The sequence below is a fragment of the Coenobita brevimanus genome, chromosome 101 (assembly GCF_032717465.1).
Source record: "Coenobita brevimanus isolate Jiangsu-jjx chromosome 101, ASM3271746v2, whole genome shotgun sequence".
Taxonomy (NCBI): domain Eukaryota; kingdom Metazoa; phylum Arthropoda; class Malacostraca; order Decapoda; family Coenobitidae; genus Coenobita; species Coenobita brevimanus.
In genome coordinates, this window is record NC_137054.1 from 484562 (window position 1) to 606457 (window position 121896).

Genomic DNA, 121896 nt, shown 5'->3' on the forward strand with positions numbered 1-121896 from the left:
TTTTACATTTCTTTGCATTAAATTTCATTTCCGACATCCGGCTGCAATCGTGTATCCTATCCAAATCCTCCTGCAGCATTTTACAATCCTCCTCAAGATCTTTGCATCATCAGCAAACAGACTTGCATAACTGTTCACTCCATCTACCATATCATTTACATAAACCAGGAACATTACTGGTGCCAACACCTAGCCCTGTGGGACTCCACTTGTTACTTCTCGCCATCCAGATATCCTATCCTTTATTACTGTCCTCATTTGTCTGTCTCTCAAAAAGTTTCTTGTCCATTCCAGGAGGTTCCCCTTCAGTCTTCCTATATGCTCTAGTTTCTACATTAGTCTCTTATGGGGTACCTTGTCGAAGGCCTTCTCCAAATCTAAATACACACAATCCACCCAACCATCTCTGTCCTGTAGCATGTCAATCGCTCTTGAGTAAAAACTCAACAAGTTGGAAATGCATGACCTTCCACTTCTAAATCCAGTATGGCTATCAGCCAAAATATTCATCTCCTCCAGATATCTTATCCATCTAGCTTTCAGAATTCTTTCGCACAATTTTGCGACCATGCTGGTTAGGGACACAGGTCTATAATTCAGAGGTTCTTCCCTGTTTCCTCCCTTATAAATTGGTACCACATTTGCCCTCTTCCATTCTTGAGGCACTTTCCCCTCTTCCAGAGAACACACAATTAAACTGTGTGTGTGTGTGTGTGTGTGTGTGTGTGTGTAGGCTGTCGACATTTACTCGTAATATGCTTATGCTTCTTGTTCAAGATGATGTACATCAAATATGGATATTGTTATAGGTGTAGTGTTTGTGCATCGGGGTTGTGTTGTGGTAGTGATTGTGTGAGTAGGGGGGCTGTTGGAGGGGGTGGGGGAACAGTACTGTGTTTGGAGTGACAGGAGGACTGTTTGTGTTGCATCTATCACATACACATGAGCATTAGTGTTATCTGCTTTTTTGGAGGGGAGGGGGAGCATACGCTTCACAGCTGGTTCCCAAGGCCCAGTAGTCCTGCTGCATACCATACACCTCTACATGTCATCACTTTGACACCAACACCCACCATCCTCATTAAATGCATGCTAGTACTGCCTTTTACCCCTGTTAATACCAATTCATTTGGCTAATGCTGATGTATTGGTATTAGCAGAGGTACTTTTACAGTATGTTGGCAGATCTTCTGGCAGATCAACAAAGTCTGTCCATCTTTTTATATATCTATTGCCAGACGCCATAATCCCGTAAGGCGTGGCCATTTGACTTCGAGTTATTTGTTTTATAGGAAGGGACACTAACCTTCCACCAACCCATTTGCTGACACATAGGGAGCACATATGGTTTGGTTATATGGTTACCACCCAGCGTTGTTAGTGGTTACTTGGCTTACAGGAAACCATTTGGCTTGCCTCTCAATGTAAAGCCATCTGTAAAGGAAAGAAAAGCAATAAGAAGTGACAGGAATGATGGGAGAAATATGAAAAAAGGAGGGCAGGCACAGAAAAAGAATGATAAAGGCTGAGAAAGAAGTAGGTAGCACTACATCAAGTGAGTGGATGATGGTCACCACTACCTACCACAAAGTCTGCTTTTATGAAGTTCAGATCCTTAAACTGTTCCTTGCCCCAGCCGGGATTTGAACCTAGGTTTGTGATGGGTGGGGAGCAAACTAGGCAACTGTATCTTGTTTTAGGCATGAAATTGATCTCATTGTTTCTGGCAGGTGTGAGGAGGAGGGAAATGCCTACTGGAGAGTCATATCACTTTGTGGAAAAAACATTGTAGGGAGTGGCTGTCCCCATGTGGGAGATGGTGTCCCACCAGGCTGACCTAGATCCTCCTAACAGGATGCTAGAAAGGTTGGGGAGATTTTATCCTTAGGTCAAAGCCGTAGTTGCTCCTCCATGCCTGGGGTTCCAAGAACCACCATGGATAGGCTCCCTTTTGGAACTTTGTTTGGGTTTATATTGTATTAGGCATCCCTACTGCCTATTTACTCTGACAGAAGAGAAAATAGCACCACTTTTGAAGAACATCAGCCAGGCACTTAGAATCCTACGGCTTAGCCTTGCTGTCATTCTTTTGATGTTTAGTTGTAGTGTTGTCAGTGTACAAGACATGAGTCTCTTATTTATCATCTTTAATAATCAAGGGAGGGGTAGACCGAGGATGAGGTGGAGGGATGGAGTTGAGAGGTATATGAGGGAGGGGGGGGTGAGCTGGGGGGAGGGGAGTCAAATGGTGGGTGACAGAGTGACTTGGAGGCGTTTTGTCTGCGGCCACCCTTTGCGGGATTAGGGCGTCGGGCTATAGATAGATAGATAGAATAGTCAAATTTCCTTTGAAAAAGATGAGAAAGGATGAAAAGGTGGGAGGGCATCTGAGAAAGCAGGAAGGCCATGTCAGATACTAGATCCTTCAAGCCAGCAATAGGCTGGTTTTACCAGTACAGTAGGGCACCAGGTTTCGCAGCATCCAGATTGGTGAAGCGCATTTTCGTGGCAGCCATCAAATATTCCCGTGATTGCACATTTGCAACTAAAAAATGCACTTTCGCTCTCTCCGGCACCACAAGTTTCAGATTCTCACCACAGCAACATCGGCGCCAACATTTAGTTTTGGCCTGCTTTCCGCACGTGTTAGTGTATCCACAAGTTTAGTGTTACACTCTCTTCCTTGATTAGTAATGGATGGAAATACTGTATGTTATTTGTGCTTCAAGTGGAACTGGAGGTGGACCAGATGATGCTGCAGTGGAAATGGTGTAAGAAGGCGTGAAACTGGAACAGCAGGCAGTAAAGGGAAGGCCAAACTTGACTACCGCAAGTGGTTAAAAAAATGCAAGTTAAAAAATAAAATCGTTGCGGAAGTGGAGAAAGGTGCACTTAACTCTTAAATTTGCAAAATGTATAATGTACCAGAGTTGACGATGTGTAGTATGAGAAAACAGGTGAGTGAACTTGACCCTTACATGGCAGGCTACTTTCCATTTTTATATCCATGTGGGACAGATTATTTTGGTAAAAATTAAGTGTTATGAAATCAGGCAACACATGCATAAGTCGATCAGAATAGCTGAAAACAAAGGATTTGATGTTGCTCTCTCCAAACTGCATGCGGACTGGGTGGTGGTGAGAGGTGAGTGAGAGGGGTGGTGGCTCGTCAAGGTCACTCTCAGTGACACGCAACTGAGAACAGGTGGGCAGGGAGTCTTGTTTTCTGCTCTTATTTGTAAGAGCAGCCTAAATTATATTATTTTTACATTATGTACACTGTTCTGTGTCTCCATGGTGCACTTTGAACACTACACACTTCATTAAAATGTAAAATTTTTCTTATCTTACGTCTCAGTAGATATAATCTTACTTATGTAAATATTATGTACAACTGTATATTACAACTGTTCACACTAATATGTCTTCAGTATGTGGTATTCTGCAAAGCAATTGATACAGAGACCCACCCCACACTCAGGGCACCGCGTAGTCACAACTCTGTGTTTACCTGGGCGTCTAGCTGAATTCTTGTACACAGCACACCTCCTCTGTTGTTTACGGCCACTTGCATCAACTGGAAGTGACTCAAGGTGGTGTCGTGAGATATATTCACATCCAAACAGGCACTGTTGCCATATCTCCCATTTGTTTCACATAATAGGCCTGCAGAAGAGAAATGCGTTCCGGAACATCAGCCACCCTTTCCTTAGCGGACATTCAGGAACATTGACCGCCCTTTAGGGGTTAAAGCCAATCTAGCCCTTGTGAAGAAGTATTTTAAACCAGGGCCTGGATGTAGACGAGCAAAAATAGTGACCTAGTACAGCTCGGGTATGCAGTGGTTGAACATTATTTGTTACAGTGGTTGAATAGAAGGGTCCAGGAAGGCATTAGTGTGGCAGGGCCTGAAGTTCAAGACCAGGCTTGCCCATTTTGTAATGCAGTTGCAAAGAAACATAACACTGCGTCTCCCCCAGAGTTCACTGCTTCATGGGGTTGGCTGCAGAGATTCAAAGGCATGGCCAAAGTCAAGCATGTGTTCTACCACAGGGAGGCACATTCGGCTGATGTGGAAGCCGTGGCCTCCTTCCCAGCTGTTGCCAAAAAAATTGTTGAGGACGGCAACTACTCCTTGGCCACATCTATAATTGTGACGAGATTGGGATATCTTGTACCACTCGAAGTGGCCATGACCCTACAAGCATGCCAATATGGAAAACCTGAGGGGATACATTTGGAAATCCAACTCTAAGGCCTACATGGCCTCCAATATGTCCCTGGAGTTGTTTGACAACCACTTTGTCCACAGTGCAAAAGTGTTGCGTGAAAGGAACAACCTGGCCCTCCGTGTCCTACTGTTCATGGACAGTGCCATGCGCGCTTCCTTTTTGGGTGACACCTGGGAGTACAGGTGATGTTTCTGCCTCCAAACATCACTTCAAAGATCCAGCCTCTGGATCAGAAGATGGTTGCCAACACCAAAGTAATTTTTTACGAGGACATCCACCATCAACTTAGGGTGGCCATGGACACAACAGGAGCTCCTAGAGATCCGGGGCTCTGAGTCGCCTAGGCCTAGGAGCTCCACAGTGCCTGATTCAGACAACGAGGGTGATACTAATGACCCTGTCCCATCTTCCTCCACAACTCGTGACTCCACCATCTCTGCCAAAGTTTTCTGTAGAAAATTAAATATTCATCAGGCAGTTGAGGCTGTTGTGAGAGCATGGGAGTCACTGTCTGTGCTCACTTTTACCCAGGCCTGGAAGCTGCTGTTGTCAAACCTCATCGCTAGTCGGTCCAGTTGGGAGGAGTGACAACAGCTCTTGTAAGAAACGGTGGAGACAATACAGCAGATCCTAGTTCCTGGGTTTGCCCACATAACACAGCAGGAAATCAAGGACCTGATCAGCCCCACACCTCCACAGGAGCCCATAGAAGAAATGCTAGATAAGGATATGGAGGCAGAACCACAGACTGCCCAAGAGCAACAAAAGGAGGTGGAAAGAACCCCATCCTCTCCATTTCCATCCAACATTACTATCACCTGTGAGTTAGTTGCTGAGGAGATTGAGCCTCTCAATTTCACCCACAAAGAGAAAGTGATGGAAAACAAAATCAATCATCTCCCTCGTTGGTGAAGTGTTCGGTGAACAAATCGAAAGTGGCCAACAGGCATTAATAACTCAGTACCTAAATCTGAGGCCCCAGGAGGCTAGGGAAGTGGAGGTCCCAGTCCGAGCTGAGGGGTCCTGTGAACATGGCACCCATCCAGATCTTGAAGCCTTGGCCAACCTCATGCTCGATGAGGAATTCTTGGGCTTTGTGAAGGAGCAAGAGAGACAAGTTTCAAGGGTGAGTCGTAACAGAGTGAATGTGTTGTGTCAAAGGGCGCAACAAGAAAGAAGTGGTGGTGATGTACAGTAAATGGTGTTGGAGGCAGTGGTGGGGCCCACTAGCCATACCCAAAGCCTCAGATACACCCCCTAGCATTGAATCCATTAAACCCTTCATCGTGGTCAATCTGGTGAGTGTTATGTTTGAATGGAGGGAGTGTGTGTGTTACACATGTAAGTAATATTGCCAGTACATACTGTATTTAAGTGTACTGTGACTGTATTTTATGATGTTTTTATGTTTTATTGTTAATGTTATGTTATGATTTAATGTGTTAATAGCAACATTCAGGTAACTTTAGGACATATTTAAAGTAGGAAGTACACTAGGAGGGTGAGTTTTCTTACAGGCCTGGTTACTGATAGCTTATTTCCCATAAGGTCAATGGTTAGGTGGATGTGCAGTGCATCCCTGCGTCCAAGGCCTGGAGGGGCTGGGTTTACGATGGAAGAGTTGAGAGGTAGGATGGGACTGGAGTGTATTGGTGTTGTGATGAGGAGAGGTAGATTGTGATGGTTTGGACATGTGGAGAGGATCGGGGATGATAATTGGGTGAGGAAGGTGAGAAGTGTTAATATTGGGGGTGGGATTATGAGGCGTAGACCGAGAAAGACATGGGACGAGGTCATTAAGTGTGACCTCAGGGTTAAGGGACTGAACAGGGAGGCTGCAATGGATCGTTCAGCGTGGAGAGCCGCCATTAGGTGACCAAGGCCGACACTTGCAAGCATGTTGGAGCCTTTAAAAATGAAACAAAATGAAGGTCAGTGCCTCAACTTTGGCAGAATTAACTTTCACAACACTTTTCACGACCCCTGTTTGGCACGAAACCTGGTGCCCTACTGTACTTTATTCTGCAACCTACCAGTACTGGCTGCTTAAGGCTTAGTGCCTGAAAAGCTAATATAGCCCTAGTAAGAAATACTTATCTCTGTTCACAGAACCAGCTGAGGCCAGTAAATATATTTTATGAAAAAATTTTTGTGTGAGCAATCCATCTTCTTTAGAAAGCAAAATTCTGCTGGCTCCCAGCCAGTTTTATTCTGATTTGCATTTATAAAAAAAAAAAATAAATAAAAAATAATAATAATAATAATAATAATAATGTGTTTTGCAAGATCCAAGGTTCATTTGATGATATACATTCCTTACTTGTGCAGGAGAGTGTGCACCTGTAATCTACACCCATATCCAAAATCTGCGCAGGATGGAGCTGGAGTGTGCTGTACAGAAGTATGCATGGGGTGTGCGAGGGTTTGCAAGCAGCGTAGCACAGCTGGCCAAAGCCATGCAACCAGAACTGGAAGTGACTGACGACCAGCCGTTTGCAGAATTGTGGATGGGTACACATCCTAGTGGCCCCTCCATTATCAAAGGTAGTACAGGAAGATTGTAGAGAATGCATATTCCTTGGTTTTTGGATGGTCCACATGACATACAAGACTTTTTATACTATTGTTCTATTACCACATTAATACATTCTGTGTGATTTTTAAAACTTAATTAATGATATCTCCAGACAGTTTTAGTTTTTATTTGTTTATTTTTTTTTTTTATTCAAGGAGGAAGGAACCAAAGACCAGGAGCCCACAAACTGTTCTTTCCAAGAAAAAACAAAAACAATACAAAAGAGAGCCAAATTCAAGATCCGCTCATTTCGAGATGCCTGGACACACTGCGTTTGAAAGACTGGAGATCATAGGATGTAGGAAATACAGACAAAGGGAGACAGTTCCAGAGTTGACCTGTTGCATAAATGAAGGACTGGGAGTAGTGGTTAGCTCTTGCATTAGAGAGTTGGACAGAAAAGGGATGAGAGTTTGTTGCTAGACAGGTGCTACACGCTTGTCGTAGAGGTGGAGGGATGCAAGCAGACAGTTCAGAGGAGCAGTGACCATTTAGCCTGACTTTTTTTTTCTTCTTTCCTTTTTTACTGGAAGGCTTAGATATAGCCATTATTAACTTCTTTATTACAAGATAATTTTCTCAAACCAGCAAGTTATCTGGAGGAAGGAACAACAAAGGGTGTTGATGGTATGTGGCATATGAAAGGACTGCAGAACTTCAGGAAACAGACTGTCAGATCTTTGCTCTGAGAAAAAAGAGAACGAAAGCAGAACATTAAAATCAGTTCTCCATTTCCTCAGATCTTGTATATACCAGTAAGTTATAGATAGTTTACATACATATACTACCAGTAACAAGGCTGAGTGTTGTTATCATCATCATCATCATCATCATGACAATTATGATTACAACATTTTTTCTCTCTAAAGATGTGGCATAAAGTCCAGAAAAATGGGTAGAGAAAGTAAAAAAGAGAAGAACAATCAACAACATGCCTGATGAAATAGCCTGACCCTCATTCACTCACAAAGCATGCCCGTGAATCCTGGCTCCACCTCAGTTCTAATCATCTACACATTATTTTTCTTTATACATGTGCTTCACATACACCTGCCAGATAGTCATTGCAATGAACATCAAGTGAAAAATTAGATGCCAAACCCATGTCAAATACTCCTCGATGTGTAATTCATTTACCTGATTCCATATCCTCATCAACCGCCATACCTCATTGTCATATTTATATATGTGCTATGTCCATCCACCCATTTATTACATCAAGGCTCTGTGCTCAATGCATTGATATTCACCTTGGCACTTAAAGCATTGTTCGGAGAGTGTAGAACTGGGCTACCAAGAGAGCTGTTTTATGCTGATGATTTAGTTTTGATTGCTGAAAGTATGCAGGAGGCTAGAGAGAATTGTAAGAAGTAGAGGGATAGGAAAGGATGTAAGTTAGTATAGTGATCCCATGGTTGTCGCGTATAATTGGTACCACGCCTAGTGTGTGATAACAAAATTGTGCAATAACAAAAGCACGGAACCAATGAGACTTATCCTAATTGTTACTGGACACCCCACTTGTAAACCCACATTTTCCCATTTACAACAGTTTAGACCCACTAAATACATACTTACATACATACTGTTATGGTAAGTGTTAGAAACATGCATTGGCATGGTTAGGTTAACAGAAAATGATGAAAAGGACACAATAAGGAAGAAACACATACCATACAGGGACTTGAAATGGACTTGAGGTAAGGGGTTCTGAGGCTTGAGGGTAGAGAGTTAGTGATCACCACCTTGAATTAACTCCATTTGTAGGGCCTCATCATTGAATCTCATAAAGTCTTCAGGAACCACAGATTTTCCACCATCATTGTTGACAGAAACCAGCTCAGGCGTGCAGTAATGGCAAGAGTGCAGATTTTCATCCAGCAGTTTCAACAAAACCACTATAATCAAGCACGTGATAACCAAGGGATCACTGTAATGGTAAAAAAAGGGATGGGGGGAGAGGCTTGGTCAGTTGGTGTGAGGGAACTAATGGTATGGAAAATGGTGTGCAGCCCAGTGCTTGTGTGTGTATGAAAGTTTTAGGAGTTTTGTCCAGTGTACTGTACAGTAAAGCCAATAAAATCTAGGTCAGTAAATGATGCACTGGTGTTAGAGGTAGACTGTAGGATGTGAGATGTTTTCTTTGTGCATTATTTAGGAGTATCCAGGTTGTGGATGATAGAATAGAAAGCATTGACTTGGGAGACAGCCACGTGGAACCAGTTTTGTTACCTGGGGGACACGTTTAGTACAGGAAGAGAGGCAGAGGCTAGTTCCATTGCTAGAATGAGAAATGGAAGGAAAAAATTTAAGGAACTGTCACCTCTCCTGACATTGAAGAGCCGTTGCATTTGTATCAAGGGTATTACTGTGCCTGTGTTAATTCAATGGGTCTGAGAAGAAACTCATAGTGTGTTTTGATGTTAATGCATGGAGGTGGCCATTGTGCTGTGCACAATAACATTATCTCACTGCGTCAAGGTGGGCTGTTTTTTGATGTATCATAATCTACCACACTACGTGGCTCTGATGACCACCCTACATGTGGCGGTGCAATGCAACATGGATGGAGTAGCTGTGGCATCCACCCAAGAGCCAGACCTCCTCACATTTCCCTGCATCTTGCCATAGAAAGGACCTTGGTATATGCTACAAGGGGACATCTGATCCCTACAGGGTGTACGATCTAGGCAACCCTGGCATCAGAACAACTGATATCTTAGTTTTCACTTTTTTTTTTTTTTTTTTTTTTTTTTCCCCCCACCAAAACCTCTTTATCCAAATCAGCATTCTAGTTAACCAAATTCACAATTAAAAAAAAAACATGAATGAATTTGTAATTATACAAACTACTAAACACAGAAATGCCCAGCTAACCCACCAGAAAGTGTGCTTGTACACTCGCTCCAGAAAGTATCGGTGCATTGTTGGTCCGATGCCATCCGAAATGATTCAGCCATGTAGCAGCGACAGCCCGTTAATACCTATATATATTATAACGTTTACTGCCATTCCCTACTCATTATGATGGACACAAGAGGTATCTGATATAGCAGTCATCTATTGTGTGGGATGCCTGCATTAGGGAGGACAGAACCGCAATTTCCAGTTGCTTTTGTTCCATGTGTCATAATATTTAAAACACATTCTGCACCGATACTTTCTGGAGCGAGTGTACATAGATTCCATGGCCATTGCACACTTAGTTATAGCAGTGCTCATTATAACTGCAAGATGGAAATCTGCTTTCGTGCTGTTATTGCACATTTTTGGCTAAAATCATCATTATCATGCACCTGAGCTGGTTCCTGCCAACAATGAAGGTGCAGTACGGGTGTACCCAGATATCTGTCAGGTGTCCATACCTACGACATTCGTCAGATATCATGTTTCTTGAATTTCTAAGCAATTTTTCCGTAAGTTTTTTAAGAAATAGTTTAAGATGCATTCTAGCCCCCCACCCAGAACCCATAAATATGCAAAGTAATCTACCAACAAAAGACAGAAAATAAAACCATTGATACAGTATTTATAACAAGTACAGTAAGTGTCTGAAGGATTTATTTTTTCTAAAAGTACCATGGTAGGTGGGGGCGCTTGCCATCCATTGACTCGATGTAGTGCTGCTCTCAGGTGATTGTCCTTTTCTCTCTTCCTTCTGTCTTTCCTTCCTTCCTCTTCTGTCTTTCTTTCCTTCATTCTTTCCTCTTCCTTCTGTCTACGGGTGACTCTACACTGAGTGACAAGCCAAATGGTTTCCTGTACACCAGGAAACCGTTTACAGTGCTGGGTGGTAACCATAGAACCAGGGTATGGCGCCTGATGGTTTAGCAGGTAATTAAAGCATTCCAATCAGATTGAGCCAGTGCAGGTTTATATCCAAGGGGTGGTTGGGGTTTATTGCTCTTGTAATGCCACTCAGGGATGAATGAGGCTAACTCTCATGTTAAGTGTCAGGACCAATTTGCCTAGCCCCGGGTTCGTATGCACCTCATGGGGCAACACAGGACTGGATGATGATGAATGAATGAATGAACAATGCTTATTTGTTCATACAGTAACCAGTTTATGCATTTGTTAAGGGTACCTTGCAAACCAGTACACAGCCAGTTCTGTGTACAAAGGGATATGTTTTTTGCCATTATAAAACCTCACATTCACAGACCAAGAATTTATTTGTCTCTCTTCTCACTCCCTCTGTATTTTTCTCCCACTTTTCCTCTTTGTCATGTCTCATTTCCTAATCCCTCTCCTCCACTTGTTACTTCTATCCCTCTCTCTTATTAATTATTAAGTCACAAAAGGTTATAAAAAAAAAAAAAAATCAGTAAGAGAGGAAACACACAAGACATCTGTGTATCTTGCCCTTTTATCGCTTGCCTAGATATTGTTTACACAGACCCCACACAGGCGATTTTGGCCTCTTCAACTGTCAGGAGGGAGGGATACATTCTCTCTCTCTCTCTCTCTCTCTCATTATGGGCACCTTTGTTGTTTCCCATAAATATTGTTTTTCCCATTGTGAACTTTTTTGTACTTTGTTGTCAGTAAAAATGGTCATTGTTCTAAAAGAAAGAAAGAAACAAAAAGATGTCATAAATCAACAGACCTGAAACTTTTGTACACCAGGAGAGAGCTGATTTGCATTCCCCTCTCTCCCCTCTCTTGTCCCCCCTACTCTTTGGCCCACTGCACCCTCCTTCCCACCCTGCGCTGTTCTTTCCTCCCTTCCTGTATGCCTCGTTTTCCTCCCACCATTCTGCTGCATTCCCTCTTTCTTCCATTCCTTTTTTACCAGCCCTTCTTACACCCAAGTCCATTTTACCTGGAAGCACACAGTGGTGTGTAGGACCAAATGTACTGTATGCTTCCAGATGTTAAGGATTTTGGGCCTCATCTTCAACTACAGGAGGTGGGCTAGTTTTTATGGCAATTGTGTGTACCTTCACTCAGTGGTAGCATCCACCACAAAATATCACAGTTATGTTGGGAAATATCAGTACAGCATGCCCTCATATTACGATGAGGATGCCTTTGAAAAAATTCATTGCATAATAGTTTATTGTATGTCAAGTCAGTCATAACCTGAATCACTGGGGATACATTTTTGGCCAAAGCTCACCAACCCCCCAAAAATCAAGTTTCCAACTCACCTAGAGTGGTAGCTAGTTTACATCACTGCACTGCATTTGTTGCATGAACTCAAGCATCATAGTATTTTCATTCACTGACACTAATACACCCAGTAGTAACCACATTCCTAAGTCTTCTTGATACAAATAGGTAGCTATAAGCTTGCATGTCAGCATTTACATAAGCGAAAATACCAATTGTGCATTGACCACTGAGGCTTCGTACGGGATTATAGTGATCTTTGTATCATATTGCTTATAAAGGTTCCAACATGCTTGCATGCATCAGCCTTGGCCACCTAGTGGCAGCATGCTGCATTGCTCAATCTCTGGTGACCTCCCAATTCAGTGCCTTTTCCCTGAGGTCACACTATTACCTCATCCCAGTTTTTTTTTTTTTTTTTTTTTTATATAATCGATCTGCCCCTTGCAACCCTACCCCCGACGTTCACACTTCTCACCATCCACACTCAGTTGTCATCCCCGGTTCTCTCAGCATGCCAAAGCCATCTCAGTCTACCCCTCCTCATCACAACACCATTCCAGTTCCATCCTTCCTCTCAACTCTTCAGTTGCAATCCTAGGGGCCCCCTCCTCCCTCAGGCCTCTAATTCTAGGTCACACAACACATTTGTGCAATCATTGTCATTTCTGAACGTTTAAGCACATGAATGTATGAATATTCTCATCCTTTACTTTCCAGGTCTAACTCTCATACAGCATTACACACCTAACACATCCTGCATACAAAGATCCCTTGGCATGGAGGGAGATCTCTCTCAGTATTAGGAGAGTCAACAGCAGCTCCCTGAACTTCCTCCATCCACTTCTTACTCTACCCACAAAGCTAGCTCCAGCCCCACCTCCAGCACATAACATGTTCCCCAAATATCAGAACTCCTCCAAACACTAAAGGGACTCTTCAGCAAAATCAGTTCTTTCATGCCTGGCATTCTCTTAATGCTGTCCTCAACACAAATGAAATCAGCATTATTTTGCAGTCTATCCCTAATACCTCTACATCATCTATGCACTCACTAACCACAAACACTGCACAAGATGGAGTTACTTCCCACACCTTTGCGACAAACTGCACATGGCCACACTCCCTTTGCTTTGATAGTACCGCCACCAACCCAAGATGTCATTGCTTTTATTTTATATGTGTTTACACCCAAACCCTTGTGCTCTATTCTGTCTCTACACTTCCTAGACCTTTGCTCTGCCACTTTTTCATTTTCTGCAGTCAACACCAAGTCATCAGCATACAACATCTCCCTTGGGAGTCCATTTCTGAAGTTGCCTGAGAGAGCATCAAGCACCATGATGAACAACAAGGAGCCCAAGATTGACCCCAGATGCATGCCAACATTTTTGGAGAACTCATCACTTAAATTTCCAGTCAGTCTTACCTCAATGTGAGCATTCTAATACTTAGCTATAACCACTCGTCAGTCACTTCTCGATCCCAAGCTTTCTCATTGCCCACCTGGCTGTATCCTTGGGGACCATAAAAGGCCTTCTTTATTTTTTTATTTTTTATATATATATATTTTTTAAGCTGTTGGACAATGAATATGGCATCAGTGGTCCTGCTGCCTGGCATAAATCCAAACTGCATCTCATCAGTATTCACCCTTTCCCTAATCATACCTTCTAGGACTCCATTAACTTCAATATCTGCTTCAAAAGTTGTATGCCTCTATTATTTCTTTTTGCCAGGGCATCACCCCTCCCCTTGTATACATTTACAACCACACTCTTCAGCCAGTCATGTGGGACAGTACACTCATATATAATTGTATTTTTCAAATCAGTAATCGAATCCACTTCTGTATCTCCTGAGACCCTCAGCATTTCAGCAGCCAACCTAGACACACCCACTGCCTTCACCAACCGCATCCTGCATATTGCCTTGCTCACAATAGCCGCAAGCAGCATCAGCCAAAGGCCAGGGGCCAAACACTGGATCCGCTGACTCCAAACCTTCCCAGTTCCAGTTTAAATCCTCATTCAGCAACCAGTTACGATGCTCACTCAAAGCATTTTTACTAACCTCACTGTCCACCCAACTTTTCCATCGTCATTCTTCACACATTGCTCACCTAAGATATACCTGTTTTCCACCCCTCTGACTGATGTGCCACATTAAATATTGCACTACGTTCCTCCTTTTGATGTTATTTAGGTTATCCAGTAAAAGTCTGTGAGACTCAGATTTTGCCCTATATACCTTCTTTCAAGCCCAACAGTTGGCAGCCAAATATACCTCTCAGTTACCACCCCATTTCCATTCTTGAAAGTCTTCTTTTCTCCATAACTGCATCTTCTACACCCTCATCTCATCACCATGTTGCCTTATGTTTTGGAGGGTCCCTTCTCCAGCCATACCCAGAGTCAGTAACTCTCAAGAGATTGTTCTTGAGAGCTTTGTACTATTCAAAAGCACTTCTGTCAACAGCTCTCTGTACAGCCATGGCTCTACTCATTTCACTGTAGAAAGCATCACTTACTGCGTGGTTTTTCAGCTTGCATATTTTACTGGAGGAAAGATTTAGGATGTGGAGAAATGGTATGGGGTGCAAGGACTTAAGTGTAAACGCAGATAAAACAAAAGTGATAATATCTACTGTAGGGTTGGTGGCTATACTGTCAGAGAAGAGGGAGAGTAGCCATGTGCAATTTGCCAGAAGGGTGTTAGAAGTAATTCCATCTTGTGCAGTGTTAGTGATAAGGGGGTACATAAGAGATATAGTGGCATTAGAGGTAGACTACGAGAGAATGTTGCTTGTATGTTTGCACAGTGTGTTGGGGAGAGCTGGCAGAGATTGTCAGTCGTGAAAGGATTGAACTTGCTGGTGAATCTCTTGAGTGTGTGGAAGAGTTTTTTTTGGAGACATGTTATGTGCTGGAGGTGGGGCTGTAGCTAGCTTTGTGGCTAGGATGAGAAATGGTTGGGAGAAGTTCAGTGTGCTGTTGCCTCTCCTGACATTGAGAGGGCTGTCCCTATGTGTTAAGGAATCTTTGTATGCAGCATGTGTTAGTGTAATGCTGTATGGTAGTGAGACCTGGGCAGTAAAGGAAGAGGATATTTGCAGGCTCAAACATACAGAAATGACAATGATTAGGTGGATGGGTAGTGCATCCCTGAGTGCAAGGCCTGGGGGCAAGGTTTATGATGGAAGAGTTGAGAGGTAGGATGGGACTGGAGTGTATTGGTGTTGTGATGAGGAGAGGTAGATGAGATGGCTTGGGCATGTGGAGAGGATGGGGGATGATAATTGGGTGCAGAAAGTGAGAAGCATTAATACTGGGGATGGGGTTGCGAGGGGTATGCCGAAAAAGACATGGGACAAGGTCATTAAATGTGACCTGAGGGTTAAAGGACTGAACAGGGAGGCTGCCAGAGATCAAGCAGCATGGAGAGCCGCCTTTAGGTGACCAAGCCGATGCATGCAAACATGTTGGAGCCTTCAAAAACGAAACGATGCATAAGTCCTTTTTTTAACCTTCCATTTGATTTATAGCAGAATAGAATATAAAGTACAGTGATCCCTCGGTTGTCATGCATAACTGGTACTGCATCTGTTGCATGGTAATGAAACTGAATGATAATGTAAGCACCAGTATCCGAGTCTTATTTTTTACGCAGTTTTGACATTAAATCTCTTTTTACTAGTCTGCCATTAGATGAAACTATAAGTATATGTTTGTCATTAGTATATCAGGGAGTAGATATTTTTAATGGCATGACCCAATCTGTTTTTAAGGAGTTATTATCACTTTGTGTAAAAGATGTCCTTGTTGTGTTTAATGAAAATTTGTATAAACCAGTTGACGGGGTAGCGATGGGTTCACCATTAGGACCCATACTAGCGAACATTTTTCTCTGCTACCATGAGAAAACGTGGCTAGAAGCATGTCCATCAAATTTTATACCCATTTTATATAGGAGGTATGTGGATGACACTCTAGTAATATTTGAAGCCAAAGGACACGCGTTTAAATTCTTAGAATACCTCAACAGACAGCATAAAAATATTTCCTTCACATTAGAGATGGAGAAAAATAATCACCTCCTCTTTTTAGATTTAGTGATTTCGAAAAGCAGTGGTAAACCTTTTCAGGTTTGGGCACAAGCTTTTTTAGTTTCAGTCATATCAGATACAGGATCAGTGCTGTAAAGACTCTTATTCACACAGCATTTTGTCTGTCATCTACATACTCCCTTTTTCATAATGAAGTAACTTTTTTAAGGAACTATTTTGTGAATAATGGTTACAGTGCACAATTGTTTGATAACTTGGTGAACATTTTCCTGAACTTAAGATACCAACGCAAACAATGTTCCTCTACAGTGAATAAGGAGGTAGTCTACTTAATTTTACCTTACCTAGGAGAGATTTATGCAAAAATAGAACAAACTTTATTCAAAAGGTTATCAAAATTTTACCCTAGTATAGATTTTGATTCATTCATCTCAGTTCTTTCAAAGTTGTGTCTTTGTTTTGGTTTAAGGACTCTCTGCCAGTTGACTTACGTACGTCAGTAGGTTACTCATTTACCTGCCCTAGTTGCCAAACAGGGTACATTGGGAGTACATTACATGCTTTCAAAACACGCACCGCCGAACATATGGGTCAGTCGGGCAGAACGGATCGTAGGCTTCATTCACCACCTCATTCAGCTGTGAGGGAGCATAGTGTTCAGTGTGATACTCGTCTTAAAGGTGAATATTATAAAATACTTGGTAGGTGCTCCAGTGACAGAGTAAGAATCTTAGAGTCCTTGTATATTAAATTCCACAAGCCCTAACTTAACAATACTGTATCATCCTACTCCCTAAACATAACTTAACCCGCCCCATCCCGACCATTTTTCCACCACTGACTCCCCCCCAATCCCGACCATTTTAGGAAAAAATTATTTTTGGCTCAAACCTTCGCTTTTAGTGAGAAACATCGAAAATTCATAAAGAAATCGCTCACCTGAGGTTTAAAATACTCGATGTAGGTAGGAGTACCTCCTTACCTTACTGGGTTTTCTATCAGGCTGGCACCAAAGAAAACGAGTTCTATGGAAGGATAACTATTTCACACCACTCATAAACGGTATTTATTCATTTGCTTGGTATGAATTTATATGTAGTACGAGAGTATATTGGTTTTCAAGCAGTAATATAGGCATTATAAGCATTGTTTCACTCACTAATACCTGACCTTTTTTTGCCACATTACCTGATCATCATTTCTAACTGTTTCTTCCTCTAATGCTATGAAAAGTTTGTCCTCCACATTGTCATTGATTGGGGAATCACTCTGGCCCTGAATTTCGTACCATGGCATGACATGGCTATACTGGCCAGGTCACTGATAACAGGTGAATTGCTGAGACAATGGCATGCAGGGGGGGGAGGAGGCCATGCTGGGTAAGGCATTGTCCCTGCCTGGCATCTTGTAGAGGAAGGTGTCATGTGTATACGTACCAAAAATCACTCGCGAAAATTGAAAATTGTGCAAATTAGGGACCTTGCAATTTTTTTGCGTTTATGTACATCGACGTGATTGGCAGTGACAAAACGTGTGGACATTAAAGAACGTCGACGGGACGCCGCGGGTTAATTCTTTTATTTACCACTGATTTATTTTTAAAGCACTTCGATATTTACATGTAAGTAATTTTAATAATTTTATCATTTTAGACCACTGAAGATGACATTAGAGAAATGCCGAAACGTCTGGTAATAAAGTCCGTTATGTTCGTCACAACACTGTGTTTACGCTTCCTGCTGAGATTTATCCTCATTGGTACCAGTCACCCCACTTGTAAACCCAAATTTTCACATTTACAACAATTTATATCCACCAAATACATACTTTTATGGTACATACATTTTTGGTAAGTTTAATAAGCACACACAGGCATGCTTAGTTAATAGAGAATTATTGAATGGTTACAATAAGGAAGGACTATATACCATATAGAGACCCGAAATGGACTTGAGGTAAGGGGTTCTGAGGCTAGGGAGTGGAGACTTAGTGGTCACCACCATTTGGAGTTAGCTTCTTAAGTAGGGCCTCATTTTTTAATGCCTCAAAGCCATCAGAATCACAGCTTTGGCACCATCATTGTCGGCAGAAACCACCTCAGGTGTGCAATAACAAAGTGTTTTAACCCAGATATGAGCAATAACGGGAGGAGTGCAGATTTTTATCCAGCACTGATAACAAAAACCACTATAAACAAGTGCGTGATAACCAAAGGATGACCATACTGTTGTTTCAAATAAGACATTCTTCAGCGACACATAGTAAACCAACTATTTGAAATTTGGCACTCACGGGAATCTTGGTTGTGGACACAGCAGCTAATGAGCCACGGTTGTAGTGAAGAGGCTAAATTTAATTTTATGCATACACAATTTTTCCCATTATTTGCTGTTTCATTGTATCCAGCATTGTATTAAGATTGTACAGTACTTAATGTTTTTTACCTAAATGGTTACAATAGACATTTTCCCTTACTGGGTGCTGAATACTTATTTTATATAATGTACTACTCTGCAGTAAAATTCTGAGATAGGTTGTGAAAATTCACTTATGTCAGACTTTTCCCTGTATTAGGCTGGGTGTTTCCTCATATTTCCCCAGTGTAGCGATATTTTATTATCCACATTAAGCATTGCCCTACTGCATACTGTACAGGGTCTGGCGAAGCTCTCTTGGACTACATCAAGAGGCAGCCTGGAGTACTTGGCTTTCCTGTGATTGAGAAGTTTGGGGAACATCTGCCTTTCCTCTTCAAGGTACTCAGCGTCAACCAGGCCCTGTCCATACAAGCACACCCTACAAAGGTAAGTAGCCATCATGGTAGCTTTTAATTCACATATACAGTAGCATCCAGGCATCATATTGTCCCACACCAAAGTCATGAATATATAATTGCACCATGACGTACGAACTTACTTCTGAGAGTTGGTTTGTAACACAAAAAGCTCACTAGGCTAAATTCAGTAATATCCATGGTCAAGTGTACAGATGTCAAGTCTATGGTGAACCCAGGATGCCGCAAGTACAGGTAGCTTTAACCATTAATGCTATTATTATTAAATATGATACTATATACTGTATAATATTATATACTACATATGAAGAGAATGGGTAATGAGCTATTGATGAAAAAGATAACTAGGTCTGATGTGAGAGGTGTAAGGCTGAGAGGAAGACCACGAATAGGATGGATGGACAGTGTAAAGAGAGCACTGGATGTGAGAGGGATGTCTGTTGAGCTAGGAAAAGTGGCTGTGCGTGATAGAAATAAATGGAGAGAAATTCTCAATGAATAAATGATGATGCAGCCCTGAGGAGATTTTCTCCCGCATTTGTCTGAGCAGCTGATCATGTCAGGTGCGGGTAAGGGGATGGGTCTGTTATGATGTGGCAGGGGTAAACCAGCTCTGCTGTCGGGCCCTTCTGCAGATGTCACTGATTGCACTGCACAGTTGACCCTCATGTGGCGTGGTGCAATGAGGATCTGTCCCTTCTCCCCTTTGGGGCTAAAATGCGAATGAATGTGTTTGAGTGGATGAGTAAATTGGGAATGTGTCATCCTGTCTCGGCTACCTCGCTTTCCTTGGGGGAAGCAGCCGAGGTATATAGATAGATAGATATACTGTATTTTGTCGATATATGAAAAATGGCAATAAATGATTGCCAAGAGTTTGTATCTTTGAAAGTTCATAACTTGACTGTTCATAAGTAGAGTAGCAACAGTTCTTGGCCAGTACAATGTGTGTGTGTGTAATTCACCGGGTCGGACAGGATCACTTGATGGTCGTGATGGTCAGCTTTTACCCTCCCGGAAGGGAGCTGAGAGCTCATATAGTACGATCTAAGGGCAAGGCTGTGACCTTCACACACACACACACCCGTCCCCTTGCTCAAGGGGGACAGTAATCACCCATTTCGTCAGTGAAACTTTTCGCAACCTGAGCGAGGCGCGAACTCCCGTCCACCAGTTGGCAAGCTGGAACGTTACCACTGCACCAACATACACACAATCATTATACTGTGTGTGTGTGTGTGTGTGTGTGTGTGTGTGTGTGTGTGTGTGTGTGTGTATTCTTACCTAATTGTATCTTCACAGGAATGAGTCAAGCTCGTACTGTCCCGTGTCATAAACCATATTTATCGTACATATCCTCAAACTTATGAATTGTTTTGGCACACACTATTTCATTCGGTAGTGCATTCCACTGATCAATTGCTCTATTTGGGAAACTAAATTTCCTTACGTCTTTATTGCCTCTCTTTTTATGCAGTCTTTTGCAGTGTCCTCTTGCTGATGTATCCCCATAGGTTATATAATCATTCATCTCTGTTTTGTCCTTCCCTGATATGCATTTATATATCATAATCATGTTTCCTCTTTTCCTTCTCTCCTCTAGTGTTGGTAGATTCAGTTTTTCTAATCTTTCTTCGTAGCTTAGATCCCTTAAGCTTGGTACCCATCTTGTAGCGGCCCTTTGAACTTTTTCAATCTTATCTATTTGTTTTTTGAGATGAGGACTCCAGACTACTGATGCATGCTCCAGGGTTGGTCTGATCTGTCTGTCTATCTATCTATTGCCAGACGCCATAATCCCGTAAGGGGTGGCCATTTGACTTTGAGTTATTTGTTTTACGGGGAGGGGGCACTAACCCTCCACCAACCCACTTGCTGACACGTAGGGAGCACGTATGCTTTGGTTATATGGTTACCACCCAGTGTTGTAAATGGTTTCTTGGCTTACAGGAAACCATTTGGCATGTCATTCAATGTAAGGCCACCTGTAAAGGAATGAAAAGCGATAAGAAGTGACAGGAAAGATGAGAGAAATAGGAAGAGAGGAGGACATGCACAGAAAAAGAATGATAAAGGCTGAGGAAGAAATAGGCAGCACTACATCAAATGTCTTCATTTATGCATGTGAATGCTATTCTCATATTTGCAAGCAGTGTTTACATGTTCCGTACCTTCTCACTGATGTGGTCAGCCGGAGATAGTCTGTTATTAATAATCACACCTTGGTCCTTCTCTCTTTCTGATGTGTGTAGGGTTTTTAATCCCAATCAGGTCTTTTTTCACTTTTACCAGACTTGGATAGACAAGGATTGTGGAAAGTATTAAGAATATATGGAGTAGATGGGAAGTTGTTGAATGCTGTGAAGAGTATGTATGATGGTGCCAAGGCTGCAGTGCGTGTGGATGGTGAACTGCGTGAATTTTTCTCTTTTAAGGTTGGGTTGAAACAAGGATGTGTCATGTCTCCATGGTTGTTCAATCTGTACATGGATGGGGTAATAAAAGAGGTACAAGGTAGGGTAGTGGATGTTGGAGTGGCCCTGGTGAGAGAGGGTAGTGTTTGGAGACTCCCCGTACTGTTGTTTGCAGATGATACTGTGTTATTGAATGAAGACGAAGGAGAGCTGCAAGGCTTGGTGGATGAGTTTTGTAGAGAGTGTAAGAAATGGAATCTAAAGGTGAATGTAGGGAAGAGTAAAGTGATGGTCTTTGAGAGAGAGGTGAAGTCAGTGAATGTACAGCGAGATTGGATGGTGAGGAATTGGAAAATGTGAGTACGTTTAAGTACTCGGGTAGTGTGATGACCAAGGATGGAGGTTTGGAGGGTGAAGTGCTTGAAAGGGTACAGCAGGGAAGAAAGGTTGCTGGTTCCTTGAAAGCAGTGATAAGAAACAGGGAAGTGAGCATGGAAGTGAAAAAGTTACTACATGACAGTATTGTGATACCAACTCTAACGTATGGAAGTGAAGCTTGGACGTTGCTGGAAGGACACAAGTCAAGAGTGAGAGCAGTGGAAATGAGTTATTTAAGAGGAGCCTGTGGAGTCACATGGAGAGACCGACTGACAAATGAGGATATAAAGGAGTGTTGTGGTGTGGATGTGAATGTGATAGGAAGCATTAGAAGGAATACACTGAGGTGCTTAGGCCATGTGGAGAGGATGGAGGGTGAAAGGCTGACGAAGAGAGTGTATGTGAGTGAGGTGAAGGGGGGAAGAGGGAGGGGGAGGCCGAGGATGAGATGGAGGGATGGGGTGGAGAGGTATATGAGAGAGGGGGGTGTGAGTTAGGAGCAGGGCAGTGAAATGCTGGGGGACAGGGCGACTTGGAGGCGATATGTTTGTGGCCACCCCGAATGGGATTGAGGCGTCTGGCAATAGATAGATAGATAGACAAAGGAAAAGGAGAAAAAGATTTTTTTTTTTTTTTTTTTTTTTTGGTCTAAATCTGGGCATAGGCTTTATAGCCTGCTGCCAAGGCGCAGTAGTCCTACATACCATACACCTCTACATGTCACCACTTCGGTGCTAACACCCACCTTCCATATTGAATACATGCTAGGGCTATCTCATACAGGGCCTGGTGTATTGGTATTAGCAGGGGTATTTTTACATGTCGGCAGGTCTTCTGGTAGATCAGTAAAGTCTGCTCTGATTAATTTCAAATCCTTAAACTGTTCCCTGCCCCAGTGGGGTTTTGAACCTGGGTCCGGTAGGACTGCAGGCCTCCTCTCTACCGACTGAGCTACTGCCTCCCTGTGGTAATCATAGCAGAATTTGTCTTCTTAGTGTAATAGGAAATGTGTACGGTAGGATTCTTATTGATATAGTTAGGGAAATAACAGAGGAATTACAGTACTTGGAGAACAGGGAGGTTTTAGAGAGGGAAGAGGTTGTGTACATCAGATAAGCATCCTTTAGTCTTTGGTGGAAAAGTTTCTAGAGAAGGGAGAGAAGTTGTATGCAGCCTTCATGGATTTGGAGAAAGCATATGACAGAGTTGATAGACAAGGAATGTGAAAAATATAAAGAATGTATGGAGGAAATGGAAAGCTGTTGAATGCAATGAAGTATATATAGGAGGGTGGTAAGGCTGCCGTATGTGTGGTTGCTCAACTGAGTGAATTTTTGTCAGAATGTTGAATTGAAACAGGTATGTGTCATGTCTCCATGGTTGTTTAATCTGTGTATGGATGGTGTTATAAATGACAAGGTAGGGCAGTGTCCCTAATGATAAATGGCAACATTTGGAAACTTCATGTTCTATTGTTTGCAAATGATACTGTATTGTTAAGTGAAGATGAAGGGGAGCTGCAAGGCTTGGTGAATGTTATTGGGAGAGTGTGTAAGAAATGGAATCTAAAGGTGAATATAAGGAGGAGTAAAGTTACGGTCTTTGAGAGAAATGAAGTCACCGAATGTACATTAAGGCTGGATGATGAGGAAGTGGAAAATGTGAATGCATTTAAGCACTTGGGTAGTGTAATGAGCAAAGGTGGAAGTTTAGAGGATGAAGTGCTTGAAAGGGTACAACAGGGAAGAAAGGTTGCTGGTTCTTTGAAAGCAGTGATAAATAGATAAGTAACCATGGAAGTAAAAAAAGTTGCATCATGATGGTATTGTGATACCATCTCTAATGTATGGAAGTAAAGCTTTGACTGTGTTGGAGGGACAGAAGTCAAGAGTGAGAGCAGTCTCAGAGAAGCATGTGGAGTTACATGGAGAGAGAGAGAGCTTAACAATTGAGGAAGTGAAGGAGTGTTGTGGTGTGGATGTGGATGTGATAGAAAGTGTTAGGAGAAATACATTTAGGTGGTTTGGCCATGTTGAGTGGATGGAGAGTGAGAGACTGATGAGAAGAATGTATGTGAGTAAGGTGGAGGGGGAGGAGAGGGAGGGGGAAGCTGAGGATGAGATGGAGGGATGGAGTGGAGAAGTATATGAGAGAGGGGGGGGATGTGAGCTGGGAGAAGGGCAGCAAAATGGCGAGGGACAAGGCGACATGAAAGCAATTTGTTTGTGCCCACCCCTTATGAGATTAAGGTGTCTTGCAATAGATAAATAGATAGATAGAAAACCATTAGCTGACTTTGCCTATGATTTACCGATGCGCTTGGCATTGTGCAGTCACTCAGTGCTCCATGTGTGTGTATATCTAACCCGCAGAATACCTAGTTTGCTATTTATTTATGATGTATATATGATAATACACACTCATCTAAGTCAGCATTATTGAAATTTTAATTACAGTAATACTGTAGTTAGTAAGGCCATTGAATGATTTGCATCTGATTGTTGGTGGCTTTCTTACCGGTCATTTCAACCCATAAGCCTATCCCAAACCATGACCTTCATAGTACAGTTAGCGCGAGCAATTCCCGGTTATTTTAGTCTTAATACCTACCGTGACTTAGAAATGTTGCAAATTATAAATAACATAACTCATGAGGTGGCAAAGTTGCCCCCTACCACCATGCTTACTCCCAACTAGTCATCAGCGAACAATAACGCCCTTTCAAAACAGTATGTAATGCAAGCATTTAATGAGAATGAACAATATTGTAAGGTTCTCAAAACAGTATGTAATGCAAGTATTTAATGAGAATGAACAATATTGCAAGGTTCTCAAAACAGTATGTAATGCTAGTACTTAATGAGAATTAACAATATTGTAAAGTTCTTACCTGACTCCAACTATCGACAGTGCTTAAGTGGACGGGGGAGGGGGAGGGGTTTTAAGGCTTGAGGCACATTACAACCTCACAGCACGAGGTGAGTGTGGAAGTAGCAGAAATAACAGGGTGAGCTAGTTCACATGCATGCCACTAGGCATGGGTGAGAAGTGCTGTGATTTGCATGTCATGCTTAAATATGATTGGCTTCCAGCCGCGACTAGTGTAAACGATGCCACAACTTGGAGAATTCCTCGGAAAGGAATCCCTTGGGACAGTGATCGCAGCTATCAAATTGGTTAAATTGGTTACCACGACATACAAAATGATCACAGTTTGGCCGGAAAAGTACCATGAATTAGAAATCCATTACTAGCAAACCTGTGATATATGTAAGTTGGCAAAATTTAGGGAAAAATAGTACGCGTGGCAGGAAATACGGTAGGTTAAATTACAAAAGTTTTTGTTAGGTTTGAATAAGTCAGCGCTGATAAGGGTAATTTCTTGCCCAAAATAGTGTTCTTATGGCACCTGTCTGTCTTTGGTGTATCTTAAGCTGGAATCTGTCTCTCTGGCACTGTTGGGGATTATCAGCATCATTTACCACTATAAAAATAATCAGAAAAATATGGTAAGCAAACCTTAAGAACAAGATGTGAACTGGTTAGGTCTTGCTGCTGCTTAAACTAAAGTGTACATTTACCACAGTGAATCTACAATTGAAATTTTAGAGTGGTAGGTGGTGGCAGCCCTCATCCACTCACTTGATGAAGTGCTGCTTGCATCTTCCTTCATCTTTATCATTCATTTTCTTTGTCTGCCCTCCTCTCGTCCTATTTCTTCCACCTTTCCTGTTATATTTTATTATTATTCTTTCCTTTTCAGGGATTTACATTGAGTAAGAAACCTAATGATTTCCTGTAAGCCCAGAAGCCATTTACAGTGCTGGGTGGTAACCACATAGCCAACCCATGCATGTTCCCTACATGTTAACAAGTGAGTTGGCAGAGGGTTAGTGTCCCTCCTTGTAAAACAAATAACTCAATGACAGGTAGCCACCCTGTAAGGGATTATGGCTTCAGACTATAGATAGATAGATAGAATCTGCAATTAAGGGTAAGGCAAGTGACTGATCAAGGTTTTGGTGAGGTACATGTACCCAGTAACAGAAAATATATTCTTGTATGGTGCCCTCGTCATCATTTCCTGTCAACCTAAGTAGGCCTGTGCTTGCTTCTGGTACTCATCATAACATTTTTTACTGTATTTAATGGGTCTGAATACAGTGGAATGTGAAATTTAGCATGTTTAAATTTGGACAACTTAATATTTTACAGCAGATCAAATATCTACCAAGTCACAATTTTCAACCACAAACTTACAGTTTTTGACAAGCTGAGGCTGGAGTTAGGGATTCAGAATGCATCTAGGGCCATTTGGTTTCTATCCACAAACACAGTCTGGCTACATAGGACCAAATAATTACGGCCACCAAACAAAATGTGAACACAGATTGTCTAACAAAAAGTTCTTGGCCATTATTTATGCAGAGCTGGTTCTTTTTGTAAGGATTCAGATTAGCGTTATATAAATTAGGAAGTGATTCAAGTTACACTCGTATGGTACTTTGTATTTATGTCAAAATTTTGCCATTCATAGTTAAATAGTAAAGACAGAAGTGCAACACAAGTTGCATCATTAATGGCGTGCATGAAGTCACAGAGTGTGCAGTGAGGTTGGATGGTGAGGATATGGAGAATGTGAGTGCATTCAAGTACTTGGGTAGTGTGATGAGTAAGGATGGAACTTTGAGGGATGAAGTACGTGAAAGGGTACAGCAGGGAAGAAAGGTTGTTGGTACACTGAAAGCAGTGATGAGAAATAGGGAGGTGAGTATGGAAGTTAAGAAGTCACTGCATGATTGTATTGTGATCTCTACCCTGACGTATGGAAGCGAGGCGTGGACCTTGCAAGAGGGGAACAAGTCAAGAGTGAGAGCAGTGGAAATGAGTTACTTGAGAGGAGCATGTGGAGTGACGTGGAGGGACAGGTTGACGAATGAAGAAGTGAAGGAACGTTGTGGGGTAGATGTGGATGTGGTTGAAAAGATTAGGAGAAATACACTGAGGTGGTTTGGACATGTGGAGAGAATGGAGAATGAAAGACTGACTAAGCGGGTGTATGTAGGTGAGGTGGAGGGAGGGAGAGGGAGGGGTAGACCGAGGATGAGGTGGAGGGATGGAGTTGAGAGGTATATGAGGGAGGGGGGAGTGAGTTGGGGGGAGGGGAGTCAAATGGTGGGTGATAGAGTGACTTCGAGGCGTTTTGTCTGCGGCCACCCTTTGCGGGATTAGGGCGTCGGGCTATAGATAGATAGATAGATAGATCGTATAAGCTGTTCACAAGGACAGTGAAGCTGTGTTACATGGGTCAAGGATGCAGATGGTGACACTCCTTCCCTGCCAAAACATGTGAATAGCAGTGTCATATTCGACACATTACATATGGTAAAATTTTAAATGAATGAAATAAAGGCATTGAGTGAATGGTTGCGCAGGTACAGTACCAGGTACCAGCTGTGTGCATTCTGTGTATCCTGTCACTTAGAAATTAAGATGCATCAGTCTCGATCTAGTGCATGGCAAAGCAACACATGAATAGCAGCGTCAAAAATCACACATTGCATTATTTATAGGCAAAATAACATTGAAAATGAGTGTAAATAACAACACTGAGTGGCCAGTTTTGCAGATACCGTCTATGTATGTTCTGTGCATTCGTTCTTTTATGACAGTGTATTTACATGCTTCCATCGGACACGAACCAGGACGAATTATCCAAACTTAGTGGGTAATAACTGCTTTCAGTATGGCTTGAATAAAAAATCAATTGAATTACCCAGCCCATATTTCACTGAAAATAATTATCCTTGGTGACAAGAGTCAGAATGAAGGTAGATAATGCACGATAACTAAAAATTACCAGAGGCAAAGATATGACCTCATGAATCAGTGATAGGACCTAATGAAAGTGGCTGTTGGGAGTTGCAAGTATGCTTCAGTTGATGGACTCAATCCAGCTTTAACATTTTCTATTTTTTAACATTACCACAATATGATTTATTGATTTTGTTTTTTTTTTAATAAAGTGCTCCCTTAACCCCTCTGTGGCCGAAAGCCCAGAATTTTTCGTGCACCCCAGGCCGACGCCAGGGCCATTTTTTGAGGTTTCGAAAATTGATTTTTTTTTTCTTGCCATATTGAAGAGAAAGTTCAAATGCACCTAACAGTGCAAATCCCAGCTTCCTAGACGCATTTTGTGGCTTGCAATGAAGCGCGGAAGTTGCAGAAATATCGGCAACCGATATCGCCGCCCAGGGACACTGCTGCATCGCAACTGGGCAGGTGTTGTTATTTATTTTTTTTTTTTTACCTCCCAAAACATGTGAATGGTGCTGAAATGTTATGCATATATGAGATATGATGTTATCGAATGATTTCAGTACATATTCTGTTAGGAATGGCTGGAAAAAAAAATGTTATGAATACATTTTCACCTTTTTGATATAAAATATGTTTATGGTAGTTTTGAGTTATTTTTTACGTTATGGTTGTGCCCATGCTTGGAAAAGGGAGCGAAAGAGTTGAATTTTCAGTCCTAAATGAGAAAACTGCACGTCCTCCAAGGCTAGACACTGCCACGGGAGAATAGTGTGGAGGGTCAGTCCAATTAGCAATAAGGAAGTTGAGTCGCAACTTCCAGCTCCCACACCACAAGCATGGCTAAAAATAGAATCGTAACGCAGTTTCAGAACTAAGAATAAGTCTAATTATTATGAATACAGATACAAAGCAGAAATAAATACGTTTACAGACGGGGAAAAGCGTATTTTTTCCGTCATAACATGTTCATCTTTCTCTGTCATTTTACGTTCATCTTTATCATTTTACCATGTTATTTTCACAATATATATTGCTGTCTCGTAAACAGGGTGGTTGTGTGTGTTTTACAAGGGAGGAAGAAGATTGTATTTTCTGGGTTGAGATAATGGATGTAACTATGTGTGTTTAGGCATGGCCACGAGCGAAAAAATCGTACATCCACTTGTCACGACAGCAGGTGGTGAACTGACGGATGATACGTGAGAGGGTGAAGTCAAGGTCAGTCTCGTGTCCCAGAGTTTCGTTCACTTCCCGAAAGTTTTCACAGTTTTCTATAAGTTGCATTGCATCAAATGATCCAAACCATTACAGCAAACTTAAGCAAATAGGTAAAGATACCAAGACAAAAATGTATTTTTCTGTTATTATCATGTCTTTTTTGTATGTGCTTGTATTACTTCATAATTGTAAACAGGTGGTTGTGTGTGTTTTGCAAGAGAGGACAAAGATTATATGTTCTGCCTGGGTCGAGATAATGGGTGTAGTTGTGCTTGTTAAGGCATGGCCAGGAGCGAAATAATCGAAAATCCACTTATCACAGCAGCAGGCTCTGAACCGCTGGATGGGGTGTATGGGAGTGTAGTGTAGGTCAGTGTGCAGACGTTCAGAATGTCCATTCACTTCCCAAAAATTTTTGCAGTTATTTACAGGCTGCGCTCAAACGATGCCGGCGGCCATTTATCAGCTAAACGTCATTTGACGCCGGTGGCCACGGAGGGGTTAACATCCACGGGGTTTAGGTAACAGAGACACCTGTGTACACTCAACCCCCTGCTATCACGTGTTCAGCTATCACGCTTATCTGCTATCACGCACACATCAAATGCACAACCATACATGCTATCACGCACCCCAAGACCGCTATCACGCGTCGAGTTTGAAGACAGGCTAAGCGACACTTATTCACACGGCACTTCATACGAGGTTTGCAGAGGATACGATGGTTAATTGGAACGGTAACGTGGTAAAATTCCCGATTATAGCATGAGCATTTGGAGTGCATCTGAATGGATCCCTGCCGAGGACATGACGGGCAAAACAGTGACCAAAACCCATTCGGCTCAAAAGAATATATCGTACTACAGCATTGAAATTTAGCCTAACTCTGAATACTTATTGTATTTTAGAATAAATATCAATCGTTTTGAAACCCTTATAAAGAGTTAATATTTCTTATGACGAAAAAACTGTGATGTCGATAAAGTAATCACATGTTTACAACTGAGACGGGGCTCTGACGACAGTGTGAGGAACGTGTGTGATAGCATCCAAGTTTTGTTCCACTTAATGTTCCTCAGCCATTCCTGATATAAGGTACCATGTGATACCCCCTTTAGCTGTGGACACTAAAGAAATGGTGACAGCCAAAGAGATCTGGCAGCAACTAAGCCACTCCCAAGCCTCGGAACCCATCAAACCACCCAAGCCGTAATCCTTATAAAAGTTTGATGGCCTTTTATGTTGTTTATTTATTCATTATACTGTTATTATTAATATAATAATGCTTTATTTCATGTTAGAGGAGAGATTGGCAGGAAATTGTAGGCATACAGTGGTTAAAAGTTAGAAAAATGGGCCACCGAATAACCAATTAGAAACTTTCCCATTGATTGTTCAGTTCAGCTATCGCGTATTCAGCTATCATGCGCGTTTCCTGTGACCAATTAGGCGCGATAGCAGGGGGTTGAGTGTATATTAAAAATCCACGGATATCTGCTGCCCCTCTTAAAAACACCCCTGGACCTCCCTTAACCCTTTGGCTGCAGCGGCATTGATGACAGCATACTGACGGCTCATTGAGGAGAAATAGGAAAAAAAATTGTGTGTTTTCAACTCATATTTTAACCCGCTTGTCATTAATCTTGAGAGCTAAAACCTTTGTCAGACAATTGTCAATCTTTCTACTATCATTTGCAATAATCTGCATGTCCACAGGCACTCCAAGCATGGAGAACGATTTGAGAGAATACACGGTGTGTTTTGACTGTCTGATGCAGGAAATAGCCCAGGGAGGCAAAAATTTCCCCCAAACCACAATTTTTTCTGTACAAAATAGGGTTACAGACATATTACCTCATCACAGTAATTTTAATAATAATAAAAATAAAACACTTCTAGCCAGTCTCCTATGATTTTGTTACAATATTCCAGTGTTTGCATTAGACTTTAGTGAAATAGTAACGATGTGAGGAAAATCATTACAAACTTTATCAAACTTCATGAATGACATATTACCACTTACTTTTATAAAGCTTATCAATATACTGTCATGAGTCATTTCGTAGTATATTTGCAACCGCAAAAGTGTTCGCTAACTAATGTGCTTAGCATGATGATAAAAATGGTAGATTACTAGTGGAGAAGGGAGAAAAAGTGAGCAGATGGAGAGAACACTTTAAGGAATTGTTGAACGTAGAGGATGGAAGTAATGCGAGTATAAGTGGCTGGGGAATGGCTGGGAGAAGGAGGGAGGTGAGAAGACAGGAAGAAATCAGTAGGATAGAAGTTGTGGAAGCAATGAAGAAAGTTAAATCGGGGAAAGCCCCAGGAATTGATGGAGTGTGTGGTGAAATGCTGAAGCATGGGGGAGAGATAGTAGTAGAATGGATGTGGAAGATGTGCAGATTGGCCTGGGAGGAAGGTAGAGTCCCGGAGGATTGGGAGTCAGGTATAATTATTCCCTTGTACAAAGGAAAAGGGGAAAAAGAAGTGTGTGGTAATCATAGGGGCATTTGTCTTCTTAGCATAATAGAAAAAGTGTATGGTAGGATACTTATAGACGGAGTTAGAGAAAGAACAGAGAAATTAGTTCGAGAAGAACAGGGAGGCTTTAGGAAGGGAAGACGTTGTGTAGATCAGATATTCATTCTTAGATCTTTAGTGGAAAAGTTTCTAGAGAAGGGAAAGAAGTTGTATGCAGCTTTCGTGGATTTGGAGAAAGCATATGACAGGGTGGATAGACAAGGATTGTGGAAAGTGTTAAGAATATATGGAGTAGATGGGAAGTTGTTGAATGCTGTGAAGAGTATGTACGATGGTGCGAAGGCTGCAGTGCGTGTGGATGGTGAACTAAGTGAATTTTTCTCTTTGAAAGTTGGTTTGAAACAGGGATGTGTCATGTCTCCATGGTTGTTCAATCTGTACATGGATGGGGTAATAAAAGAGGTACAAGGTAGGGTAGTGGATGTTGGAGTGGCCCTGGTGAGAGAGGATAGTGTTTGGAAACTCCCTGTACTGTTGTTTGCAGATGATACTGTGTTGTTGAGTGAAGACGAAGGGGAGCTGCAAGGCTTGGTGGATGAGTTTGAGAGAGTGTGTAAGAAACGGAACCTAAAGGTGAATGTAGGGAAGAGTAAAGTGATGGTCTTTGAGAGAGGTGAAGTTAGTGAATGTACAGCGAGGTTAGATGGTGAGGAATTGGAAAATGTGAGTACATTTAAGTATTTGGGTAGTGTGATGAGTAAGGATGGAGGTTTGGAGAGTGAAGTGCTTGAAAGGGTACAGCAGGGAAGAAAGGTTGCTGGTTCCTTGAAAGCAGTGATAAGAAACAGGGAAGTGAGCATGGAAGTGAAAAAGTTACTACATGACAGTATTGTGATACCAACTCTAACGTACGGAAGTGAAGCTTGGACATTGTTGGAAGGACACAAGTCAAGAGTGAGAGCAGTGGAAATGAGTTATTTAAGAGGAGCCTGTGGAGTCACATGGAGAGACAGGCTGACGAATGAGGATATAAAGGAGCGTTGTGGTGTGGATGTGGATGTGATAGGAAGCATTATGAGGAACACACTGAGGTGGTTTGGCCATGTGGAGAGGATGGAGGGTGAAAGACTGACGAAGAGAATGTATGTGAGTGAGGTGGAGGGGGGAAAAGGGAGGGGGAGGCTGAGGATGAGATGGAGGGATGGGGTGGAGAGGTATATGAGAGAGGGGGGTGTGAGTTGGGAGCAGGGCAGTGAAATGGCGGGGGACAGGGCGACTTGGAGGCGATTTGTTTGTGGCCACCCCAAACGGGATTGAGGCGTCTGGCAATAGATAGATAGATAGACTTGTATTTTATCACAGTAATTCACTATCCAGATGCCCACTTTCCGGACTCCCCACTTACCGGATATTGTGGGCCTTGACCTTCGGAACCAAAAAAAAATAAAAAATAAAAAAAATCCTTAAAAAATCCTAAATTTTTCCCACCTGTAATTTGAAATTGCCGTGTGGCGCTGAACGGCTGTTTGCACCACAGCCCCTTCACCCCTTCCTTCCTCCCCCCTCCCCCCTCTCCAGTCAGGGTTGCCATTTGGTATTTTTCATTACCAAATGTTGGCCAATTTGGTATTGAAAAGTTCGTTTGGTAGTGAATCAGCATGATCCATTACCAAACAGATTTTTCACATGTATGAAGATATAGAGAATGGAGATGGTGGACTGTCTGCTCTCTGTGATTAATCTGCTAGCATACACAGTGCAACAATAAACATGCTGCTGATTATAAGGAGAGTGATTATTTCCATTTGTACATATAATTAGTGATGAATAAATGCTTCCTTTAAGAATTTGGTAATGAAAAGTTAAATTTGGTAATGAAAATTGAGGATTTTGGTAATGTGGCTGAGCCCAGATCTGGCAATCCTGTCCCCAGTTACTGCCTAACCTTCGTCAAGGGAAGATGTTCATTGCAGTGGATGCCGCACGTGCACGTTTTTGTGAATAAACTGCAATACCTTGCTACTAGACCACATGCAAATTTACAGTGTTGTGCAGTGTTAAGAAATTAGAATTTAGAGTGCATAGCATTAAGTGTGGAGTGCAAAGTGGCGGTTGAAACTGGAGTGGTGCAGAATTTAGAGTGCAAAGCATTAAGTGTGGAGTGCAAAGTGGCGGTTGAAACTGGAGTGGTGCAGAATTTAGAGTGCAAAGCATTAAGTGTGGAGTGCAAAGCGGCGGTTGAAACTGGAGTGGTGCAATTAAGAATAGAATGTGCAGTGTTAAACAATTATAACTCACAGTGCAAAGAATTAAGTGTAGCACAACACTGGATTACTGTACGTGCTTCAAGAACATTTTCACAACTACCAGAGCCTTAGAGGAGGTTGCCACAGAAGTGCTGTAAGTAGCCTGTACAATGCTAAGTATTTTCTATACTTCTAATTCCTCATTCTCTGGTTCCTTTTCATTTATTTCATGCTTTATGTCCATAATTGGTTTGAATAGAGTCTTAAATAGGTTAAAATAAGTGCTTTGCATGTCCAGTAGGGAGTTATTTAGGTGGCTTTCAAAGTTAGGCTGGGTTAGGTTTATAAGTACTAGTTCAACAGGCAGAGGCCCACTGTCCGGACCGGACCACTTTCCAGACATGCCTTTGGCTCTATTACCTCAGATAGTGGAGGGATTACTGTATAATATAAAATAACACTTTTAGCCACTCTCATATGATTTCATTGCGATTTGGGTGCGTATTGCTTCGTATTATTTATGAGAGGGGGAGGGGAGGGCAGCAAACCAGTTTAGACCAGCTCACCGAGTGTATGTGTATATGTGTGCATGTATGTATGTATACAATCATTTAGTACTAGGATAATTGTCATTGTTTAAAAGTTTAATCCCTAAAGTTGGAGTCACTCATCCACCAATAATAATGAAAATAAAACACTTCTATCCAGTCTCCTATGATTCTGTTACGATGTTCCAGTGTTTACGTTAGACTTTAGCGAAACAGTAATGATGTGAGGAAAATCATTACAAACTTTATCAAACATCATGAATGGCTTTTATTACCACTTACATTTATAAAGCTTATTGATATAATGTCATGAGTCATTTCATAGCATTATTGCACAGTTTGCAGCCACAAAAATGTCCGCTAGCTAATGCGCATAGCATCATGACTTCTGTGATTATCACAAATATGTCACTAAATCACTTGTATTTTATCACAGTAATTTACAGTATAAAATAAAATAACACTTTCAGCCACTCTCATATGATTCCAGTGTGATTTGGGTGCGTACTGATTCGTATTATTTACAAGAGAGAGAGAGGGAGGTGGGGGGGAGGGCAGCTAACTGGCTTAGACCAGCTCATTGAGTGTATGTGTACACGTGTGCATGTATGTACATATACTATTCTTTAGTACTAGGATAATTGTCAGGGTGTAAAAGCTTAACCCCTGAAGTTGGAGTCACTCATCCACCAATAATAATAAAAATAAAACACTTCTAGCCAGTCTCCTATGGTTTTGTTACAATATGCCAGTGTTTACGTTAGACTTTAGCGAAACAGTAACGATGTGAGGAAAATCATTACAAACTTTAGCAAACTTCATGAATGGCTTTTATTACCACCTACTTATATAAAACTTATTGATATAATGTCAAGAGTCATTTCATAGCATTGCTGCACAGTTTGCAACCACAAAAATGTTCACTAGCTAATGCGCTTAGCATCATGACTTCTGTGATTATCACAAAAAAAAAATTGCAAAATCACGTGTATTTTATCACAGTAATTCACAATACAATGTAAAATAACACTTTCACCTACTCTCGTATGATTCCAGTGCGATTTGGGTGCGTATTAACTTTGTATTATTTACGAGAGAGAGAGAGAGGGTAGGAGGGCAGCAAACCGGTTTTTGACCAGCTCATCAAGTGTATGTGTACACGTGTGTGTATGTACATATACAGTAATCCCTCCACTATCCGATGTAATAGAGCCAAAGGCATGTCCGGAAAGTGGTCCCGTCTGGAAAGTGGGCCTCTGACTGCTGGACTGGTGCTTATGGACCCTAACCCAGCCTAACTTTGAAAGCCACCTGAATAACTCCCTACCGGACATGTATAGCACTTATTTAAACCTATTTAAGACCCTATTCACACTAATAATGGACATAAAGCATGAAATCAATGAAAAGGAACCAGAGAATGAGGAATTAGAAGTCTATCTATCTATCTATCTATTGCCAGATGCCTCAGTCCCGTTTGGGGTGGCCACAAACAAATCGCCTCCACGTCGCCCTGTCCCCCGCCATTTCACTGCCCTGCTCCCAACTCACACCCCCCTCTCTCATATACCTCTCCACCCCATCCCTCCATCTCATCCTCAGCCTCCCCCTCCCTCTTCCCCCCTCCACCTCACTCACATACACTCTCTTTGTCAGTCTTTCACCCTCCATCCTCTCCACATGGCCAAACCATAGAAGTGAGTATGGAAAATACTTAGGCCTAGCAGTGTACAGGGTACTGTACTTACAGCACATCTGTGGCCGCCTCCTCTAACTCTCTAAGGCTCTGGTAGTTGTGAAAATGTTCTTGAAGCATGTACAGTAATCCAGTGTTGTGCTACACTTAATTCTTTGCACTATGAGTTATAACTGTTTAACACTGCACATTCTTCTGAACTGAACCACGGCAGTTTCAACCGCCAGTTTCAGCCGCCACTTTGCACTCCACACTCTCTCCACACTTAATTCTTTGCACTCTAAATTCTAGTTTCTTAACACTGCACAACACTGTAAATTCCCATGTGGTCTAGTGGCGAGGTTTTGCGGTTTATTCAATGTTTATTCATAAAAAACATGCACGTGCGGCATTGATTACGATGGACGTCTTCCCTGAACGAAGGTTAGGCAGTAACTGGGGACAGAGGTGCCAGATCTGAACACACTTCTCAATTTTCATTACCAAATTTAACTTTTCATTACCAAATTCGTAAAGCTAGCATTTATTCTTCACTAATTATGTATACAAGTGGAAATACATGTAATCACTCTCCTTATGATTAACAGCATGTTGATTATTTTCACGCTGTGTAGGCTAGCAGATTAATCAGAGTGAGCAGACGGTCCACCATCTCCATCCTGTGTGTCACGGGGTTTTTTATAACATCACGGTAATTTTGAAATAAATGGTTAAATATTATTTAAATTGATATTTATATTCAATAATATTGAAGCGCAGAGACAATGATTGTCTTGCTACATCAAGCAACGATTACTTTACGCTGGCTTGTGCACGATTCTCTAAGAACGAGAATTTATAAACTTTCTCAACAGTACACAGCAGAGACTAATTACTCACAATTGCTGAATTACTGTACTGTTAGCCTCTGGAGAAAGTTACATCACCCCTGACAATAAATAACTAATACTAATAATAATAACATCAGGTTCTTGCTGATGCATTAACTCCTGGCACAACGGATTTTAAGTTAATACAACAAGACTGGTCTAAGTACCAGTTATGAAAGCAAACGTTTATGCAAGCTAGGAGCTATATGGGAAATAAGCTTAATAATGGAGAAATGAAACAAGATTTTTACTCTACATTAAGCTCAAGAAATAGAACTGTTAAATTTATTAATCACAAAAGAATAAATTTAACGTTACATTTCAAATCAATTAAATGAGACGCACTCGCTCACTCACACAAAAGCTAAATACTTACGCCTAGGGAAAAACACCTTAACTAAGCTCTTAAAACTACAAAATACACAAAAGAAATACCAGTCGATGAATACTATGTATCACCACTAAGGTGGGAGGACTGGATAACTGTCTCAGTGGAGCCTGGGTGCTAGCGACCTCTCACACTTCTTGGAGCACAGCACCTTCCTCCGTCACAGCAAACACAAGACTGAATTCAAATACATTGAATGGGCAGGACGCAAGGCGTGGCTAACGGTTGAGGGAAGCAGAGGCAAACGATAAAGAAATAATTGTATCGCTCAGTAGCGCACTTAGTGACGTGCATTAAATCGGTCACTTTTTGAAAACGGTGACGAATTATTTGAAAAGTATACCCCGAAATGGAGAGAGAAACGGTTAACTGAGCGATACACAGTGAGTTTTCCACTATTAGTTCGTGGCTTCTCACAAAAAGGAAATGTCGCGAATTGATTCGTGACATTACGCCCCATGAAAATTAAATCTTTCTTCCTTCAGAAGAAAGATTTCAATATACATACATATAAATCCTAACTCAGTCACACAAGATTCACACTGTGGTGTGTGTGCTATCCTGCTACAGGAGAAAGTCGCAGTCGTCAGTGAGCGAAAAAAACCTCGTATTTACGTTAATAGAAGCAAGCTTGAGGGAAAAACTCCGTGACGACGGTGAAAATCCTGTACTCAGGTCAAACTGAGCGAAAAGTCGCTACATTTACACTGACAACCAATTGTTGTGTAGTGTGGTGTATGTAATACACGGTGTAGGTGTGACAGTTGTAGTGTAACTGTACCTACGTGTAAAATGACACAGTAAATAATATATGGCAACGACGAAGGCAGAGGAGAAGAGGCGGCAGCGTGCGGCAGACGATCGCTGGTCCGCACAGCAACTGCTACACCCATTGCTGAACCTGCAAAACCAATTAAGGTGGAGCATCAAAAGTGTCAATGGGACAAAATTCTTATTATGTTACAATTACTCTCTCTGGCTAGCAGTCAGTACATGCTATGAAAAGTACACTCGAGGTCGCCATTAATTTTAGCACACGATTATGGTCGGCAAGTTGAGAATCCCTGTGCAAACTCGGGTCTTCCATAGCCTCGAACTGCACACGGGTCCTCAACCTGTGCCTCAACCTACAGTACTTATATTAATATCGGAGAGCTGAGAATCCTTGCAAACTTGGGTCTTCCATAGCCTCAAGTCGCCTCTGCAGAGTTCTCACTTCCCCCTTAACCTACAGTACTTATATTAGTATCGGGGAGCTGAGAATCCTTGTGCAAACTTGGGTCTTCCATAGCCTCAAGTCGCCTCTGCGGAGTTCTCTCTCGAACTTCCCCCTTAACCTACAGTACTTCTATTAGTACTGGGAAGCTGAGAATCCTTATGCAAACTTGGGTCTTCCATAGCCTCAAGTCGCCTCTCAACTTCCCCCTTAACCTACAGTACTTCTATTAGTACTGGGAAGCTGAGAATCCTTGTGCAAACTTGGGTCTTCCATAGCCTCAAGTCGCCTCTCAACTTTCCCCTTAACCTACGGTACATATATTAGTACCGGGAAGCTGAGAATCCTTATGCAAACTTGGGTCTTCCATAGCCTCAAGTCGCCTCTCAACTTCCCCCTTAACTTACGGTACATAACATGTATGTACAGGCCCTGGACATAATGTGTCCTGTGGGGCCAATGGGCGAGACGTCAGGTCTGCACCCACTTCACCACTACCCTGTCTCTCAACTGACTCAGAGATTACAGGTGTGGTTATAAATGGCACAGGAAGGGCATGTCCCTGAGTAGTGGCGATACTTTGGCACACACTGCAGGAACGGAGAAAACTATTTATGTCCCGTCCCATCCCTGGCCAGAAAAAGTCAGCTCGGATATGGCCCTGGGTCTTCCTTTTGCCCATGTGACCTCCTGAGGCTGAACAATGACCCCATTCTAACACTGCTAGGCGGTACTTTGCGGGAACGACAAACTGCAGTCGAACCTCGCCCTCGGGTGTTCGTGACTCACGGTAGAGCCGTCCTTGTTTACGAAGGAACTTGGCTCGACCTCCCCGTGAATACTTTATCACTCGACCCTTTTGTTTATTCCGCACGGCAGCAAGTGTCGGGTCAGAATGTTGTTCTTGTACAACAAGTTGACTGCACATCAGATCTTGCGGCGATTCAATGATCACTGGGGTGACACAGTCTGGAGCCTCAGTCATGGCTCGTGTCACCGCAGCAGCCGAAGTCTGAGTAGCGCCATCGGAGCAACTATCCTTGACTCCATTAATATTGCCTACTATTAAGTCAAATAGAGGCTCTGGCATGACAACTGCAAGTGTCGTACCAGTATAAAATGGAGATGCCACCTGGATACATGCCTCAGGGAACAATCTCACTGATCCATCAATAAGGCTTACATGGATCTGTCGACCTGTATACTGCTCAGGCCGAACTAGACTCTGCTTAACAGAGCAACCTGAGGAACCATTGTCTCTCAGGACCTTCACAGGAATGTCTCCCACAAACCCTAGCTGAACAAGGAAGGTACTGTCACCTGTGGGAGGGCCTGTGGAGGAAGCAGCTAGCCACTCATGAGGCTGCTGAATTGATGTGGCAAACATTGTGCCTTGAGGAAAAGATGGAACATTGGCCATCTGTGGAGGGGGGTTCACTGTCACTGTGGGACTAGTGAACTGTGGGGAAGTACCCACACTGGTAGGGACGTGACCATCAGGCTGCTGCTGAGGAATGAAGGCTGCATTCGCTTCCTGCCTCTTTTGAGCTGGTGGTGAAAAAGTTTGTCCCGACGGTCGGTTGCGTGGCTGATACTGCTGCTGGTTAGGGTACTTGTTGTACCTCTTCCACTCAGGTTTCTGAGTGTTTTGCCCCTGGTCCTTCCACTGCGGTTTTGGACCTTGGCCATTATTCTGAGAACGGCCTTGGTGCTGGGATTCAGTCTGAGACGGCTTCCCAGACTTGGCAGTATCTTTTCTGCTCCAGGTGTTTTGCTTACGAGCTTGATACCCGTATGCAGTAAAGAATGCGTCAGCGTTCTCTGCCATTTGGCTGGCATCTTTCACCTGGCAGATCTTAAGCTGTGCTATGAGCTCAGCAGGCCACGACCTCTCTAGCTGTGTACGCAGCATAAGGTCAATAATCCCCTCACGCGTGGAAGGAGTTTCATCTTTCTCCATCCACTCATTTAAGTAAGCTGTGAGACGATCAAGGAACTGAACAGCTGTCTCCTTGTCTTGGAGACGAGCTCGCATGAACTGAACTTTGGCGTCGTCTACTGTGAGACCATACGCCTTAATGAGTGCAGCTTTCATCATCTCATATGTGAGATTGTCTCCACGAATTCTGTGGAGAATATCGAGGGCAGGGCCCTCAAATAGGCTAAGAAACTGAAGCCGCTTAGCTGCCTCATCCAGTTGATATAAGTCTGCCATGTCCTCAAAACGAGCTATGTACGGCTCGATTCGCTCGCTTTCCTTGTATGAAGGAAGCTTGATGCGTGGGGTCGCCAGGACATGTGCAGGGGGAACGCTCGTGGAGCTTTGACCAACTGCACCAGACGTGTCTGAAGCCAAGGAATCTCGCTTGAGCTTCATCATTTCAAGTTCATGTTTTTCTCGTGCCTCACGTTCGGCACGTTCATGTTCTCGTTCTCGCTCGCGTTGTTCACGCTCGTATTCGCGCTGTTCTCGCTCGTGTTCGCGCTGTTGTCGCTCTTTTTCTAACTCGAGCTCGCGTTGTTTCTGCTCGTGTTCGCGCTGTTCTCGCTCGTATTCGCGCTGTTCTCGCTCGTATTCGCGCTGAATCTTACGCTCTTCACGGGCATCATTCTCGCGCTGCTGCTCCTGATTATGCCGTGAGAGTATATACTCTTTAATTTCGGTTGGGTCCGAAAGACCCATTTCTTTGGCTTCCTGTAAAAATACAGTAGTAGCCATTTCGCTAATTTATTAAGCAAACCGAAATTGAGTACTGACTGCTTAGCGACGAATACTAATAAACAAAAGTAAAGAGTACAGACACAAGCTAGTGGTGACCAGTCTTATCCAGTTAACTGGCAAAGAATAAATAAAAAATGTAAATGACTGGGAAGACTCAATAATAAACACAATGGGTACGGCGACTTCCCAGAAGCGAATAAAATTGTCTGGCGTTACCAAAAATAAACTAGAGTTAAGTATTCTATTGATTAATAAAGCAAAATTCACTTGCTAAATTAGGGGTAAACACCAGTAAGCTTGTGCCTATAAACTTTAATGATAAATACCTAAATATGAATGAGTGAGCACTATCTCGTGAATAGCTTTAGAGCTAGGAGTTAATATCCTGGAATGAGGTCGCCAATTGTCACGGGTTTTTTTATAACATCACGGTAATTTTGAAATAAATGGTTAAATATTATTTAAATTGATATTTATATTCAATAATATTGAAGCGCAGAGACAATGATTGTCTTGCTACATCAAGCAACGATTACTTTACGCTGGCTTGTGCACGATTCTCTAAGAACGAGAATTTATAAACTTTCTCAACAGTACACAGCAGAGACTAATTACTCACAATTGCTGAATTACTGTACTGTTAGCCTCTGGAGAAAGTTACATCACCCCTGACAATAAATAACTAATACTAATAATAATAACATCAGGTTCTTGCTGATGCATTAACTCCTGGCACAACGGATTTTAAGTTAATACAACAAGACTGGTCTAAGTACCAGTTATGAAAGCAAACGTTTATGCAAGCTAGGAGCTATATGGGAAATAAGCTTAATAATGGAGAAATGAAACAAGATTTTTACTCTACATTAAGCTCAAGAAATAGAACTGTTAAATTTATTAATCACAAAAGAATAAATTTAACGTTACATTTCAAATCAATTAAATGAGACGCACTCGCTCACTCACACAAAAGCTAAATACTTACGCCTAGGGAAAAACACCTTAACTAAGCTCTTAAAACTACAAAATACACAAAAGAAATACCAGTCGATGAATACTATGTATCACCACTAAGGTGGGAGGACTGGATAACTGTCTCAGTGGAGCCTGGGTGCTAGCGACCTCTCACACTTCTTGGAGCACAGCACCTTCCTCCGTCACAGCAAACACAAGACTGAATTCAAATACATTGAATGGGCAGGACGCAAGGCGTGGCTAACGGTTGAGGGAAGCAGAGGCAAACGATAAAGAAATAATTGTATCGCTCAGTAGCGCACTTAGTGACGTGCATTAAATCGGTCACTTTTTGAAAACGGTGACGAATTATTTGAAAAGTATACCCCGAAATGGAGAGAGAAACGGTTAACTGAGCGATACACAGTGAGTTTTCCACTATTAGTTCGTGGCTTCTCACAAAAAGGAAATGTCGCGAATTGATTCGTGACACTGTGTATCCTCATACATGTGAAAAATCCATTTGGTGATGCATTATTCTGATTCATTACCAAACAAAGTTTTCATTACCAAATTGGTCCACATTTGGTAATGAAAAATACCGAATGGCAACCCTGACAGGGGAGGGGGAGGAAGGAAGGGGTGAAGGAGCCGTGGTGTAAACAACTGTTCGGCACTGCGCAGCAATTTCAAATTATGGGTAGGAAAAAATTCTTTTTTTTTGGGAGGGGGGGTTCCGAAGGTCCAGGACCACAATGTCTGGTAAGTGTGGAGTCCGGAAAGTGGGCGTCCAGAAAGTACGGGGATTACTGTACTATTATTTAGTACTAGGGTATGTATCAGTGTTTAAAAGTTTAACCCCTAAAGTTGGAGTCACTCATCCGCCAAATGAATTTTTCCCCATAAGTTATGTGTATCAGTTAATGCGATATCAAATAGTGCTTGCTTGCACATCCACCATAGAGGCTCATTAATTGGGACCAAGGTGTCTTTACAAACAATACAGTAATAAGGGTAAGAAAAGCTATAAAAAGTCAAAATTTTCACTTTACCTGTTCTCGGCAATGGGAGGAGGGTCATCAAGCGTTTTATCCGTTACCAGCTGATTTGTGATTAGACAATGACAGAGGCTTTTACACACAAAGCTTTGGTATGACCAACCAATCACAGAGCTTTCCCCTTGTATCAGCTGGTAAACACAACAAAGCCCTTCGCCGCCAAGATTGCAAAGGAGAACATGGAAGAAAAGAAATACTCCCAGCCCGTCCTGACTTTTCCCCTGATGAATTAATGGCATTAATAAATGAAGTGGCCAAAAGGAAGAGTGTCATATTCATTGATTCACTGGATAATGCCACCACTAAAACAGCCATGAACGGGGATAATGTTACATTTGCAGTGAGGTGTCATCAGAGTTTGACAAGATAAAATGCTGTAATAAATTCGGGCCTGGTACTATATCCACCTGCTGATATTTAAAATCGTGTACCATCCACTCACTCGATGTAGTGCTGCTCTAGGATATCTGCCCTTTCCTCTCCATCCTTCATTCCTTCCTTTCTCTTCTGTCTTTCTTTCCTTCGTTCTTTCCATGTCCTTCTGCCTACGGGTGACTTTACACTCCCTCTTCTGTCTTTCTTTCCTTCATTCTTTCCCCTTCCTTCAGCCTATGGATGACTCTACACTGAGTGACAAGCCAAATAGTTTCCTGTACACCAGGAAGGCATGTACTATGCTGGGTGGTAACCATATAACCAGATTTTGGCGCCTGGTGGTTTTAGTGGGTAATTATTGCACTCCAGTCGGATTGAGCCGGTGAAGGTTTATATCTATGGGGTGGTTGGGGTTGATTGCTCATGTAATACCACTCAGGGATGAGTGAAGCTGGTCACTCTCATCTTAAATGTCGGGACCAACTGCCTAGCCCTGGGCTCCTACGCTCCTCATGGGGCAGTGTAGGAGTGGATGATGGATGGATGGACGGTATGTTAAAAATGCAGACGTTAAGGGATGACTGCAATCCAGTGCCACATACAGTAATTATTTATTAATATTTTGGAAGGAATGTAGTTTAAATGATATGCTGTAATTTTGTCTGGAGTGTTCTCATGTGCAAAGGAAGGAGTAAGATGAGAAAATTAAACAGAAAAAAAAGCCTTTATTTTATTTGTTTGTATTGTCACCAGTCATCCTTACGAGCAACTTTTTTTGTTTTTCTATAACAAGACCATTAAATATGGACTACTTAAACTTGGTGAGGTTTTTATGGTACCATATGCTATCTAAATGTGAGATTCTGCTGTAAAAGGGAAAATTGGGGTTTGAGAATCATGTTCCCGAGACCAGTAAGAATAAATCCTGTAGGTCACCGTATTCATTATCATCCCATGTCCGGTACCAGTTATGCACAATAACCAAGGGATCACTGTAATTTATGTAATGAACAGGCAGTTGATGTTTGCTATACTGTACTGATCGTTTTCGTTTTTAAAGGCTCCAACACGCTTGCATGTGTCAGCCTTGGTCACCTAATGGCGGCTCTCCACGCTGCACGATCCATTGCAGCCTCCCTGTTCAGTCCCTTAACCCTAAGGTCACACTTAATGACCTCATCCCATGTCTTTCTCGGTCTACCCCTCATAACCCCACTCCCAATATTAACACTTCTCACCTTCCTCACCCAATTATCATCCCCCACTGATGTGACTTTTTTTTTTTTTTTTTTTAGTAGCTGTAATAGTCTGTCTATCTATCAATTGCCAGATGTCTCAGTCCTGCAGGGGGTGGCCACAAACAAATTGCTTCCATGCCACCCTGTCTTTGGCCATTTCACTGCCTTTCCCCCAGCTCATCCTCCCCCTCTCTCATATACCTCTTCTCTCCATTCTTCCATCTCATCCTTGGCCTGCCCCTCCCTCTCCCCCCCTCCACTGCACTTCCTCACACTCTCCTCCATAGTCTCTCGCTCTCCATCCTGTCCACATGGCTAAACCACCTCAGTATATCTCTCCTAACGCTTTTCATCACATCCACATCCACACCACAACGCTCCTCTCCTTCCTCATTTGTCAGTCTGTCTCTCCATGTGACCCCACATGCTTCTCTCAAATAACTCATTTCCACAGCTCTCACTCTTGACTTCTATCCCTCCAACAAGGTCCAAGCTTCACATCCAGTATCTCGTAATAACACTAATGTCACTTAATTACGCGAGACTCAAAATGAGTAAGTTTAGTATCCACTTTCTGTGTGGCTGTGCATGTTTACGTTTGTATCATGCTTTTGTTCCTCACTGCCATGGGTCTTTCCAGTGTTGCCAGATGTGTGCGTTCTTGCCAGACTGGGCGATGTGTGTGTGTGTATTTACCTATTTACAGTACACGGGAATTGAGCTAAGCTCATGTTGTCCTGTCTCCATATCCACATTTATCAGTTTAGTTTTAAACACATGAATGTGTGTGTGTGTGTGTGTGTGTGTGTGTGTGTGTGATGTGTGTGTGTGTGTGTGTGTGTGTGTGTGTGTGTGTGTGTGTGTGTGTGTGTGTGTATTTACCTATTTACCTAGTCGTAGTATACAGGAATTGAGCTAAGTTCATGTTGTCCTGTCTCCATATCCACATTTATCCAGTCTAGTTTTAAACACATGAATGTGTGTGTGTTTGTGTGTGTATGTGTGTGTGTGTGGTGGGTCAGTCATAGCAAGGAAGGATGGGGTCAGATGAAGACACTGAGAAGGAGGCGAGGTGATAATTGCAGTTCGGGGAAGGGTAGGGGATAAATGGAGGAGCGGAGACAATAACAGGCTTAAATCTGGAAGAGAGAGAGAGAGAGTGTGGATAGTACAGAAGTAGGTATGGAGTAGAAAGGCGATGGGGTAAAGGGAAAGACCATTGTGTCGTAAGTAATTATGGCTGGGTTGGACAGGTACTTGAGAGTGAGAATGAGAGAGAGAGAATATTTTGTCATCAGTAATTATGTGATGAGGGTTGGGTTGGACAGGTACTTGAGAAAGAGAAAGAGAGAGAGAATAAAAACAAGAGTATAAGCATGAGAGAGAGAGCAAGAACTTTGTGTCATCAGTAAGTATGGGATGAGGGTTGGGTTGGACAGGTACTTGAGAGAGAATAAAAAAACAAGAGTATAAGAATGAGAGAGAGAGAGAGAATAAGAACAACAGTATGAAAGAGAGAGAGAGAGAGAAAGAACTTTTTGTCATCTGTAATTATGGGATTAGGGTTGGGTTGTTCAGGTACTTGGGAGAGAGAATAAGAACAAGAGTATGAGAGAGAGAGAGAGAGAGAACTTTGTGTCATCAGTGCAGTAATTATGGGATGAAGGTTGGGTTGGACAGGTACTTGAGAGAGAGAAAGAGAGAGAATAAGAACAAGAGTATGAGAGAGAGAGAGAGAAGAGGATAGTTCAGAAGTAGGTTAGAGAAGAAGGGCATTCGGGTTGAGGGAAAGAACTTTGTGGTGATAGTAAGTATGGGATTAGGGTTGGATTGGACAGGTACATGTGGTAAGGGTGTGAAGGTTTCAGACAGAGAGATAGAGGTGGGAGAGGTACAGTGTGGTCATTATAACACAGGTGCAAATTATGTGATGAGGGAACAGCAGTATTCAAGAGTTTTTACTTGTAATTAACTTCAATGCAGTAACTGTGAACAGGTTTTACGACTGCGTTAGTGATTTGCTGACGACTCGGGATCAGAAAAATTTGGTTCTTACAGTATGCAACGGGTTTACATGTTGATGTTAATCCGGTAGTTGAGTCCATGTAAATTAAGTTTTTATACAAATTATACTGCTTGGTTGACTTACTTCTTATTTAAAAACATAAATAAGTACGAAGTTGATGGTCAGACTTCGGTGTTTGTGGACTTGGAAGCAATGCCAATGGCATTTCCTGAAGAATTTCATATGTTTGGGGAAAAAATGTGGTCTCCAGAACCTAACCACTTCTTTTACATATAAATATGTCACCATTTAACACGAAATTGATTTAACCCGAGGTTCCTCATAACCTTTCTCATGTTATGCATAGACTCCACCGTAATAAACTGTACCCCAAAATGACGGTGTTCACCCCATCTGTGACTAAAACACATTAAGCTAAGTCTAAAAGTTTATGAATCAATGTAAACACAAAATTTAAGTCCAAAATATCATCAAAATTGGTTTTAAAAAAACAACAAAATCCATCTATATACCAGGATTTAGCCATCATTCAGCAGGGCAGGGTGGTATTTCTACCCCCATTGCTATGCCGGGGTATTGCATCTAAGGGTGTCATATCTTGGGCTCTGCTTGTACTTTCATGCAGCAACTTTTTTTACTTCCATGCTCACTTCCCTATTTCTTATAACTGCATTCAAAGAACCAGCAGCTATCTTTCCTTGTTTTACCCTTTCAAGAACTTCATCCTCCAAACTTCCATCCTTACTCATCACACTCCCCAAGTACTTAAATGCACTCACATTTTCCATTTCCTCATCATCCAGCTTCATTGTACATTCAGTGACTTCATTTCTCTTGAAGTCCATAACTTTACCTATCCCTACATTCACCTTTAGATAGCTGTAATAGGCAAAACATATCATTGTCAGCATGTAAAAGAATGTTATTATTGCATATTTTACAGTAATAAATTTGTTGACAGAGTCATGCAGAGGAGCTACATAGTGCACGTCCAGATGTGTATAAGGATCCCAATCACAAACCTGAAATGACCATAGCTCTGACTCCCTTCCAAGCTTTGTGTGGCTTCAGGCCTGGTCAAGAGATAGCCAGGCATATCAGAGGTAGGTGTAGAGTCTTTTATACCCTAAACTCTTTGGGTCATACTGTACAGCTGCTGAACTTAGGTACAGGGATACTCCACAATGCAATAGCCTTCTACGCAGTGATGAGGTAGAAATACCACCGTACCCCGCCTATTGTAGGCCAACCCCTGGTTTTGCAATGAGTCCTGCGAGGTATCGTCTGGGGGTGTAAGTCGTGCGAGGTATCGTCTGGGGGTGATCGGCTAAAAGTTTGAATCATGCGCGCTCCAGGGCAAGCTGCCCACCCACCCACCCACCAGAATGCGCAGAAACACTCACACAGCCCCCGCATCCATCACTCACCCCACACTCACCCATATCGTTCTTCTTGCACCGCTTGTCGCCGAGTGAGAATCTCTCGTAGACTTATCAACCCCACATTGTGTTACATCACCAATACTATGCAAGCCTCTATCATGGTGCATCGTGACTGTATCCCAGCAGTTCCTGTGAGTAGGGCAATGATACTAACTGTGTGTGATGTGTGATTTTGTGTCATTTTTGTGCTAAATAAGTGTAGTAATGTGTGGTCAGGGTGCTGCATGTGGTGGGGCTGGTGGTGGTGCTACTGGTGCTAGTGGTGGTAGTGGTGACCCTAGTCGGGGTAAGCGGCCTGCTAGTGTTGGTGTGGATGATGTTCCCGCGAATTCCAGCTTAATAGCATTTAAATGGAAGTGAAGTTAGATATTCTCAAGCGGCATGACAAAGGCAATGACTCATCTGCCATCGCCTCGGCTCCACCTGCTGCAGGTGACAGTCTCAACTATTATAAAGAAGGCTGGCACCATTGGGACTGCCACTGGAAAGGTTGCAACCCTCAGCACCCCCCATATCACCCACCGCAGGGAGCCAGTGATGAAGTTGATGGAGCGGATGCTCTGCACATGGGTGGAGGACCAGAAAAGGCGGAAGGCGCCCATGAGTCAGGCAGGCGCTCATCTGTATCATGGCACTCTCCCTTTGAAGTGATTTAAAGGTGAGGAGAAACTTGGATGCAAGTGAAACCTTTAAAGCCTGCCATGGCTGGTTTGACCACTTCAGGAAGCAGGCAAGCCTGCAGCACGTATGTCTGACAAGGCAGCGGATGCGGTGGCAGTGGCAGTGTTTTCTGACGAGCTGAAACGAATTATTCTGGAGGGTGGCTACAGTGCAAAGCAAGTCTTGAACTTCAGTGAGACACGACTTTTTTGAATGAGAATGTCCTCCAACACATATCATGCAATAGAGGAGGAGTCTGCGTTGGAGTTCAAGGCTTCGAAGGACTGGCTTACACTTCTGCTGGGGGTCAACGCCAAGGGTGACCTTAAGTTAAAGCTGCTCTTAGTCTACCACGCAGAGAATCCAAGGGCTCTGATTGGCTTCGTCAAGGAGAGCCAGGGGTAATCTGGAAGGTTAGCAAGAAGACCTGTCTGACATCTGACACCTGCTTTTCCTGCTTCCACTTGTACCTCTCTCATGTCCTGAAGAAGTATGCCTCCAAGGAAAACCTAGCCAGTCGATTCCTCTTGGTAGTAAACACCGTGCCTAGCCACCCTCCTGCAATGAAAGACAGGGCCAGCAACATTGAACTGGTGTTCCTGCCTCCCAACACCACGTCGTTGTTGCAAGAAGTGCACCAGGGGGTGATTGCCACCCTCAAGGCCCACTCTCTCCGGCAAACCATGCAGCAGCTGGTGAAGGTGTGTGGCAGCGATGACTGGATAGTGGTGCAGCCGTTCTGGCGGGGGTACAGTATCAGGCACGCCATTGAGAACATCACAGGTGCCTGGAGGGAGATTAGCCAGGCCACCATGAACAGAGTGTGGCACAAGCTGTGGCCAGAGTGTGTTCACTCATTCACCAGCTTTCCCGAGGCGTGCAAGCATCACCGGTGGAACAGGTGTGGCAGGACATAGTACAGCTTTCGCACGAGACGGGATTTGGTGAGGAGGATGTGGAGGAGGTCCTGGATTGCCGCAGGGAGGAACTGAGTAACGAGGAGCTCCACAACATGGAGATCCAACAAGAAGCAGTGTCAAAGCACAACAAACCCCTCCCCGGCAGTCATGTTAACGCTGATATATAAACACAACAGGATAGCTAGTCAAAGATGTCATAAACTAATTTTGGAGTACGAGTAATTCGGGTGAAAATTGACGATTTTATGCTCATTTGAAATTTTAGGCCCGACCCACCTGACATTAACCCCCCTACCGTTAACTGGGGGGTGACCCCCCTGATGTAACGAGCATGTTATAGGGTGCAGATTTGAAAGATGCACCTTTAGGTTGTGGTTTCATGTCAATATGACTAATTTGAAAGAAGTCATGGCAAAAAAACAATTTTGTTTTCTTTACTTTTTATTTTCTTTTTAACAATTTTTGGGCCCACAGCCTGAGCCTTTGCCCAATTGCCCCAGTATTTAATCAGTTGATTAGAAGCTCATAGCCCATCTTCCCTGGAATTTTAGTCAAAATCACACCAGTAGTTTTTGCATAAAGTTGTTAACAGACAGACAGACAAAAATAAACTGAGTGAAAACGATACCCATTCCCGACCCTCTCCGGGATGGGGATGGGTAACGAGCCCACCAGGAGGCACAGAAGGAGGAAGTTGTCCCAGAGGTGCAAGCCCTGAATATAAAGATTTTAAAGGAGATATTTACCCTGTCACGGGGGGATGTAAGTTTAAGAATTAAAAACTGATATTAATCAAAGGTAAACACAAAGAATTGCCTTGTGAAATCAAGTAGTAAGTTTTACTTTATGATGGCTTACTTCGCCGATTCTCTAAGGATGAGAATTTTATAAACTTTCTCAACAGTACACAGCAGAGACTATCTGCTCACGAATGCTGTATCATTAGTACTGTTAGCCTCTGAGAAAGTGTGATCTTTGACCCCTGACAATCAATAATTAATAATAATACTGAACAAGTTCTTGCTAATGCTTAACTCATGGCTGGCACGACGGATATAAGTTTTGATACAAAAGAACTGGCCTAAATACCAGTTGTGATTAATATAAGAAATTTGTGCTAACTGGGAGTAGCAACTAAATTTGGCTCAGTATGGAGGAATTAAACACCAATAGCACAGTTAAATGAGCTCAAAGAAAAGAACTGTAAATTTATTGATTATAGTGGTAGGTGGTGGCGACCATCATCCACTCACTTGATGTAGTGCTGCCTACTTCCTCCTGAGCCTTTATCATTCTTTTTCTGTACCTGCCCTCCTCTCTTCCTATTTCTCCCATCTTTCCTGTCACTTCTTATTGCTTTTCTTTCCGTTACAGGTGGCATTACATTGAGTGACAAGTCAATTGGTTTCCTGTAAGCCAAGAAACCATTTACAATGCTGGGTGGTAACCTTATTACCAAACCATACGTGCTCCCTATGTGTCAACAAGTGGGTTGGTGGAGGGTTAGTGCCCCTCCCTGTAAAACAAATAACTCAGAGTTGAATGGCTACCCCTTACGGGATTTTGGCGTCTGGCAATAGATAGACAGATAGACAGTGAAATAAATTTACGTTACATGAATCTCAGAAATGAATTCAAGAGGGGAATTCACTGTCACTGGGGGACTAATGATTTCAAATACCAAAGGAAATACACTCACTCACTCATTCAAAAGCTAATCAGACTTAAGGCTAAGAAAACGAACAAAAATACCGGTCAGTGGAGGGAACGGAGCTGAAGCTACAAAAGACTGGGCGTCTGTCTGTTGAAAACTAGGCGCTGCTATTTGCTTCTTAGCCCACTTCGCCGATCACCATTTAGGCGAAGATTGAGGAAATCTCTGTACAACAGAGACGCTGCTCTCTACGCTGCGCACAAACGACCCTACTCTTGTGGCAGTTTGAAGCTAACTCAGTCCAAACTGGGAAAGGGAGTCGAGAGATGGCCATGTTCACCGGAAGTAGGCGTGGCCTAACTTCAACGGTCAACAGAGGGAGGTCCAACGATATACAAGCGCAATAAAATGAAAAACTATCCCAATCGAAGTGCATATGAGGACGGTTAAACTGAGTGATACACAGTGGGAATTCCACTAGAGTTCATGGTTTTCTCACTCAAGTACAATGTCACAGATTTGTAGAATACACAATCTCATGAATTTGTATCAGACCCTTGTTGACGAGGCCATCTCTCTGATGAGGATGAATGACCCTCTACCAGGACGATGCAGGGGCACAGCTGATCATCTGGAGGAGGGCATGAAAGTGCATCAAGTGATGTTGGACGAGAAGAAGAGAGCAGCCAGGCAAACGACAATCATGTCGTTCATTAACCCATTGTGTCCGGCATATATTCCCGCCATCCCTTCCCACAGCCGGGCATTCCTGAGAATATTGTCTGTTTTTAAACCTTCATGTCTCAGTTAATACTTAACCAAAAATAAAATACAAAGTTTCATAATACTCACCAATCCTTCGACATCTAGCTGATTGCATCAGATGATCCGTGAAGTGTGTGTTGGGAGAGTGAGCGAGTGGGGAAAGAGAGCAATTTTTTTTGCTTTTTTGCCCATGTCCGTATGCATGGCAGAGGTGCGGTGACACAACTAAGGCTTAGACTAGCCCTCCACAAGTATAACACTTCCAGAAGACCGCAATCCACCACAAACACCATTTACATGAAAATTTTCCATATAATTTGGCGTACTTTGCTGCTAGGAGTCTGGTAACCATAGCTATGACCTTGAGGCAGGCTGCCTGCTCACCTCACCACCACACTGCCTTACAGACAGACAAACAGGGACACACACACACACACACACACACACACACACACACACGGAAATGTATGTTTGACTTGCATTGTCACTCAATTCTGGCACTCTGTGTGACTTGAAGTCTGGGTATTACAACAACTACTGCTTCTTCTATAACTACTGCTACTACTACTACAACCACCACTACTACAACTACTAGTATTACTACCACAACTACTACATATATTACCTTACCTTACCGAAGTGCCGGTCATGTGACGTTAGCAACCATGGAGCACCACCTCAGCTGATTCTTTCTTGTAAATCGCTTCTTATACAATCTATATACTTTAATCGTTGTCTTCCTCTTGCTCTTCTTCCCTCTATTCTTCCAAGTAAACAGTCATTTTCAAGTTCTTTTATAACATGCCCCCAAAATTCCATCTGTCTTTTCCTAATAGTCTTCTTCATTTCTCTTTCCACTCCTGCCCTTCTCAGAACTTCATTTTTTGCTTTTTCTATCCATGATATTCGCATCATTCTTCTCAAAAACCATACCTCAGCTGCTTGTAATCTCTCATTTTCTTCATTACTGTCCATGCTTTACACCTGTATAATAGCGCTGACCAGACAAAACATTTCAACACTCTTATTTGTGTGCGTACGAAAGCTGCTTTAGCAATACCAATTCATCATACAATTTCCCTCTCACTTCCTCTGTCATCTGATATAACAGCACCCAAGTATTCGAAACTTCTCACCTTCTCTATATAGCTTCCATGGATATTAAGTTGGATATTTATCGCTTCTCTCCGTTTTGTTAGTACCATTGCCTTTGTTTTCTTGAGGTTAATCATCATCCCTTTAGGTTGATATTCTTCCACTAATCTGTCCACCTGTTCTTGCAGTTTCTCATCCAAATCCGCTACCAGCACCATGTCATCAGCATACCTTAGATTATTAATGTTCTTACCACCAACCTTGACCCCTTCCAATTCCTTCAGTTCGTCCATTACAACTTGTCTGTATAAAGAAAACAAGTCGGGCGACAGAACACATCCCTGTCTTACTCCTCTTTTTATAGTCACCCACTCCATCTTCTCCTCTCCGACTCTAACAGCAGCTTTTTTTATTCCAGTTCAGGTTTACAGTGATTCTCATATCCTTATTATCTATCCCAGCCATTCGCAACATTCTCACCATCTCTTCATGCCTCACGGTGTCAAAGGCCTTTTCAAAATCCACAAAACACAAGTATAAATCCTTCTTTACTTCCAGAGATCTTTCTATCAATATTTGCAATGCAAAAATAGCATTTCTAGTGCCTTTGCTCGTTCGAAATCCATACTGCTTCTTTGCCACATAGCTGTTCATGTTTTATCTTGTTCTTTCCCCTATCACTCTTAACAATACTTTCCTCATTTAACTAATCACATTTATTGTTCTGTGCTTATCACATTCCAGTGCGCCATTTTTCTTTGGCTACAAAGACACTTTCATTGGTTCTGGGATGTATCCAGCCTCATGTATTCTGTTTGCCAAAGTGGTTATTTTTTCTAATCCAAATTCTCTGGCTGCCTCCACCATCTCAGCTTCCACTCCATCATCTCCTGGTGCTTTATTCTTACCCATATTTCTCATAGCTTTCTGAATTTCCTCTTTTAAAATGGGTTGGTGGAGGGTTGGTGCCCCTCCCTGTGAAACAACTGACTCAGTGTCAAATGGCCACCCTTTGCGGGAGTATTGTATCTGGCAATAGATAGATAGATAGATAGAAAATGACTGGTCCGCTAAAAATGACTGGTCCGCTCATTTCACCGTCAGTCTCAGGCTTGACTCCTCTCTCATCATCATAAAGCTCATGAATATATTCCTCCCATCTCTTTAATACTTCTTGTTTATCCTTTATAATGCTTCCATTTTTATCTTTTATTACTGAACTTCTAGCATTTCTTTTTCTTCCGCTTATCTCCTCAATAACTTTATACATCTTCCTAGTGTTAGTTCTCTGTAATATTTCCACTTATTGGCATTTTTCATTCAACCATTCCTCTTTCTTATCTTTGCATTTTCTTTTTATTTCAACATCCAGTTCTCTATATCTACTTTCATTATGTTTTTCTCTTCTTCTTTCCTCCATCATTGCTAAAATATCATCAGTAATCCACTGCTCTCTTTTTTCTTGTTCCTTTGCTGGTACGGTTTCCTCCACTGCCTGCAAAATAGCCGCCTGCAAGTGCTTCCACTCCAGTTCAATCCCACCTTCGATCAGTTCTTCTTCGCTTAGTATATCAGACCCACTGCCTGCAAAATAGCCGCCTGCAAGTGCTTCCACTCCAGTTCAATCCCACCTTCATTCAGTTCTTCTTCGCTTAGTATATCAGACCTATTTCTCAGCTCGAGTTGAAACTCATTTCTTCTCTCCTCCATTCCAAGATAACTCCACTCTCTTCTTTTACGCCTCATTTTTCTTCTGACTTTCTTCGGTTTAAAGGTTGCTACCAAAGGAACATGATCATTCTTGAGGGTACGTGAACCTGATGTTATGAGCTTTGTAGAGACCAAGAGAAGATATTGATGTTCATATGGGAGATGGTAAATACAAACTATGGAGAGGAGACGGAAAAGAAAAAACAGGGGGAGGAGTGATGACAGCAGTGAAGAATAACATAAATGTAGATACCATGGATATATGGAGTAGATGGGAAGTTGCTGAATGCTGTGAAGAGTATGTATGATGTTGCTAAGGCTGCAGTGCGTGTGGATGGTGAACTGAGTGAATTTTTCTCTTTGAAGGTTGGGTTGAAACAGGATGTGTCATGTCTCCATGTTTGTTCAATCTGTACATGGATCGGGTAATAAAAGAGGTACAAGGTAGGGTAGTGGCTGTTGGAGTGGCCCTGGTTAGAGAGGGTAGTGTTTGGAAACCCTGTACTGTTGTTTGCAGATGATAATGTGTTGTTAAGTGAAGGTGAAGGGGAGCTGCAGGGCTTGTGGATGAGTTTGGGAGAGTGTGTCAGAAATGGAATCTAAAGGTGAATGTAGGGAAGAGTAATTTGATGGTCTTTCAGAGAGGTGAAGTCAGTGAATGTACAGCGAGGTTGGATGGTGAGATGGAAAATATGAGTACGTTTAAGTACTTGGGTAGTGTGATGAGTAAGGATGGAGGTTTGGAGGGTGAAGTGCTTAAAAGGGTACAGCAGGGAAGAAATGTTGCTGGTTCCTTGAAAGCAGTGATAAGAAGCAGGGAAGTGAGCATGGAAGTGAAAAAGTTACTACATGACAGTATTGTGATACCCACTCTAATGTATGGAAGTGAAGCTTGGACATTGTTGGAAGGACACAAGTCAAGAGTGAGAGCAGTGGAAATGAGTTATTTAAGTGGAGCCCGTGGAGAGACAGGTTGACAAATGAGGATATAAAGGAGCGTTGTGGTGTGGATGTGGGTGTGATGGGAAGCGTTAGGAGGAATACACTGAGGTGGTTTGGCCATGTGGAGAGGATGGAGGGTGAAAGACTGACGAAGAGGGTGTATGTGAGTGAGGTGGAGGGGGGGAGATGGAGGGGGAGGGGGAGGCCAAGGATGAGATGGAGGGATGGGGTGGAGAGGCATATGAGAGAGGGGGGTGTGAGTTGGGAGCAGGGCACTGAAATGGTGAGGGACAGGGCAACATGGAGGCGATTTGTTTGTGGCCACCCCGAATGGGATTGAGGCGTCTGGCAATAGATAGATAGATAGATACAGTAGATACCATGGAAATGAGAGAAGGCAGGGTCGAAGTGATAAATATGAAATTAGAAACTGGAGAGAATAGCAAGAGAGATATGGCAGTAGTGTATAGTCCCCCTAAGACAAGAGCATGGATTGATGATGAATACTGTATCAGGAAATGTTGTCAGACATGGCTAGTTATTTTCAGAAAAATATTGAGAAAAGCAACAATATAGTTTTAATGGGTGACTTCAATTGTAAAGAGGTGAACTGAGAGGAATGGGACTCAGGAAGCAGCGAAGATTCGTGGGGCACTATCCATCAATCCATCCATCCATCATCCAATCCTACATTGCCCCATGAGGAGCATAGGAGCCCGGTGCTAGGCAGTTGGTCCTGACATTTAAGATGAGAGTGACCAGCCTCACTCATCTCTGAGTGGCATTACATGAGCAGTCAACCCCAACCATCCCTTGGATATAAACCTTCACCGGCTCAATCCGATTGGAGTGCAATAATTACCCACTAAACCACCAGGCGCCAAAATTTGGTTATATGATTACCACCCAGCATAGTAAGTGGTTTCCTGGTGTACAGGAAACCATTTGGCTTGTCATTCAGTGTAGAGTCACCCACAGGCTGAAGGAAGTGGAAAGAATGAAGGAAAGAAAGACAGAAGAGGGGGTGTAAAGTCACCTGTAGGCAGAAGGACAATTAAATATAACAATGAACAATGTGATGATGCAATGGGTCAAAGAAGAGACACGGTTCCGAGGTGGGGACACACCAGCAAGACTAGATTTACTGTTTGCCAAAGAACCCAGTGTAATAGAATCCTTGAAATATCTATCCTATTGGAAAAAGTGATCATGTGGTCATTGAGTTCCAGATGATAACAGGGAACGTGGAGCCAAGAGACGAGCTTTATAGGCAGGGAAGATACAGCTTTGGGAAAGCAAACTTTACAGGATTGAGAAAATTTTTAGAAACTGCAGATTGGAGAAAATTCAGAGAATCAAGAGAGATACAGAGGAAGTGGGATACTTTTCTAGGCCTCTATAATTCAGGAGTGGAAAAGTTTGTGCCAAGAGTAAGGGGGAAAGAAAACAGGAAAAAGGAGTGGTTTAATAGAAGGTGTATGATAGCAAAAAAAGAGAGAGACACCGTGTGGTACAATTGGAGAAAGAGAGGTAACAACAAAGCAAAAGAAGAATATAAAAGAACTAGAAATGAATACACAAGAATACATAGAGAGAAAGAAAGGAATTTTGAAAAAGGTATAATAGACAAATGTAAGGATGAACCCAAACTGTTTTTTAGATTTGTCAGTGGTAAACTGAAACAAAAGGAAGGAATCACCAAACTGAAAGTAGAAGGAGAGGTCTATAAAGATGCAGCAATGCAAGCAGAAATAATGAATAAATGTTTCCAATCAGTTTTCACTAATGAAAAGGAGTTTGTGGAAGGAGAGAGAGTGACTAGAAATGTAGTGATAAAAGATATAAAAGTAAAAGTACAGGAAGTATATAAATTACTGGAAACTCAAGATGTGAGGAAAGCCCCAGGACCAGATGGTGTCTCTAATTGGGTACTGAAGGAATGCCGAGAACAACTGGCGGATAAGATTCACAGTTTCATTGTGTGTTCTCTGGAGGAGAGGAAAGTGCCTCAAGAATGGAAGAGGGCAAATGTGGTACGAATTTATAAGGGAGGAAACAGGGAAGAACCCCTGAATTATAGACCAGTGTCTCTAACGAGCATGGTCGCAAAATTGTGCGAGAGAATTCTGAAAGATAGATGAGTAAAAGATGAATATTTTGGCTGAAAGTCACTTTGGATTCAGAAGTGGAAGGTCATGTGTTTCCAACTTGTTGAGCTTTTACTCAAGAGCTATTGACATGCTTCAGGAGAGATGGTTGGGTGGATTGTGTGTACCGGGTATTTAGATTTGGAGAAGGCCTTCAACAAGGTACCCCATAAGAGACTAATGTGGAAACTAGAGCATATAGGAGGACTGAAAAGGAACCTCCTGAAACGGATGAGACTTTTTGAGAGACAGACCAATGAGGACAGTAATAAAGGATAGGATGTCTGGATGGAGGGAAGTAACAAGTGGAGTCCCACAGGGCTTGGTGTTGGCACCAGTAATGTTCCTGATTTACATAAATGATATGGTAGATGGAGTGAACAGGTATGCAAGTCTGTTTGCTGATAATGCAAAGATCTTGAGGAAGGTAGAGGTTGAGGAGGAATGTAAAATGCTGCTAGAGGATCTGGATAGGATACACAATTGGAGCCGGATGTGGGAATAGGAAAAGTACCAACAGGCCATCACTGAATTATTTGATGGGTAATGAACCAGTCACGAAAGCGAGAGAAGAGAAAGATTTGGGAGTGCTGGTCCAGGACAGTTTGTCAGTTGAAAAACACATTAACAAGACAGTTAGAGAGACGTATAAACTCCTGACTAATATAAGAGTAGCCTTTCATTATATGGATGAGGAGATGAAGAAATTGATAGTGGCCATGATGCGCCCCAGGTTAGAGTATGCAGCAGTAGTATGGTCCCCACACAAAAAGAAAGCTATAAACAGGATTGAGAGAATACAAAGAACAGCAACCAAAATGGCCCCCAGTCTGGCAGATCTGTTTTACAGAGAGAGGCTGGAAAAGCTGGATTTGCCTTCCTTAGAGGAAAGGAGAAAGAGAGGCGACATGATTGCAGTGTTCAGGACCATGATGGGAGTAGATAAAATTGACAAGGAAGATCTGTTTTTATGGGATAAGGGAGTAACAAGAGGACACGGAATGAATATGAAGAAGCCAAGCTGCTTGAAAGTTTATCAAGAAATATAGTTTTCCTTATAGATGTACAGACTTGTGGAATAGCCTGGACAAAGAGATCATCCAGTCTAAAAACTTAAACGAGTTTAAAGCTAAATTTGACTTACTGAGAAACAGAGACAGGACCGCACAAGCATAGCTCATTTTCTGTATATCACAATAAGGTAAATACAATTAGGTAAATACATCCAATGCCACAATCTGCTCCCGGGTAGGTCTTAACATTTGTAACTGAATTCCTGAACGTTTTATTTACTGTAATATAATCTGTCTGATTTTTGTAGATGTTGCCATACTACCACTACTACTAAAACTACTACTACTACTACTACTGCTGCTACTACTACTGCTACCACCACTACAAAAACTAAAAAAAATATATTGTGAACAGAGTAGTTATTCACATTGTGTCCATAATCGAAAATACTTACCACTATGAGTTTTCTTTTTTTCCTGTAATTTGTACTTTTTCATCATGACAAATATGTGTAAACATAAAAACTTTCAATAAAAAATAAGGCACCGACTTCATCATGAATCAAGCTTTCTGCTTCCATTATTCACATTAATATGCACAGCAGTAATACCATTTTTTCTAATTACACAAAAACCAACATACTGGTATGTACTAAACTAGCACTAACTTATGCATACGACCCAGACTTCTACCACTCGGTCTTTGAGTGAAAGTCAAAGAAACAGGTAGTGCACAGTGCCACCTCACATTCATCACGCCACCACCCCATCATACAGTGTTGCTGTGGTCGGCGCGATGAATTGTACAGACATAGCAACGCCAGAAGGCTTCTTTGCCTGCAGCGCTTCCATGTAATGCCTAGTGAGGTAGTCCTTGCACTGCAGTCGGTCAGGCAGTTGCTGTACACCGTGCCTCCGTTTCACAGCAGGCATTACTTGTCCATATCACTCTAGGAGGCTGTAAATGACATCCTTCTAAAACACTCTGAGGGATGTGTTGGTCTGTGTTACATCCTTGTACAGAATGAAGGATTCAGTACACAGATGTCAGGCACGTGTAAGAATGCCTTCTTGTACCACTTACAGCAGTGGTACTCAAATGTCTGACTGCGGTCCGAATCTGGACCATGATGAGTTTTAGTACGGACCCCAGCGACTTCTGCCACTGAATGTTCATTATTGCCCTCGAAAGAAACACAATATTTAGCATCACTGGATGAGTTATGTCCACAATACAGCTCAAGTAAATATAATTGATGGGTTGCCAGTTATTTTTATCTGCTGCAGTAATACCAACATGTCCACTAGGTGGTTACAATGCAGACAAGCGAGCTAACTGATCAGCACAGAACCTACTAATTTTTCCATCTACTGTAGGTGCTCACATCAATCAAAGTAATATCAGTTTCATAATACTAAATAGCATATTATCACTGTGATCTCGTCAGCAGTAAATATTGGTAACATAAGAACAGCATTCCTAGCCGTAGGAATTCTGTACGCACAGTCGTTGTCATTGGCTTGTTCAGTTGGTGAATTGACGGAAAGATATTGAAAAATATTAAGACTGCCTACTGGTGGACAATGTGGTGCTAAAGTGGTGGTGGTAGTGCTAAACTGACTGTGCCTATGTAAGGATGGTAATTATAATTTGGGCAATGGAAGAATGTCGTTTTATCTCTTTGACAAGGTAGGAATCTGGAGAATAGATTTTTGTGTCTTCTTTAACCACCTTAACAACAGAAGAGAATATCTACTGTAAAACTTATTTCAATTTTGCTCAGGGTATTAACATCCTGCACAGTTTCAGAATGTTTTAAAGAACCAATTACTCTGCATCTTAAAATGAATGAGGTATTTTATTCCAATATTAGTATTAAATACAAGATTTTACATCTGGACCTCTGCCACATCGGAAGATAGTATGACTGGACCTTCATAGAATGTAATTGAGGAACCCTGACTTACAGCATCACCTCAAACAGTCAGTGGTGCCGATCTGCACATTAGATTTATCGACGAGTCTCATGTTGACGTCGTTGTCGATAATGGCATCAGGCTTGAAGACTGGCTGCCTCGTTCTCTTATAGACCTCACCTGTGTGTACCAGCTTACCTTCACGGACTGTGGAGAGGACATTTACCTTTCTCATATCATGCCAGTGAATAGAAGGAGTTTACCTGATTTAAAGGTCCTGCACTCCCATTTCACGGTGCCCTTGGGAAAGGGTGGCCAGTGTTTCCTCTCTTGCACAGACAGTGTTACATGATCCAATTTTGTGTTTTTGCATGTACTTTGCAAGAGTTGGCGCCGTGTAATAATTACCAGTAAACAGGATGTAGTTGCCACTGAAATACCTGTCCATAAGCTTCTTCACAACTGAGCCAGAAAAGCCAGCAGGGTCGTCCTTCGACAACTCCGCATCACTTGCTGTATACACAATAAAATGTATCATGTAGCCAGTCTTGCAATCACACAAAACAAAAAACTTAATTCCAAAACTATGTCTCTTTGAGGGAATGTACTGTATGAAGGCAAAACGTCCCCTGAATTGAACAAGCGACTCGTCAATAACAACCTTCTGGAATGGCCTGAAATAAGATCTAAATTTCTCCTTCATCATTTCCAGGATCAAGAGAATTTTCCACAGCCTCTCATTCAGATGTGGGCCCATATTGATGGATTGGTGTCACAGCAGTGTCATCCATTAGCCAATAATCATGAATATTGTGTTTTTTTATATGAGGCACCAACATGGTCAGTGCTAGCTAAACATCTCACTAATATTTGTCACTATCAATTCTATCATCTTTGCACTTTCTTATGTGTGAGGTTTCACCCCTATTGCAGCAGAATTCCCTAAATGCATTTCTTTCTTGACAATGAATTCCATTATTGTTGTTGTAAGAAATGGAATGAAAAAATCAACATTGGTGGATGATGCATTGCACTGGAATTATGGCTGCAACACCTACATTTGTATAATCAAATACAGGTACATGGGGCTGAAACCCCATCCTTTGCAACCACGCAAACATTTCTAACGTACCCACCCTTGGTCCCTGCCTTGTCTGCCATGCACATGGCCCGCCCCGAGCCCTGCCCCGACACTTAGCATGGCACCGTGGTGGTGAGTCCACCGAATACTCATTAGATGAGGCGGGCGATGGTGGTGGTGGTGATGATGATGCTGGTGACGGTGATTGTGGTGATGATGGCGATGGTGAAATTTGAGGACAGGCACATGCCTGCTGGCCATAAACAGATTTACGCCGTGCACCTGCACCTGCACCTACATACCCCAACATACTTGGCTGTGGTGATGAGGCACTTGGTGAGGCAGGCCAACATGGCAAGGCATATGGTGAGGAAGGCCGGTGTAGTGAGGCACGTTGTGAGGCAGGCCGGCATGGCAAGGCACATGGTGAGGCAGGCCGGCATAGCAAGGCACATGATGAGGCAGGCAGGCTGGCATGGCGAGGCACATGGTGATGCAAGCCGGCGTGGTGAGGCAGACCGGCATGGTGAGGCATGTGGTGAGGTGGGCCGGCACACGCTGGTCTAAGGCAGCAGTATCATGGCCAAAAGCCTACAGATCTGAAAACACATGTTTCACTCCATTGTTTTATTTTTTTATTACCCTGCAAGGAAATCCCAATGTGATATTTTTAAAATCTGCTTAAGCTGTTGTCATAGTTTTTATCAAAAAAAAAAAAAAAAAATGTTAAATGTTTTATTTGCACAGAGGAAAAGTATTGCAAATACTTCATATACTCATATACTCATTACCTTCTTTCTTCCTCCATTACATTTAATCATCATCATCAAAAAAGATAAATAAATAAATAATGTGTATTCATATTTACACAAGTTGACCATACATAATACATTTTCCTTAAATACATTAATGGTTGTATACTTTAGGACTGACATAATTATTTCTCACTCATTATCAGGCCTTCCTGCTTGGCCTTCAGGGACAGTGCTCCTCAAAGTGTTGGGGCTTATACTGAATGGTAAATAAAGAACCTAAATACAAAAAAAAATTTGCAGTCTTTTGTCTATCTGCACAATTTTAAAATCTGTTCATATATATATATATATCGCAATTTTTGCCCTCACATATTTATCCACAATCATTCATGTCGCTGCACTGATAAGATATTATACAAATGAAGGCGCCTACCCTGTCTTAGTGAAATGTTTTGAAGAAGAAACTTATCGCTGGGTCTGAGCAGTTGATATTTGGAATGGTCTCTGAAGAAAACGGGAAGTCAGCGGTAATTTTAAACTGTGGCACTGGCTGCTTCCAGAAAAGTTTGAGGGAAATTGGTGTGCTTTCCTAATGCACACACATGAGCAGCAAATTTTTACATATGTTATTCCTATATATCCTGCAAGGCTGTAACTTGTACATCATTCAATATGGCTCAATCTGCATTGCATAAGGCCTGTATTAAAAGTACATAATATCCTAATCTTTATATTATAAATCACTGAAGTTCACACCATCGGCAAAATGGTAGAGTAAGACACATTTGTAGTCAAAAATTATGTGACCGAATATCATAAAACAAAAAAACTACAGCCAGTTTTTGTATAAGGAGAAATTATTTATTGTCCTGTAGTTCCTTAAAATGAGGTAATTTTCCTGCGAAAACCCTTTGAATTTGTCGTAAATTAATTATATCAGCTCTTCAGCCTGATTACATGGTATATAGTTACCTTCATTCTTGGCCAAGAAATGGCACTTATGGACCTCTGTGGGGCATGGTGAGGCACGTGGTGAGGCAGGCCAGCATGGTGAGGCAGGCCGGCATGGTGAGGCACATGATGAGGCAGGCCGGTGTGGCGAGGCACATGGTGAGGCAGGCAGGCATGGCGAGGCACATGGTGAGGCAGGCCGGTGTGGCAGTGCATGTAGTGAGGCAGGCCGGTGAGACGAGGCACTTAATGACGCAGGCCGACATGGTGAGGCATGTAGAGAGGCAGGCCGGCGTGGCAAGGCACATGGTGAGGCAGGTAAAGATGCAAGACGAATGGGAAAGGCTAATGTTGAGGGAGAATGTGTGGAAGTTTCCACGGTAGGCCGTGAGTCACACTCTGGTGCGCGGCTCAGCCTGCGGCATTTCTTCCTCCCACCAGCCTCCACCTCTGCCCTTTCTTCACTTCCTACCTCCTTTTCCATCTTCTCGACTGTGCGAATATCCCCCTCTGCAGGATCATCAATATCATCTGACATATTTCCATCATCAGAAAAGGCTAATGATCATGCAGGGGGAAAAGATCGCTGCACAGTGGAGAACTCACGGTCACCCTCCTCATCTGACTCATACATTTCCACACTCAGCATGGCAAGGTCACTTTTGTCAGAGCAAGAGTCACTTGCCCCATGCACTAATGGCGATAATGACAGGTCCAATTCACTCCCTGTCGCATTATCACTAAGGTCTTTTTGTTTACAGTCCTTTAGACTTCATGGGTGTTTAAGTCAACAGCTGCAGGCACTCAGCCGAGGGTCCAGACACAGGGAAAAATTTATAGGCCTATCCATGACGGAGGTACGCAGGCAACTGGAGCGTGACTGAGATGCATGCTGGAGGGTTGTCAGTGGCTGCTTGTGGTGGAAATAACCAGCTGATAATTCAGACAGGGGCGCGAATTACTAGATCATGTATACGTGTCACACAGATGGCCCTGGGACGATGTGTATACGTGACACCCAGATGCAATGGGTTAAGCAAGACCCCACCATGCCATCGCCCTGCAGAGGATCTTCCCAGCCCTGCACCAGTAGAGAAACTCCCAAGACCTCCTTGCGGCAAGAATGTTATGCTTGGGCCCTGGTGCTGGACCTCACGTCTAGCAGATCTCCGTCTCCCTCCATGCCACCTGTGTCTCCACTGGTGCACTTTCCCTCTCCATCGCTGCCTCCCACGCCCCAGCCTCTGTGTCCAACTCCAACACCATTTTGACCACACCCTTTGTCTCCCTCGCATCCATGTGAGCCACTGCATCTGTCTCCCTCACTACTACTATTTAAGCCATCGCATCAATTTCCCATGCCACCTGGTCAGTCATTGCATCGCACCCCATTACCATCTCATGAGTCATCACATTGGACTCCATCACGATCCCCTGAGCCATCGCATCAGTCTCCCACTACCATCACTCCACCTCGCCAGCCTTCCCCCCCCCCACCCTACCCCTGGAGATGGGGTTTGAGGGCTTTGATGAGGATGAGTGAGTGCTAGGGAGCACCACATGTCCCCTAGCCTCAAGGATGGTGACCAGGACTGAACATGGACTTAAAAGAAGTAAATGATGAAGGCTGTTTGATATTTTCTGACCTATTATTTATGATTTTTAGATTCGTTGGTTTTGGTGAGTTATTAACAGGTTTTAGGCTTAGGTTAGCTTCTTTTAAAGCTGTTAGGCCATTTAGATTGGCTATAAACTTGTTTTTGGACTTATTTGGGTTTTGGACTTGGTTAGGGAGGAATTCCAAGACCAAAAATTGCATCCCTATTTTTTACGTGTTAAATCTACCCCACTATACAATACCCCCGCCTAGCGATGAGTTTTTTCTTAATGCACCCTATTGTAAAAGCGGAGTGGCCCTGTATACTGTATTGATCAGAATTGATTTATAGTACTGTATTCAGTTCATCACTTATTTAAGATATTTATTATAGTTGATGATGTTGTACTTTTTATGCATTAATTTAAATTACAGTGATGGTAGATGGTGGCGACCATCATCCGCTCACAGTTTAGTGCTGTTTACTTCTTCCCTAGGTTACTTTACACTGAGTGACAGTCCTGATCATTTCCAGTAACCTAGGAAATCATTGATAGTGGTGAGTGGTAACCATATAACCAAATAGTGGGGTGATGTGGAGCTTTCTATAATGTCCCTTTCTGGGTGGAGAGACACAAATGTGGCATTCATCCAGGAGTCAAACTTCCTCGCTTATCCCCCCACCTCTCTGTGGCTAGGCGCTGTCCACCACAAGTGAACATTGACTCACTGCACAAGAAAGCCCTGCAGGGACAGTTGCTAGTTGTGGATCTTCTCCGCTAGACAGACCTGGGTCGCACAACAACAACAGTAAATATTAAGTTACAGTATTTTTCCCACTCTTACAACACATTCCCCCTGAAAAGTTATACCATCATGATCATAGTTAGGCATTACATCATCAGCATCATCATTGTTGTCCTCCATTTTCCAGCCTGAACTTAGTGCTGTTACCGAAACGATTCAGTAAACCGATATATTGCCGATGTTTATATTTTTTCCGATACATTATCTAGTCTGAAAGTTTTATGCCTCTATAACTCCTCTTTTCCAGGGCATCACCCTTCTCCATGTACATATTTACAGTTACACTCTTCAGCCAATCATCGGGGACAACACATACAAACACTCACCAACATATCAAACTACAGCTACTCACACAACACAATACCCAACATCTGGAAGCATGGCATTATCATCACTATTCCTAAACCCAACAAAGACTCAACGTTACGTTCCTCACGCTGCCCCATCACACTCCTCTGCACGCCCTGTAAAGTCACTGAACGACTGGTACTACAACTAGTTACACCTTACACCCCTCTGGCCCCATCATAACATGGCTTTAGGCCACTGCACTCCACGAACACCCTTCTTACAGACCTTATACAGAGAGTTTTTGATGGCATGAATTCAGCAAGTCCACCACACGGAACACTCCTAGTCACACTAGACATTAGCAAAGCTTTTGATGCCATCCCCCGCCACTGTCTCACAAACAAAATACTCAACACAAACATGCACAATAACACAAAAAGATGGCTGGCAAACTACTTAGCAGGCAGATGTGCACATGTAACATTTGCCGGTCAGTCTTCGAACATCAGAAACTTCACAAATGGCATCCCCCAAGGATCTGTTTTGTCCCCTACACTCTTTAACCTATACATGCACGACATACCCACACCCCACACACCACAGACACACATAGCTTCTTACGCAGATGATATAACACTCACATGTACACACCAAAATGCAAACACAGCTGCACACATCATTCAACCTTACCTCAACACACTACACGAATGGTTCACCACAAACAGGCTCAAAATAGCCCCAGCCAAATCCACAATGACCCTTCTCACAAACTGGACAGCAGAACACAGTCACATCCCACACCTCCTCACCATAAACAACACTCCCTTACCACACACACACACACACACACAAAATCCTTGGTGTAAAATACAGTACATCAGTGTCTTTTAAAGCAACACATCACAAACATTAAAAATAAAATAACACCAAGACCTAATGTCCTGAGGTCACTTGCCCACACAACACTTGGACACAACAAAGAAACCACCACCACAGTATTCAAACAATACCTATACATTCAGTGATGAATTATGCAAGCCCTGCTTGGGCTCCTAACCTAACTAAAACACACTACAACACTCTACAGACCATACAGAACAAGGCCCTAAAAGTAATCACAGGCTGCACAGCTACTACACCCACAGACCACCTACATCAAGAAACCAAAGTCTTCAAAGTCAAGGATCACCTAGACATGAGAGGCACCCAAATTTTCACTGCAGCCTCCACAAACCCACACCATCCACTACACTACATGGCAGCACACCCACACACACCAGGGAACATCAAAACAAGACCCAGCACACGATATCATACATAAATACTGTCATCACCGCCTGGGAACACCAGATGCTGTTGGCTCGTTCTCCCTACATGTCAAGTGGGGTTGGTGGAGGATTAGTGCCCCTCCCTGTAAAACAATTAACTCTAAGCCGTTGGCCACCCCGTTTGGGATACATGGCGTCTGGCAATCAATCAATCTCTGCCCCCTCGCCCGCCTCCGACCAGCTTGCAGAAGCATATCCATGCTCAAATCACTCGCCACTCCATTCAGTCACTTAAAGACAACACACAGCTGCACGCCTGGCCTCCTGACATCCACCCTTCCGAATCTCATACTACTCTGCAAACAATTTACAAGCTCGGTTGTGTCCTCTGCTCCCCAGCATGGGCTCTGCAAACAATTTACAAGCTCAGTGGTGTCCTCTGCTCCCCAGCATGGGGTCCTACCCTGTATAGGAGGCCTGTTTAGAAAGTATCCAACCTTAGGCTCTAAAAAAAAAACTAAATAGATAGCTAACCTGTTGAGCTAGAACACTAATCCCCCTCAAAGTAGGCCCCTTCTGACTTGACACACGTAGCCTAGCATTCTTTCCACTGCCTGAAGCATTTTTCAAAGTTGGTTTTTGGTATTTCCTGCAGGTGTTCCATTGCATTCATCATGATGTCTTCTCTCATCTCAAATCAGGAGCCCTTCAGCAGAGTTTTGAGCTTGGGGAATAACCAAAAGCTGCTCGGAGCCATGTCTGGTCAGTAGGGAGCCTGCCAGATCTGTGGGATGTTGTGCTTGGCCAAAAATTCCTGAATCAGTTGAGAAGAATGGGCAGGGGCATTGTCATAGTGCAGTTTCCAACTTTCTGCTTTCCAAAGATCTGGTCTCTTCCGTCGAACTGTGTAATGAAGACAGCGGGTAATGTCGAGGTAGTAATGTTTGTTGACAGTCTGATCTTCTGGTGTGTATTCATGATGCACAACACCTTGATAGTTGAAAAAAACTGTCAACCTGTGAGTGCCTTTCACTTTGCTGCAGACCTGTTGTGCTTTTTTTTGGTTGAGGCGACCCTCCAGGCTTCCACTGGGACAACTGTGCTTTGGTTTCTGGGTCGTATCTGTACACCCAAGTCTCATCTCCAGTGATAACAGTCTTCAGAAAGTCTGGATCATGATTTGTACACTCCAACATGTCTTACTAATATTCATCCAAGAGAAGAGATCACAATGAAGGTGATGAAGCATCTGCAGGAGATACTGAAAACCGAATGTGAAAAATGTTTCAGGCAGTGGAAAGCATGCTGGACTACTTGCATCATGTCAGAAGGGGCCTTTGAGGGGGATTAGTGTCCTAGCTCAACAGGTTAGCCGTTTATTTTTTTAGAGCCTAAGGTCAGGTACTTTCTGAACAGACCTCATATGACAGAACCACACAATACAACTAGGCACAATAAATCATCACAGAAACATTACCTGACCGTCTTCAAGAACATCTCACCTCCAAACACTTGGACACTAACAGTGAATTAACACCTTGAGACCCACTTCACACGCAGGGCAGTACGACCTGAGTCAGAACACTGTACTACAAATTTCTCCCCAGACATTCATCCATTGGAGGTTTCATTAAATAGTGCTGATTGAGTTCAGCCAGGTAAGCTAAGGGCAGAACACCACCCAGCCATCCTGAGCTAGCGCATAATTTACCACTGCACAGCACATAATACACTAAAATGTAGACATAACGTCAACAGTGTATGAAACCTGTGAATTAATCCCATAGGGCATGGGGGGCATTGCTTACCTGCAATCAACGGGTCTGCTTGGTCAAGCAGACCAGCCTAGAGCAGCAGCAACAACAGCTTAAACTTTCTAACCAGTTTGAATCTTTCCATTCACAGTTGCATCACATTGTGCGTTATCTCTACTTTCAACAACCATCACTTAGCTGTTATGCATCTTTGCTTTCAAAGTGAAATCTATAATTGCCAAAAGTATTGTACATTTGTTACCAAATGCTTTCTTAATTTTCTGTCAAACAGCTAATTTTTGTTCGACGTATTTCATGCCACTCCAAAAATCCAGCTTAAAATTTCTTGAACTAACAGAGCTTCCTGAGCTGAAGGAGGTGGTTGGAGAAGAAGCTGCTACAAATTTCACAGAGAACCCTGGAGAGGAAACCCTGAAGAAGTGTTTTTCCAATATGATGCAGGCCTCCCCAGAAACCATTTCCTCAGCACTGACACAGCTCCTTGAGCGCTTCTCAAAAATGGGTATGGCACAGTAATTTTTTAGAACTGGATTTGGAATGGAAAGAAAGTAGGTGCATCCTGCATATTTTCATCAGTTATTGCTTATTTATCCATCATCAGTATATTACATAATTTATATGCTAACAGTATGGTAGTTTTACTTGCTTATTCTGTGTTGGCTTAATTTCATCCCATTCTTTGTGGTAGGTGGGGGCGCTCACCATCTGCTCACTTGATGTAGTGCTTCTTTGGGTGTCTGCCCTTACCTCCCTTCCTTCCTTCCTCCCTCTTCTCTCTTTCTTTCTTCATTCTTTCCTCTTCCTTCTGCCATCGGGTTACTTTACACTCCCTCTTCTGTCTTTCTTTCCCTCATTCTACCTTCTGCCTATGGATGACTCTACACTGAGTGACAAGCCAAATGGTTTCCTGTACACCAGGAAACCATTTACTACTCTGGGTGGTAACCACATAACCAAATTGTGGCACCTGGTGGTTTAGTGAGTAATTAAGGCGCTCCAGTCAGATTGAGCCAGTGCAGGTTTATATCCAAGGGGTGGTTGGGGTTTATTGCTCACATAATGCTTCTCAGGGATGAGTGAATCTGGTCACTCTCATCTTAAATGTCAGGACCAACCTGCCCAGCCCCTGGCTCCTATGCTCCTCATGGGGCAACATAAGATTGGATGGAGCTTTCACTTACCCTAGCATAGAATTACAGTAAGTTCCCTCGTATATAGCATAAAACTGGCAAGGAGGTTCCGTTAGTTGATGAACTGACGATAGCTATGTAATACCCACCCCAATCCCCTCAAGAGGAGTCAAACCCCCTACAAAACTCTGTGACTGTATTGTTCAGCTGTTCAGACATAGAAAAACATCCTTGATTACTTTAATAAGCATGATAAAATATCCTTTTGCTGTTGAACGAGCTGGCATCAGTCAGAGAGACAGGGGCCAGCCAGTCTGGCATTGCAGTGCCAATGAACATGTTGTACAGAAAACAGAAACACACAAACGTACATTAACATATTTCACTAAAGTCTTGACATAAAAGATGATGTGACACAGATATATATAGCAGTCCGTGGAGCAGTGTATTATTTGATTTTGTAGTGAGAAGCTTCAGTCTTTGCAGCACTTGTTTACAGCCAAGAGCAAAAGTTAACTGGCAGTTTTCTCCCAGCATTGAGCACTGTCTTTCATATTTCTTATTCCTTTCCAAACAGCTGAGTATTCTCCTCCTTTCCAAACAACAGGATATTCAGCATTCTTATACAAAGTCCTTATATTCAAGATGGTAATATTGTCTCCTGAGGATCCTGTCTTGGATGAGAAACATCTTAGACCAGCACGAGACTTTATGGAAAAGATTAGTATTGTCACAAAATCTTCAAAAGTGTCCCTAAACGCGTCAACCTAGACCTCTTTTCGCACCAAAATAAATTCCCTCACCTTGAAAGTGTGTGTTTCTGAGCTTGTTATCTCCAGCTTTGCAGCTCAATTATCTCCAGCTTAGTAGCCTGAGGTAGATGGCATTGCTTCAAGGGGTTAGCAGATGGTGTCCCATAAGGGGAAGCAATAACCTAGGAGCAAACGCTGAGTGCAACATATGGTAAGATTGTCCACAACGCTTTGTGAAACAAAAGCAAGCCCTGCCTGTTCATCACGTGACCAGATGCCAATATTTTATAGGACAATTTCTCAACCACGTCACTCTCGTGGGGGTGGGAACCGTGTTGGACCGGGTGAGACTGTCATAGCTGTATGCTCCTCAGATATGGGCCATTATGAACCGTTAGTTCTGTATTAAACATATGCAACCGTATTACAGCAATATATTGGATTGTTATTTATGGTCTCCATCTTGGACGCAAAACATCTTGGACAAACCTGTCTTGGATGTGAGGGTACTGTACTATCTTGTGTAATTAATATTGCTATGACAAAAACAGTTTATGTAACACCAGCCATAGACCCAGCTGGTCGTGACATTTAGGTTTTGTTCCTGGTTGTACGTATACGAATGACCTGACAGTGCTTAGCTCAGTAATTGTTGCCATATGTTGACATTTTTCCCAGTAACAAAACTTTTATACTATGGGGGACTTGTGAAGCTGCCTACTGCTAGAGGCCGCCATCGTTAACAGCTTATTTGCCCTGAGTACATATTAAATTACCATGATATTTCTTTGTTGATGTTAGAACCTTTGTGGCAAAATACTATCATACATAGTTGAAGTACTGTATTGAGAAAACTTTGTAGCAAAAATGTAACAGGGGAGAATAATTTGGTCTCATTGTTTTATTTCCCCAAAAACAAAGCCCGATTTTAAAACCTGGTACTTATGTACTTCTTTTCGTCATTTTTAATGAAGCTGTTACAAAGCTGAGTGAATTCTTGCCTCCTGAAATGTTTTGTTTGTGTCAGTCTCTCTTTTGGGGGAAATTTAATGAGGATGTATTAGATTATTCTACATCAGCCATCTGAGCTTAGAGACAGTCCCCATTCCAAGATTTGATATGACTTATTTGAAAGTGGTGGTAGCGCATTTCCTAGGGGGATAAATCATGATCAAATCTTGGAACAGGGACTGTCTCTGAGCTTGGATGGCTGATGTAGAATTTCCGCCAAGAGAGAGACTGACACAAACAAAACAAGTGCGTGGCTAAAACTACAGTATATATCGAACATTTCAGAAGGTAAGATTTAACTCAGCTTTGTAGCAACTTCATAAAAAATGACGGAAAGAAATGTATAAGTGCCAGGTTTTCAAAATTCAGGCTTCGTGTTGGGGGAAATAAAACAACGAGAGCAGTGTATTCTCCTCTGTTATATTATGTTATGAAGCTTTTTCAGTACTTCAGTAGTGTATGATGGTATTTACCACACAGGTTCTAACATCAACAGAAAAAAAATTATTGTAATTGAACACGTTCTCGGGACAGAGAAGCTGTTAACAGTGAGAGACGTCTGGTGGCAGACGATCCCCAGAAGTCCCCCATTGTCATGATCATTTAAACACTTCATAGCCAATGACCATACCACGTTGAGTACACCGCTTCCCGTCCGATCAGCGAAGTTAAGCAACGTTGGGTCTGGTTAGTACTTGGATGGGTGACCGCATGGGAACACCAGATGCTGTTGGCATCCCTACGTGTCAAGTGGGGTTGGTGGAGGATTAGTGCCCCTCCCTGTAAAACAATTAACTCTAAGCCCTTGGCCACCGCGTTTGGGATACATGGGGTCTGGCAATGAATGAAAAATGAGTCACTGCTTTGGTGACAATACAGTAGAATGTATGCAAATTCATTTGTTCATTAGAGAACAGATATTAAAAGTATAAGCTTCTAAAACTGTTACTTCTGCGACAATATTTACCTTAATTATGAGGAGGATGTTAACAGAAACATACTGTTGAGATGTTGTATGCTAATGACTTAGTGTTGACTGCAGAGAATGAAAAGAAGGCAGAGAAAATTTTTAGGATGTGAAGAGAAGGGATGGGGCATAAGAGTTTGAGAGTAAACATGGATAAAACAAAAATGATGATATCTAGGGTTGGTGGTGGCACTTTCAAAGCAGAGGGAGAGTGGTCATCTGCAGTTTGACACTAGGGTGTGGGAAATAACTCCATCTTGTGCAGTACTTGTGATAAATGAGTGCATAAGTATTGGAGGTAGGCTTTTTTTTTTTTTTTTTAACAGAACAGAGGAAGGGAGAAAAAGTGAACAGATGGAGAGAACACTTTAAGGAATTGTTGAACATAGAGGATGGAAGTAATGCGAGTATAAGTGGCTGGGGAATGGCTGGGAGAAGGAGGGAGGTGAGAAGACAGGAAGAAATCAGTAGGATAGAAGTTGTGGAAGCAATGAAGAAAGTTAAATCGAGGAAAGCCCCAGGAATTGGTGGAGTGTGTGGTGAAATGCTGACGCATGGAGGAGAGATAGTAGTAGAATGGATGTGGAAGATGTGCAGGTTGGCCTGGGAGGAAGGTAGAGTCCCGGAGGATTGGAAGTCAGGTATAATTATTCCCTTGTACAAAGGAAAAGGGGAAAAAGAAGTGTGTGGTAATCATAGGGGCATTTGTCTTCTTAGTATAATAGGAAAAGTGTATGGTAGGATACTTATAGACAGAGTTAGAGAAAGAACAGAGAAATTAGTTGGAGAAGAACAGGGAGGCTTTAGGAAGGGAAGAGGTTGTGTAGATCAGATATTCATTCTTAGATCTTTGGTGGAAAAGTTTCTAGAGAAAGGAAAGAAGTTGTATGCGGCTTTCATGGATTTGGAGAAAGCATATGACAGGGTGGATAGACAAGGATTGTGGAAAGTGTTAAGAATATATGGAGTAGATGGGAAGTTGTTGAATGCGGTGAAGAGTATGTACGATGGTGCGAAGGCTGCAGTGCATGTGGATGGTGAACTAAGTGAATTTTTCTCTTTGAAAGTTAGTTTGAAACAGGGATGTGTCATGTCTCCATGGTTGTTCAATCTGTACATGGATGAGGTAATAAAAGAGGTACAAGGTAGGGTAGTGGATGTTGGAGTGGCCCTGGTGAGAGAGGATAGTGTTTGGAAACTCCCTGTACTGTTGTTTGCAGATGATACTGTGTTGTTGAGTGAAGACGAAGGGGAGCTGCAAGGCTTGGTGGATGAGTTTGGGAGAGTGTGTAAGAAACGGAATCTGAAGGTGAATGTAGGGAAGAGTAAAGTGATGGTCTTTGAGAGAGGTGAAGTTAGTGAATGTACAGCAAGGTTGGATGGTGAGGAATTGGAAAATGTGAGTACGTTTAAGTACTTGGGTAGTGTGATGAGTAAGGATGGAGGTTTGGAGGGTGAAGTGCTTGAAAGGGTACAGCAGGGAAGGAAGGTTGCTGGTTCTTTGGAAGCAGTGATAAGAAACAGGGAAGTGAGCATGGAAGTGAAAAAGTTACTACATGACAGTATTGTGATACCAACTCTAACGTAAGGAAGTGAAGCTTGGACATTGTTGGAGGGACACAAGTCGGGAGTGAGAGCAATGGAAATGAGTTATTTAAGAGGAGCCTGTGGAGTCACATGGAGAGACAGGCTGACGAATGAGGATATAAAGGAGCGTTGTGGTGTGGATGTGGATGTGATAGGAAGCGTTAAGAGGAACACACTGAGGTGGTTTGGCCATGTGGAGAGGATGGAGGGTGAAAGACTGACGAAGAGAGTGTATGTGAGTGAGGTGGAGGGGGCAAGAGGGAGGGGGAGGCCGAGGATGAGATGGAGGGATGGGGTGGAGAGGTATATGAGAGAGGGGGGTGTGAGTTGGGACCAGGGCAGTGAAATGGCGGGGGACAGGGCGACTTGGAGGCGATATGTTTGTGGCCACCCCAAACGGGATTGAGGCATCTGGCAATAGATAGATAGATAGATTGATAGGAAGGAAAAACAAATGATTAAAAAAAAGTAATCCATACACCAGATTACTGGTATCCTCTGTTCATATAATATCTGAAACAGTTAGACTTGAACAATTGTGGGTTGAAATTTGGAGGGAAACAACTCTGGGGAAGTGAGTTCCAGAGAGATGCAGTTCAGGGAATGAAAGAATTCTGATAGGCAGAAGTTCTGCAATTTTGCTGAGTGACATTCCAGCCATGAGCGCTACCAGATGCCCATGTAGCACGAGGGAAGGCATGGAGAGGTGGCACCATGGACACAACTTCGTCTGAGCATTCGCCAAAAAATATCTGTAAAATAATGCAAGAGAGGCAACATTCCTTCTTAATTGCAGGGGAGGTAGTTTATATGTAATGGCAGGGTTGTTAATGATTCTAACAGCTTTGTTCTGAATTTTGTCTAGTTGTCTTAATGCAACCTCTCCACAACCATTCCACAAGGGTGAGCAGTATTCAAGCTGAGAGCACACATGACTCTTATAAATTATAGCTAACTGCTTATCAGCGAAGAAGTTAGGAACTCTGTACAATAATCCAAGTTTCTTTGAGGCGGTTTTAGCAAGTGATCTGACATGAGAGGTCCAGCTGAGGGCACTGTTAAGTGAGATGCCAAGAATTTCAATACTTTTGGAGATGGGAATATTAGTAGCACTGAAGGTAATGTACGAATCCAGCAATATCTGTCTATTAGTCTGTCTATCTATCTATCTATTGCCAGACGCCTCAATCCCGTTTGGTTTGGCCACAAACAAATCGCCTCCAAGTCGCCCTGTCCCCCGCCATTTCACTGCCCTGGTCCCAACTCACACCCCCCTCTCATATACCTCTCCACCCCATCCCTCCATCTCATCCTCAGCCTCCCCCTCCCTCTTCCCCCCTCCACCTCACTCACATACACTCTCTTCGTCAGTCTTTCACCCTCCATCCTCTCCACATGGCCAAACCACCTCAGTGTGTTCCTCATAACGCTTCCTATCACATCCACATCAACACCACAACGTTCCTTTATATCCTCATTCGTCAGCCTGTCTCTCCATGTGACTCCACAGGCTCCTCTTAAATAACTCATTTCCACTGCTCTCACTCTTGACTTGTGTCCTTCCAACAACGTCCAAGCTTCACTTCCGTATGTTAGAGTTGGTATCACAATACTGTCATGTAGTAACTTTTTCACTTCCATGCTCACTTCCCTGTTTCTTATCACTGCTTTCAAAGAACCAGCAACCTTTCTTCCCTGCTGCACCCTTTCAAGGACTTCACCCTCCAAACCTTCATCCTTACTCATCACACTACCCAAGTACTTAAACGTACAGTACTCACATTTTCCAATTCCTCACTATCGAACCTCGCTTTACATTCACTGACTTCACCTCTCTCAAAGACCATCACTTTATTCTTCCCTACATTCACCTTTAGATTCCGTTTCTTACACACTCTCTCAAACTCATCCACCAAGCCTTGCAGCTCCCCTTCATCTTCATTCAACAACACAGTATCATCTGCAAACAACAGTACAGGGAGTTTCCAAACACTATCCTCTCTCACCAGGGCCACTCCAACATCCACTACCCTACCTTGTACCTCTTTTTTTACCACATCCATGTACAGATTGAACAACCATGGAGACATGACACATCCCTGTTTCAAACCAACTTTCAAAGAGAAAAATTCACTTAGTTCACCATCCACACGCACTGCAGCCTTCACACCATCGTACATACTCTTCACAGCATTCAACAACTTCCCATCTACTCCATATATTCTTAACACTTTCCACAATCCTTGTCTATCCACCCTGTCATATGCTTTCTCCAAATCCATGAAAGCCGCATACAACTTCTTTCCCTTCTCTAGAAACTTTTCCACTAAAGATCCAAGAATGAATATCTGATCTACACAATCTCTTCCCTTCCTAAAGCCTCCCTGTTCTTCTCCAACTAATTTCTCTGTTCTTTCTCTAACTCTGTCAACAAGTATCCTACCATACACTTTTCCTATTATACTAAGAAGACAAATGCCCCTATGATTACCACACACTTCTTTTTCCCCTTTTCCTTTGTTCAAGGGAATAATTATACCTGACTTCCAATCCTCCGGGACTCTACCTTCCTCCCAGGCCAATCTGCACATCTTCCACATCCATTTTACTACTATCTCTCCTCCATGCTTCAGCATTTCACCACACACTCCATCAATTCCTGGGGCTTTCCCCGATTTAACTTTCTTCATTGCTTCCACAACTTCTATCCTACTGATTTCTTCCTGTCTTCTCACCTCCCTCCTTCTCCCAGCCATTCCCCAGCCACTTATACTCGCATTACTTCCATCCTCTACATTCAACAATTCCTTAAAGTGTTCTCCCCATCTGCTCACTTTTTCTCCCTTCTCCACTAGTAATCTACCATTTTTATCTTTCACTCCCCTGCTAACTTCACTTCCACCCTGTCTTACTCTTTTCACCTCTCTCCAGAACATTTTCTTACAGTCCCTCCACTTTACACTCAAATTCCTTCCAAATTCCTCATCCACTCTCTTCTTACTCTCTCTTACTAATCTTTTCACCTCTCTCTTTCTTTCTACATATAACTCTCTCTTGCGCCTCTCAGCTTCTTCCATGCCCCTATTTCTCATCCATTCATTGTATGCTTTCTTCTTTTGTGCCACAGCCTGTTTCACCTCTTCAGTCCACCACGCTGTTCCTTGCACCCCCCTCCTCCTTCTCTTCCTTCCACACACTACATCACATGCTGCACATATTTCTTCTGTAAATATCCTACACACACCTTCCACATCTCCCATCTGCTCCAATTCATATTTGCCCAATCGTTCCTCCACTTCTCTCTTATACTCTGCCTTTTTCTCATCGTCTTGTAACCTTTCCACTCTCCTTGCAACTACTCCTTCCTCTCGTCTTTCCCTTATTCTATTCCTCCATCTTACTTGAATTTTAATTCTGGCCACCACCAAGTAGTGGTCAGAAAGTCCACTCCCCCAACCTCTATAAACTCTTGCATCCATTACTAGCATTAAAAGGGACAAGGTTGTTTTGTCCCCATTCACTGATTGTAGATAGATCTTGATTTATGGAGATGGTTGTACTGAGTTGAGAGGTGGAGGTATTAGACTTTGTAAATGGATGTCTGAATGTGAATGAACTATGTAGTGTTGAGTCGTCTGCATGTGAGTGAAAGGGACTGTGGGTGACAGATAAGAGATAATTAATATGAACCAGAAATAGGGTTGGCGCCAGAACTGATCCCTGCGGCACGCAGGCGTTAATTGAGTGGAAATTGGAATATACATCATCTACTTTTACTCTTATTTTCCTCTCACTAAGATATGAAGAAATCAAAGGAACAAAAGATGTTAGTCCATAGCTGCCAAATAATGCTGATTTGGTGTGTGTTTGTTTGTGGTGTGTTGCAGAGAGCATGTACAGATTGACAGATGAGAAAGGACTGAGCTTGCTGGAGAGTTGAGTGTGTGGAGTTTTTTTATGTGGGGAACATGTTATGCATTGTGCCGGAGATGGGGTCCAAGCCAGCTCTGTGGCTAAACTAAAGAGTGGTTGAAGGAGGTTCAGGGAGCTGTTGCCACTCCTAACATTGAGAGGTCTCTCCCACTGTGCAAAAGGAACCATGTATGCAGCATGTGTTAGAAGTATAATGCAGTACAGTAGTGAGAACTGGGCAGAAAAGAAAGCATATTCGTAGGCTCAAGCGAAATAGAGTCCAGAAGTACATCCCACAGCACAAAGAAGCAGAAGAGAAAATAAAGAAATGGTTTAATACAGAATGTAAAAAATGAAAAGAAAAAAGGCATTTGTTGTGGAATAGGTACAGAAGACACAATAGTGAAAGGGCATATAACAACTATGAACAGGCAAGAAACGATTATACACTCAACCCCTTGCTATCGCGCCTAATTGGTCACAGCAAACGCATGTGATAGCTGAATACGCGATAGCTGAACTGAACAATCAATGGGAAAATTTCTAATTGGTTTTTCGGTGGCCCATTTTTCTAACTTTTAACCACTTTATGCCTGCGATTTCCTGCCAATCTCTCCTCCAACATGAAATAAAGCATTATTATATTAATAATAACAGTATAATGAATAAATAAACAACATAAAAGGCCATCAAACTTTTATAAGGCTTAAGGCTTGGGTGGTTTGATGGGTTCCGAGGCTTGGGAGTGACTTAATTGCCGCCAGATCTCTTTAGCTGTCTCCATGATTTCTTAGTGTCCACAGCTAAAGGGGGTATCACACGGTACATTGTATCAGGAACGGCCGAGGAAGATTTAAGTGGAACAAAACTTGCACGCTATCACACACGTTCCTCATACTGTTGCCAGAGCCCCGTCTCAGTTGTAAACATGTGATTACTTTATCGACATCACAGTTTTCTCCTCATAGGAAATATTAACTCTTTATAAGGGTTTCAGAACAATTAATATTTATTCTAAAATACAGTATTAATAAGTACAGTATTCAGTGTTAAGCTAAATTTCAATGCTGTAGTACAATATATTCTTTCGAGTCGAATGGGTTTTGTTCACACTGTTTTGCCCGTCATATTCTCGGCAGGAATCCGTGCATTCCAAATGCCCGTAGTATCGTCGGCAATTTTACCACGTTACCGTTCCGATTAACCATCGTATTCTCGGCAAACCTCGTATGAAGTGCCGTGTGAATAAGTTTCGCTTAGCCTGTCTTCAAACTCGACGCATGATAGCGGTCTTGGGGTGCGTGATAGCATGTATGGTTGTGCATTTGATGTGTGCGTGATAGCAGATAAACGTGATAGCTGAACGCGCGTAGCAGGGGGTTGAGTGTACAAGAATATGGAGGAAAGCCCAAAAACCATTTGAGGAGGATATCATAAATAAAAGTAGTGATCAACCGAAGCTATTTTACAGTTACATCCGAAGCAAAACCAAAGTAAAACATAAAATACAATCCATCACAGATTAGGGGATCACCTACACACAAGAGAAGGATATTTGTGAAGCACTAATAAGAATTTCCAATCAGTTTTTACAGAAGAAAATAATTTTGAGAGGGATTATATAGAACATGCATGCCCACACATGCTACCAAATATACAAATATCAGAGATAGAAATATAGGAGCTAAGTAAATTAGATAAAGGAAAAGCAAATGGTCCTGATGAAATTTCATGTTGGGTGCTACATGAATGTGCAGGAGAGTTAAGTAAACCATTATTTTTAATTTTCAAGGAATCCTTGGGACAAGGTAAACTACCTGATATTTGGAAGAAAGCAACCATTGTTCCTTATTCAAGAAAGGGAATAGACAAAATCCACTCAACTACCGACCAGTATCACTAACCAGTGTTGTAAGCAAGGTATTAGAAAAGCTGATAAGAAAAGTTTGGGTAAATCATCTAGAAGAACACAGTATGAAAACAGAAAGACAGTTTGGTTTCAGAAAAGGAAAATCATGTGTTACTAATTTGTTGAGCTACTCAGATAGAGTAACAGAAACATTACAGAACAGAGAAGGATGGGTGGACAGTATCTATTTAGATTTCAAGAAAGCATATGACAGAGTACCGCACCAAAGACTTTTACGGAAACTGTACCATCAAGGAGGAATCCAAGGCAAACTGTATTGTTGGATGCAAGATTTTCTCAAAAAAAGGGAGATGAGAACAGTACTAAGGGGAAGTTACTCATCATGGAGAGAAGTGACTCGCGGAGTTCCACAGGGCTCAGTGCTGGCATGAATTATGTTTTTAGTGTATATAAATGATATAGACAGTAACATTGGAAATGAAAGCTATCTAAATATGTTTGCTGATGATGCAAAAATACCAAGGAGGATTACTAACACAGGCTCATGTAAAGAACTACAAGAAGAATTAAATAGACTTCATGAGTGGAGAATACATGGCAAATGGAATTCAGTGTGGACAAGTGTCATGTAATCAAGTTTGGTAAAAGTGGAAGTTACTCATCATGGAGAGAAGTGACTCGCGGAGTTCCACAGGGCTCAGTGCTGGCATGAATTATGTTTTTAGTGTATATAAATGATATAGACAGTAACATTGGAAATGAAAGCTATCTAAATATGTTTGCTGATGATGCAAAAATACCAAGGAGGATTACTAACACAGGCTCATGTAAAGAACTACAAGAAGAATTAAATAGACTTCATGAGTGGAGAATACATGGCAAATGGAATTCAGTGTGGACAAGTGTCATGTAATCAAGTTTGGTAAAAGTGGAAAAAGACCTGATTGGGATTATAAGTTAGGAAGCAAAACTCTGCACACATCAGAAAAAGAGTCGGACCTAGGTTTGATTATTAATCTCCAGCTGACCACATCAGTGAGAAGGTATGGAACATGTATACACTGCTTGCAAATATGAGAATGGCATTCACATGCATAAATGAAGACATGCTAAGAAAGATAATAACATCATTCATCAGACCAACCCTAGAGTATGCGTCAGTAGTCTGGAGTCCTCATCTCAAAAAACACATAGATAAGATTGAAAAAGTTCAAAGGGCCGCAACAAGATGGGTACCAAGCCAAAGGGACCTATGCTACGAAGAAGGACTAGAAAAACTGAATCTACCTACACTACAGGAGAGAAGGAAAAGAGGAGATATGATTATGCTATACAAATGCATATCAGGGAAGGAGAAAGTAGACATAAATGATTACATAACCTATGGGGATACATCAGCAAGAGGACACTGGGAGAAAATGCATAAAAAGAGAGGCGATAAAGACGTAAGGAAATTTAGTGTCCCAAATAGGGCAATTGATCAATGGAATGCACTACTGAATGAAATAGTATGTGCCAAAACAATTCATAAATTCAAGGATATGTACAATAAAAATGGTTTAAGACCTAGGACAGTACAAGCTTGACTCATTCCTGTAAAGATACAGTTAGGTAAGAACAGTTACTTAAGAACAGAATGACGATGAATATGTGGATGTGTAGTGGGTCCTTGAACATGAGGCTTGGGGGTGGAGGGGAGGGTTACGATCAAATGAAGAGTTGAAAGTAAGGATGGAACATGAATGTATGGGTGTTGTGATGAGGAGGGATAGACTGAGATGGTTTGTGCAAGTTGAGAGGATGTATGATGTCGAGTGGGTGCAGAAGGTGAGAGGTGTGAAGGCTGAAGGTAGGGTTACAAGAGGCAGACCAGAAAAGATCTTGGATGAGGTTGTGGAATATTGCCTCGGGAATAAGGGAGTGATGAGAGAGACTACCAGAGATTGAGAAGCGTGGAGAGCCACCATTAGGTAACCAAGGCCGACGAATGCAAATGTTGCGGCATTCATATGTGATATGATACGATATGATGAGTCCAACGAGTGTTATTGTATACCTACATAAGGGGAAGGTTGATGCCCTGGAAACAGAAAGTTATCAGGGCACAAAACTTTTGGACCAGATAATGCAAGTAATTAAGACAGCCCTGGAAGGCATGATAAGGAAACAGTTGAATACTGATGAGATGCAGTTTGGGTTTATGCGAGGCATAGGGGCCACTGATGCAATATCTGTTGTCCAGCAGCTTCGGAAAAAATATACAGGAAGAATGAGGGAGCTGTATATTGCTTTTGTTGATTTGGAGAAGGCTTGTCACAGAGTTCCTAGGGAGGTGATGAGGTGGACAGTGAGAAAGCTGAGGATCGAGAAATTTCATTTCGTTTCGTTTTTAAAGGCTCCAACATGCTTGCATGTGTCGGCCTTGGTCACCTAATGGCGGCTCTCTACGCTGCACAATCCATTGCAGCCTCCCTGTTCAGTCCCTTAACCCTAAGGTCACACTTAATGACCTCGTCCCATGTCTTTCTCGGTCTACCCCTCATAACCCCACCCCAATATTAACACTTCTCACCTTCCTCACCCAATTATCATCCTCCATCCTCTCCACATGTCCAAGCCACCTCAATCTACCTCTCCTCATCACAACACCAATACACTCCAGTCCCATCCTACCTTTCAATTCTTCCATTGTAAATCCAGCCCCTCCAGGCCTTGGATGCAGGGACGCATTGCACATCCACCTAATCATTGTCATTTCTGTATGTCTGAGCTGGCGAATATCTTCCTCCTTCACTGCCCAGGTCTCACTGCCATACAGCATTACACTCCTAACACATGCTGCATACAAAGACCCCTTAGCATGTAGGGAGAGCCCTCTCAATGTCAGGAGAGGCAAGAGCTCCCTGAACTTCTTCCAACCACTTCTCACCCTAGCCACAGAGCTAGCTCCAGCCCCACCTCCAGCACACAACATGTCTCCCAAATAACAAAACTCTTCCACACACTCAAGAGATTCACCAGCAAGTTCAATCCTTTCACGTCTGACAATCTCCACCTGCTCACCCCGGCACGCCGTACACATAAAATGAGCATTATCTCGCAGTCTACCTCTGATACCACTACATCTCTTATGCACCCATTTATCACACACACTGCACAAGATGGAATTACTTCCCACCCCCTTGTGGCAAACTACACATGGCCACTCTCCCTCATCTTTGACAGTACCGCCACTAACCCTAGATATCATCACTTTTGTTTTATCTGCATTTACCCTTAAACCCTTTTGCCCCATACCATCTCTCCACTTCCTAAACCTTTCCTTCACCTTCCTTTCATTCTCTGCAATCAACACCAAATCATCAGCATACAACAACTCCCACGGGAGTCCGTTTCTAAAGTCACATGAAAGGGCTTCAAGTACCATGATAAACAACATGGGACTCAAGACTGACCCCTGATGCACACCAACATTCATGGAAAACCCATCACTGAAATCTCCATTCACTCTCACCTGGGTGTGAGCACCCACATACATGGCCATAACCACCCTAACCAGCCACTCCTCCAAGCCAAGCTTTCTCATTGCCCACTTCACCACCTCTCAAGGGACTCTGTCAAAGGCCTTTTCCAAATCAACAAAAACAAAATAAAGATCCCTTCTCCTACCAATATATTTTTCCTGAAGCTGTCGAACAATGAATATGGCATCAGTGGTCCCCCTACCTGGCATAAACCCAAACTGCATCTCATCAATATTCACTCTTTCTCTAATCATACCTGCTAAAACTCTCTCCATTACCTTCATTATCTGATCTAAAAGCTTTATACCTCTATAATTTCCTCTTTCCAGGGCATCACCCTTCCCTTTATACACATTTACAATTACACTCTTCAGCCAATCATCTGGGACAACACACTCATAAATAATCCTATTTATCAGATCAGTGACTAAACTCACCCCTATATCGCCTGAGGCCTTCAACATTTCATCAGTCAACTCAGACACACCTGCTGCCTTCCCCACCCTCATCCTGCCTATTGCCTCACTCACAGTAGCAGTATCAATCAAAGGCCAAGGGCCAGACACTGGATTTGCTGGCTCCAAACCTTCCCTGTCCCAGTCAAACTCCTCATTCAACAACCGGTTATAATGCTGTCTCCATGCATCTTTAATATCCTCACCGTTCGCCACTACTCTTCCCCCATCATTCTTCACACACTGCTCACCTATGATATCCCAATTATCCCTCTTCACCTGACCTGCCACCCTAAATATATTTTTCCTTTCCCCATGATTTAAGTTATCAAGTAATTGTCTCTGTGACTCAGACTTTTCCCTGTATACCTCTCTTCTAGCCCTACGCTTGGCAGCCAAATATTCCTCTTTGCTACCACCCTTCTTCCATTCCCAGAAAAGCCTTCTTTTCTCCTTAATTGCAGCTTCTACACACTCATCCCACCACCAAGTTACTGTATGTCTTGGTGGTCCTCTTGTCCAGCTGCATGTTACATCAGTAACTCTCAAGAAATTGTTCTTGAGGGCTCTGTACTGTTCATTAACACCTCTGTCTACAGCTCCCTGTTCAGCCACCACTCTCCTCAACTTGCTATAGAAGGCATCCCTTACTACTTGGTTTTTCAGCTTCCATATTTTCCTCCTAGGTACATAAGTCCTCTTTTTCATCACTTGTTCTTTAAGCACCATATCACAAATCAAAATGGATCTGTACTTTCTTTTTGTTGATTTGGAGAAGGCCTTTGACAGAGTCCCTAGGGAGGTGGTGAAGTGGGCAGTGAGAAAGCTTGAGATCAAGGAGTGGCTGGTTAGAGTGGTTATGGGTATTTATGTGGGTGTTTGCACCCAGGTGAGAGTGAATGAAGGTTTGAGTGATGAGTTTTCCATTAATGTAGGCGTGCATCAGGAGTCACTCTTGAGCACCCTGTTTATCATGCTGCTTGAAGCCCTCTGACATGACTTCAGAAATGAACTCCCATGGGAGATGCTGTATGCCAGTGATTTGGTGTTGATTGCTGAGAATGACAGGGAGGTGGCAGAAAGATTTAGAAAGTGGAGAGATGGTGTGGGGCACAAGGGCTTGAGATTAAATGGAGGTAAAACAAAGGTAATGATATCTAGGGTTGGTGGCAGTACTGTCAAAGAAGAGGGAGACAGGCCATGTGCAATTTGCCACAAGGACGTGGAAAGTAATTCCATCTCATGCAGTGTTTGTGATAAGTGGGTGCATGAGAGATGTAGTGGTATTAGAGGTAGACTGTGAGATAGTGCTGATTTCTCGTGTGCAGTGTGTCGGGGAGAGCATGTGGAGATTGTTAGGCATGAAAGGATTGATCTTGCTAGTGAGTCTGTTGAGTGTGAGGAAGAGTTTTATTACTTGGGAGACACATTATGTGCTGGAGGATGGGCTAGAGCTAGCTCTGTGGCTAAAGGGAGCGGTGTTTGAAAGTTCAGGGAGCTGTTGCCTCTCCTGACATTGAGAGGGCACTCTCTCCATGCTAAGGGATTTTTATATGAGGCATATGTTAGGAGTGTAATGCTGTATGGTAGTAAGAGCTGGGCTGAAAAGGAAGGATTGATAATAATTAAGTGGATGTGCAGTGCTTCCTTGAATGCTAGGACTGAGGGGGTTAGGTTTACAATGGAGGAGTTGAGAAGTAGAATGGGACTGGAGTGTATTGATGTCATGATGAGGAATGGTAGAATGAGATGGTCTGGGCATGTGGAGAGGATGGGAGATGACAGTTGGGTGCAGAAAGTGAGAAGTGTTAATATTAGGGGTAGGGTTGCAAGAGGCAGACTGAAAAAAAACCTAGCATGAGGTCATTGAGTGTGACCTCAGGGATAAGGAACTGAATAGGGAGGCTGCCAGAAACTGAGCAGCATGGAGAGCCACCATTAGGTGACCAAGGCTGCTGCATTCAAGCATGTTGGAGCCTTCATAAATGAATTGAAATGAAACGAAATGTTTCCCTGATAAGATGCAAGAAAAATTCCTGGAGTTGGTAAAAGACTCTCTTGCAAAAGATGCATTTGAAGCTTGACCAAGTTCTGGTCTGCAGTGAGGGAGTTACAACCTACTGTAGCAGATGTTGCTGTGAGGTCTTTGCTAATGACATTCTCTGGTACTTACTACTTACCTATGTGAGGAAGGATATTCACTGCTGTTGAACATGAATTCTAACACTGAGCACGGCTTAATGTGGAGCATGACCTTCGAGCAGGCCTGTTTATTACTGCTCCTCGAATTGAGAAACTTGTTTGCCCAAAACAGGCACAGCCTTCACAGTGAAGTGCAGTACATGTTTTATGTATATTTCATGTAATAAGGCATGTATGTTGTTGATGTGTATGTATGTATGTGTGTAATAGGGCATGTACTTTGCTAATGTGTATTTATGTATGTTTGCATTTAATAAAGCATGTACACTTCTGATGTGACATATGTATGTTTGGTTGAAGTATAATACTGTACAGTTTCACTTTCCCATGTTGTAGTATCATTGTACTGTACATTCATTATGATGTCAGTACTTATCTCCTTAATACAGTAATTACAGTTTCCACTGTTTGTTATTATCGATTTTAGTACCACTGTGCAGTATAGTGAATTAGTCTTAATATATTAGCTTTCTATATTCAGTGTCAGATTAACCCCTACACCGCGGGCTTGTTTACCAATGATTTGCGTGTGCCGCGGGGTTATTTGGGCTCCGACAGACTCTCAAAAAATATTTGCCAAAAATCAGTTATTAGTCCTAGAATAATAAAATTACATATGCTTATGGCACATACCTTCAGCTTTCTCCTGGAATGATTGTTGAGTCTTCGTCAGTTACCGTAGGACTTGTGGAGACCTCTGAAGTAGGGTAACGAAGTCTCTACTTTACACTTCCCGACAACCCGTAATATGATTACCACAGCCAGATACAAACACTATAAACACTATTCTACAATTTTCAAGTAGTTTGGGATCCATACTAAAAAAAAAAAAACACTGTGAAAGCAATGGAAATTACGAGCGCGTCTGATCGTCGCACTGGCACTAGTTCGCTCTTGGTACTCTGTCATTTATTATTCATAAAACCCCTCACACTTTATATTTCTATTACTATATAACACTTATATATATCTACAGTCTTTATTCATAAGTTTCCTTCAGTAGTATTAGTTTATTGTCACTGTAGGGATTCAATTTCTTTCAGTAAAATACGTAGCATTCACTTTCTCGTCCTGTATACTGGCATTGAGAGTGAATGTCACTTTCATCTTCACTCTCATAACTCATAGCATTCAGACATGCTAGAGTGAAACTTTCACTTTCATTACTCCTAGGGTATATTCTCGTATTCTTATAATACTACTCATTTACATTTCTATTTACGTTCTTTATTTTATTTACGTTATTTACATTTCTATTTTATTTACACTGTGTTGTGCACTGTCACTTGAAGTAACTTATAAAACTATTTTCCATTCTTCACGTATATTTACATTCATTACTTTCACTTGCTGTTTACACATTATTTACACATTATTTACAATTCCACTTGCACTGTTTTACTCAATAGAAAGATCGTAGTCACTCTTTTATCAATTGTCAGCCCTTTACCTCTTTCCACACGAGGTTTAGTAGGGGGTAAAGGTCACAGGGCCATTTGCATGGGGGTGAAAAAAGGCCTTGAAGTCAGCAAGAAGAAACATACGTACTCTCGTTTCGGAAGTTGAGAGTAACCTGATAACGGAGGGCCAGCTGGAGGCCTGCTAAGGGGTTATTCAGAGTTACCAATATTACTTCTTGAAACAGCTAAGTCTAGCACTGATATGATTGGCAGGAAATCTAGACAATACATTATAAATTTGGTAGTTCCAGGTGAATGTAAATATCACTTAGGCTTCTCCCTTCCCTCCTTACATGTATATTTATTTCGAAAATAGATTAGAGGCCTACTTGGGAGATATATATTCAGAGCTACCAATGTTAGATCTTGAAACATCTTTGTTTAGCACTGATATGATTGGCAGGAAATCTAGACAATACATTATAAATTAGGTAGTTCCAGGTGAATGTAAATATCACTTAGGCTTCTCCCTTCCCTCCTTTTACGTATATTTATTACGAAAATAGATTATAGGGCATATTTCAAGGGGAAAAAAAACAGCGAAAATTAGCGAACGAGTGCACGTGAGGTGTTGTCAGGTGATAATTAGCCAATTCCAGGTGTTTGGCACTCTCGCTTACCTTATTTCTTTCTTGTATATATTATTTGGTATAAGAATAGGACATAGGGCTTATTTCAATGGATGAAATCAGTGAAAAATTCCAGGGAAGATTTACTTAGCGTAGCACGGCCGGGCAGGCGAGAGGATAGGGTAATGGAGGGGGGGTAGGGAGGGGAGTCAAGAATGGGGAGAAATGGCTAAATTGTCAACAATGGATGGGAGTACAGATGAGATTAGGAGTGCTGACTAGTGTTGGACATTGGCAGTACTGATAGATGATACAAGCCCCCACTTGGAAGCCCGGGTGAATTCAAAATAACACAGAATCACAAAAGCGACGCCCCGCGGTATGATCCCTTGCTCCCAAGCATCACGAAAGTGACGCCCCGCGGTTAAGGGGTTAATGGGGGTATGGGTAGATGGTCTGATGATTCAATTGGTACTTGGTGGAAAAGAAAGTTGAGAACTCCTGATGTAGACCGTTATCAAATACACCTATTGTATGTGTTTGCATCTCTGGTGATTAACTTATAAACGCAGGTCTGTTTGCTTTATTTCATTTTAGAAGGCTCCAACATTCTTGCATGCATCAGCCTTGTCATCTAATGGTGGCTGTACATGCTGCTTGATCTCTGGCAGCCTCCCTATTCAGTTGCTTATTCTTGAGGTCACACTCAGCGACCTCACCCCAGGTCTTTTTTGATCTGCCTCTCGCAACCCTACCCCTAATGTTAACACTTCTCACTTTCTGCACCCCCAATCCTTCATCCTCTCCAGATGCTATACCATTTCAGTCAACCTATCCTCATCACATCACCAGTGCACTCCAGTCCCATCCTACCTCTCATCTATGCCAAATGCCTTAATCCTGTAAGGGATGGCCACAAACAAATTGCCTCCATGTTGCCCTGTCCCCCCCCCCCTCCCATCTCAAACCCCCCATCTCTACCTGATACCTCTCCACTCCATCCCTCCATCTCATCCTTGGTCTCCCCCTCCCTCTCCCCCCCTCCACGTCACATACGTACACTCTCCTCATTAGTCTCTCGTTCTCTGTCATCTCCACATAGCCAAACCACCGTAGACTGTTGCTAATGCTTTCTACCACAAAAACACAGGTAAAGTGGCAAAATTTGTTACTGTGTTTTTTACATTCAGCCATTAATTGATTTTTTTCATTCCTTGCACTGGACATTAGCCATTCTAGGGTGTATCCACACCTAGAATAACTGTGAACAAGCACAGACGAACAGGCATTAGTTCAACAGTTGTGGATGGCTGCCGAGCATAAATTTCCATAAATGAACACCCCAAAACTTGATCCACTGGTTGCCACCGTCCCGAAAAGTGGTTGAACAGATATCTACACATGGGTCTTGACATTTACCTTTGTTTGTTAGCACTTGCTTTTGTTCTTTTGCAAAGTGTAGAGTCACTCATTAGATAAGAGATCTCATCCTCTATTGGTAGGTGTTTATAAAGCTGTAGCACAGTAATTTATCAACAGTTATATCAATGCATGAAGTTGTTTCTCAGGTATAGGGATTGAATATACCTATACCTTATATAGTGCAGTACACCCATACCCTGATATCCAGCAGTGATATGTACCAGTGGGAGTGTTTGGTCAGGGAGTATGTCGGATATCTAAGCAATTTTCCCCATAAGATACTGAAGAAAAGCCAGAGATGCATTCCAGACCCAAACCCAAACTCTCATATATCATACTCAGTCAACAGAGACTGACACAGAAACACCAGAGGTAATGTTATTGTCTGCATAAGCAATGCCATTGCTAAAAAATGAGATAGCAAACATCACGTCCAGGAAGGCAGTGTGGGTGGGACGTGCGGTGTGAGAGACTTCTAGCCAACTGAGAGGCAGTCAGCTTGCAGCAAGCCAAGTGGGGTTGGGGGTAGGTGGGCAGATGGGCAGGGAGACAGACAGAGGTGGGGGAGGGTGGGGTGATGGACAGGCAACTGGCAGTGCACCAAGTGGGGGTTGGGGAGGGCAGAGGGATGAGGAGGGAGATGAGCAGGGGTGGGGGAGGGAGATGAGCACAGGTGGAGGAGGGAGACAAGTGGAGGTGGGGGAGGGGGAGGGGACAGGGAAGGAAACAAGATGGCCAACAGCCCTACTACCCTCCCCCCTAGTCTCACTTACTCACATACATACTCACTCATCACTCTCACTCATGCACTCATCATTCTCCACCATTTTCACTCATTCACCCTTCTCACTCATTCACTTACCCACCCTCCCACCCACCCTCTGTCACACACACACACACACACACACACACACACACACACACACACACAGGAGACAAGTGGGGATGGGGGAAGGTGGGGGTATGGAGAGAGAGACAACCAGGGATGGGGAAGGGCAGGACAACAGAGCGAGACATGCCTGGCAGTGCTGAGTGTGGTGGGGGATGGGGGAGGGGTGGGGGAGAGAGGAGGAACAGAGGGTGGAGAAGAGAGATTTGGGGGGGGAGAGAAAGAGGTGATGGAGGGATGACAGGAACAGCCTTGTTTCAAACCTAGGGAGAGGCGGGGTGTTGGACTGGAGAGGTGGGGTGTTGGACCAGCAAGGTGACAGACATTCAAATTGTTCAGAATGTGGGAATGTTCCCGTATTTCTTGTGTTCGGCCTACTGAAGCACCAGTTATCGATGCACTGGATAACAGGTACGAGTGTACAGTACATTTTATCATAACCACTTCAGGCTGATGACAGTTTAACTGAGTATAGGAAATACTTTTAAAACATGAGAGGTCATACAGGACAGTCTGCAGCATTCATTCAACCCCTCAGTCACAAGAGATCTACTGTAAACTGGATAAAATTGTGATGATATAACAGAAAATGAAAAATCCATCATGATGAAGAAATGAAGGAAAGTATGTCCTGTTGTAGTATGCCCACAAATGTTTTTAATGACTGGTGTATTGACAATCCACCATCAAAAGAATGCTAATGCTGCAACTTCATTAGACAGTGGTGAAGGCAGTGAGCTGCTGCGTGAATTGTTTGTGAGGCTGCATGAGAAGTACCCAGGTGATGTTGGGTGTTTTTCCATCTACCTACTCAACTACTTGACACTGCAGCCTGGTGAGGCCATGTACCTTGGACCCAACGTCATCCATGCATACCTCCTTGGTGGTGAGTTGGAAACCAAAATACTGTATGTGTGTAATTACTTAGTTGTAGTACGCAGGAACTGAGCTGAGCTCTTGTTGTCCTTTCTCCATATCTACTTTTACTCAGTCTAGTTTTAAAACACATCAGTGTTCTTTGCTCACACCATTGCCTCATCAATGCTGTTCCAAGTATGTACTGTACTTCAGTTTTTTTTTTTCCATCATTAAGACACCTGCTTTTTCACAGGTAGATGGGGGTGCTCACCATCCACTCACTCAATGTAGTGCAGCTCCCGGATGCCTGCCCTGTCCTCTCTTCTTTCCTTTTTTCCTCTTCTGTCTTTCTTTCCTTCATTCTTTCTTCTTCCTTCTGTCTGTGGGTGACTCTACGCTGAGTGACAAACCAAATGGTTTTCTGTACACCAGGAAACCATTTACTATGGTGGGTGGTAACCAAATACTGTAACCAAATTATGGTGTCTGGTGGTTTAGTGGGTAATTAAAATGCTCTAGTCAGAGTGAGCCGGTGCATGTTTATGTCCAAGGGATGGTTGGGGTTTATTGTCCATGTAATGCCACTCAGGGATGAGTGAGGCTGGTCACTCTCATCTTAAATGTCAGAACCAACTTGCATGGCCCTGGGCTCCCATGCTTCTCATGGGGCAACACTGGATTAGATGATGAATGAATGAAATAAATTCATGTACTCTTGTTCTTCCATCATCAGTCAGAAAAGGATCTTTTTTGTCCACCTGTTTAAATCCCCTCACATCTTTGAACATTTTAATAAAATCTCCTTTCTCCTTTCTCTCGTGTATGGGGGGCACGGTGGCTCAGTGGTAGAGCATCAAGCTCGTAATCTGGGGATTGCAAATTTGAGCCTCGCCCGGGACTGCCGTGCCAGGAGTGATAGTGCGCTCCTGTAACCTAGCGGGGCTATATGATCCAATACAGGGTGTAGCATGGGGGAATGCCATTTCTTCCATTTCTCTCGTGTAGGATTGATAACTTCAGTTTCTCCAGTCTTTCCTTCTAAGAAAACTCTTTCAAACTAGGTATAATCTGATAGCCAGTCCTTGTATTATCTTCAGTTTATCAGTGTTTTTTTCCTATTTGGTGACAATACCTCTTCTGTGTATCCTGATCTTGGTCTTATCATGGACATAATGAACTCCTCCAGCATCTCCTTATCCATGTACTTAAAAAACACTCCTTTGCTGGTCAGTAATCAATATGCTATCTATCTATCTATCTATTGCCAGACACCTTAATCCCATACGGGGTGGTCACAAACAAATCGCCTCCACGTCGCCCTGTCCCTCACCATTTCACTGCCCTGCTCCCAGCTCACACCCCCCTCTTTCATATATCTCTTCACTCCATCCCTTCATGTCATCCTTGGCCTCCCCCTCCACCTCACTGACATACACTCTCCTCATCAGTCTCTCACTCTCCATCCTCTCCACACGGCCAAACCACCTCAGTGTGTTTCTCCTAACGCTTCTTGTTACATCCACATCCACACCACAATGCTCCTTCACATCCTAATTTGTCAGTGTCTCTCTCCATGTGACTCCACTTACTCCTCTCGAATAACTCATTTCCACTGCTCTCATTCTTGACTTGTGTTCCTCCAACAATGTCCAAGCTTCACTTCCATATGTTACAGTTGGTATCACTACACTGTCATGTGGTAACTTTTTCACTTCCTAGCTCACTTCCGTTTCTGACCAGCAACCTTTCTTCCTGCTGTACCCTTTCAAGCACTTCACCCTCCAAACTTCCATCCTTACTCATCACACTACCCAAGTACTTAACCCTTAGGGTACGCAATTCTCCAGCCTCGACTGGCCCCCAGGACGCAAAAATAGGTCAATTTTTCCACATCCTCAAAGGTTAAAAGTTTTATTCCTGATTTATAGAGCTTGAATTTACACACTTGAAAATGCAAACCCCCACCCTCCTAGACCCAATAATTACCGAGCTATGGCCCTTCAAAGTTTATAATAGTTACCCATCGCGGCCCCGGCGAGAAAGAAAATATGCCACTCGCATCTGTTTTCTTCGTAACAATACATACAAAAATCACCAAAATCAATTTTTTTTTTTTGGTGTGTATAGATGTTATAAACCATTGTAATATGCTTAGAAAAAAATAAAATAGTAACAAACCCCCCAAATAAATATGATAAATAAAAATTATCCTTCCCTCCTCTCCTCTCCTCATACCTCCAATCCTCTCGCTCCCCTTCCCTTCCTTTCCCTTCCCTTCCCTTCCCTTCCCTTCCCTTCCCTTCCCTTCCCCTCCTCTTCCTTCGTCTAACCTCCCCTCCCCTTTCCTCTTACCCCTTCCCTCCCCGCCAAGCTGTCAAATCTAGCAAGGGAAAATGGTCATGAACCCCCCAATAAAAATATGATAAATAGTAAAAATTATCCTCCCCTTCCCTCCCCTCTTCAAACCTCCAGTCCCCTCCCTCCCCTTCCCTTCCCTCCTCTCCCCTCGCCTAACCTCCCCTCCCCCCTCCCCTCCCATCCGAGCTGTCAAATCTAGTTTTCGTTTCGTTTCGTTTTCTTTTGAAGGCTCCAACATGCTTCCATGCGTCGGCATAAAATAAAATGTCTTTTTCAAGTGGGTTTCGAATAAAGACAGCTAAAATACTGTGGTGTGCATATCTGTATGCAGACACCATTAAATTACAGGTAGTGATTCAAAAACACGTGCCATAAAGCATAAAAAATATGCAAAATATTCGAGGCCGGGGAGGTGTTAGGGGGCGCAGGTGGGGGGGTAGGGGATTGGGGGGAGCTGGTAAGGCAAGGAGGGGGTAGATGGGGATGGAGGGATGGGAGGAGACCACCACAAGACACAAAGGAAGGGCCAAAGTGGAGTACAGGGACATGGAGGGAGGGTAGGGTGGAAATACCCTTCCCCCCAGATGACTGGGGAGGGGGACGTGGGGATGGATCCACATGGGAGGGGGGGATGCATGAGGAGGGGATGGGAGGGGTTGTGGTGGTGGTAAGAATGGTGGGAGGTAGGGTAGTAACAAGGTAGTGGAGTAGAGGGACGTGGCGAGAGGGAGGTGGGAGGTACACCCCCCACCGCCTGGTTGCGGGCCTGGGTCCCCTCTCTGGTGTGTCCAACACCTAGTTCTGATTGGTTAGAAGCCATCTACATCACAGCTGAGGTGGAGCCAGCTGCCACCAGTTTTTTGTGGATGTTGTACGATCAGTGTTGCTTGTCCTCTTAAGAAATTGCGCAAAAAGCCCGATTGATGAGATTAGCACTTCAGGGGTCAAACATACTCACATTTTCCATTTCCTCATCATCCAACCTCACTGTACATTCACTGACTCCTCTTGAAGACCATAACGTTACTCTTCCCTACATTCACCTTTAGATTCCGATTCTTGCACACTCTCCCAAACTCATCCACCAAACCTTGCAGCTCCCCTTCGTCTTTACTTAGCGACACAGTATCATCTGCAAACAACAGTACAGGGAGTTTCCAAACACTGCCCTCTCTCGTTAGGGCCACCCCAACATCCAGTGCCCTACCTTGCATCTCTTTTATAACCCAGTCCATGTACAGACTGAACAACCATGGAGACATGACACATCCCTGTTTCAACCCAACCTTCAAAAAGAAAAATTCACTCAGTTCACAATCCACACACACTGCACCCATAGCACTCTCATACATACTCTTCACCAACTTCCCATTTACTCCATATATTCTTAATACTTTCCACAATCCTTGTCTATCCACCCTGTCATATGCTTTCTCCAAAGCCATGAAGGCTGCATACAATTTCTTTCCCTTCTCTAGAAACTTTTCCACCATAGATTTAAGAATGAATATCTGATCTACACAACCTCTTCCCATCCCAAAACCTCCCTGTTCTTCTCCAACTTATTCCTCTGTTATTTCCCTAACTCTGTGAGTAAGTATCCTACCATATACTTTTCCTATTACACTAAGAAGACAAATACCCCTATGATTACCACACACTTCTTTTTTCCATTTTCCTTTGTACAAGGGAGTGATTATACCTGACCTCCAGTTCTCCGGGACTCTACCTTCTTCCCAGGCCAGTCTGCACATCTTCCACATCCATTCTGCTACTATCTCTCCCCCATGCTTCAGCATTTCACCACACACCTCATCAATTCCTGGGGCTTTCCCCATTTTGACTTTTTTCATTGCTTCCACAACTTCCATCCTACTGATTTCTTCCTGTCTTCTCACCTCCCTCCATTCCCCAGCCACTTATACTCTCATTACATTCATTCTCTGTGTTCAACAATTCCTTAAATTGTTCTATCCATCAGCTCACTTTTTCTCCTTTCTCCACCAGGATTGTACCATTTCTGTCTTTCACTCCCCTACTAACCTCACTGCGACCCTGTCTAACTCTCTTTACCCCATTCCAGAACATTTTCTTACAGTCCCTCCACTTTACACTCAAATTCCTTCCAAATTCCTCATACACTCTCTTCTTACTCTCTCTTACTAATCTTTTCGCCTCTCTCTTCCTTTCTACATATAACCCTGTCTTCCGTCTCTCAACTTCCTCCACGCCTCTATTTCTCATCCATTCATTATATACTTCCTTCTTTTGTGCCACAGCCTGTCTCACCTCTTCACACCATTCTGTTCCTTGCACCCTCTTTCGTCTTCTCTTCACCCCACACACCACCTCACATGCTGCACATATTACTTCTGTGAATATCTTGCACACACCTTCCACGTCCCCCATCTGCTCCAATTCATATTTACCCAATCGTTCCTCCACTTTTCTCTTGTATTCTGCCTTTTTCTCATCCTCATGTAACCTTTCCACTCTCCTTGCATCTACTCCTTCCTCCTGCCCTTTCCTTCTTCTATTTCTCCATTTTACATGGACCTTGATTCTGAGCACCACTTGTTGGTGGTCAGAAAGTCCACTTCCCCAACCTCTATATGCTCTTGCATCCATTACACACCTTCACATCCTTTCATCAACACTCTCTTACCAGTTCCAATCTCTCTCTATTAACTGCAACAGTGCACCGGGAACCACCTTCTCTCTCATTTACCATCACTTTACTCTTTTCTGCGTTTACTCTCAAGGCATGACGCTTACAGACATCAGCAAAACTCTGCTCTAGTCTACCAAGTTCTTGTTCGGTATTTGCAACTAGTATTGCATCGTCAGAATTCAACAAATTTCAGATATTCCGTCCATCACCATTCATTACAAATGCCATCCCTCTCTCCATTACTAATGTTTTTGCTTCTCTCATTGTAACTGGCTGGGGAATTGCTGGGAGATGGAGGGATGTGAGAAGAGAGGAAGAAATCAGTAGGGTGGAAGTTGTGGAAGCAACGAAGAAAGTTAAAATGGGGAAAGCCCCAGGAATTGATGGAGTGTGTGGTGAAATGCTGAAGCATGTAGGAACAGAGGAATTTGTTGGAGAAGAACAGGGAGGTTTTAGGAAGGAAAGAGGTTGTTTAGATCAGGTATTCATTCTTAGATCTTCAGTGGAAAAGTTTCTAGAGAAGGGAAAGAAACTGTATATGGCCTTCAAGGATTTGGAGAAAGCATATGACAGGGTGGATAGACAAGGATTGTGGAAAGCATTAAGAATATATGGAGTAGATGGGAAGGTGTTGAATGCCATGAAGAGTATGTATGAGGGTGCTAAGGCTGCAGTGCATGCGGATAGTGAACTGAGTGAATTTTTCTATTTGAAGGTTGGATTGAAACAGGGATGTGTCATGTCTCCATGGTTGTTCAATCTGTATATAGATGGGATTATAAAAGAGATACAAGATAGGGCAGTGGATGTTGGAGTGGCCCTAATAAGAGAGGGCAATGTTTGGAAACTCCTTGTACTGTTCTATGCAGATGGTAATGTGTTGTTAAGTGAAGATGAAGGGGAGCTGCGAGGCTTGGTGGATGAGTTTGGGAGAGTGTGTAAGAAACAGAATCTAAAGGTGAATGTTCTGACGAGTAAAGTGATGGTCTTTGAGAGAAGTGAAGTCAGTGAATGTACAGTGAGGTTGGATGAGGAGGAAATGGAAAATATGAGTGCATTTAAGTACTTGGGAAGTGTGATGAGTAATGATGGAAGTTTAGAGGATGAAGTGCTTGAAAGGGTACAGCATGGAGGAAACGTTGCTAGTTCTTTGAAAGCAATGATAAAAAACAGGGAAGTGAGCATGGAAGTGAAAAAGTTACCATATGACAGTGTTGCGATACCAACTCTAACATATGGAAGTAAAGTGTGGATCTTGTTGGAGAGACAGAAGTCAAGAGTTAGAGCAGTGGAAATGAGTTATTTGAGAGGAGCATGTGGAGTCACATGGAGAGACAGACTGACAAACGAGGAAGTGGAGGAGCATTTGTGATAGGGATGTGGATGTGATAGGAAACGTTTCGAGAAACACATTGAGGTGGTTTGGCCATGTGGAAAGGATGGAGAGTGAAAGACTGATGAGGAGAGTGTATGAGAGTGAAGTGGAGGGGGGGGGAGGCCAAGGATGAGATGGGGGGATGGAGTGGAGAGATATATGGAGGGGGATGTAAGCTGGGAGCAGGGCAGTGGCATGGCGGGGGACAGGGCGACATGGAGGTGATTTGTTTCTGGCCACCCCTTACGGGATTAAGGCATCTGGCAATAGATAGAAAGACTTCTCTTATCATCCCATCCATATATATATATATATATATATATATATATATATTTAACCATGGAAACATCGCACAACCTTGTCGCTTGCCTACATCGATCATGAACCATTCACTTAAGTACCCATTTACCCTTACACATGCTTCACTGCCATCATAAAAACTCATGATGGCAACTAGCAGCTTACCATCTACACCATACATGCACAAAACCTTCCACAATCCTTCTCTGTCTACTTTGTCTTATGCTCTTACGAGATCCATAAATGCTATAGACACCTTATAGTCCTTCTTACAAGCCTTCTCCACTGTCTTTCTCACTGCAGATATTTGATCCACACATCCTCTGCCACTCCGAAAGCCCCCCTGTTCATCACTTACTAGGATTTCTGATATGTCTCTACTTTCTCTATAATAATTCTTCCAAATACCTTCCCTACAGCACTCAGCCACGATAATTGTTGCACTCATTTCGCTCACCTTTATTTTGTGCAGGGATACAGTCACAGCCTTCTTCCACTCTGCTGGCATAGTTTCACTCATCCATGCCCTCTTACATATCTCTAACAAGCACTTCATTCCGCTCTCTCCACAATTATCGCTGCATACACCTCATAAACCCCAGCTGCTTTCCCAATTTTCAGCCGCTTCACAGCGTTCTTAATCTGTGTGAGTGTCACGTTTTCTAGCCCTGCACTCCCTCTGCACGTCCCCAAAACCATTCATGTTTGCAGCCGCTCTGCTTTCTCCATTCCCATTCATCAGGCTTTCAAAATAATCTTTCCATCTGGTCCTTACTTCATCCACATGGGTTAATAATCTACAACTTACATCCCTGACACTTTCACATTTGTTTCTATTGTCACTTCTGCATTTTCTCATCTCTTTCCAGAATAACTTCCTATTTTCAGAGTAATTTCCATTCATTTTTTGTCCTAGATCATCATTTACCTCCTTCTTTTTCCTCTTTACTAGTCTCTTTATGTGCTTCTTGCTTTCAGTATGCTCAGTTCTTATTTCAACTGACCCCTTATCCTGTATCCACTCTTGCCACTACTTCCTCTTTTCCTCCACTGCTCTCTTAATCTCTTCATCCCACCACAGTAATGTGGTAGAAATAACATAGTACCAAGGTAAAGATATACTGTATTTCCATGTAACACAGTCACTAAGTTAGCAGTGGGATTAGAATGAGGGAAAAAGCCAGGAAAGTAGTAATTACACAGATAAAACTAAAAATAAGGTGGAGCTGTGGTGCATACATAACCAGTGTTGCACTATAAAGGAATGGATGATCTTCCAAGTATTACCCAGGGATGTGTAAGACCCAGCTGGATTAGGAGGGGATTCCCAGGAGACTGCAAGAAGATGCAAGGTTCTTTTCATGCAAAACCTGAGGGCAGTTTATTAATTTTACTCATAGTGAACTACTACTCTCAGTGCCTCAGTTCCCTGGCTAACTGAGATATGCCTTTCTTCCTCACTGTTCCTGTCAGGAAAGAAAGTGCTTAAGCAGTAACGTCTTATTGTGTCATTTCTACTGAAGCAAGAGAGGAAAAATGTGTTTAGGCTGTGCAAAAACCTCGATTATGTTTATGTAAAAAAGCACGATTATGAATGTCAGCTGTTTGAAAGCATTTTATCTAATCTATGTATAGTATGAAAATGTGTTGCCTTTGTTTTCAGACTGCATAGAGTGTATGGCATGCTCAGACAATGTGGTGCGGGCTGGGCTGACTCCAAAGTACCAGGATGTAACTACTCTCATAGAAATGCTTGATTATTCCATGGGACCAGCTGAAGCGCGGAAGTTTGAAGGATTTAAGATGGATAACTACACAATTTTATACAACCCACCAGTGCCTGATTTTGCAGTTGATATGATTGAGGTAGGTGGATCCCTCCCACTTTTTTTTTTTTTTTTTTTTTTTTTTTTTTTTTTGTCCGACTTCTGGGCATAGGCTTCACAGCCTACTCTCAAGGCCCAGTGGTCCTCCTACATACACACACCTCTCTACATGTCACCACTTCGGCGCTATCACCCACTGTCCATATTGAATACATGCTAGGGCTGTCTCATACAGGACTGGTATATTGGTATTAGTGGGGGTACTTTTATGACATGTCGGCGGGTTATCTGGTAGATCAGGAAAGTCTGCTTTTATGAAATTCAAATCCTTAAACGTTCCCTGCCCCAGCCGGGATTCGAACCTGGGTCCATTAGGACTGCAGGCCACCTCTCTACCGATTCAGCCACCGCCTCCCAAATATGCTGTAAATCATCATGTATTGTAACTGGTGGTAAACCATTAGTACTTTATTTTTCTATATTTATATATAAATTTATAATGTAGATAATATTCTTTCATTCATCTACATGACATTACTTACTAAGTACAGGTATCCCTCATTTGAAAATGAAGTCCATTCCCCTCGATTGTAAAATTAAGTGAAAGTGCTATAACATGGAGTCAGGAACCCAGGGTTGGCCTACTGGGGAATGCATTTGACTAACAAATCCAAAGCCACCCTAAACTCGAGAGGTAACATTTCCAGGCAGACTATCAACATTTCCTTAATTTTAGTTCATTCAGTAAACCCTGAATATGTTGAACTAATTGAGGACAGAGATTGAAAAAATAGCCAGTGTTCAGTGGGGGTGTTAAAGTTTGTTAATGCCCCTTGACGCCAGTCGTAGGTGAATTCAAAGTCCTGGAGTAGTTTTCTGATAATATATTAAGCACCGCCTTATATCTTCACACAGCAACCGTGGACACCACCCGTGTCCAACCCCAGACCGTCACTCACTGCTCGACTCTCACTGGCTAGGCGGTGGTGCGGCCACAAAACTCATGGTTCAGCAAAATTTGAATCAAGCCAGACATAGCAAGTGCTCACAGACATAGCAAGCGATAGCAAGCACTCAGTGGTGCCCTACTTGGGTCCTACTTACAACTACTTACATATGATACTTACACACTACAGGTCTCCCTCGCTATCCGATTGGGTTACATGCCTGAATAGGCAATCGTAAATCAAGCAATCGTATACTGAACTTAAGTTTTTTTTTTTTTTAATGCGAGGAAGAAGGAACCAAAGGCCATGAGCCCACAGTAACAGTTCCCTCCAAGAGAAAAACAAAATACAATAGAGAGCCAAATTCAAGATCCGATCATTTTGAGATGCCTGGACACACTGCGTTTGAAAGACTGGAGATCATAGGCAGCAGGAAATACAGATAGAGAGAGAGAGTTCCAGAGCTGACTTGTTGCATAAATGAAAGACTGGGAGTAACGGTTAACTCTTGCATTAGAGAGTTGGACAGAAAAGGGATGAGAGTTTGCTGCCAGACGGGTGCTACGCGCCCGTCATAGAGGTGGAGGAATGCAAGCAGACAGTTCAGAGGAGCAGTGACCATTAAAGTAGCGATAGAAAAGAGATAAAGATGCAACAGTGCGGCGAAGAGACAGAGGTTGAAGGGAGTCAGTAAGAGGAGGAGAGTTAATGAGACGAAAAGCCTTTGACTCCACCTTATTGAGAAGAGCTGTATGTGGGGAGCCTCCCCACACATGAGAGTTGTACTCCACACAGGGGCGGATAAAACCCCTGTATAGAGTCAACAATTGTGCAGGGGTAAAGAAAGAGCGGAGTCGGCTTTGCACACCCAATCTCTTGGAAGCAGATTTTACAAGAGATGTAATATGATCTTTCCAAGATAAGTCCCGAGTAAATGAAACCCCAAGCATGTTCAAGGATGATGCAGGATTAAGTTGAATATTATTAAACATTAATGGGTACACCTGTGGAAGATTCTGTCGGGTTGATAGGTGTAAGAACTGAGTCTCAGATGTATTAAAGTTTAATGAGAAAAATAGGGTTGCATTCCTAGACTCATATTTATGTGCCCTTAAACTATACTGTACCACATATTTTATAAATAAAAGATGTTTTATGTGCTGTACTTACGTGTCACACAAACTCCTCCCGGCATCATAAACACTGGTTCCTCACTCCCTCTTCACCCAAAAAGCTAAACAATCGACGGAAGGTTTGACAAGGGAGGCTATAAATAAAAAATGTTTTATGTACTCTACTTTAATTATAACAATCACAAAGCAATGAAAAACACACATCCAACTTAGAATTTGAAATATTTTCATAAACACTGACTTTAAGACTTACGTGTCATACAAACTCGTCCCGGCACCATAAACACTCGCTCCTCACTCTCTCTTCACCCAAAACACTAATCAATTGACGGAAGGTTTGACAAGCTCATTTCACCAGCCTTCTTAACGTTGGCAGCATTCTTAAACACTGTTGATACCATAGACTGGGCCAGACCAAGGGCGTGAGCAATGGAGTTTACCCCTTCACCTCGCTCATGACGCCTAATGATGTTGAGCTTGGACTCCAGATTTAAGCTCTTCCTGGCTCTCTTAGGCTTGAGATCAGAGGCACTAGAGTTTGCAGGCCGCTTGAAGACATCACGGAACTTGTACTTGAAGTTAGGCGAGAAATAATAGTGAAAATCACAATGCTATGCACAGGAATACAAAGCTAGTGAATCAAACGGGAGTGCGGGAAAGGCTAGGCTGAGCCAGGGTTGCCAGATTTTTGTGACCAAAAGTAGCGGTAACAGGCATCAAAAGTAGTGAATTTCGGTATAAAGTAGCCCAACATAATTATGTACAGTATATATACATATCTATCAATAAATCTATCTACAGTATCTCTCTCTCTCTCTCTCTCCACGAGTATATACTGTACATACAAACGCAAATAATTTAACTGTGCACAACTTACCAGTTGAATGCCATTAATGCTCATGTAAGGTTGTTCGAAGTGATGTAAGCCTAAAGTTAATTAACACAGAACTCCTTACTTACTGCATTAACTAAATTTACTTCTCTTTTCTTTAAATTATGTCATTTCTTTTACATTCGCGGAACTAAGCTGTTTTCTTCTTCACAAAACATAACTCTTACTGTTGGACTTAGTCATTTTTTCAACTTAGCGAAAGTATTTTAGGAACTAAAGGAAAGTGTTTTCTTGCACCTCATTATAATTACATATTTAAATAATTATTCAGTAAGTCTCCATGACCTCGTCTTCGCAGCTGAAGATTATCAGGGTCTGCTTCACATCCACAAATCGTGGATGAAGAAAACACGACTGACTGGGGTGGTAATCTCATACGTTCAGTTCAAATTAAATAGCCAGTCAGGGATTAATGCAAGAGTGTGAGAAATTTAAAGAGCGATGATATGATAAATTATAATTCATTATCTTCTTGTGTCTTCAAAAGATAATTATATTAGGCTATATTTTAAATGATACATAATCACTAATCAACCTTTGACTTTCATCTCAGTAGTAGCCCAAGTTAGCCCAACTTACTTAAAGTAGCCCAAAAAGTCGCAAGAAGCTAAATTCTAAATTTAGCAGTGCAGGGCTTCCAAAAGTAGTCCAATTTGCTACTTGTAGCCCAAGTTGGCTTTGATGGGTGGCTGCACCATCATCCTTGGCGCGGCGATCGCAGTTCTAAACAAATACCTATCAACTTGCGCTGAGGAACGCTGGACCGACCGTGCTCGTGCGATCGTAAGTATGAGCCAGAGCAATCGTATAGAGAGCCAAGGGTGCTAAAGAAGATCGATCGTATACGGGAAATATCGTATACAGAGTGCATCGGATAGCGAGAGATTACTGTACATATTATTACAAATGGTTACAAACAATTTTTCCCCGCATTAAAAAGTGTGTCTCCTGACACAGTGGTGGAGGTATTAAGTCATAATGTGGCAAGAATGCAACTGGACAGAATATACAGTCAGCTGGGACTACATTTGAGTATAATAATAAGAGGGATATTATTACATAATTCAAGAAGCTGGATGTAAGAAGGGATTAATATATAAATATACATGGCCATGTTGGAAAGATAGAGAAGGTTATAAGTACTAGTAAATACAAAAGTAGAATGTAAATAATGTACTATCGTGGTACAGGCCACTAATTAACTAGGCACAAGGTATATGACAAGCGTATTGATAGTAAGTACGTGTAATCACAATAATACCTCTATTAGAAATATAGTAACAGAATGCACCACTTTATACACTCCAGTTTATCTTACATAGAATGCACTGTCAGATATTCACTTCCCTTATCTCATTTTTATATCACTAGTTTTCATACCTTCACTCACTGTATGGTAAGTATAGGAATATTATTACATTTTGTTTCAAGTAGCTTAGATTTCAATTTTGCACTGGGATTTCTTGTCTTTTCTTTTCTTCAGTATGATCTTCACATCTTCACCAATCATAATGAGTGTTACTTAGAACTACCAGTTTCCAGGTCTTTTAGTTGTCACACTAACCTTGTTGCTACACAGATCTCATGCAACCTTTTGTCCATTCCCTTGAGACAACAGTACAGGATACATACAATTGCAGTAAAACCTAGAAAACAAGACCACTGGAGGAAATGCAAAGACAGCATGTACCCAGGAGTGGTTAAAAGCTGAAGAGAACTGGTTCATAATGAAATTAGACTGATTCAGAAAGTTCAACATACTTAGGTTGTCTGATGTGATGGAAAGATTGTTTGTTGGTAGATGAAAGGTATTATTAATAGATTGTTTGTTGGTAGATGAAAGGTATTATTAATAGGTTTGAAGATGTCATATTTGTGGGAGCGAAGTGCGAAGCGATAATGTGTAGCATGGGATGTTACAGACTCAGACTTTACTGTACAGTAATCAGGGGCCTTATATAAACCAATTGCGGATAGGGAATGTACAGGGGTTCCTGGACAAATAAGACTGACAGGAGTTGAGACATTAAAGAAGAAATAGCGGATGTGATTTAGACGAGCATGGTGTACCTGGCTTTTGGGGGCCGGAACAAAGGTACAGACAGGTTGTACTGAAAAGTTACGGACTATCCACAAGGAGCAGCGCTGCCAGGAAAAATTGTTAGGAGGTACGCAGCACAAACTCGAGAGTTGGGTGTGAGAAAGGCACATCTGTCGAGGTCACTTGAGGAGATGAAGGCAATATAGAGATGATCATGGGAGAGAAGAAGGTACTCTGAAGAGACAGAGGCTTGTACCAGGGAGTTACTGTACCAGAAGGGAAATGAGAATGATGTGAAAGAGATCGAATGTGATGGAAGAACGAAGAGGAATATGAACAATTATATCTTTAGTAAGGAATCTGGCCTCTGGGATTGGGTAGTAGTGTTCTAAAGAGGAAAATGAAATCACAGGAGACAAGCCAAAGGTTGAGTGAGCCGATTCCAAGGTAGAGCGAAGGTCAAAGAGAGGTACTAGATCTAGGGTGACCGACCATCAGCAGCATTAACTAAAATACGAATTAGGCTAGAAACTTGGGAGACAAGAGAGTCCAAAGAAGCCTGCAAATTATCCACATGTAATTTTACATACATCAACTCTGATACAATATTTACCTTCGATACTTCACGCTTAAGAATTGACATAAAATTATTTAAGATGTTTGTACCATCATTTAAATGGTGTGTCATCTCTTGTAGCATAAAATGTTGAACATTTGACACCTTTTCCTTGGACTCTAGACCATTTGCTAATTGAAATAAGTCTTCCTTAAATCCAGAAAGGTCATGGGCAGTCGCTACACCAAATACTCCGCTCAGAATTTCTCCTCCAAGATCAAAAAGTCCACATTTCACTCGTGAGCGGCCCACAGGCATTCAGTTAGGGAAGGAATCTTGGAGATGGTTGAACTGAAAATGAAGATAATCTAACTTCCAGCAAATGGGCAGGTAGAGTGGGTACCAAAATGTGTCTGTGGGATGTTGATTTTTAATATCTGACAGGAGTCCCTGCAGGTCCTCTAGTTGATGTGCAAAATCAGGCAGGGCGATGGCCACGGCGGCCAGGGGCTCTAGGTCGTAGTGCAAGGAAACTACATCCTTCAATATGATCGCCTCCTGCGCCAACCAAGGCCCCGGGCCGTACAACACCATCGTCCTCACCCGATCCAGACCCGACCAGAGTCAGCACTGCCAGCACGTAGACCCATAGCATCTTTCCTATAAAATGAGTTGATGTTAGAGGTGATGTTAATGCAGATGGTAACGACAGTGTGAGATGATAGCGTTATGCAAGAGACTTAGTGGCAGAACGCAATTTGGCACGATAGTTATTAACAGTAGGGGAAAGTTGAATAGTAGTGTCAGAAGGAGGGCTTAGAGAAGAGGAAGAAGGTTGAGTAGGAGTTTGTTGTGGAGATGTGGTCTCTGTTAGTGGCTCCTCCAAGACTATGCGTTTTGATGCACGTTTGAGATCATCTGCATGCACCCATGTCGTCTCTGCCTTGTATGGATCTCTTAATTCGAATTTACCTTTATGAGATATGACACGGAAGGGACTCAAGAGTTTACTCTTTAGTTTGAATCTCTGTCATGATCTAGGGCAAAAACTAAGTCACCTACTTGGATGGTAACATCTGTGGCAGCGGCATGTTGGTTACGTACCATCTCCTCATTTGTAAGGGCCAGATTATCCTGAACGTATTTATGAATTTTCTGGAAGTTGGATAAGTTGACTCGCATGTAGTTATCGTAGTTGTAGATCGGATCCGGTTTGGATTGCGACAGTGAATAAGGTAGTCTTTTGTCAAAGCCATAGATGACAAAGAATGGTGTTTCTCCAATTGACTTATTGATGGATGAATTAATTGAAGCAGCTACCTGCGGAATCCACTCGTCCCAGGTGGAAGTCTGATCTCCCACTGTGTGACGCAGACTCCAATATCTTTCTATTCTGGCGCTCTACTAGGCCATTCGAGGCTGGATGATGGGCCACTATATTGCATTTCTTAATTTTGTATCGAAGACAAATTTCTTCCAGTACTGAATTATTGAATTGTGACCCGTTATCAGTTAAAATTACTTCTGGTGTTGTGAAAGGGCAAATTACTGAATTAATAAAGGCATGTGCCCCTTCGTTAGCAGATTTTTCACGCAGTGGAACTAGGATAACAAATTGAGAGAAATGATCGATTACCACTAATAGATAGACGAAGCCAGATTCTGTACGAGGCAGCTTCAGATGATCAAGAGAGAACAATTTGCCAAGGTTTTGATGGTACTGGGTACTGCAATATAGGAGCAGGTTGACAGGTTGTCCCCTTATGACGGGCACATGATAAACATTCATCACAGAGCGCTTCTATATCCTTTCGCATAGTGGGCCTGTCGTAAAAGACTTTGTATAACTTGTAGAGAAGTTTTGTAGATTAGTTATACTGTATATATATTGGACTTGTGGATGAGCGGTTGTTATACTTGAATAGTTTGTAAGTAGATAAACTTGGTTCCCTTTTGTCATGCAATGACAGGAGAGGTAAAGAATAGTATGGGACTATTTTTATTTGTCTTGGAAATATTAACAAAGTCTCACACACACGAGTGAAATATGAGTAGAGTCCCGCCTGCTACCTCCTGTCTCGCTGTCTCTCTCTCTCTCTCTCTCTCTCTTCCATGTTGCTAAGCCCTTCTCCCTACTACCTGCCTGTTCTATACTACCTGCCTGTTCTATGGCTAGCCTCCTTCTGCCCTCTGTTTCCTAAATTCTGGTGAAGCAGGGGTCGTGTCACATGTGTTACACTGTGGTTGGAAATTTCTAGAAGGCTGTGTGTGAGTATGTGTGTATGTGTGTGTATGGTCACGAGGCGCTGTTGTGTTCCTATAAAGCATTCCTTGAGTTAAGAGTGTGTAAGCATGTTTAGCATTGCTCGATTCTCGCAGACACAATACCTGTCTCATCATCTGACTTCCTGCTTCTATCTGTCTCTCTATCTATCTGTTTATCTATTTATCTATTATGATTTGTAATTATATTATGGAGTCCCAACAGGCCAATAATATGACAGATGCGCTTGCCGTAAGCTTCTGTCTTTGCCAGGGTGTGATGCATGAGGGGAGTCGTGGATTAAATGAAGGGCAGCAGGAACTAAGTCTGTTGGAATGACTAGTTGCTTAACTTTGCGATGAGGTATGTTGTTACCTTTCAGTGCTGAGTGTTCATAGAGCAATTCATTGTTGAGGAAGAAATCAGATACAGAGACTGGTAACTTTGGCCGGGAAGAATCATAGCCTGACTCTAGAAAATATATGACCTGTGACAATATAGGGTCCACACGCTGGAATCTATGTAGTGTGTCATAATTGAACGCCAAGTTTATATCGCAACCGGTTGAGACTGTGGCTAATGCCGCGAGAGGGCATCGGCTACGACAATGTCTTCCCAGGAACGTATTCAAATGTTGGATTATAGTCATTCACAGTGACTGCCCAACGTGCAAGTCGACTGGTAAGGTTACGTCCCCGAAACAGGTCACATAAGGGAAGATGGTCTGTTTGGATGTGAACAGGATGACCGTAGATGATGTCGCGGAAATGTTTTAGAGACCAGACCATGGCAAGGGCTTCCCAGTGAGGTACACTAATTCTTTTCTGCGGGTTTAGCACACGGCTGGCATAGGCAATGACACGTTTCTCCCCTTCAGAGTCATTTTGCATTAGAACGGCACCTAGGCCTACTCTGGAAGCATCAGTACAGAGAAGAAATGGTTTTGAATAATCAGTGAATGCCAAAACCGGGGATTGTGCTAGGGCATTTTTCAGTGTTGTAAATGCAGTTGCCTGTTCATCAGCCCACACAAAAGACGCATTTCTCTTTAGCAGTTTTGTTAAAGGTGCAGCTATCTGGGCGTACCCCTTAGTGAATCTGCGGTAATAGCCACTAAGACCGAGGAAACTGCGTACAGCATCGGTGTTGGTTGGAGTTGGGAAATTTGTCATGGCTTTAACCTTGTCATTTGATGTATGAATTCCGTGAGTGTCAACAACATGTCCTAGGAATTGGAATTTCGTATGTAAAAAGTCACACTTTGATAGTTTGATCTTAAGTCCAGCTTGTTTGTGTCTAGTGATCACTTCGGCCAATTTTTCAAAGTGTTCCTCCACCGAGTGACTAGCGATTATGACATCATCTAGATAAGCAAAAATTGAGTGACCTATCATGCTGGCGAAAACTGTATGAATTAGCCGCATGAATGCTGATGGTGCATTTCTCAAACTGAATGGAAGTCTACTGAATTGGTAGTGCCCGGATGGAGTACTGAAGGAAGTGATAGGACAAGATGATTCCTCCTTTTCCACTTGCCAGTAACCACATAAAAGATCTAGGGAGGAGAAAACACAATTCTTTTCGCCTAAGGATTCCAGCAAATTAGTGAGTACAGGAATTCGAAATCTGTCCGGGACAGTCAACGCATTCACGCGTCTGTAATCTATCACTGGTTGTAACTCACCACCTTTCTTTGGAACCAGAAATAGTGGGCTGTTCCATGGACTATCAGAGTGTTCAGTGACCTCATTATCCAACATGTCTTGAATAAGACGATCAGCTTTTTGACGTTGGCTGTGTGGTGAACGGTAGGCAGGTATATATACTGGCTGAGCTCTGGGCAATAATGTAACATTAAACCGAGGTTTGGCCATTGTTAGGCTTGGGTATGGTGGTATTTTTACCCCCATCATTAAGTCAGGGTATCACATCTAGGGGTATCGTATATTGAGGTATACCTGTACATAATGTAATCATAACTGTACTTTACTCACTTTGTGTTGGCATTGATGGAGGGTAGAGGAGTACACCATGCAATATAGTGCACTTAGTCCCATGTGGTTTAGTAGCTAATGGCTCCCACAAAGATTACTCCAGCATGGTGGGCCACAGGCCGATCACAGCACAAGGGGGTAGCCACTGTGTTGGTCACAGTTGCACAATGCACAGATATGTCCTCACTATACAGCGTCCGTGGGAGAGAATGAGAGTGACAGTAGGCTTGGCGTATTGGGTGGTCCACTCCTGCAACACATTGTGATTGTCTGGCATGTTGCGGGGTCTGCCTGTGCACTGATTGAAGCCGGATTATACAAATCACTGTTGAAAAATGCATAGTACCACTGATTGCTTCCTGTTTTTGCTAATTTCACAGGATACTGTTTTAATAGAGCTGAGCAAAAAGCACCGGATATTGCGACAGTGGATAGTTGAAAGATTACTGCAGCCCAAATATAGCTCAGCGTGCCACCACTTCCTGCCTGCTCCTCCCCAACCTAGCCCAAGTGGGTGGGAAAAACCGCTGTCAGTATTGGCAGCTGCGTTCGGAGTACACTGTGCTCGGAAAACGATCCAGTATGCTTGCGCAATACGCTCCATGTACAACAATTTCTCAGTTATCCAGCATAATTCAGCCAACTCCCTACGCCAGATATTTCAGAATGCCGGATGTTGCACAGATACCTCCAATCGGCTATCCATTCAGCATTGAGCTGGATAGTATGTCACCACCTTAAGGTATCCATCTTGACCCTCTGTCAGCAATTTTTCCAACAATAATACCCATGCATAAAAAACTAAAATCAAGCATAAAATACAGTACAGTAATGATACAGTACATTTAGTACAGTAATACAGTATATAATCATACTGTACTCACCTAGTGTTGGCATCAGTGGAGGGTAGATACGCACAGATACGTCCTCACCATACAAAAGTCAGAGTACAAGGACACAAAGCACTGAGTGGCCACAAGGTTAGTCACAGCACTACAGCAAAGAGTGAGGCTTGGGAGGCCACAGACTAAGTCACAGCGTGGGTCACAAATGCAGGGTGCACAGATATGTCCTCGCTGTACGGTGTCCCCGGGAGAGAATGAGAGGGTGATAGTAGGCTTGGCACATTGGGTGGGCCACTCCCGCATTGCATAGTGATTGGCTGGCGCATTGAGGTGGTTTACCTGCGTGCATATTGGGCTCCATGTCTGAGCCAGATGATACACCTCACCGCCGGAATGTGCATAGTACTGCCGATTGCTTCAAGTTTCCTTGCAGGATATTGCCTAATTTTGCCGGATACAATATTGTTTTAATAGAGCCGATCAAAAAGTGCCAGATATTTCCAATGATTTGGTGTTGATTGCAGTGAATGAAAGGGAGGCAGAGGAAAGATTTAGGAAGTGGTAAAATGGTATGAGGCACAAGGGCTTAAGAGTAAATGCAGATAAAACAAAAGTTATTGTAGCTAGGGTTGGTGGTGGTACTGTCAAAGAAGAGGGAGAGTGGCCATGTGCATTTTGCGACAAGGGCGTGGGAAGTAATTCCATCTTGTGCAGTGTTCGTGGTAAGTGGGTGCATAAGACATGTAGTGGTATTAGAGGTAGACTACGAGATAATGCTGATTTCACGTGTGTGGTGTGTCAGAGAGAGCATGTGGAAATTGTCAGACATGAAAGGATTGATCTTGGTGGTGAGTCTCTTGAGAGTGTGGAAGACATTTGTTAAATGGGAGACATGTTATGTGCTGGAGGTGGGGCTGGTGTTTGCCCTGTGGCTAGAGTGAGGAGTGGTTTGAAGAAGTTCAGGGAGCTGTTGCTTCTCCTGACATTGAGAGGGCTCTCCCTCCATGCTGAGAGATCTTTGTATGCAGCATGTATTAGGAGTGTAATGCTGTATGGTAGTGAGACCTCGGCAGTAAAGGCAGAGAATATTTTCAGGATCAGATGTACAGAAATGACAATGATTAGTTGGATGTGCAGTGCGCCCCATGAGTGCGAGGCCTGGGAGGGCTACATTTACGATGGAAGAGTTGAGGGGTAGGATGGGACTGGAGTGTGTTGGTGTTGTGATGATGATAGATAGATTGAGATGGTTTGGGCATGTGGAAAGGATAAGGAATGATAATTGGGTGCAGAAAGTGGGAAGTTTTAACATTAGAGATAGGCTTGCGAGAGGTAAACTGAAAATACCTGGGACAAGATAATTGAGTGTGACATCAGAGATAAGGGACTGAGTAGGGAATCTGCCAGAGGTCGAGCAGCATGGACATTCACTTTAGGTAACCAAGGCTGACACATGCAAGCATGATTGAGCGTATAAAAATGAAACAATTGTTTTGGGCCAGTTCTTGCAATGAAGGATAAGTATGAGATTACTGTAACAGACAGGCAAGCTGTGGTGCAAAAGAAGAAAGCATATAGTGAGTGGATAGGAAACAGAGGCATGAAGGAAGTTGAGAGACGGAAGAGAGAGTTATATGTAGGGAGGAAGAGAGACATCAAAAGATTAGTAAGAGAGAGTAAGAAAAGAGTGGATGAGGAATTTCAAAGGAGTTTGAGTGTAAAGTGGAGGGAATGTAAGAAAATGTCCTGGAAGGAGGTAAAGAGAGTTAGACAGGTTAGACATGGTGATAAAGAGGTTAGCAGGGGTGTGAAAGATAAAAATGGTAGATTGATAGGAAGCGTTATGAGGAACACACTGAGGTGGTTTGGCCATGTGGAGAGGATGGAGGGTGAAAATCTGACGAAGAGAGTGTATGTGAGTGAGGTGGAGGGGGGAAGAGGGAGGGGGAGGCCGAGGATGAGATGGAGGGATGGGGTGGAGAGGTATATGAGAGAGGGGGGTGTGAGTTGGGAGCAGGGGAGTGAAATGGCGGGGGACAGGGCGACTTGGAGGCGATTTGTTTGTGGCCACCCCAAACGGGATTGAGGCGTCTGGCAATAGATAGATAGATAATGGGGAAGGGAGAAAAGTGAGCAGATGGAGAGAACACTTTAAGGAACTGTTAATCATTGAGAATGAAAATAATGCTAGTATAAGTGGCAGGGGAATAGCTGGGAGGAAGAGGGTGGTAAGAAGGGAGGAAGGGATCAGTGGGATGGAAGCAATGAAAAAAGTCAAAATGGAGAAACCTCCAGGGATTGATGGAGTGCGAGGTGAATTGCTGAAGCATTGGGGAGAGATATAAGTAGAATGGGTATGGAAAATAGGCAGATTGGCCTGAGAGGAAGGTAGAGTCCTGGAGGATTGGAAGTTAGGTATAATTTTGGTGGTAGGTGGGGGCATTCACCATCCACTCACTTGATGTAGTGCTGCTTTCGGGTGCCTGCCCTTTCCTCGCTTTCTTCATTCCTTCCTCTTCTGTCTTTCTTTCCTTCATTCTTTCATCTTCCTTCTGTCCATGGGTGACTCTTCACTGAGTGACAAGCCAAATTGTTTCCTGTACACCAGGAAACCATTTGTCACTTTGGATGGTAACCATATAACCAAATTATGGTGCCTGGTTGTGTAGTGGGTAAATTAGGGTGCTCCAGTCAGATTGAGCTGATGCAAGTTTATATCCCGAAGGAGTGGTTTAGGTCTGTTGCTCATATAATGCCACATAGGGATGAGTGAGACTGGTCACTCTCAGCTTAAGTGTCAGGACCAACTTGCCTAGCCCTGGGCTCCCACGCTCCTCATGGGGCATCGCTGGATTAGACGATGAATAAATGAATGACAAAGGAAAAGGAGAAAAAGAAGTGTGTGGTATTTTTAGGGGCATTTGTCACCTCAGTGTAATAGGCAAAGTATATGAGAGGATAGGCAAAGTATATGAGAGGATACTAATTGACAGAATTAGGGAAATAACAGAGGAATTAGTTGGAGAAGAACAAGTAGGTTTTAGGAAGGGAAGAGGTTGTGTAGATCAGATGTTCATCTTTAGGTCTTCTGTGGAAAAGTTTGTAGAGAAGGGAAGGAAGTTTTATGTGGCCTTCATAGATTTGGAAAAAGCATGTGACAGAGAGGATAGACAAGGAATGTGGAAAATATTAAGAATATATAGAATTAATGGGAAGTTGTTGAATGCCATGAAGTGTATGTTTCAGGGTGCCAAGGCTGCAGTGCGTGTGGATAGTGAACTGAGTGAATCTTTCTATTTGAAGGTTGGATTGAAACAGAAATGTATCATGTCTCCATAGTTGTTCAGTCTGTACATGGATGTGGTTGTAAAAGAGATACATGGTAGTGTAGTGGATGTTGGAGTGGGCCTAATGAGAGAGGGCAGCATTTGGAAACTTCCTGTGTTGTTGTTTGCAGATGCTAGTGTATTTTTAAATGAAGACAAAGAGGAACTGCAAGGCTTGGTGAATGAGTTTGGGAGAGTGTGTAAGAAATGGAATCTAAAGATGAATGTAGGAAAGAGTAGTTATGGTCTTCGAGAGAAGTGAAGTCTCTGAATGTACAGTGAGGTTGGCTGATGAGGAAATGGAAAATGTAAGTGAATTTAAGTACATGGGTAGTGTGATGAGTAAGGATGGAAGCTTGGAGGATGAAATGCTTGAAAAGGTGCAGCAAAGAAGAAAGATTGCTGGTTCTTTGAAAGCAGTAATAAATAGGGAAGTGAGCATGGAAGTAAACAATCCACAGCATGATAGTATTGTGATACCAACCGTAAGGTTTGGAAGCGAAGTTTGGAGCTTGTTGGAAGGACACAAGTCAAAATTGAGAGCAGTGGAAGTGAGGTATTTGAGAGGAGCATATGGAGTTACATGGAGAGAGAGCCTGACAAATGAAGAAATGAAGGAGCACTTTGGTATGGATGTGGGTATGATAGAAAGCATTAGGAGAAATACATTGAGGTGGTTTGGCCATGTGAAGAGGAGGGAGAGTGAGAGACTGACGAGGAGAGTGTATGTGAGTGAGGTGGAGGAGGGGGGGAAGAGGAAGGGGGAGGCCAAGGATGAGATGGAGGGATGGAGTGGAGAGGTATATGAGAGAACGATGTATGAGTACGGGGGAGGGCAGTGAAATGGCAGGGAACAGAGCGACATGGAGGCAATTTGTTTATGGTCACCTCTTGATATTAAGGCATCTGGCAGTAGATAGATCAAGAGACTGTAACAGATTACATCCTTTAAATGCAAGAAGTGTCCAATGGCCCCAGCGTTTTCCGGTACTTCCAGGTGATTTTTTCCATATATTGGATGGCATTATGCACAACAATTTGTAACAGGGTCCTCAAATTGTTTATTAAAGTCGATATCCAGTCTAGTGGGATACAGTAAAGTGGGGGTTTACTGCATTGTTCATTATGAACATCAATCTTTGTACTGGCAATCCTTGTATTATCTGAAAATTAAGATTTTTGTAAATTCAAGCCTTTAACTTCTTGTGAAGAGCCTCATACATTTGCATGAAAGGAACTGCCTTGTGTGTGAGAAATGGCCTCGATGAGTTTACCACATGACACTACTTCTGCAGCTTAAGAGCCTAGCTTCCTCCATCTGTTGTAAGCTAATATTTGAAATGAACATAAATCATATTGAAGGAGTTGATTGCAACACAGTACAGTCTCCATATAACATGAGGTTATGCAGGACCTCGTGCTGAGTCAAATTCATGCTAAAACATGACATATATGTATGTGTAAAATAGAGGGCTAGGTTCTGGGAGCCTCATGTTTTTAAAAATATACTATATACTGTATATAACTATAGGTTATTACAAATATGTCTGCCTTAACACACCTGAGGCAGTGTGTTTGCATATGCTCACGCTGACTGGCTACATCAGTGCATCCCAACCTTACTGAGAAGTTTTACTCCCCCAATACTCCCCATAATTTTACCCACCAAGGACTGCCACTAAGCCTAACCTTGAAAGCCCTCAATACCAACCAGACAAAAACTTCTAACCTAATCAACATATGAAAAATCACCAAAATCACCCCCCAGCATCACACATATATTGCCAGGAATTACTAACAGTGCGCTGTCTTTTTAAAAATGTGGTGTGAAACTATTTTTGAAAGTATCATAAGTCATAAAGAACAAAGGAAAACCTATACTGTACTGAAATTGTCAGCACTGAGTGATTGCGTACAACCTCTCCGATAAATAATAGAGAGCCAAAGTCACCAGCCACCTTACCAGCAATCACACAGAATGTAATTGCTGATCCTTTTCCCAAAATCGTAAATGAACCTGAATGCAGTATACCTGTAGTACTTACCCAGTGAAGACCCATTGAAGGCATCTGACATGTGAGGATTTAAAAAAAAAAACAGGAATATTGTCAGCAGACCATGCAGTGTGGACAAGGCTCTGAACTTCACTGGTGGCACCACCATCTGGGGAGGAACACCAAATTCACTGTTCAGCGGCATACGTTTTCTTACCCTCTTGCCAGGAGCAGTGCCCACCTAGGTGGCAGGGGTGAGTTCCATCAAGGTGTTCTGAGAGTTGAGACCAATTATAGAAGACTCCATGACGTGCCCTACACCTGGTCGTCATATTCCATAATCAACACAGGATCACTGCAGTATCACAGCAATACAGTGAACTGTGATAGCACAAAAACAATGATGGGTTAAGCACCCGAAACCAAGATGATGAGGGACACAGTAGGGAGGCACATGTCTAATGACCAGATCTAGCCAGCATTTCAGAGGGGGTCTTCAGGTAATCAGTCGCACCATGATAATTGCCACCACAGCCAACACAAACTTATGGGAGACCCTGCAATTTTCTATGACAGGACCAACTGCCTTGACAAGCCCTCTGTCAATGGAAACACCTCCTTGGCTTTGGCACATACTGTAGGTCTTAACCTGAAGATGGTAGAAAACTGCTTCGAGGACACTGGGCAATGTCAGCTGATCAAATGTCAATATCAAAGGTGCTGTGTCTGTCAAGATCCTGTTTACTTCTTGATCCTCTCAACTTTCATCACTCCCAGGTTTGCCAGCCACTCCAGGAGATCATCTTCTGAGTATCTAAGGAAATTCTTGGAGAAGACTACTCTACTCCCTGGGTCTGGTTCAAGGTGGCATGACGGGTGACCCCCACTTCTTTGGAAGTCAAATTTTTGATGACCTGGACCCAAGTGCATTCATCAGCATCCCTGACTTCAACAAACAGAGACCCATCGGCCTGCAGGACAATCTTTGGGAATGACCCACAAGCTTTCACCAGGTCATGGTAGACTTAAAAAAAAAATTAATCTCTAAAAGAAGTACCATCAGCCATCTTCAAGACATGGTATTTCTCTTAGTCATCTGGCCCAGAGATATGAGGAATCATCTCTGTGGTATAATTGAAAAGTTTTCTTAGAGAGCTTGGTGTTTTTCCCACGAGAACTCCTCTTACCCTTACTTCTGGTAGCCCGATACAGTTCAAGCATTACTATGTTCAGCACAATAGTAGGAGTGCCCTATGAGCACTCCATAACCCCCTGAGCATGAGGGAGAACCGACAGCTCCTGGGATGGGGAAGTGTCATTTGAGGATCCATTAGACTTGCAAGGTTTGTGAACAGGACATTCAGGACCCCTGGAGTGGCCAGGGTTGGCAGAAAGAGAAATGTATCCAGTAGATGACTCATGGGCCTGGCCATATGGCATACAAGGATCAGTATTTGAGGGGATTCTGCCATATAATAAGAAGAGATTTCACTCCCCCCTCACACCTCTACCCACCATGGAGTCCAACAATAGCAGGTGAAACTACTGGTCACAGAACACCTGACTTCCCCAGGGGTGGTGGAAGTGTATACATGAGTAACCACCATACAACCAGATGGCAGCTCTTGACCAGAAAAATATCAGGCCATATGGTGTCCACCTGACCCTAACCAAAAGATGACCATCCGACTGGCTTGGTTGGGTCTTGCCAAGTCACCCATTCTGGTCAGACCAGGCAGTTAGAGGCATGTTGCCAGCCTCAGGATGCATCATTTGGCATTGCTCAGTCACCAGTCAACCTGTCTCTTTAGCATCACGGGATCCCATGCATGGCAAACATGTTGGGAGGCAACATCCCTGCCCAAAGATGACCTGGGCAGGGGGACATCATCACCACTAGTTGACCTCCTTACTTGGTGATCAGAGGGTAGCAATTGGTCCACGGGATCAGTGGATATCAGTTCTAATGAGGCAGCTGGATGACCAAAATAGGGGAGCCCACCGACCATGCATCAAGCCCCACCACCACCATTACAAGGTAGCTGCTCTTTTGTTGGGACATACCCAGCAAATGTATAATGAGACCTGACTGTACTGTATGAGCCAGAATGAAGAATGAAATATGTCCTTGAGCACAAGAAGTTAATGGAGATTTTTTCAAGCCCTCCTCAGACTGAGGATGTCTCTTCCAACAGTCTGTATGTTGCCATATTCCTTAATCCTTTTAGGGATGGCCACAAACAAATTGACTCCACATCACCCTGTCCTTTGCCATTTGGCTGTTCTTCCTCAAGCTCACACACCCCTCTCTCACATATCTCTCCACTCCATCCCTCCATCCCATCCATGGTCCCCTCCTCCTTTCCCCCTCCACCTCACTCTCATGCATTCTTCTAGTCAGTCTGTCATTCTCCATCCTCCTCATTTGGCCAAACCATCTCAGAGTATTTCTCTTAACAATTTCATTCACATCTACAGTACATCAACACCACAATACTCATTTACCTTCTCATGTGTCCGCTTCTCTCCATATTTAACTCCACGTGCTCTTCTCAGATAACTCATTTTTACTGCTGTTCCTCTTGATTTGCATCCTTCCAACAGGTTCCAGTCATCACTTTGGTACGGTAAGTTAATGTGAGGATCACCATACTGTCATGCAGTGACCTTAGTGTGCTCACTTCCCTATTCCTTATCATTGCTTTCAGTGAACCAGCAGTGTTTCCACCATGTCTCTTTCTACAGTTAATGAAATTATGTAACACTAGGCAGAATAGAATGCAAAAGATGTCCTAAAGCTGATTAGGCAGAAGGAAATATGCTCATAATTTTCTTAAATAGTCTTCCGGAGCAAGATGAATCTTCACCAAAGTTAGCCCATTTCAGGATGGCTCTTCTGTTTTCTCTGCACTGGAGTCAGTTGGATCAGTTGGCTATATGAGGTCTGTCCAAAAGGAAACTGAACTTTTTAAACAGCACATCAACTAGCTGGTGTAGCGTGACCACAAAAGGATAGTGGTCTAGCAGTGACTTTGAGCTTTAGTGTAATGCTAGCTGCAGCACACCACACACATAGTCATCGAGATACACACGCATGAATGAACATGTTTAATGATCATGGCAGTTTGTTGCAAGTTAAACAGTGAAGGATCTTAAAGAGCAGTGTGTTTGTGTGATATTCTGTTTCAGATTGGGAAAAGCTTTTACAGAAACTTTTCAGGTGTTGCAACAGGCTTATGCGAAGGATTATTTGAGCTATACACAATGTCAAGTGGCTCCAGGAGTTTGAATCAGGACAAACATCCATCGAAGATGATCTGGTTGACCTTCCACATCAAAAGACAATGATCACATTGAGAAAATGCATGCTGGGATCTGTGAAAATCATCACCTGACTGTTCATGAAGTTTCTGTAGAAGTAGGCTTCTGTAAAAGCCCATACCACATGATTTTAACCGAAAAACTGAAGATGCATCGTGTTGCCGCAAAATTGGTGCAGCGTCTGATGACAGTTGAGCAAAAAGAGAACCGTGTCACGGTCAGTCAGGAGCTGTTTGATTGTTCAAATGCTGATGAAAACTTTCAGAAAAATATAACAGGTGATGAAACATGGGTGTATGGTTACAATGTCGAAACAAAGAGGTAGTCATCACAGTGGATTGGAACGTCATTACCACAGCAAAAAAAAACATGTCACCACAATTTTAAAAAAAAAAGTCAGAGTTGCACAAAAAAAAATTTTTTTTTTTTTTATTTTTTTTTTTATTTTTTTTTTTTTCCTGGAAGGGTATTGTTTATCATGAGTTTGTAAAAGTACAGAGTTTCACAAATGTTAAGTTTTTTTTTTTTTTTTTTTTTTTTTTTTTTTTTTTTTTTTAAGGGTATTGTTTATCATGAGTTTGTTCCATTTGGTCAGACAGTCAAAAAAGAGTTTTACTTAGCCATCCTGAAGTATTTGAGGGAGGTACTGCAAAGGAAGAGGCCCGAGGTGTGGACAAACAAAAACTGGATGCTGCACCAAGGCAGTGCACCTTCTCATGCATCACTCCTTAACCATGACTTTTGGGCACAGCACGAGATGACTGTCATCCCCCAGCTGCCCTACGCTCTAGATTTGCCCCCTCCCCCCTTTTTTTCCATAGTACATATTTCATTCCGTCCATCCACCCATCATCCAATCCCATGTTGCCCTATAAGGAACGAGGCAAGTTGGTCCTGATATTTAAGATGAGAGTGACCAGCTTCACTCATCCCTGAGTGGCATTACGTGAGCAATAAACCCTAACTACCCCTTGGATATAAACCTTCACCGGCTCAGTCCCATTGGATCGCTATAATTACCCACTAAACCATCAGGTGTCATAATTTGGTTATATGGTTACCACCTAGCATAGTAAATGGTTTCCTAGTGTACAGGAAACCATTTGGCTTGACATTCAGTGTAGAGTCACCCATAGGCAGAAGAAAGAAGTTTTTTTTTTTTTTTTTTTTTTTTTTTTTTTTCCCCATCTGCCTGAAGTTGAAATCCACCCTAAAAGGTCACTCGTTTCAGACGATAGAAGAGATTAAAAAAAAATTCACCAAGTGCACCAAACACACGCTCACTGAAGTACGTGTACCTCAATGACTTAGTGACGTGGCATGATGCGGCAAGTGTTAGATCAAAGCTCAAAGTCGCCGCTACACAGCAATCCTGTTGTAATCACACTCTGCCAACTATTTGGTGCGCTGTTTAAGATGTTCAGTTTCTTTCTGGACTGACCCGTTTCGACCATATATTCTCAAGGTACCCTTATATCTTCATGTCAATAAATGTACAGGTATTGTATATTAGCTACATAAAATAACCCCTCATTTCTTACCTGTCTCACTACAGGTTCCCACCGGAGTGGAACAGTACACCTTGAGACCTGTAGAATCTGCCAGCATACTCCTTGTGGTGGAGGGTGGAGCAGGTGTTGCTGAGGCTAGTCCTAGTGCACCAGGAGATGCCCCCTCACCACCTTCAACACTCCAGCGAGGTTCAGTACTCTTCTTAGCTGCTGGCCAGTCTCTAACACTCAGGCCACACTCAGATTCACAACTGCTTGCCTTTCGGGCCCTGTGTGTACTGTAAGATTAGTCTTGTTTGTTTACAGTACAGTATATGCAAGTTTATAAGTAACTGGTTTGTGTACTGGATTTAATAGCTGATCATTTTAGGTTAGTTCCCCTCCTTCTCTGTTAATATGCTTTTTCTTTGTATGTGAACACTTTTGTCATATAGTAGTTTGTAAAGTATTGTGTACACTACTGAGTCTAGCTCCTCTAAAGTTTTCCTGGTTAATTTGGTAGGAAGTGCATTTTGTTTGTAATTACAGTATTCATCATATATGTTTGTTCCCCTTTATCATATTTTTAGATGGTTGATTAGCTGTTTGGGTTCTTAATAGGTTGTAGTGGGGCCATCCTTTTATTTATTTATATAAAGTACATTTTTAGCTAAAACTGACTATGGTAGAGCTGCAGTATATTGCAAAATTAACCACGCGGATGGCTGTGTATA

At 42.7% G+C, this 121896-nt stretch overlaps 1 protein-coding gene and 1 non-coding gene across 2 annotated transcripts; both read left to right on the forward strand.

Annotated features, from left to right (window-relative positions):
- Nucleotides 1-6576: 6576 nt before the first annotated feature.
- On the forward strand, nt 6577-121467 carry LOC145414872 (mannose-6-phosphate isomerase-like). The gene is made up of 7 exons (XM_080284292.1): nt 6577-6776; nt 18644-18792; nt 47394-47535; nt 69560-69724; nt 91691-91858; nt 100198-100400; nt 121228-121467. The coding sequence occupies exons 1-7, from the start codon at nt 6608-6610 to the stop codon at nt 121465-121467; spliced, it is 1236 nt and encodes a 411-aa protein (XP_080140418.1). The 5' UTR covers nt 6577-6607.
- Nucleotides 72733-72851, forward strand: LOC145415257 (5S ribosomal RNA). The gene has a single exon (XR_013900035.1). It is a non-coding gene; the product is annotated as a 5S ribosomal RNA (ribosomal RNA).
- Nucleotides 121468-121896: the final 429 nt, after the last annotated feature.

What these genes read in the sequence shown, in the direction of transcription:
- LOC145414872 (XM_080284292.1), top strand. Translation starts at nt 6,608, where the DNA reads ATGGAGCTGGAGTGTGCTGTACAGAAGTATGCATGGGGTGTGCGAGGG. An exon ending in TGAGCGCTTCTCAAAAATGG is followed by an intron (nt 69,725 to 91,690) that starts GTATGGCACAGT and finishes CAACTTCATTAG; the next exon opens with ACAGTGGTGAAGGCAGTGAG. An exon ending in TTGCAGTTGATATGATTGAG is followed by an intron (nt 100,401 to 121,227) that starts GTAGGTGGATCC and finishes GTCTCACTACAG; the next exon opens with GTTCCCACCGGAGTGGAACA.